Below are 144,179 nucleotides of genomic sequence, written 5' to 3'. Positions count from 1 at the left end.
CAAAGTCCAGAGACGACCCATTTTTGACAAGGCCGAAGACTTGGACAAACAAACAAAATACTGATAAATAAATGGTTGTGCCCGCAGGCTGCCTACGTATCCCTTTGCAAGGAATCAAACCAGCGTAGTTCAGGGGCAGGATGCAAATGATATGAAAGAAGACTTTGATAATTGGACTTATACGCTACGCGAAGCCGGCTTGTATTCAAAACAATGCAATGTACTAACAAGTACAGGTGAGGTGCGCAAGATAGCACGATAAAATGCATGAAAAATGCAAGTAAGGTGCACAAAACAGTGCGACGCAATGCACTGACAAATGCTACAAGAATTTTCTATGCAAGATGAGAGAGAGCATGTAATGAAATGCACAAGATAGTGCGATGCGCAAGAGAGCGCGAGTGTAAACTGCACAAAATAGTGCGATGCACAAAATAGCGCGATGCACAAAATAGCGCGAATGAAACAATGTGATGCACAAAAAAGTGCGATGCGCAAGAAAGCGCGAGTGATTTGAAATGCACAAGACAGTGCGATACACTAAACAGTGCGAGTGATTTGAAATGCACAAGAAAGTGCGATACGCTAAACAACGCGATTGATTTGAAATGCACAAGACAGTGCGATACGCTAAACAGCGCGATTGATTTGAAATGCACAAGACAGTGCGATACGCTAAACAGCGCGATTGATTTGAAATGCACAAGACAGTGCGATACGCTAAACAGCGCAATTGATTTGAAATGCACAAGACAGTGCGATACGCTAAACAGCGCGATTAATTTGCAATGCACAAAACAGTGCGATACGCTAAACAGCGCGATTGATTTGCAATGCACAAAATAGTGCGAGTGAGATACAAAGTGTAAGTGCACAAGACAGTGCAAGTGAATGCATGTTCTATGCAAATGAGGTGCATTTTCTATGCAAGTATGGAAGAGTGCATTTTCTATGCAAAAGATACGAGCATTTTCTATGCAAGAAACAGGAGCATATTCTATGCAATATTGAAAGTAAATTCTATGCAGAATCGAAAGCAAGCATATTCTATGCATGAATCATAACAATGCGCGGCACGCATGTAACAGAAGTGTATATGAAAGTGCACATTCTATGCAATGGAAGGGCATCAAACACGTACTCTGGTGCCTCCAATTTACCTTTCGGAGGACTTGGCAATACGCTCAGCTCAAAAGGGGACACCCTGTTTATATTGGCGAGAGATAACATCTGCATGTGAAACCCTCGGGTGCTGCTTAGACTGCCATTCTGACTTGAAGTAGGCTTACACTTGGGGTCGAGATACACTCATACTCCAGAGAAATGGCGAGGCCTGAGAAGGTGCACCTGGAGTGCAGTCTCGGAATTTGCCGAAGTTGAAACAGACTAAGGTGCTCTAAATTTTCCCTCTTTTCTTTTGCTTTGTAGTCTGGAACCTATATAGCTTCAGATAGGTCCTTGTTCTACTGTTCTCACATGACCTGGGCTGAACCTTGCGGTTTATGAAAGAAAGAATCTTGTTTTGCATAAATGTGCGGAATGACACAGCACTCTGAGCACAAAATGATTTTTTTGAAAATGAGAAAAGGGTTCTCAACCAGGTATTGAGCCTACAACTGAACACAGCATACTATGACTCAACAAAAGGTACACGACCTAAACACATCGAGTAACACTCGAAAAAGACTCAAAACAAAAGTTGAGGTAAACAAAACAAAAGACACGACACACAGACATGTTACAAAGACAAGAGACCTCTTAGTTCGCGAGGAGCCAGTTTCTCCGGGTAGTGTTTCCCACCCTTTCTTCATTTGTGATTCTCACATCACTCTGCCACTCAATCTCTGTTTTTTTGGAAAAAGAAAAAAAAAAATTCTCACTTTTTCTCTCAGCGCACATCTCTCTATTCTTCAATCTCTCATTTTTTTATCCCTCTCCTGGGTGGTTGGTGGATAAACAGAAAGTTGCGGGGTCTTGCCTCTAGCATTTCGCTAGATTCTTCTTCTCGTTCACAACAGTGAGTTTCTTCCATAGAGGGGCTGCACTACAATTGGGTGTGTAGCAAATCTGCGGCTGACATCGGTTGACGGTGCTCTTCTGGGAAGTTTGGACGTGATCAGATCTGCCCAGATGAGGGAATGGGATATCTTGTCCCATTCTGGTTCGTGTTTCACACTTGGCTTGATACCTCGTTGCTTGGAGGATGAGAGAACTTTCAGCTCTTTTGCGGTCAGCTTCAGTGGTGTCCATTTCTGGCGAATATGGTGCCCCTTTCGGCAAGTAGAGTGCCCTTTCTGGCAAGTATGTTGACAACGGAAGAAAGACAGAACACCTGACTCAACTGTGCCCCTATTTCATCATTTTGACCATTTTTTGTTTTTGCTTTCTGCTAAAACAATTTTGACCAATATGAGAGTTAGATTAACATACTTGTTCGATTTTTGATTTGAAAATCATGTAAGTCAGGCTATGAGCACTGAAAATTTTCCTTTTTTGGGTCCAAGAAATGGTCCAGTTTTTTGAAAAAATAGAATAATTTTCGAGAGAATAGTCAACCTCAGTAAAAAATTCTCAAAAACTATTTTTGCAAACAGCCAATGCTCAACAAGCACGGAACCTACTCTTGAGATGCATAACCTCAGATCCGAAGGAAAATTGCCCCTCGCTTGAAGAGAGCTGCACGGCAACGGAAAGCTGCCCCTTGTTTGAATGGCACCACGACACACTGTATGGCAACGAAAAGTTGTCCCTTGTTTGGATAGCATCGCAGCGCATTGCAATCAGTCCTCAGAGTGACGATGACAACCGAACTCTCGGATACAGAGAAGGCAAAGATGATCAAAACCATTACATGGACACAGTTGATTTTGAAGTGTTTTACGGCTGGACTTCGGAATGAAGTTGCCTACGTATCCCAAAGATGGGAATCAAGCCTTACGTAGTTCGGGGTTAAGGTACACTCGGGTATTAACCTCTCATTTTGCGCTCTAACTTTTGCCAAGGCCGCCCATCTGGGTTTTCAACCTTGCGAGCTTTGTTCTTCTTTTCTTTTCATTTCTTTTCATTTTCTTTTCTTCAATCTTTTCAAGATTTTTTATTTCTTTTTCTTCTTTTTTTTTTTTTTACATTTTTGCATTTTCTTCATTTTTTGCGTTTTTCTCTTTTGTTCTTTTCTTTTCTTTTTTTTTCCGCTCTAACTTTTGCCTGGGTCGCCCTTTCGGGTTTTCGGCCCAGCGAGCCTCTCAAGGGTAAAAGTGTAGCTTGGTCCATGTCAAATGGTTCTGAGATCTCGCATCCGTCTGAATCCAGGAGAGTGACTGCTGTTCGCTGACAATGCAGGAGTCCATCCCATGGGGGCTGGATTTGCCCCTAGTGTTGTGGATAGGAACTCAGTTGTTCTTCAGCAATACTTTCTTCTTTCTTCTCTTCTGGGGTTTGGCATTCTTGCCAGTCTTCATTGATTTGCAGGACGATCCATCTTCGGCTCTTCGAGCACATCTGGCATTTTTGCCCCTTGTTCCAGGGATACTTCTGATCTAGCTTTGCAACCTTCTTTTGGCGACATCTGATCTCCTTGATCTGACTTTTCTTGCCCCTAGTTCGAGGGCTGCTTTAAATATGGCCACACAGGCCTCCTTTGATGGTTGACCATTGACCGTTCTGAATTTAAATCCAAGGTTTGAAAATGAGAGGTCGAGTCTCGAGGCTGAGAGCGATCCTAGGCTGCACAATCTCAAGAGCGATTCCACACAAGTCTTTGCAGGATCGCGCAAAATTTTTTTTTTTTGAAATCTTTTAAGAAAGCGACTAGTCGCTCGCGCTGAAGACAGTGTGAGACCAATCTGGATCAAGCCATGATCCTTCTCAGTACTCACATTAACAAGCATGATCTCGATCATTAAAGGCTTAGCATGCCTCTCTTTCTCTCAAATGATCAAATTTTTGCAAAAACCCGAGGAATTCCTTCCTCTTCGTTTTCATCACAATGTTCAAAAATAGCCTTGAAAAACTTAGGTCAACGCAATGACTTAAAAGCACAGAAAAGCAGGTGAAATGCACTATCGTTCCATTCAACTTTCTGGCACAACTGGCACAAGGCAGAAGTAAGCACAAAAGCATGAAAAACCACTGCTGTTTCATTCATAACTGTTGGTGTAACTGGCTCCATGGCAGAAACAGACTCAAAAGAAAGCGAAAAGACAAACACAAAACAAAATAGTGATGCCCGAGGTAACACCCCCGGAATCACCTGACTCTAACAAACAGGACTGACTCGATATAACAAGATAGACCCGAAACAAAAAAAGGCTAACTCAAAACAAAGAGACAAACTCAAAACAACACAACAAAACTGACCTAAATACCCAAGTCAGAAACTAGCATTCGCAAATGCTCAACATAGTGCGTGCCATACGCCACATCTGGAGTAAATCGAGCGCCACCCGCAGATGGTTCATCCCCCGATCACATATTCACATTATCTCCCAAGTTCACTGATCCAATGACGATAGACTTTGCTGAGTTGGTGCGACGATGACCTTATTGTCAATCAAATCTTGTATTTCGTGGCGAAGACGGAAACAACTATCAGTGACATGACCGACTTGCTGATGAAAGGCACAGTACTTGGTCAGATCATGGGAGGGAGGAAGTCTATCTGGCAGTGGTCGCGGCTCCAGGGGTTTCAGATCCCCCTATCTAATCAGGACCCTCAAGGCTGCTGATAAAGACATGTACAGTGGTGCGAACACCCTCTGGCCTCGAGGTGGGTGTTTTGAGGTTTGTGGAGTTTTACTGGATGCACCAGCAAAGGGATTGGTAGGCGCTGCCTGGGTTTGCTGATCTCTTCCAAGCACGAGATTAGAGCTGAAAGGGACATTCTTGGTGCAACGACCCTTCTCCCGACTTGCTCCTTGATTTGAACTGCTCTCATTCTGAGTGGCGAAAGTGCCATCCACAGTTTTTGCAACAACTGCGAGTACTTGCTGTTTGTTCAACCCTTCGGCTTTCAAAGCCTCAATATCCCAATGAAGGTGTTCATAGGGACCAATGCCTGCCCCTACCTTGTTCTTACCACTTGCCTCCACTTTGCCAAGGGAGTGGACTACTTCCAATGCAACTCGTCCCAAGGTTGGGGAGCCTTTAGACATGAACTCCCTGGTACGTGATGTGGTCGATGATGGGGCCAAAACCCCAAAGGCTAGATCTGCCACAGTTCTCTGAAGGTCTTCAATCATTTTCATTAGCTTAGAAGTAGTGGGTTCGTGGGTTTGAGATGATTGGGGTTCAGATGCACTCATCATGCATAAGTCCAGGCTCTCTGGGATAAACACATTAGGCTTGGGTAGATGGACTGGGGTGATGTATACGCTGGGGTCGTAAGGGACGGCCAGTGTGTGGATTAGATTGAGATGTGGATGAGGTACTTGGTCATTGGGTTCTGAAGGTGGAGCTATCGTCCGGTTGTCGATGAGATTTTGGACCTCATGACGAAGGCGGTAGCAACGGTCGGTGCTATGACCGCGCTGCTGATGGTACACACAGTACTTTGAGGGGTTATGTCTGGCTGGGAATGGGACAGGAAGAGGTTGATGATTGAGGGGTTTGAGATGCCATCTTTCCATCAGGACTTTTAGTACGCTAGTCAGGCTCATATAGAGGGGGGGTGAAAGTTCTGCCCTGAGCTCGGGCTGGGTCGGCGGTTTGTAGGCTTGGATTGGCAAAAGGGTCGGCTGTAGCGACTGTATTGATTTCGGTGGGTTCGAGAATAGTGCTACTACCAGCATTGGTACTCCCTAAAATCACTCTCCTTGTCGGTTCACTTGTTCTGGGAATGATCCCACTGTTGAACGCATTCTCGATCTGAACCCCCAGTTCATGCAAACTTTTGAAAGTGAATAGCGAAGCGACTATCAACTTTTGCAACATATCATGCTCGAGGTTTCGCACCATCATCTGCCCTTGATCCCTCTCAGAAGGGTGATCTGTCATCTGTGCTGCCTTTGCCCTCCACCTCGCAACAAATTCCACAAAAGGCTCTGTTGGATTCTGGCGGGTTGTTTCAAGCTCTTGCATGGTCATTTCAACTTGGGTATTGTAGGAATACTGATCGACAAAGGCCTCAGCCAATTCTTCCCAGTCTTGCTTCACTTTGTCCTCCAACTTAGTGTACCAAGTGGCTGCTACACCCGATAGGGTTCTTCCATACAGAGAGAGTTTCTGTGGCTTGGTCAGACCCATCGGCTTCAGGATATCCAAGAAAAGTTAGATATGTACCATTGGATCTCCAGACCCGTCGAAACGGTCAATATATGGCAATTTGAATCTGCCTGGGAGCCGAACAACAGCCTCGGTGTGCCCATCCTCAATGTCGGAAATGGAGTTAAGGCCTTGTGCCCTTTTGAATTGCTTCTCAAGGTTCGCAATCTTCACTGCAGTTGGATTGAGCTCATTAACATCAAGGGAATAAAGCCTCTCATTAGGCTGCACCAGGGGTCTGAGCACCTGAGCTTGAGTCAACCTTTCTCGAGGATTCGGACACTGCAAATCTTCAGCTGGCGGAAGTGGGTCAAAGTTTGGCTGAGGTCCCAAAGCTGGATGTGAGGCAGATGCCCTAGATGGACGCTGCATTTCAATACTGGTCTCAGCCTGCATGGTAGTTCCCTAATTTAATGCTGTTACCACGGCTACAAATTCTTCCGAACCCTATGCCATCATGGTCTGCTGAGTCTGAACAAAGGTGATGTGACTGGCGACTGACGGATCAGATGAACCGGTGAGCCCTGACTAGCCTTTCTTTGCCTTGCCTCAGCAAAAGAACACTGGTTGCCCTTGAATTGAATTTCTGACCTAACAAAGTCTATCAGCACTAGTCCAATGTACCCGGGGGATATCGAAGCCTTCTGAAGCTATAGGACTACCTAGCAAAAGAGAAAACATGCAGCATCTCAGCCTGATTTCACCAAAACAGATTTGACTCTTTACTGAATTCTGCCCCAAAGTTCTGCCTGTAAACTGATACCCTCAGGTAGAACTAATTGCCCCAAAATACTGATGCTGGTGCCCGCAGGCCTGACACTCAGACTTGCGAGCTGATATGTGTGTTTCCTGCATAGATACACTTTAAAAACACATAGCAAGTAAAAGAGAGCCAAAACACCCCTAAGTTGAGGTAGGGTTTTCCTGTCCTATTTTTGTCAGGAGCTAGGGTTTCACTATGCACGCAGCAGTTTTCAAACAACCTAACATCGGGTAAGCAACTTGTCCTAGTTTGGAATAGTCACTATGGATTTCGATATGCACTAGGTCGAATAGTCGAAAAGGGTGCCCCGGTAAAATCGGGGTTTGTGTTCCCATACTGTCAGAGCCCACAACCGGTCAGCCTTATGGCATGCTTTGACAAAGTCAAGCCTCCGACAAACCGTTCAGGAATGACAGATGGCAAACACGGTGTCCTAGGCGCACCAATGCACATGCAATGCAAAGAGACACATAAATGAAATCAAAACAGGATATCATGAGTTCGAGTCAAGCTCTCTAAATTCCCCAGCAGAGTCGCCAGAAACTGTAGACGTCCCCGAACGCCCCGGGAGGATGAGTCCCCCCCGTTCTGTTCATATTGGGCTCACTACAGTTCAGAACTCTCAAATTGTCACGGTTCTTAATCTGAACCAAATAGTCCAAATCCGGCAAATCGTTTTGGAAAACAGATTTTTAGAAAGAAGTGCCAAACATGGACTGCTTTGCCAGATACAGAGTCGCCACCTAAATATTTTTATGGGGAAATTTAGGAAACCCTGACTCGGTGCCAAAGGCCACCCGTCCGTCATCACCAAAGTTGCCTCGGCTCGAGAGCTTGGGTACGATTGGGGAAGGTCAGCTATGAGCACCCCCTCTCGCCCGATCCGAAGATCGGCCTCTATTAACCGTGATATCCGTTTTTGAAAACGTTATGTGTTCTTATTCCGGTTATTAGCCTAGAATTACTATGTTATGCGCACAGCAAACAAGTATAGACCAAATTGCCTAAATTGGAACAAAACATTTCATGCTTGTTTTGAAAATGGTTTGCTACTTGCAAGTAGGCTGAAATGTAGGTTTTGCCACCCTCAAGTGGGCTTTAGAAAAGATGGTTTTGCCACTATCTAGTGGGCTTAAAACTCACAGTTTTAATGCATTATCCCAATTTAGTTAATTTAACCTCTATCCACAGGCATTCAAGCAGTTATATCACATAAGCAGCTAGCCTTATGGTAATCATGCTATTGTGGCAACACTCACACGCATGCGGTATGCTAAAGCATAAATGCTTACCTAGTACTCCGAGCCAAAACAAAAGCTAGTTAGTAATCAATGCATGATCCTAGCTCATGTTAAGATGGCTAATGCAACACATACAAGATGCAACTACAATAGGCTCGGCTATTCTAAGATGGCATATGATGATGCTACAACTAATATGTATTCAACTTTGGAATTGAAATACAAATGCAGTTAGTATGATGCGCCGAGCCGGTGCATGTAAGACAAATGTATGAATGCACGCATGCTATCATACTGTATGCTAATTGAAACATGCCCTAGGCTAACCATCAAAAGCTAGTAAATAAAAGGAAAGAAAGACGTAGGATTGGGAGACATACACACACTCACGCACACTTATTACACAATTGCCCTCACTCGGAGGGTCCGAATAAATATTACAAACCACCTAATTAATTAACTCTCAAGCTAAATAACTAATTACAAAAATTTCTAATTAATTAACAAATTAAATGCAGAAGAAAGGTGGTCGCAGCCCTACCTCGGAATGCGTGAATGATGCATGCTTGACTCGTCTCGTCCGGAAACTCGCTGCCATAGCACTGTTGCCTCTGTTAACACTGCCTTGCTCCCCCGAGGACTGCCAAAGTCCAAGGGTATGCTCTTTGGATGCTTGGGGGTACCACCGACCAAGTAGAAACGCCACCGGCCGGAGGGGATGATCACCGGCCACTGAATAAGCTATCGGCCAAGCATGTTTTGCCGGTCGGCACCCAACACTGCCGGCCGGCCAATCCTTCCCGCTGAAACATGTAGCTAGCAGCAGCAAAGGGCAAGCAGTGTATGGTATGAAATTTTCGAACAAATGTGAGCATGGACACACTCCCTATCATGTAAGGGACTCAAGGGAGCATGACCCTTGACCCTCGGGCCATCAATTATGCATTTCAATACATGATGGCCCAAAAGCCAAGTGTGCAACTTCGATATCAAATGAAATGCAAGCACAAAACACATCAAAGGGCCCCAACCCCTATCATGGTTGATCAAGAGGCAAGGGATGCATGCTCAATGAAATGCAACCTAGGCATGGAGGCTAAGTATGCAACATGAACATGCAAATGAGCAATGTATACTAGGCACGCAACCTAAACATGTAAGCAAACATGGCATGCAACAACATGCGATGATGGACTTAAACAAACATGGATAGCTTGCAAGCATGCCAAAATCAGTGGCCATGTGATGAAAATGAGGCAACCAAGATGCATGCAAACATGCACAATGTAATGGCCCCGAGTCTAAGGCACAAAACGAAACTCCACAAAGGCATTGAAAGGATGAATTATGGCATACAATGGCATATGTTCCAGCACTGAAGTATGATGCTAAATAGCCCCGAAACATGAAAAAATGGCACCCGATGCATAAGATGAACCCCGAAACTCAAAACTAGGCACATGGAATGACTTATAGCTATACAAAGCATGCATTATTTGATCATGAGGTCTAAAGACAGAGCCAAGGCAGTCCTAAAACATGAACATTTCCAGTTCAAAGCATGGCCAAAAGACGCTAGCATGGTGGACTAAAATAGCATGCAAGATTGGCTAGCAAACATGAGTTATATGGCAGGTATAGGATGCACATGGAATCTTACCAAACCAGAAAAAATCGGTGAATAAAACATGTGAAAATATGCCCAAATAACCATGGAGATGCGACCAATACATGCAAAAATGATGAGCTCCTTTAGAGGGCCATGCAATGGATTATTAAGCACATACAAGGTGGACACTTAGCATGGCATAAGCAACTATGAAAATCAAATATGGTAGTCTTAGAACTCACCAAATTGACCCTGGAAAGTGACTTCAAAGCATGCAAGATAGGGCCTATTTGGAATGCCAAAAATGACCACCAAACAAGTCAAGGTGAGAGGGGGTCACCCCCCTCTGATTTGGAGGCTCAAAATAATGTGCTAGCCACTAAAATCCACTGGATTTCAGTGGCTAGAAGGCCAAACCGAACATGCAACAAGAGCTTAGGTGTAAGGCTCAAAATAAGGGACAATCAAGCATACACGGAAGCATATGACCTCAAAAAAGAAAATACCCTTAATAAAACATGAATATGATGTCAAAAGGAGACTCTTTTCAGTTTATAATAAATCTCAAAAGTGAACACAAATAGGGCTAATCTATTATGCAAAAATGGCCCTAAAAGAGAGATTAGAGACAAGGGATAGCAGCTGGCCCCAAACAGAGGAGATCCCTTCAACAAAGTTGAAGAGGGGCTCAAAACAAGGCACTTTACAGTTTATATCAAGTCTCGAAAATAAACACAAGTGAGGCTAAAACAACATGCAAGAAAAAGGCCTAAGAGAGGGATAAAGAGACAAGTGGTAGAAGCTGGCCTCAAACAGAGGAGAGCCCTTCAACAAACTTTAAGAGGGTCTCAAAAAAAGACATTTTACAGTTTATGACTAAATCCAAAACAGCTCACAAATAAGACTAAAATACCATGCAAAAATAGGCCTAAAAGAGAGATTAAACACAAAGGGTAAGGAGAAGACCTCAAACAGAAAAAAGTCCTGGATCAAACATGAAGAGGAGTTCAAAATATGACTATTTACAGTTCAGGTCGGAGCTCAAAAATGTAAGCAAAAGGGGCTAAGATAGCATGCAAAATAGGGCAAGAAAAGAGGAAATAGGGACTCACCCTTGTAGCACAGGTTTCCAGCAGCTTTTGGTCCAAGAAAGTGAGCTCCTAACCTCTGAAAATGGCCTCCAAGTTGCTGGAACGGAGTGTGGAGGTAGTAGGCTTGGAGGTGTAGTGTAAAGGTCAAGAACAAGGGTGTTTGGAGGCTTGAATGAGAGAGATATATGGAAGGGTGTATATATGAATCCCAGCTGGTTTTTCTAACCTGGTATAAGGGAGAGGAGAGCTTCCTTTATAGAGTCAATGGACTAAAGCTTCTCTTAGAAGCTTCAAACTAAGAGCAAAGATCCTCCATACACGTGTATGGAGGATCCAGTCTGTGCCCTCCAGCTAGCACAGCTGGCATCCATTCAATCTGTCGAATACACCGGAAGGTCGTTGGCCAGCAAAATTGGTCGGTCGGATAAATTGATGGCCGGTGGTGTCTGCCAAGGACAAAAAGTGACTGATGGGTGTCTAGATTGAAGCCCCAGAAGTTAGCTTTCCAATGGCGCAAACCTTGCATTAAAATTCCTCCTGTGCAAAAAGTTATGCCCTTTTTGGTGAAGCCGCGCAGATTCGGTCGAACCGGAGTGATGCCCTACTTCAATCAACCATATCTCCCCCACCCGGAGTTGGCTTTAGGAGATTCTTGAGTGCAAAATGAAGCCCCGGAAGTAAGCTTTCCAACGGTGGTGGCCTCATAGCTAAAATCCAAGTATGCAAATGAATAAGCCCGATTCAGCGAGGGCTGCTCAACTCTCTCTTACCCGGATTCATGCCGAACTTCTCCTAAACTAGTTTTCTCCTCTCCTTTCCTCTTTTCCTCAACTCCAAACCCCTAAACAAAGTGTTTTGAAAGATTTTTTTAAAGATTTCATCTCTCTTTCATTCATGTCCAACTTGTCCTTGCTCAGTTTACCGAAAAGCGCAACATTTACCGAAATGTGAGCGTCGGAACATCGTAGGAATTTTATTTTCAAAACATTTTGAAAGAGAGGATTTTAAGATCTAAAATCTTTTGATCAAGATTATTTTGGTCCAAAAGGGGTGTGAAGTTGGGATTTGACTCTCTCATTGCTGACGAATTTGAACCTTTGCCCTGCACACCTTTTATCACCAAGTAAACCATCAATAACGCCCAAGTCTTAAGGGCGGTCAAAAATGGGGTGTCTACAGTTACACTCGAGCGTTCTAACACATGTTTTGACTTTCAGTTCGAGCGTCTGAAGTCATGCTCGAGTGCGAAAATGAGGCAACCAATACTTTTGCAAACAAAGGGGGTCCGCTCGAGCGGCCAAAACTAGGCTCGAGCGGGAAGCCCTGTTTCTGAAATTTTTGAATGGACGTTTGGCGTTTCATTTTCCGTTCTTTTTCATTTCTAAGCACTCTTAGGCATGCATTGAGCATTGTGAATGGATTAAGAAGATAAGAAAGAGGCCTAAGAGGAGTGAATAAATTGAGAACAGATTGAATTGTTTGTGACCCAATGTGTGTTATGATTTATGTAGGGTCAAACACAAAGACGAATCCACCGACAGAACACTGTGAGTAATATCTTAGTAAAGATTTTTTGAAGTATGCTATTTGTTCAATTGCTTACCCCTATTTGAGTTCATAAGTTTGTTAATTTGAATTGTGGACAAACATTCATGGTACCATTGATTAGGTTAAAGGCCGTCGGACACTATTGAATGGACCAAAGGCTGTCGGACATAATTGATTGGGCCAAAGGCTGCCGGATAAAAACGATTGGGCCAAAGGCCATCGGACTTAATTGATTGGGCCTGTAACAACCCGAAAATTTAAGTTGTCCCTTAAATTTTATACTAGTATTATGGTTGTACGTGATAATATATTATTAAATAAATAAAAATAAATACAGAATCTAATTTGGCATTGGATTATCAAATATGTGATTAATTAGGAATTATTATTTGAGGCCGAATTAACAGAAATATGAAATTATAATACTAATTTGGCTAAATTAAAGTTAAAGATAGTAAATAAATAAATATAAAAGTAAGAGTAAATAAATAATAATATTGATAACAATAACAATAATAATAATAATAATAATAATAATAATAATAATAATAATAATAATAATAATAATAATAGTCATAATGGGTGTGGTAGTAAAATAAATAATTAATTTTTTGTTGGTATACGATAGAGTGTAATTTAATTAGGGATTAATTTATTTATATAGTTATATTAGGAAGTTGGGCCAAAGTGTAATTATCTTAAATATAAGATAAATATAAATCTATGTTAATAATAAGCAAATCAGGTGAAGTTATGAAGCAGATCTGCGGAATGATTTGGCTGGCCACGTGTTGGCCAAATATTGGTTTTCCTCCCTATTATAGGAAAGAGTTGATCAAACCTGTGAAGGAAAAAGAAAGAAAGGAAAAAAGAGAGAAATGAAGAAAAGAGAGGAAGGAAAAGAGAAAGAAATGAAGAAAAAATAATGGAAGCCAAAAAAGTCTTTAGTAATGGAAAGAAAGAATAAGGTATTAAAGTTAAGGTGAGTTATATTATACATTGAGTTATCATAATATATTTTATATGTTTTGACTTACCATAATCTATTTTATACTAGTTGTATTTTATTAGTTATATTAATATAAGTTATGTTTTATAAATATTTCAATTACGTGGATTAATTTCTGAACTCTATTTGTTAAAATGAAACCCATGGATATGTTTGTTTATATTTTAAATAATATTTGACTATGACCTTATAAATAATTATATTTTGTAAGTATCACCACAGGAGTCCCACGCATTGGGGGACTTAAATAACCATCGCCTTCTGTTTGGTCACTTTGTGGCCCTCTGATCTATTGACCTATGTTATGTACAGAGCAAAGTGCTATGCGGAGATAAGTGCTACACTATTGTGAAAGCCACATCTATAATCCGTTCGAGCCACCTCTTGAATCCGTACCTTTGTATTGTTATGAATCCATTGACCCTTTGATTTCTGGTGTGGAGCAAAGTGCTGTGCGGAGATAAGTGCTACACTATTGTGGGAGCCACCTCTATAATCCGTATGAGCCACCTCTTGAATTCGTACCTCTGTTCTGACTGTCACTCCTGTAACCTCTATTCTATTCTGTTCGGTACCGTGGTTATGGTTATTTATTTACATAATCTCAGTTTTGCTACTTAAATGATTATTTGTTCAGACTAAGTTATCTTAAATATTTTGGTTACATAACTATCCATGGTTATTTTCTGTCCCTTATACTCTTGGTATAATATTTCTCACTCTGCAATGTGCTTATAGTTATTTACCAATTTTCAGGAAACAATGCAATTCAGAAATAGCTTTTGGAAAGTTTTAGATGCGGGGCTGTGAAATAGACACACACAGCACTTTTATGATATGTTTATATATCGGCCTTTTTGGTCAATAAATTTTATAATAAAAATAGGAGTTCCGATGATTATTATGGTAACTTCACTTAAATATTATTTCCGCTCGCGCTTATTAATTTGTTTAAGAATTGGCCGAAGGTAACCTCAGTTACTGGCCATCACGATGCTTAACCCTTGGGTACGGGGAGCGGGTCGTAACAAGGCCAAAGGCTGTCGGACATAAATGAATGAGCCAGAGGCCGTATGACATGCTCGGGTTTAAATCCGTCTAATGTACTAGATAAAACCATAAATGGGTCCAAGGTCGTTTGATATATGTATAACTATTCCGAACTTTATTCATGTATCTTCTTTACTTGATATTATTCACTGGGCTTTCGCTCACTCTCATTCATGTGTATATAGGTGAGCCAAGAGATGTTCAAACCCAGCCTCAATGAAGTATGTGGGAAAAAGTCCAAGTTTTGAGGAGTCAGCCTTAACGTCTCACGCACGAGACTTGTCTTGCTCTGTTGGCGAAAACATTGAATCACCTTTGTATATAAGTTTTGTTTGGCTGACTGCATAATTGAAAGTTCCTGGATATAGATTAACTCTATAAGTATATGTGAGTTATTATAAAATACTTTTGGAATGATTTTGCTATACCAGGTAAGCAAAGCTCTATGGACAATTTGTAAGTTTGCTTTCGTTTTGGCCCCTTAACTCTGATAAGATATGTTTTATTTGGTTTGAGGCAGCGTGTAATCCCTTGATTACTGGCCGGTTATGACCTTAATCCATAGGCGCGGGTTCAGGTCATGACAATCTGACATGCAATTTAACCATGATTTGAATAGCCAAACAAATGTATCAGTGTTTTCACTAGATAACAGCCCACAACCAAGCAAAATCGACTGTCCATGATGGTTAACTCCTACAAACGGAGCAAATGGCATATCATATTTGTTAGTGAGGTAAGTTGTGTCAAATGAAACAACATCTCCAAATTCTTTATAAGTCGCCCGACTCATTGCATCCGCCTAAAACAAGTTTCTTATGCGAAAGTCAGTATCAACATCAATCATATAATAGAAACTCGAATTTTGTGCGTGCATCCTCAAAAAATACTTTTGAAGTGCATCGAAATCTCCTTCTCCAAGCCTCAATTTTCTAGCTCTCTCAATGTAATTCCTTGCATCTCGCTCATCAAATATTAATGACTCATAACCCCCAGCTTCAACAACCATTGAGTTATAATTCCTAGACACCTCAATCCCTGCTTCATCATTAATTTCTAATATTCTCTTCACAAGAGTAAGAATTCTCTTATTCATTGCAAAATGGCGTGAGTTGGTGGGGATCAAGTCATGATTATGCTCAAGGTTAATTGTGGTTAACATAAATCTCTCATCCTTTTGTAGGCTCGCTTGTACCCTTGCTTTGCAACCAATTTTTGTGGATAGAGATGGCTTTAGAAGGTTTACTTCTAATTTTTTTATTCTCTTCCCCGATCGAGAACATTAAATCCCAAAGTATCTTAATTCCCCATCATCGCCAATAACTTGTGTTTTACAAGCTATAGAAAATCCAACATGTTTAACATATTTGGCATAAAATGTGTACGCTTCTTGCTTTGAGCTAAAACACATACCCCTCTTAGGTTTCTCAACTTCTTTACTCTCATTTAATAAAGGATTCTCACCATTATTTGAATCAATCCTCTATTTCTGCTCATTCAAAAATTAAACTGAAATCAAATGATTTAATCATAGATTATTATAATAATAGATTATTCAAGAATTAATAACAAATTATTTTCAAAAATTAATAACAGATTATTTTCAAAAATTAATAACAGATTATTGTGTTTTAATAATAGATTAATAACAGATTAAACTTTGATTGAGATTAGTTGAATAATGGACTGAAATATTACTTCTTTATCATGGTGATTAAACTTGTTTGGATTGCTCCTAATTTTTATTTTTTTTTGGTTTGGTGATTAAACTTCTTTATCATGAGCTGAATAATGGACCGAAAAATTAGACATGAACTGAATGTGTGTTGAACTAATATATACAGCAAATTCCACAAGAAACCAAAACTGAAGTATAAGCATACATAACCCAAATGTGTGTTGAACTGAGGCCTCGTTTAGGAACAGGCTAATTTAGTAACTTTTTGGCTATTTGGCTAAAAAGGTAGGTAAAAAAAACTTGTATGTTTGGGATGACTTTTTGGCTAATTACGAAAAGATGTGCAAAAAGTAGAGAGAAAAGAGAATCTTTGACTTTTTAGTATGAGTTGTTGGCTTTTTGGCTAATTTAATAACTTTTTGGCTAATTGGCTAAAAAAGTAAGTCCCCAAACGGGGCCTGAATGTGTGACCAATATTTGGACCTCTAGTATAAACTTCTAAAGGGGATTTCTGAACTCAAATGTCTCATCAAATGTGTGTTGAACTGAATGTGTGACCAATGTTTGGACCTCTAGTATAAACTTCTAAAGGGGATTTCTGAACTCAAATGTCTCATCAAAAGTATAAACTTCTAATGTTTGGACTCAACGGTTTGGACCTGAACTATAAACTTCTAATTGGTTTCATGAACTCAAATGTTTTATAAACTTATAAACATCTAAAACAGTGGATTTCTGAACTGTTTTTTTTTTTTTAATCTAACTTGCTATGTGATAGAGATAGAAACTGACCAAATGGAAGTCCAAGTTCGACGAAGACGCCGGGCGGTGGAGGAAACGAACGGCAGAGGACAGATTTGCAAATGCCAAAGGAGATAGCAAACGCCGGACGGTGGAGGAGAAGGCAAACGCCGAACGGCGGGGGCGAGGGAACGGTGGAAGAGAAGCTCAGATCAAATGTGCGGGAATTTCTTTTTTTTTTCTTTTATATACATGAGCTCAGATCAACATTTGAGCGGGATTTATTTTATTTTACTTTTTTTTTTTTTATAGTGCGTGAAACACACGCACTCAATATGCAAATGGCCTTCAGTTTCACATATTACATGCCACCTGTTTAGAGCTCTTTTTAGAGCAGGTATTTTGGTGCTCTCTAATAGAACTGTAATTTTTTTGTCATGTTGAAAAACTAAAAAAATTAATTAAAATAGTCAAGTTCCTAAATGAGCAATGGTATTAAATTAGAAAAAATTACAATTCAGTACAAATTTTCAAATAAATTACAAATTAATGGTAAAAATACCAACTTTAATAATTAAACTTTGCGAATTTGTACCATTTGCAATTTTTCTTATTAAAGCAGGGGTGTGTATTACACGCAAATCTGTAGGAAGATGGAGGCAACTTGACTGAGATAGAGAACGCGCGATTCCGGTACGAATACGTGTGATTGGTGTGTGTTTGGCACGCGCTTGGAATTTTGAGAGATTGCTCTTGTTTGGATAAATATTGGAATGGAATAGAGAGAGGTCGGTTCTTCTGGATAAGGTCCATAAATTATCCTATGGGTCCCACTATACACGTGGTGGGTCAACATTAACTTCTGTTCTGTGTATCTATCCAAAAAGGACACGTATCCCTTCTCCATGGGAGGAGAACAATGATAGGAGATTAGGCCCAGTTTGGGGACTTTTTTTCTTTTCTGTTTTTTTTATTCTTGTTGATCTTAGGCCCTGTTTGGCGACTGTTTGGGAACTTAAGTTTGTAGTCAAAAAGTTATTACTGTGTAAATTGTCATATCATTATTTTTAATTTGTACACAATTTTTTTTATATAAAAATTCAAAAATTAATTAAAATGACCAATTCTCAAATGGTGCTTTATTCACTTTGTTTTAGAGTTTTCTTAAAATAATATTTTCAATTTTTAATCTGTATTTTTTATTTTTAATAATTTTTGATATTTTAATAAAAAAAATTAAAGGTAAAATATTTGTTAAAATTAAAGGTAAAATATTTGTTTTAGAGTTTTTTTAAAATAATAAAAAAAATATCGGAGACGGAGAAGGAGAATGGATTTGATTTTTCCTTTAAAAAATCACATCTCAGATTAGCTCAAAAAAAAAAAAAAAATTTTCAAAAATGTTGTTTTGGTTTTTTTTTGGTCAAATTGCTACTATTTTGGTATTGTTTTGATGCTGTTTTCGTGTTCAAATTGGTGCTTTTTGGTGCTGAAATTGGGGCTGTTTTAGTGCTGAAATTGGACCGTTTCTATGCTGAAATCAGGGCTGTTTTTTTCGTTGAAATTAGGCTGTTTTTCTTCTTCTTCTTTTTGGCTGAATTTGCGACTGAAATTGGTTTTGATTTTAGATTTTGAATTTTGATTTTGATTTTGATTTTGATTTTTTTTTTTCTCAGATTAGATTTTGGAGCTGTTTGATTTTTTTAGGCTCTTCTTCTTCTTCTTCTTCTAATTTTTCAAATTGCTTTGGGGAAGGAAGAAGAGGAAGCAGAGTGGGGTCAAAAAAAAAAAAAAACCAACTGATTTTGATTTTAGATTTTGATTTTGAGTTTTGATTTTTTTTTTTTTGCAGATTAGATTTTGAGACTTCGATTTTTTTGAATTCTTCTTTTTCTTCTTCTAATTTTTCATATTGCCCAGGGAAAGGAAGAAGAGGAAGCAGAGAGATAAAAAAAAGAAAAAGAAAAAAGATCAAAACGACGTCATTTCCAACAACGGAGCCACTCCAGCAATCAATTTTTCGAGTTACCCTGCAGCTCTGACATGGAAAACATGTTTCATAGTAGGCAATTATCAAAATAGATTAAAGGTGACTTTTTAAACTTTTATTGACTTTTTTTTTTTAAATGTGTAAAAGATAAAGAAGTGATGTAATTTAAAAAAACAAAAAAAGTCAAACAACTAACTTTTCACCGTATTGCCAAAATAGGCCAAATAAAATTTGTGGCAGAGAAATTTCACATAGCATCTTTACTGTTCATAATTCCAAAAAAATAAAAATAGAACTGCTATAATGACGATCTAACCTTGCCAAATTCTTTGTTCAAATATCCACATTTCACAGAACTAAAATTTCAAGATGGCAAAAGAGGCAAATTAGTAGTATCTTTCTTTCCATTATGAATGACAGGCTTCACCCACTCCCTCTCCACATCCTCTAGCGCTCCTGTCCAGAGCGAAGAGAAGGCAAAAGGCACTGACGAAGCAGCATAAGCAAGCTTTTATTGCTACGTAAGAATAGAGCAAGATAGCATTTTGCGCCCACATGTCTGGGACCAAACAGCTGAACAATTTTGGGTTCTTCTATTCATATAACACTGGTATATAATCACAGCCGTCATAGCCTAATAAATCAACTAATTAAACTGATAATCAATTGGATCCCTCAATTTCCCCCTTCTCCTGCCCATTCTTCACTGTCACATAAAGCACAAAAAGTTCAAAATAAAAACAAAAGACACAGAACCTTGTCGAGAGCACAAACAGAAGTTACAGAAGCAAGGGGAGAAATGAATCCCTTCAGCATGTATTTTTTTTTTCTTTTCGAAATTAGAGTTACGAAAGCAAACACGTAAACACAAACACAAGCCAATCAACTGGAAAGCTACAAAACAACTACAGAGACTATTTCAAAAGGATCAATGCCGTTTCTCCTCATCATTAAACCTGACATCTGTAAACACACCTCATAGCTTCAAAACACACAGACATACTATCACGTTGTTTCTTTAACTCTTTTAAAGCCAGAGAAAACTACAAACCTAGGCTGCACTAGCTTGAGTAATATGTCAGTCTGCCAAACAGGACACTCCTAGTTAAAATGGATAGCTACTAGTCTAAAATTTTCATAGACAAACACCTGCAAGCCCACGTTTCATGCATGGATCATATTGAAATGGAACCTGGAAAGCTGCTGTGGAATTGTTGATATAACCGGCCCATATCTCTGTAGACAAGCAACCATGAATCAGCCTTCACTCAGCATACATATAAAATCTAAGGGCATAGCTGTCCATTAATGGTCGGTTAATAAGAAATTTTAAAAAGCTGATGTCATCAAATTTTATATGACAATTTTAACCTTATCCACAATATTTTGTACATCTTTGTAAATTACAAATAAGAATGCACATTTTTTTTAAACTATCAATCACATTTTGGCACATGGTAATCTAAGGTGAGGTTCACCGCACTTGTTGAAACCCACTCCTTCTTCAACCTCCACAATCTCTATATATTAAGTTGTGGTGAGTTTTAATTGGATTAGAATTGGGTTGGGTGAAAGCAATGAGTTAGATTGGAATATGCATAACTATGAAGGGTGAAAACATTATTTTGTTATGTTTGTTAACCATTGTTACTGACAAGGGAGGAGTTTTATTTCAGAAACCTGAGGGGAGTCTTTGTAATTGTCTGAAATTTGAGGAGGGTTGGTTTAGTTTTCCCCATAAAATAAAACAAAAGATATCGGAGCCAAATCAATAGCCACACTCTTAATTTATGGCATGTCTACTCTGAAGTTTTAAACAGTCTAGAGAATTCGAAAAGTCACATTTCACATAATAATTCCTTCAGACTGATGTTTCCAATAAACCAATTTTTTAAGCCACATCTTATGTTCAGCACAGTATTCATGCCAGGGTTTTAAATATATATGTATCGGGATTTTGGAATTCCAATACTGATATTTACTGATATATTGGCCAATAGATGACTCTATGGGCTATACCGATATGTATCGTCAATACTGTTATTTAAAACCATGATTCATGCCCAACCCCATAAGGTGACCAATTATGGTTCCAAAATAAAGATGGAGAAAGAATAAAAATTGAAGCTTAAATGTGAACACACCTGAACATTATCATAGAGTTCAAACAGGGGAACGGCCAGCAGTTTCAAATTTTTGGGTACTGCGAAGTACTCTCTTTCAGACAAGTGAACAAGGAAAAGCTTCTTACACTCCTGCATTGAAAATTCCTCTTTAGGACAGCTGATTTCAAGAGAACTCAATCAGGGAGAAAACAAATTTATTCCATGTCTCACTGGGAAGTCCAAAGATCCTCTACTACCTTAGGCTTTGTGATATGTGGAGGGCAATAGGGGTACATTATAGTTTCAAAGTTTGGCCTCCACCAGATAGCCACACACTCGCCAATCTGCAACAAAATGTGACAAAATAAGCACAAATAAATCCCCACAATAATGCGTCCCTTCATGTTCCTTGTCAACATGAAAATCAAGCAGGGCAATACAATTCTTTCTTGATGATGGAAAAAGAGCAACTAGGATATCTCTGGAATCAGGAACACAGTTTTTTTGGTGAATCAGGAATACAGTTACTTCTCCTAGATGGAGAGCAACAAAGGAAAACAAGAACAAAAAATATAAATAAAAAGCTAATCAGCTGGAACATGGTGGATGCCCATTTTCTCAGGGATTAGCTTTTTTATCTTATAATTACCCCAATTAAAAAGGATGATAGTCAATCAGACCAACTTGGTATTTACTGTTTCCTTCCCAGTTGTTGAAAATTTAGCTAGAAGCTAATTTCTGCCTCCTCATTTAATAAATAATAACACACAAACTTGTGTCTAATTGGGATTTGAACCCAGACATCTCTCTTTAGGGGCGGGAGATACCACTCAAACTAACAGCTAATAGCAGCATATGCTCGATTATTAAAGGTAATGAAAGAACAAACCTGCCAATTCGGTTGCAATGAAGGAGAATTAGCACCAAGTTTGCTCGACAATTTCCTTTTCAAGCCTTCAATTTCTACAAAAAGTAGAAAGCAACATCCTAACATCTGTGAGAGAGAGAGAGAGAGAGAGAGAGAGAGAGAAGGCACACTATAAACTATATACCATTTTCTCCAGGCTTCAAACGGCCACCAGGAAGCTTGCAAAAGGTGTTTCCAATTTGCAAAAGAAGAATGTGAGGATGGTTATGCTCTTGCACCTGCACAAACCAAGCATTGAGAGCAAAATCAAGGTACTTATAAGTACACTAATCTCTAAACCCTAACTTATAACTGACAAGGATGCTTGGTGGTATTGGTGATAACTGATAATTGATTGGCTCGGTTTACATTTGAAACTAACAAATATCTAAATCACATCGTAAAATGCAAGAGTTGTCTTAGCTTAAATCAGGATTCATTATAATTTCTCCAAAATAAGCATACATACATTTAACGTGCGTAACATATCCATAATATGTAGTTGAAGACAAATCAACTCAAAAAAAGTTCATCAGTCCATGCCATATCGCCATGCTGCCCATTCAGCTGGAATTTTTCTTGTATTGAAACACAACATGTATTAACTTGACCAAAGAAAATTATTTTTTCTTGATTCTCATATGTATATAAAACAGAAGGTGGCATTAAAGTTAAGATTTGAATGCAGTGCACTGACCAGTAGGATTGCTTCAACGCTGGTCCTCATGCCTTCTTTCAAATAGCTGTAGATTGACCAAAAGATGTAGTTAGTTCACCATGCAATAACCAGAGAGAAATTAATCAAGCTACCAAAACTGGTAATCAATTTTGTAGTGATATTGATTAAGTGCCCGTTTGTTTGCGCAAGTTTGAATTAGCTAATTCAAAATCTGCAATTTTGTAAATGAGTTGATTCAACATCTGTTTAGACACCCAATGGAACAGGTTTTGAATTTCCCTATTGTTGATTAGGAAATTCCATATTTTAAAAGATAGAAACATTTAAAAACTGAAATTTAAATTAATGGGCTTTGAAGTTGTTCCATTTACATACAAATACACCTAATTATCTAGTTTCCAAACAAGCTATTTCCAAAGTGCTCAATCATATAAAAACTGAAAAAGGAAATTAATAGGATACACCTAATTATCTAGTTTCCAAATGAGCCATTTCCAAAGTGCCCAATACACATTTCCTGGTTCCGTCACATCTTACTAAAATAGTTCATATATCTCATTCTCATATACTATCAATCCCCCATTGGTTAACAGTGGGTTTGGCCATGTGAATATAAGCCTCTTGGGCACCTACTCTTGTAAACCGATTTTCAATGGTGAATTATATGCAAGGGGGTTGTATCATTTGGTACCACGTTGAGTATAAGATCAGATGGGTTGTGGCTTTGCGGTTTACCCAAAGGACAGCCTATAGACTGGATAAACATACCTGCTAAGGGTTTCTCCTTGACTCAAACTTACATCAAACTTAAATTAAGGTCAAAATCACTCAAAACACTCAACCCTATATCAAACTAAAATTTAGGCAAAAATCACTCAAAATGCCAACCAAACTGACATCAAAATTAAATTGAACTTAAATTAGGGTAAAAATCACTCAAAACACTTGACTCAAACCTATATCAAACTAAAATTTGGGCAAAAATCACTCAAAATACGAACCACTTCTTTGATCCAAACTCATAACAAATCTATATCAAACTAGAATTTGGGTAAAAATCACTCAAAACACAAACCAACTCATAGCAAATTGAGTTTTACTCAAATTTTCATCCAAATCAAAAGCCTCAATTGTTTATTCAAAATTTTCAAGGCTATTTTGTAGGATATCAAATTTACCACACAGTCATTAGTGAAGCTTCTACTCAAATTCTGAGTTTATCCATTTGAGTAATTCACTAAGGTGTTAATTACTATAGGCTACGATCCAGGATCATAACCTCTTCAAGTTGAGTTCTACCGAACTGTTTGCACAAAATAATAATATTAAACCCTAACTTCATTTGATATTTAAAAGAAGACTTACTTTAATTTCTTTTTAACTGCATGAAAACCGAAAATGAAATGAATTCATTTCTCCTGAGGCTCCATTTTGGAAGTAATTTTCTATTACTAAAGTTTCTCGGCAACCAAACGGAGTGATTCAGGGGAATTTTATGGGTCTAGAGTTCGAAATGAAAGTTGAATGAGTAATACGTACTTGAGTTTCATACGAGCGAGGCGATCTGCGACTGAAGTGTCTTTCTCCATCTTCGGTTCCTTCGTCCCGAAGGTGTAGCTCGAGAGAGGGTACGTGTTCACCACCGGCGATGTCACCATCTCTACCCCCTCTCTCTCTACTCTCTGTTCTTACACACTCTCTCTCTTCTCTGAAACAGCGATGATCAAACAGTTGTACCTTTCTGGAGTGTGAACTGGGATTCTAGTGAATGTACCATAATACCCCTCACAAGGTCAGCTAATTTACTAGGATATCCTTTTTTGCATTTTTATAAATCCGTTTTAAAATTCATTATTTTCGCTTATTTTTAAAAAAGTATATATATAAAAAGTGAAGAGGGTAATATGGTTATTTATAATATTTTTTGAATTAAAAATTCAACTCCACAAAGGGATTTGGGTTCCGATTGAGCTAATGACCTAATAATCAATAATTTTTAAATTACTTTTATAGCGATGTTTTGATATGATCATGAAATTTTTTATAAAATATAAAGTTATAGGTGTCAAAGGTGTACCAATTAAGGCCAAAACTTAATAAAAATATGGGATTGTCTGGGATACACTATTTTAGTATTTTTTTTTTCTTTTTATTTTCTTTGAGTCATATTACTTCTATGTCACATTATATTTTTTTCATAAAAAATTTAAAAAGTATATATATAACCCAAACAACATACGTTGATGAAGTGAATGAATAAATTACTTTTAAATCGAATTTGGAATTGGTCAATAAATGTAATCTTTACAACCTTAATCATACTAATTGAATTTGTATAAGTTTATTATATTAACTTGTGTCATATATCCTTGTGTCATATAAATTAACATTTAAAGTTATAATTGATAATATATTAATTCATGTGGAGATATGACATCTGGCTCAAAGATTTAAATTTAAAAAAAAAAAAACATAATTCATGAAATTGTTTAGTTAAAATGATAAATTATTATTGTGAATAACTCTTTTTCCTTTTCATTTTTATCCAACTATTGCTAGATCATTGTAGAAAAAGTCATCGACAATAACAATTGATGGTGATATAGACAAATAAACAGATATGTGGCTCAAAAACAAGTAAATGAATGACACGTGAATATATATGTAGATAGATAGATGACACTTTGACAGATAAATAAAATGGATAATGAACCTGTAGATGTATAAATAAATAGGAGTGGCTCTATATTTATATATAAATTTATTATCTTTTTATTACGTATGGTAAATACTCAACTATCATATTAATTTAAAATATATACACATAAGTTGTAAGCCTATACTTTTGTAATCATGTTATTGTATAGTGCTAGGATTAGTATAAACTATTCTTAGATTGTGAGAGGGAGATTTTACAATCTGGCTTTGGGCCGTGGTAATGGACGGGTTGAAAGTGGTCCGAGTGTGTGTTGGGCCAAGCTGGGCTGGGCCGTTCCAGAGCGAGTTTGCTCGGTTGAAATCTAGACCCGTTTGCCGAGATGATTCTCTGTTAGCCCGGTTTCTATTGTTCGCTTGTTTAGTTCGGCGAGTAAGGTCCTCCTTAGACCGGCCCAACCGAGTAGGAGCTCGGTCGTAACAGAGGGCAACTGAGCTCGGTCATAATAGATCTCGGCTAGGAGCACTGTTTGTCTCGTTAAGTAACACGGTCGAAGGAGGCTGGGTTAGTGCCGCCAGGCTGTCCATTCGCACCAATGCCGCTTGGCGGTTTGATTAGGTGGTGTTTAGCTGAATTTGCGTTGACACGTGGGAGAGCGTGATAGGAGAGCAAGTCCACGCGTCAAAGGGTAAATGGACGTAGAGGTGAGCGCAGAATGTATATAAACGTGACTGTGCCCCCTATGCTGAGGATGGAACATCATTTTTGTGAGAGAAACTTAACATTGATTGAGCTTCCTTCTCCCTCTCTCTCTCAGAGTGTGTGTTAACTTGAGTGTTGGAGGGGTTTTCCGGCAACACATCGCCGGGTAGCTCACCGCCGTTGTGTTTCAGGTTGATCGGATAGACACGGATCTTGGACGTAAGGAGTACGGACAACGACAAATATCTCCCCCCGTACAGATTGTAAACTATATTTTATTATTGTGAATGATGTCAAAGTTTTTACAAATCATAATTCAAAATCGATTTGAACCGCATTGGTTCAATTTAGCCTCTGTTTGGGAAGTGGGTTGGCTTTTTGGCTATTTTAGTCTGGGGCTAAAAAACCTGGTTTGGGAAGAGCTTTTGGGTTTTTTTGACTTTTTTTGTGAGAAATGAGTGTAATGATTATGGGTTGGATTTGATGTTTTGTTTTTTGTGACTAAAATAGTCTATTTTTATTTTTTGTGGCTATTTTAGCCCCTAACCCACCAAAACCAACTTCCCAAACTATGCCTTAGTTTGGTTTTAAGATTTCTATAATTTAATTTGACTTTGAAATTCATGAAACTATAAGTAATGATTTCATATTTAATTTATTTTTAAATCAAACTAATTCAAACTATATTCACCCTCTCTTAAAAATGGTGAGAAAGAGAAAAGTAAATTACATTTTGTCTCATTTATACTTGGCCATTTTTTACTTTAATCTTTCATGTTTTAATTTTTTTTCAATTTACTTTTAAATTAACTTATGTTCAAATTTAAATAAAAAATGTCACATTAAATGTCAGATGACATAAAAAAATATATTATTATATTACATTTTGTGTTTTTATTAAATATAGAGATTATATGTAATAAAATATTTTTTTTGTCATATTACTGTAAATGTGTTATTTACTATATAATTTTAGACATAAATTAACGTTTAAAGGGTGCTTTTGATGGAGGTCAATACGGTCATTTTGTTCATGCTTATATACCAGCCTCCCTGACCATGGCCGTCCCCGTCAAAGAGGGTTACGTAGTAGAGATTGTAGAGAGGGTGAGAAGAGAGAGAGAGAGAGAGAGAGAGAGAAGAGGGCTTCAGAGTATGGATGAAGGACCGAATTCTTCAACAGGATCATCGGAAAACAGTATAGTTGAGGAGGAACCAACCTCTTCAACAGCAGCCTCTACTGTAAAATTTCAAATTCAATCTCATTTCTCTCTTATTAATTCACGATTCGCTCGATTTCAGTGTGTGTGATTGTTTCTATTATTCTATGCATATACATATATATATGCACAAACACAGACGAATATGTGAAGATAAACTATGAAATTGCATAGTTAATAAACGTTGTTTAATTGGTTGATTGCTTATCAATTAGCTGCAACATATTCACTCTATTTTTTGTTTTCGATTTTTTTTTTTTTTTTTTTTGAGAAGAATATATACTAGTTGGAAATCTCTTTGTAAAATTACCACAAAAGTATGCATAGATGGTCTATATCAGTTATGTATATCCGTCTTCTAACGTGATCAGATTGAAGCAAATGAAAGGTTCCTCCTATAAGTGTTAAGCAAATAACCTTATTTAACTATTTGTCTTTTAAGTAAGTATTGCTTTGAGTTCTCAGTTCTTCATCCCGCCATTCCTGACCTTAGGAAGGAATACAGCAGCAGTAGTAGTAGTAGTTCCCATCTGGTCACTGGAAGAGAACCGTTCTGCTTTTGAATCCTATCAAATATTTCTATTTTTCCTTTGAATTACTCATATATATATATATATATATTGTATGAATTTCTTTTTGCACCGGAAACTATTCCAGAAACCGTCATCATAAAGCCGAATCACTCCTAAAATCAAGTTAAAGTTTACCCGCGATAGGAGAGGCAGTATCAGCACTTCCGAAAGTCTAAGCCTAATAATACCCTCGGTATGGTTCTCGGATTAATGGATTGTCCACTGGAGCTGAAGTTTCTACTTAAAGAAAGTTGGGCTTTCTATATAGGGTAGTTTTTTTTCCCCTTTTCCAGAGGCAAGACAAGTTAACTGATTGGTTTTCAGTTACAAACAATTAAACTCATACAAACTATATAATAGCATTTAATGATATATTATCCATTATGGGTTGGTGCGTACACATTGCTGTTGAAAAAATAATTTAGAAGTACGGGTATTGGTATTGATACGAAATGGGTATGTCTATATGGTAAAATCTTTAAAAACTAAGGTATGGGTGTGTCTGGATATGTTTGTAAAAAAAATAAAAATATATTTTTTTAATTTGGAGTCGAGTAATTCAAAAATTAGTTAAATGGTTTAGTTTGTTAAGATCCGACTTACAATTTACATTTAATGTCAAAAGTAAATGTATAAACTAAAAGTAGATGTCATTATATTAAATAACTTATAGACCATAACTTAATCATGCTAAACATAAATAATTTTTTTTTTTGAGGTATGGTTTGGGTATATACTAGCCTAGGTACGACAAAAATTAGGCGGAAAAAATTTGGGTACATGTTTTGTGTACCTAATATGTATGCAGAAATACCATACGGAGTACCAGTATCTGGTAAGATATGTTTGTCGAAGTACTTGCTTCATATATTGCGGGGGTAACCGACATTACTTATTTTATGTGATGCCCGTACTACAATAACATTCCTTTCCAACATAAGCTATTTGGGGAAATAAAAAAAATTAATTTTCAATGCTATGTACATGGTGAAACACATTCTCACCAACAACATGGACATATTTCTTTGTTTGAATTTTGAAGGGTACATGACACGTCTAGTGTTTACATATTTCTTGTCTTCCTTAGCATAACATTTTGTGTACATATCATTAATTGATTGACACTAATATGGTTACTTCTATTTCCTGATATCTGATGCTTTATTTCAGAATTTGGAAGAATCCGATGATGATCTCGATATCAGCAGTTATCCATTAAGGCAGGTTAGGGTTTAGTTTTTTATTTTTATAAACTACATATGCTACTGAAAAGAAGAAGAAGAAATAACCGAATACAATTGTACTGATTTCAGAGGGCAAATCCGCAAATGCGAAGGGAAAAAGTTCACATTGGTTGTGGAGCTGGGTTTGGGGGTGATAGGCCATTGGCAGCTCTCAAATTACTTCAGAGAGTTGACTTGAACTATATTGTCCTTGAATGCCTGGCGGAACGCACCCTTGCAGATCTGTACCATGCAGAGGAGGCTGGTGGCGAGGGTTATGATCCCCGTAGTATGTTGTTTCCATTACTCAATTTTCATTTTATTTCATTAAAGCATTGCTCGTACATATGCATATATTGTCTGATTTCCGAAAGAACCAAACTGGTTAAATTTATAGGTCTTCCAAGTGGAAACTAGTTTATGTCAAGACATCCTGTGACTTTTAAATTCTTAGTCTGAATATTTATATATATGCTTCCTCTCCGTAGCAATACTTGATATTAGTTTCCTTGAAGGTTTGGTTTTTACTTTACGTCAGGTAAATGATGGGTTCATTGGATTCATTTTGATACAAGAAGTCATTTTTGGTGTCTGGGATCAAATACTCATAGATTTGCTGTTTGCTTATTGGCTTCATATAGTTTAGAAAACATTGAAAAAAAACATTTCAGCTAAACATATACATACTCTTTCTAACAGCATATACCAAACAGGTGCCACTTCAGCTGTAGTATATGGGCATATTTTATAGTTATACGCAAAGTTTTAAAAGCGGTCGCAAAATGGTTACGTAACGGTTGTGGTAGTTACCGCCACCCGTTATGGCCGCTATAGCGGTGTGACGGAAATTTGTTAAAACCTATCACCTACTTCACCCACTAAACCTAACCCACTACACCACTACCACCTCACCTACTCCACTAAACCTAACCCACTACACCACTACTACCTCCACTTCACCTACTCCTTACCTACTACACACTCACCCTCTTCTATATATAGGAATCATGAATCATTGTAATTGATATCAATATAAATCAATTAATAATACAATTCACTATTTCTCTTTATACATCAATTTTTACATGGTATCAGAGCAAGGTTAAGCAATTCGTATTTTTCGCTTCACCGGCGGGCGGCAACCTTGCCTTGGCCGCCCGCCGGACCTCAACCTAATCCGTTAAAATTCTCTACACATACCTTCATTCTTCGTCACCTCCCTCGCCAACATCACTCTTTGCTGTTAGAACATTTACGCCATAGTACTCTGGATCAATATATCCAACTGTCCCAGCTGCTTTCATTGGTCTGTCATCTTGATCAGACTCGGGACCCATCAATGATGATCCAAAATGTTTTTCAAAGATCTGTATCACCGCTGTTAACGGCCACCAAACGCTAGATCCCATCGAGAACCTCCCGAAGCCACTCACCATCACAGATCTCTCTCCGGCTCTGATGCACGGCGCCGACCTCCGCGTCGCCTATCCGCGTCCGAACTGCGAAGCCATACCTTGCGACCAGTTCGAAGTCGCATTCCACGCCGTCGAGCTCTGGATCGCCGATCGCGCCGTCTTACCAGTCGAGAACTCCCTCGGCGGTAGCATCCACCGGAACTACGATCTCCTCCTCCGCCACCGACTCCACATCATCGGCGAAGTCCAGTCCCTCGTTGTCTGCCATGAGCATCTTGTCACGATCCGCTGCCTATAAGAGCTTGCAAGAGAAAGCATCAACGAAGCAAGAAAATAAAACCGACAATGACGATATGGCTGGGCCTGATTACTTCAACAGCATAAATTATGGTACAGGTGAAGATGAAGGTGAATATTCTGGTGGTTTTTGTATTGAGAGAAAGATTGATCTGACACCTTACATCAAGTGGTGGGGACCCAGCAAAAGCCGTCAATCAGACTCTCTCTTTGAGCAGTGATTGATTCTGTTTTTTATTTTTCTCTTCTTTTTTTAAAACAAACATCATCATCTCCTTTTACACTCTCTCTCCTCACTTTGCATCCACCGCCCCAAAAAAAAAAAAAAAAAAAAAAAAAAATCATCTCTCCTCCGTTTGATTTCCAACTCCATTATTTTTATTTCTTTTCTCTAAACCGCTTTCCTTATTTCCCCCATCTTTCATTTTTGATTTCAAATATATTTTTATTATTTCTTTTCTTTATTTTTCTTTCCCATTATTTTTAATCTTTTTCCAATTCCATTCATACCATATAGCTTTGCACACCAACCATATTTTATTCCTCTCCGGGATCAACCCCGATCACAATTTTACACCAAAAAAAAAAAAAAAAAAAAAAACAACGACCACACAAAACAAAACAAACCAAACAACCACATCCACAGGCGGGATTTTTCTTCTCTACTCTGCCGCCGGTCTTTTCTTCTTGCCTCCGTCCTGGGCGGCCCTTGCCGGTGTTGCCTCCGTATTTCCCACTCCACTGGGCATGATCACTACTCTCTGCTCCTCCACTGCAGAATATGGCAGACCTCCAAAACGGAACATCACGGTGGCCTTCCGCTTCAGCTCCTTATTTTCCGCCTTTAGCACACTTATCTCTGCTCGCGCATCCTGATACATGCGTTGGAGCAGAGCCAGCTGGGCGTTTAACTGCTGCACCTCATTTGTCCTACTCTGCAGCCGGTGCGACAGGTTTGTGACCGCCGCCATGGTCTCCACACATGACTTCAAAGTATACTGATTGGCCTCAATATCAGTTTGCACCGCCATTTTTTGCTCCACCGACCGCATCGGAAAGTTCAACGGAGCAAACTCCGAGGCGCTTGGTTGAGGTTCCAGTGCCACCGCACCAGTTATCTCTCTTGTTGACTCGTTGAGGTCGGGAAATAGAGTGAGCAGACCGCGGGAAGACGAAGCCATTTTTCTGGGCAACAGAGTGTTACAGAGTATCTTTCTCAGCAAAGGAAGAATTTTTCAGAGGTTTCTCTCAGTTTTTCTGTCTCAGCTTCTGCCTCAACCTCAGCCTCCGTCTTGGTTAAATAGCCGAGGCAGCCACACTTGACGCCAGACGACAAACGGGCGCGCCAGCCAAGGCACTCACGTGCCTCGCCATCATATCTGGCACGCCTTTTTATGGATTGGGCACGCCTTTTGATGGCACGCCTTTTGACAGATTGGGCACACCTTTTGAGGGTGCGACTTTTAGGGGTCCGACAAGACTCTGTAAATTGTCCCGACATTGATTCCGGTTAGCTCCTTCATGGGTCCGACAAGACTCTGTAAACTGTTCCGACATTGATTCCGGTTAGCTCCTTTATGGGTCCGACAAGACTCTGTAAACTGTCCCGACATTAATTTCGGTTAGTTCCTTTATGGGTCCGACAAGACTCTGTAAACTGTCCTGACATTGATTCCGGTTAGTTTCTACAAGGGTCCAGCAAGACTCTATAAACTGTCACAACAACTGTCACAACATTGTCTGCTACAACGGTCCGACATGACCCCATAAACTGTCTTCTACATCGGTCTGACACCGCCATTCAGTGTCCTCTACACCGTTATGACACCACCATACAGTGTCCTCTGCAACGTTATGACACCCCCATACAGTGTCCTCTACAACGTTATGACACCACCATCCAGTGTCTTCACCAACGGTCTGACACGACCATACAGTGTCTCCTATCCTCTTTTATTTTTATGTATTTTCTTGTTTTGTTACTCTCTCCAAACTCAAGTTGGTTAGTTCCTATCCCCCTTGAGTTTGCGGGGGGCTGTTAAAACCTATCACCTACTTCACCCACTAAACCTAACCCACTACACCACTACCACCTCACCTACTCCACTAAACCTAACCCACTACACCACTACTACCTCCACTTCACCTACTCCTTACCTACTACACACTCACCCTCTTCTATATATAGGAATCATGAATCATTGTAATTGATATCAATATAAATCAATTAATAATACAATTCTCTATTTCTCTTTATACATCAATTTTTACAAAATTCATATGAGTAACAGCCGTTTTGGTGTTATGTAGCGGTTGTAGCAGTACCGTAACGGCCGTAACGGTCCGTTACACACCGTTACACACCGTTATACACCTTTTTACAATATTCTGAATAGCTTCATTTTTTCAAAAAAAAAAAAAAAAAACCAAAAGTTTACAAAAAAAGAATAAATACTCAAGTGATCCAATCTCAAAGAAAAAAATCTTATATGAATTTTTTTCTTTATAATTTTTATTTCATTACATTAGCTTGTAAAATAAAAAGGGCAAATTACAAACACCCCCTCGAGATTTGGTAAAAATACAAATTCCCCCCTGAGGTTTGAGAAATTACAAATTACCCCCTGAGAGTCAAATTTTCATAACAAATTAGGAAAAATTAGGGGGGAATCTGTATGAAAATAAAAACCTCAGGGGGTAATTTGTTATGAAAATATAAACCTCAAGGGGCGGGATGTGATTTCTCAAACCTTAGGGGGAATCTGTATTTTCACCAAATCTCAAGGGAGTGTTTGTAATTTGCCCAAATAAAAACTATATAAATAGTGGTTGTATTTATTTTTATAATCATTTTATTTAATATTTAATTGAAAATATTTTTATTTTGTTATTGTAATCTATTGTCTAAAAAATGTCTTCAAAAAAAATAATAAAACTAGTAGCTCAAAAATAATTTTTGTTTATGGAACAATTTTTATTTTTATAATTATTTCATTTAATACTTAATTGTAAATAATTTTATTTGGTTACTATAAAGTGTTCTCTAAAAAATGCCTCAAAAATAATTTTTGTTTATGACACAAATTTTATTTATGGCACAATTTTTATTTTTATAATCATTTCATATAATAATTATGAATATTTTTTATTTAGTAAGTTTAGGTATTGGTCAAAAATAATTTGTAGATATTTAAAATCAATTATTCTTAAAGTCATTTACTATTGAAATAAAATGTAAAAACTCATTTTGTAGTGATTTGAAAATATAAAATATATTGGATCATACTTAAAAATTAACAAAAATTGATCAAAATCTATTTTAAATCCCAATAAATGTGATTCTGAAAAAAAAAATGCATATTGGTAAGTTTTTTTTAAATTGTGCTAAAAATAAAAAAACTCATGGTTCCGGTTACTACAATCGTTACGCTACGTCCTTTACACTCCGTAACCACAACCGTAACTGTGCCACCGCAACCGTTACAGGGACCGCAACCACTTTTCGATGTGAGTTGTCTTCAATGCTTCTTCTATTCTCTTAGCTTTTGAAATGAGTAGAACATGTCGATATACCATAGACATAAATTTTAACTTCTTCCACGTTTAATGCATGCATTAATCTTTGGGTTGTTTTCTGATACTTTTAATGGTTTTGCAGTTGCAGAGTGGATGCGTTTGCTCTTGCCTTTGGCTGTAGAGAAAGGAACTTGCATAATTACCAACATGGGTGCAAGTAAGCTGGGAATTTAAAAGTTGCTTAATGCTTTTAATTGGTGATCTGCTGTTAACACGCCCTTTTGCTTGTCTAAATAAGTATGGATATTTCTTTTTTTTTCCTTGGAAGTGAACTCGCTTGGTGCTCAGGAAAAAGTTTTACAAATAGCAAGCAGCCTAGGTATTAGCATTACTGTTGGTGTGGCCCATCAATTCGCTATCACAAAATCAGGTATTCACAGATATCCATCTCCCATTGAGTTGCATAATTTTTATTCAATCAAGGTCGCTAATCACACGTTTGGAATCGTTTTCATTTTTTGGTTTCAGTTATTAGGAAAAAAGAATCTGACATGGAAAACTGTTTGAGAAATTTTTTACGGGATATTCTTTCGAAATACTCAATGTTTTAGGAAACACTTTTAACTTAAATTTTGAATTTCTGAAACTTGTTTTCACACAAAAAGGGGGAGTGTTTTCGAACTTCTCGTTGTTTTGTTTTCAAAAACGTGATAAAGAAAACGATACCAAACAGGCCAATGCTTTTCATTTGGATATTTTGTGCCTTTTCTTTTTTGAAGGTAGAGTATTTTGCTTACCTCACAATCATCTCCATTTGATTCACATATTCAGCTCTGGATCCTTGCATAAGAGACGGTGTCAAGGATGGTGTAAGAATTTGCTACTATTAGGTTCACTTTTCATTTATGTGGTTTCAGTCTTAATATCTGCATTTACCTACACCTTTGAGTATTATTCCTTTCCTTTTCTGTGCTGCCATCACATTTCATGGGCATCCTGTATAGTGGGAGCAGTTAGTTTCTCCCACCCTTTCCTTTCCCCTTTTTTCTATAAAAAGTTGGGCTTGTCTTTTGTCTAATATATGCAGCAGATTAGCACTTATCTGGGAGCTTCTCCCATTGTCACATGTTTGGAGAAGTACAAGCCAAATGTTGTTATTACATCTCGGGTGGCTGATGCTTCCTTATTCTTAGCTCCAATGGTATGAAGTTTTATTTTTTCTCTTCATACTTTTCTTTTCTTGCCAAAAATCTATGTGCTTTTTATTTGTGAGAGTTCTTTGTTACGTTGATGCATTCCTCTAAATTTTGTTGGTTAATTGGTATTTTCCTGCCATGCTTATGCTGCTGTTTCTTGCATGTTATTTATATATATGTGCACATGTGTATGCTTTTGGGATCTACATATTTTGTTTTACCAGCAATTAACATACATGCGTGACATCAAGTATGCTTTTGAGTTGAAGTTAACATTAGGCACATCTGGATAATCCATCCACTATCCAAAAAATACGAGGATTACAAGATGTCTCTAGTTTATCTCCAAAACTTGCTGTATTACAAGCTTCAGTGTTGGGAACAAATTTTGATCCTTCACAATATTTTTGAACTTATTCAAGACTAGAATTATATCCATTTTGTTTCAACATTACTTCAATTCAGGAAAAAAAATTCAATCATCTCATTGTCCTATGATTAGGTCTACGAGCTAGGTTGGGACTGGGATGAGTTTGACTTGCTAGCCCAAGGGTCTTTGGCTGGCCACCTGCTAGAATGTGGTTGTCAACTTACAGGAGGATATTTTATGCATCCAGGTGGGCCTTTATCTTAGTTTTTTCTGAACTTTATAGTGGTATAACTGGGTGCCTGTAAAGATAGACGTGGGTTCTTCTATTTCCGCAACCACATTATCTCAATTCACAAACTTTTTTTTGGTTCGGATATCAACCTATGAACAAAATTGCATGGTTCAGAAATCAACTTCTGAGCAAGATCTTATGATTTGGCTATATCTTTGGTTCGGAAGTTGATTTCCGAACCATTGGGTTTCGTTGGAAGTTGATTTCCAAACCATTAGGTTTCTTCAGAAGTCAGCTTCTGAAAGAAAAATGGTGTGTGAACTGAGAGAAAGTTGTGTGTGTGGAAATAAAAGTCCCGGTAGAAGTGCAACTTTTTCTTTACTTTTCTTAAATTCTTATGGACAGATCATGGTATGTTGTTGAACATATTGTCATACTTGTTCTACTGTAGGAGATAAATACCGAGACATATCTTTCCCATGTCTCCTTGATTTGTCCCTTCCTTATGCTGAAGTGAGTTTTGATGGGAAAGTATGTGTAGCAAAGGCAGATGGCAGTGGTGGGGCTTTAAATTTTAGCACTTGTGCTGAACAACTCCTTTATGAGGTTGGGGATCCAGGCGCTTACATTACCCCAGATGTGGTGAGTTATCTCTGCATATTCATGCTCCCTGCTTAAACCACTTGATATTTTTGGAGGCAAAAAGAAAGAAAAAAACATAACTAATTTCAAAAAATTTCCACTTCAAGCAGATAGTAGATTTTCAAGACGTTACATTTCAACTGTTATCAAGCAGTAAAATTCTTTGTTCTGGAGCAAAGCCATCTGCTTCACTAGTACCTGATAAACTGTTGCTGTTGGTTCCAAAGGTAATTTATGTCATTTTTCAGTGAGACATGAATCAGAATTGAAGGGACAATTCCATGTCCATCTCTCCCCACTCCTGGCTTTCTTTCTCTCTGTTCGCCACTAATGCTTTCTGGTTGGCATAGTGGCACATAAGTACAGCTGAAATTTGTCTCTTAGAATGTTACCATGTACTCATGTTTTCTTTTCAATTAATTGCGTGGTCCAATATTCCAACACGCATGTTCATTTTCATGGTGCAAATGTTTCAATTGTCTGGCTAACTCAATGTGCATTATTTTATAACCAGGACTGCTTTTTAATTAGAATGTGTACGAACCAAAAATTCATCTGCATAGATTTATTATATTGGGATGTGTTTCACGTTGTTAGAGCATAGATTTATCATGATTGTCGTAGATGAATGACACTGCAACTGTACATTTGAATGAGAAAGATTGGTGGGAGATGGGCTATCATGAAATTTTATGTTTGTTTCATCTGAATGTACTCTCAACTATTCTTCATTTAAATATTCTTTTAATTATTTTGGAGCTAGGTCACCTAATCAGCGTAATAAGGGACCAGATTGCACTCTAGTGCACACAAATTAGCGAATTGGGTGAAGAAACGGGTCAGATCCGTATTTATTTATATTGAATTCAATCCTAACCAATCTCTGAGTGCCATATTCACACTTTTATTGGGCTAACACACACCGAATTCAATGTGTATGTACTGCTGTTATATTCATAGTAAGCCTTTTTAACATAAATGGGTAAAAAAGCAGCCTCACCGAGAATCGAACTTGAAACCTGAGAAAAGGTGTACTAACCTTCCACCATTAGGCTAACTTTCAATTTACATGACACTTGCTTGGTATTTTTCATTTAGTGCTTCAACAATATATTTTTCATGTTAGCAGCAATTATATTTACATTTTTACAAGGCAAGGCATTGGTGCATAAAACAGTACAAGTAAATAAACATATATTGATCAATTAAAATTTGTGTATATATACCTATGTTACCTGGAACATGGATTGTTTCGGTACGTGGAACGAGAATGGGAACGTGGTACGCCACATGTTCTAAAATGTGGTACGATAGAGGTAGACTTGTATATATTATACTTAAGAATTTATGGTCTAATTTTTTTTTTTTTAACTACTAGATATCCAATAAAATGTAATATTTTCTTTGAGCATTATGACCCATTTTTTGATTTTTTGTCTTTTCAAAACTTAACTCACATTAGATTTTAGTTCGTTATATTTGAATTTTTTCCTCCTAAGGTAACATTTAAGGACATATATTGAAAAAAACTTTTGGGATTGCTTTGGAATACTAAATTTATTGTTTTAGAATGGAAATGTACCATGTTTCGGAACGTGCGTACCAATACATAATTCGCTAGGGTATTAGCGTTTTCTGGTAACATAGATATATACGTTCTAACCTCTAGAGGCTTTCCTGTTCTTGAGTTATTTTTAGAAAGGATGTTTTTGTACTTTCTCTCCTGCTCCCAATCCGCATTTCTGTTACTTAGTTCTGGATTCTGGAGCAAGTTTTACTTCAACTATTTATTTATTTTTTGGATAAGGCTGGAGCAATTTGTGATGGGGAATAAGGTTCAAAGAACTCTTACAATTTGTTTTAGTTATATGTTTCTATCCCTTCCATGGACCATTGGTTGATGCAATGGTAAAACTGTCAAGCATGAGTACCCAGGCTTGAGTAATCAAACTGAAATTTAGGTCTGTACCTAGTCCACCCCTCGCAACATCCGACCAACATTTAGTCCTGGCCTTTTTCATATTTCAATTCGTTTCCACCTTGTGCTTTTAGAGCCCTCTTCTGACTATTAACTTTCTTGTCATTGGCTTCTTATATGTGATTTTCTTTTTTTGTTTGGACCCAACAATACGTGTCAGGTACCACAAACATGCATCAAAGCAATCATCCCTGTATTTATACCAGGCAGGGTGTTGGCCTAAAAGAGGACAGTTTTGAATCCATGAACGCCTCTTTCGAAGGCTTGGTGCTAGCCAACTCTTCTTACCCTTGGGTTATATGATTTTATTTATTATAAATTTCTCTTTTGATTAGTAAGAATTTGCTTTTACTTTACCCTGAGTAGCAGCTGTTGAATTCTCAAATGTATTATGCAGTTTGGCAGACCCTTTTTTTAATCCTCAAAATTAACTCAACCACTCTAGTTTAGCCTTAAATCTGTTTATTTAATCAGTACTCTAATAGTGAACTCTTATTTGGCGCAATTGTGAAAGTAAAATGTCAGAGAGCAAAAGATTGCTATTCTAAGGCCTTGTTTGGGAACAGGCTAGTTTAGTAACTTTTTGGCTATTTGGCTAAAATATGAGCTAAAAAAAACTAGTATGTTTGGGATGACTTTTTGGCTTTTTACGAAAAAATGTGCAAAAAGCAGAGAGAAAAGAGAATTTTTGACTTTTTGGTATGGGTTGTTGGCTTTTTAGCTAATTTAGTAACTTTTTGACTAAAAAGTTCGGTTGCCAAACGAGGCCTAAGTAAATTACTGGTAATAACATAGAGCAAATGCATTATCTATATAAAATATTACTCGTTTATCAAATGTGACAGTGGACTTTGATACCTTATAGGTTTTCTTTCACCTGTACTCTAGTCAACTCCTTAGAAGGCAGGGAACCATTTTGGTTACTGGTTTCTGCTCTGGATTTTCAACGTAAAAAGCCTATGGGACCATTATCCTCTCACCTGTGTCCCTCTCACTCATCATTTCCTTTTTATTTATTTATTTATTTATTAATTTAGCTTCATAGATACCCACTTAGTTTATTAATTATTGCAATCGCTGATAAAGAGCATATTTGTGGTGATTATTCAGAGTCAGTTTGTGTTCCTGTGATATTTAATTAAGTGATTTGATATTGTCATTGAGTGCTTATGCCAAACTAATTAATTTAATATCTATTTAGTGATGGTGAGATTATGTTCCTTTGTTCTAAATTAATTAATTTTGCTAGATATTAATTTCTGTCTGAGAGCATTATGTTCAACATTATAGCCAATCTCCTATTTCTGTTTGTGCTTATTGAATTTCTTTAATTGGTAATGTACCAGGACCGTGGATGGAGAGGCTGGGGAGAGATATCTTATGGGGGATATCAATGTGTAAAACGTGCTGAAGCTGCTGAATTTCTGGTAGATAATCTCATTGCCTTAATGTTATTCCTAGTTTTTTATGGCAATGGATATTTAATCATTGTTTAAATTTGTGGTGATAAATTAATCGTGATTCTCTATAAGTTGTAAACCTAAAGATGTAGGTGGGATTGGGATTGGATCACTAACAATGATGACAAAGGTGTTTTGCATTAATGGCTTTGGTAGTTTGCCATGGAGAGAGAGAGAGAGAACTTGTGGAGAGGGGTTGTAGATTGGAAGTATGACTGTGAAGATGAAGATTGGTGGTTGAAGGAAGTGAGGAGTATTTATAAGGTTGGACTTTAGAATCCATTAGACAAGAATTAATTGATTTCTACAGGATTTAGGTTTTCAAGTAGGGGTCTGGAAGAGAGTTGGTTAGGGTAAGATTTTGGAGTGAGGAATGTGTTTGGGGTAACTTTCACAATGGATCTTTATCATGGTTTTCAAGGATGTATGGTGGAGGATCACACATTTGAGAGAGAAGTGTGGCATCAAATGTTTTAGGGACATAATGACGCTATCCTTTGAAGGTGGTCTCAAATACTTGTTATCTCTCTCTCTCAAATTTTTTTTTACAATAATTTGTTTACAAGCTTAGAAAGAAGTTAATTTTCCATCTAATGTGGTATAGGTTCTTATGCTTCTATGTTGGCATATTTGTGCTATTATCCATGGTGGTTAAGGATTGTTTGACGATAGGCCATTTAATCAGTAGAGTTTGCGTAATGCCTATAACATGTTTAGCTCAGATATTTGTTTCGTATCTTATTAGGTAAGATCATGGATGGAAGAAGTGTACCCTGGTACTAACGACCGGATAATTTCTTATATAATTGGACTGGATAGCCTTAAAGCAACCGGCATTAACAACAGCACCACGTTGCGGATGTCTTGTGAAGATATTAGGCTACGGATGGATGGGCTATTTGAGCTTAAGGAACATGCAGTCCAATTCACAAAAGAGTTTACAGCTTTGTACACAAATGGACCAGCTGGCGGTGGTGGTATCAGGTCTTTTCCTTACTGTTTTTGCTTTCATTTTAATTTCTTAAATTGACTGTTTCCTGCTGATGAGTGATTTAAAATAGAGTAACTCTTAAGTGTACAGATGATTTTCACAAAATGTGACACAGATGTGAGACTAAGGGTGGATCCTACCCTTTATCTGTGTTCCATTATGTAAAAATCTTCTATATTCATGGCACAACGGTTTAAAATAGTGACTTTCTTAAGAGGAATTTCAATGGGCTAATCATTGTAAAGTATAGATAAACCAATTTTAACTCCAAGCAAAATTTTGTCTGACCAGTGTAAATTCTTTTGCTCTCTCTTTTTTTATTTTTATTATAAATTTTATATGAACTTGAATTCATGAGTGATAATTGCAATAAAATGTGAACACACAAATATTTCAATTCATATAAAAATAAATAAAAATTACAACATACATTGTAACTAATTTTTTTTTTACAGAGACATGGGAAATAAAATTACCAAAATCACCTTCTTTCTTCCCCTTCCTCCCTTCCCTCTCCCCTGTAATTCTATCCCTCCAGCAGCCCTGCTCCCACCCTGTCCAGTGCCAGCAGCCCCTCCCCCCATCACCGGCAGCCCCTCCTCCGCATCCCTAACCTCTCCCCCAATCTTTGCAACCCCTCACCTCCCTGGAAAAAAAATATATATATATATATTAATAAAAATGAATATTTTTCTCATTGGATATGAGAATTTGATGAATCGGACACTTGGACACGCATCACACCTGCACCAGTACCCATACCTGAGTCCATGTGACATAGATCAAGAATGGAGGCCGTTGGGTTATAGTTCAACCATAATTTGGGTTCTAATCCTCAAGAATTGATGTTCTTTTAATTGGACATCTTAAACTCATAATAGTTATTACTTGGCTTCGTATCTCATTTATGTGAAACCTTTAAGTTCTTTTTAGCTCATCTTTCTAAGCATTTATCTACATTTTCCCCATCTTTGTGATATTGTTCCTCCACTTCTCAAGGTTTTGAAGTAGTATCATCATTAATAACAATGGTTTCAGTTTTTTTTTTAAATAATTTTTTAATGAACAATTTGAAACAGCTGATCTCAGTGTCACTCAGATTAGATCTTTGTTGCTAAACAGATTTCTTATTATTCTCTTACTATTTCTGTTTGTGTTAAAAACTGCAGCACTGGACACAAGAAAGAGATTATTCTTGAAAAAGGATTTGTATGTCTCTCTCTCTCTCTCTCTCTCTCTCTCTCTCCATATGTATATATACATATATATCTGTGCAGCTATAAATTATTAATTCTGAAGAGGAAATGATCAGTCACATAAACTCATATTCAGTTATAAAAAGATGATGAATAACTTATTGTTTTTCATCCCCTTCCTTTTCCCCTTCTCGACTCCCTGGAAATTGTAATCTATTTCTAATATTGTGTTACAATTTTGAAACTGAACTTTGAACCACCCCTAGTTAGTGTTAGTTTTTATTGATTGGATTTGCTTTTAGTCAAACCTTTCATTAACAACACTTTCACTGTCATGAGTTTGGTCGTTCAGGTCGCGCGTGAACATGTTCACGTGCTCATTTCTTCGAAGCAAAGCAAAATAAGCAACTCAAATAATCAGGATGATGTATCAACAGCCCATTCTCGGCCCGAGCCAGTCTCATCAGCAATAAAAGAGGAAGCCAAATACAATAATTGCAGAGAGTTTCTATTAACAGGAATCAACTGCTCTCCTGCTCAGGCCGGCCAAAAGATTCCTCTTTACAACATAGCTCATAGCAGAGCCGGAGACAAAGGAAACGACTTGAACTTCTCGATTATCCCACATTTTCCACCAGATATCGAGAGGTTGAAGAAGATAATCACACGCAAATGGGTAAAAGAAGTTGTTTCGACTATTTTAAATCCATCCTCATTTCCTGACTCAGATGCTATCACTAAGAGAGACCAATGGGTCAACGAAAACGTTAAAGTGGAAATATATGAAGCCAGAGGAATTCATTCTTTGAATGTTGTGGTCCGGAACATTTTAGATGGTGGCGTAAACTGCTCTCGGAGAATTGACAGGCATGGGAAGACGATATCTGATGTCATTTTGTCCCAGCAGGTGGCGTTGCCTCCTTGAGCAGGTGTATTGTTTCTGCACATTGAATGCAGTTGACAATTGTACACAATTTAATGAAGACACTTTCATTATGAGTAGTTTCTGAGAACTTTTATGCGGTTTAAATTAAGGTGGTGTTTGATAATTGTTTTTTGGAGAACTTACTGATAAGTCTCATGTACCAAGTTCAAGATCCAGCTAATCTCAAAACAAAACACTTGTACCAATTAGTCCAATACATTTTTAATTGTTACCAAAAAATCTTTTTTTTTTTTTTTTTAATTTACAGACACTGTTCACATCTTACTACCGTCGGACTTCCATTTAACTGTCGCCGAAGGCTCACCGGAATGTCTAGAATATTGCCGGAAAAAAAAATTAAAAAATATGTTATGAAACTGTAAAATTTTACAGTTCTAAAGAATGTTATAAAACTGCAAATTTTACAGTTTTAAACCATGATTCATTCCAGCACCAAAAAAAAATTTTGAAATTGCAAAATTTTACAGTTTTCACCGCCTGTAACTAAAACTCGAAAACTACTTGTTCAGAATTCGAAAATTTTCTCTATTAGAACAGAAAAACAGAAGTGTATAGCAGAGAAAAAAAAAAGAGATCGAAGGAGAAAGGCGGATGTAGAGAGAGGATTATACTCCGACAACTATTTTTTGTTTAGATCTAGCCAAATCTGATGTAGATCTACTCAGGTCTGATAGATCTGAGTAGATCTACATCAGATCTAAGTAGATCCACTCATCTTCTTCGTCGGAAATATATATCTTCGCCGTCGGTGAGAGTGAAATCACGAGTTGATTTCGATAGTTGGCGGTTATCAGTGAACCCTGATCAATGGAGAAAGACATGAACACTTGTACCATCGTTTATGACGAAGACGGTGAGAGAAAAATGTAGAAAAAAAGAGAGAAGAAAACGTAAAAAGGGAGGAAAAAATCAGAGAGATGGAGGAAAGGACTTTTGGGTGTACCCAAAAAGTTATGGGATTAAATGGTGTCCACATGTTCCACATGGGACCTGTGGGTAATTTCCCCTTGTATTTTTTAATAGTTTTTATTTTTATTTTTGGGTTTTTAGGATTTAAAAATGTTGAAGTGTTTGATGATTGTTAAAACATTATACTTTGTTATGGAGAAAGTTTTGCGAGTTTTTTCAATTTTTACATTTTTGTGAGAAATTATGTTGTGGAGCTTTTGGTTAATAACTAAAGGAGATTGTGAATTTTTTTAAAAATATGCAGGGCCATTATCAACAGAAAGATTTTTTTAACTAAACCAAACAGATTTCTTACTTTAAATTTTTCTAACTAAAATATTACCTATTTAGAAATTGCCAAACAAGGTCTGAATCAATGGTACAACACTTAATTTTTACTAATGAGTCTTGACGATCTTAGTGAAACGTTGGCTCGCAATAGTCTTTCGGCCAATAGAAAATTCTATTCTTAGAATTTTTTTAACACAAAGTTCTATGATAAAATGATACGGTGGTGACAATTATTTTATAATTAAAAACCTCTTCGGTGGGTTATTTGTTTTAAAATGATAAGATTAAATTCAATCACAAAATTTTATATTCAATTTTTATATATTTTTCTGCCAAGTTGGTCTACTTTCTCAATGGTCAATTCCCATACGTGTTCGGTAGTCCAAGTTACTCACTCAGTATGTTTACGTGGTGTTTCAAATTAATAAAAGCAATAGTCACTCAGTATGTTTACGTGGTGTTTCAAATTAATAAAAACAATAGTTATGAGATGGATTAAATTAACGTAATTTATCTTGATCAGCTAAGTGAGAGACAAGATTAATCTTATCCATTTTGTCTGGAAGCACCATGTCAACATGTTAGGATTATTGGGTTAGGTGAAGTTGACCTTATCCATCTTGTTTGATTGAGTGAGAGATAAGGTCAATCCCATTCATTTTCTTTTACAAAAAAAACTAAAAACAATGCTGAAATAGTCCTAACTTCTATAAAAATAAGGACCATTAGACAACCCTATGCTTGACTAATCTAATTTTTACCTTTTTTGGGGGGATCAGTATTGGCATTTTAAAAAAAAAATCGTGGTTTTTGCCTCATGAATGGTGTTGCAATACATTTCACACTATTTAACCAACTTCTTTTTTAACTAAAATAACTATCAAGACAACAATAACAATGATGTTAGGCTATTTTTTTGGTCCAAATTTCCCCCAAGAATGAGTCAAAACACACAACCCTTGTTTTTCTCTATTCCAATCAGATTAAATCCACATTTTACTCCAAAACAATCCATTTTAACTTCATAATATTGGGATCTCCAAACACGTGCCCTTCCCTTATTGGTTCAATTCCAATCCAGTTTAAACCATTGCAAGAAAAAATTGAAATTCTATTTTAGTTTGATATAAATCAGATTTCTTCAGACAAAACAAAGACTTTGTTTGGTCTCAATTGTGTGAGGCTGAAACAAAGAGCCACAACTTCAATTCATTGAACATTTTTTGAACTTTAATCCTCGGCATCTGTTGGTTTCTTCTCAAGAAGTTGTTCTTCAGAACGAATAGGAAGAGATTATTTAATTCTTTATTTTTTTATTTTTGAAAAAAATTGGAAGACAAAAAAATGGCATTCACAGGGACATTGGATAAATGCAAGGATTGCGATAAGACTGTTTATTTTGTTGATTTGTTGTCTGCTGATGGAGTTACTTATCACAAATCATGCTTCAAATGCAGCCACTGCAAAGGAACTCTTGTTGTAAGTGCCTTTTTTTTTTTTTTTTTTTTTTCTTTCCCCTTTCTTTCTTTATTCTAAATCATCTTTTTATAATGTAACTACAATAAGAAAACCACATTTGTTGTTTGTAAGTTTTAATGTTCCTAAATTTCATTTGAAACTTTCGCTTGTCATGCAAATCAAAAAAGAAGAAAAAAAAAAAAGAGAGGCTTCAAGATATGGGATATATTAGAAATTTTTGTTGTAAAGCTTTCCGACACAATTTTGAATAACAAGAAGAAGGATAAGTGGGGTAAACTCTATTTGTGCCTAGCCTCTTGCGTTGTGAGAGGAGTACTTTCATCAGAAGGCATTTGTGTTTATGTTTATTTTATGTGTTGATTATTGTATTGTTTTTACCTAGTCTCTCAAGTTGTCAAAGGTTTTCCTTTTTAGTAGGCTAAGTCTGGCCCTTTAGGTTTGTCTCTCATTGGAGAGTGTAGTTTTTGTGGTTTGATAGTGAGACCCTTTGGGTCACGTCTTAAACTTCATTGTATATTCACTTTTCTTACCAATAAAATGCGTACGAATTATGTTTTGTTTTTGACAGATGAGCAACTACTCTTCCATGGATGGAGTCCTCTACTGCAAAACTCATTTTGAACAACTTTTCAAGGAGTCTGGCAATTTCAGCAAGAACTTCCAAACATGTGAGACTTTTGTTATTAGTATTCATCTCCTAGTTTCTTTAACCTTCATGAATTTGACCTCATTATGTTGGTTTACTAAATGTTGTTTTTGGATGAATATTTTAGCGGGGAAACCTGAGAGGGAAAATTCACTGGTACGTTCATACTCTATTATTATTAGGGTGTATTTCAATGTGCTTTCAAAGTACCATTTATTTTAGTACATCTCTTATCAATCATTTAAGTTGAATTGCTATAAATTAGGTTTAAAATTTCAAGAGAAAATTTGAAAACCTCTTCTAGAGTTGAATGTTGAATTTTCCTGTTACTAGTTTGCTTAAACATGTTTGCTTTCAAATGTTACTAAATGTCAAAATTGAAGAGGTTACTTGGTAAAACTTATTTTCAACTTAAAAAAAAGGATCTCAATAAGCTAAAGACTTGAACAGTCTTATCAAACACCCCAACTTTCAAAGTAAGCTGCTTGAGCATGAAATTTCAAATTTTAATCTAAATAAACTGCAAATAAGTTTTGTTAAATGGGAAAATCTGATGAAATGGTTGGATTCATCCGCAATTCTTATTGTCTTATTCCTTCTTTTTTTTTTTTCCTTTCTTTTTTTGTAATGTTGTTCATGACATAAATGAATATTATTAATTGATAATCTTTTGCAGACTAGGGCCCCAAGCAAACTTTCTTCCTTGTTCTCTGGAACCCAAGACAAGTGTTCAGCTTGTAACAAAACTGTGTACCCATTAGAGAAGGTTTGCAATTCTATATAGCCTTCTTCTTCTTCTTTTTTAATCATAGGTGTGGTCTGGTGATTCTCAGGTACATGTAGTCTTCGGATTCATATATATCGAATAATTACCAAGCATAAATCATACACAATGTTGGAAGAGGACAAGGCTAAGACAATGTTCTGTCATCCTAACCTAATTGATTCAGTTTTGCTACAAATAGAAAAAAACACAGAAAAATGTTAGAATAAACTCAAAGGGGTTTGGCATGGTGGTCAATCAATTGGCCCTTGGTGCCTCATGAAAGCATTAGGTTTAAGGATTAACTCCTATGGAGTGTTACCTTAGGCTTAAGGGCAATGTCTGCGGGCATAGCTTGAGAGTTGGTTGGCCCGTGTGGAGAGAACGCTTTACATGAATCTCAAGATTAGTCAGGATTTACCTGGACACCTGATATATATAAATATATAAATAGAATAAACACTATTGAATATATTATTTGTTTTCTTTTTGACCCACACAACTGTACCCATCCTTGTGTCTATTCTGTGACTTTTTTTGTGTCCCTAGATTTTCTCCAACTAGTACCAACTCTAGTAATCATGTTTATTGTTAGTGTAAGCTTGAAAAAAAGAAATTAACGATTTCTTACATCTTAAAATCGATATATAGGTGAATATGGAAGGAGAGTCTTTCCACAAATCATGCTTCAAGTGTGCTCATGGTGGCTGTCCCCTTACACATTCCTCTTATGCTGCCCTTGATGGAGTTCTCTATTGCAAGCACCATTTTGCTCAACTCTTCATGGAGAAAGGAACATATAGCCATGTCCTCGAGGCCGCTCATCATCGAAGGAACAGTAGTGTGGTTTCTGTTGAACCAGGATTAACAGAGGAAGAGCCAAAACCAGATCTTGACAAGACAGAAGAGTAGTCCTAACTACAAACTTTAGTCTCCCCTTTCAATTCATCATTTCCATGTTTCCAAAATATTTCCATTGTCATGATAAATTTTTTTTGTCTACTCTCAAAAACATTGTTTCTTGTTTGGTTGTGCTTTCAAGAGATTAATTGTGTATGTAATTAATACAAATGTGGCTTGTGTTTAATAATCTTAATTTTTTGGTGCTTTTGCCAACAACTTAATGCAATCAAAATCATCTCAAGCAATGCTTTTAGTTTTAGCATATATGTGATGCTTGACCATGTACCCACATTATAATTTGGGAGTCAATATAAATTTTTTAGATTTTGAAAGGCCAAAAGTTAAATTATATAAATTTTGACTAGATAGATATAATAATCCCCAACTGCAAGGGTTCACTTCTCATTGTACAATTATTCATAGTAATTTTTAAGTTAAATTACATTGATCTTTTTCGAAGTTTGAAAAAATACAATAAATTTTATAATTTTGACATAATTATATTAATTTCCTTAATGTTTTAATTTGCATAATACTTACCCTCCTTTTCACTAATAATTTGTCAGCTGTATAGATGAAAAAATGATATTGTCATATCTTTTACACGAAAATGTATATTTTACCTTATTTATCTTTATGTTTTCACGCTATCTGTATTAGTTTTGGTTTATTTAATGTTAGAACAATTTGTCTTGAATTATTCAGTTGGTGGTCTTCAGGTTTTCAAAACTTGGCAATGATCTTATATATGTAAAATAGAAATTTGGTGCTTCAAGTCATGTTACTTAGTTGCTTTCCTAAAGACGATATTTGCATCCACCAAAAAGTGTGCAGGGGGCTGCAGCAAATTCACCTCCAGGATACAATGAATCTTGATCTAAAGATCAAGTCTACCGGCGTTTGCACTGACAACAGTAGATCAGAATACTCTTGATATGATAGAGAAAACCAATACACTAATAATCAAGTCTGCAGAATTTGATTACCAATAAGAAAAACAGAAACTTACTTAAGAAACTCTTGATCGAAAATTCTAAATCAAGAGAGAGGGAGAGAGAATTGTAGGAATGCATCATGATCGGGTGCCATCTCATCCATACAATTGCGCGTATCTTTAATCCGTTCAATCGGTTGTGTTAGAATTTACCATCACCTACCACCAATATACCATCACCTACCACCACCTACTCCTCACCTACTCCTCACCTACTACACTCACCCTCTCCTATATAATGAGCCACTCACCATTTGTAATAAACATCAACAATACAACAATCAATAATACATCAATTATAACATGGTATCAGAGCCAGGTTAAGAATTTAGTATTTTTCGCTTCACCGGCGGGTGGCAACCTCGCCTTGGCCGCCCGCCGGACCTCAACCTAGTCTGCTAAAATTCCCTACACATACCTTCACTCGGCTGCCACATTTCTTGCTGCCATGAACCATCACTCTCACCTATTCAATCTGGTTTCTTCAAGTTCAAGCAGTTATCTGCTGCTTGGCCGAACAAGTCATGGACTTGCTTCAATTCCTTTTCTGCAGCTTCCAGTTGCCTCTGAAGTTCCTGGCCTACAGCATCATTTTCAGCCTGAAGCTCTGCAATTCTTTTTAGTTGAGCCTCTTCACCTCCCTCAGACAAAGGAAGTGTTGCAACCAATGCATTGAACTGCTTAGTAGCCTTTACCAGAGAAGCACTCATGAGCTTAGGTTGCTCTGCAACAGTTGCAGCATCTTCGGTAGGATTAGCAGGAGGTTCTGGGTAATTTGGAGAGAGACGTACAGCTGGGGCATCCCTTTGTAGTGTCCCGAAGGCATTGAAAGCAAGAGCTGCTATTGTGTTGGCTTGTTCTTGTAGTTAGGAGATTATGTCCATTGGGAAAAATTCCCTCCCCAAGAAAACCAACTGTAGTTTTAGCTGTCTCTCTCTCTCTCGGGTTTGGGGTGTTGAAAAAAAAAAAAGAAAAAAAAAAGACCATCATCCTCTTCTCTCTCGGGGGGACACACAGCATGGTTTTTCAGGGGAAATATCAGACGTTTCTGAATCATCTTCCAGTGGAAAGTCTCTAAACGTCTTGATGGTAATGCCCTTGACAAACTCCCTCAACTCATCGGTAACCCCAAACTTCTCGAGATCCACTGCCTCCGCCGCCATGTCCGACGAGGCGTCAACGAGAGACGACAGCGCCGCAGCGGCTGGGCCTGGAATCTGAGACTTGATCTGATCGGCTCGCTTGAGCGCCTCGACCTTGATCTGATCGGCGCGCTTGGAGGCCTCGGCGACGATGTCGGAGAGCTTGGAGGAGCCGATAGTGATGTCTTGAGATCGCTTCGCGGCTTCTTCAGCAAAGCTTCGAGCTCTCTTTCTCACACGCTAGTATCATATCCTGCTTGTGGGAATATGGACCTTGAGGTACATTCAGTGGATGATATTAAACTGAAGGAATCTGGATTACACAAGCCTGTATATGTCATCATGGTCTCCACTTCTTTTTCCTCTCCTCTTTTCCGATGCTCAGCTTTTCCAACCCATACTTTTTCTTTTTCCTTCTTTCCACCCACTCATGCTCCCACTATATGCTTTCTCCATTCATATATTATTTTTTATTATTCTTATTCTTCAAAAAAAAAAAAAAAAAAACAAACAAACAAACAAACAAACAATATATATATATATATATATATATATATTTCCAAACACCATTGCCGTTTTTCACAAATCCGTATAGAACCCATCTTTCATTTTGATTTCACATTTATTCTTATTATTTCTTTCTTTATTTTTCTTTCACCTTATTTTTAATCTTTTTCAAATTACATTCATACCATATAGCTTTGCACACCAAACCATCTTTTATTCATCTCAGGAATCAACCCCGATCATAATTTTACAAACAAAAATAAAATAAAATAAAATAAAATAAAATCACACAAACAACCAACCAAAAACAAAACAACCACATACACAGGCGGGATTTTTCTTCTCTACTCTGCCACCTGTCTTTTCTTCTTGCCTCCGTCCTGGACGGCCCTTGACGGTGTTGCCTCCGTGCTTCCTAGACCACCAAGCAAGTTTCCTCCTCCCTGCTCCTCCACTACAGCATATGGTGGCCCTCCAAATCGGAACATCACGGTGGCCTTCCGCTTCAGCTCCTTGTTTTCTGCTTTCAGCACACTTATCTCTGCTCGCGCATCCTTATACATGCGTTGGAGCAGAGCCAGTTGGGCGTTTAAATGCTGCACCTCATTTGTCCTACTCTGCAGCCGGTTCGACAAGTTTGTGACCGCCATCATGGTTTCCACACATGACTTCAGAGTATACTGATTGGCCTCAATATCAGTTTGCACCGCCATTTTTTGCTCCACCGACCGCATCGGAAAGTTCAAAGGAGCAAACCCAGAAGTGTTTGGTTGGGGTTCACTGGCCACTGCACCAGTTATTTCTCTTGTGGACTCGTTCAGTTCTGGAAAGAGCGTAAGCAGACCCCGGGAAGAGGAGGCCATGTTCTGGGTAGCTGGACGGGAAGAAGAGGCCATGTTATGGTTGCTGAGTGTTTCAGAGATGGGTTGGTTACAGAGTGTTTACAGAGTGTTACCAGTGTATCTCTCTCAGCCCACGAAGAGTTTTTCAGAGGTTTCAGACTGGTTTGATTTCCACATGTTCTCTCAGCCTCCGCCTTCATTTATATAGCACATGACGAAGAGGCCGACACGCGCACTGTCGATCACGTGCATCGCCGCGTGTCTGGCGCGCCTTTTGATGGCACGTCTTTTTATGGATTGGGCACGCCTTTTGATGGCACGCCTTTTTATGGATTGGGCATGCCTTTTGATGGCACACCTTTTGAAAGATTGGGCACACCTTTTGAGGGTGCGACTTTTTAAGGGTCCGACAAGACTTTGTAAACTGTCCCGACATTGATTCCGGTTAGCTCCTTTATGGGTCCGACAAGACTCTGTAAACTGTCCCGACATTGATTCCGGTTAGTTTCTACAAGGGTCCAGCAAGACTCTGTAAACTGTCACAACAACTGTCACAACATTGTCTGCTACAACGGTCCGACATGACCCCATAAACTGTCTTCTACAACGGTCCGACATGACCCCATAAACTGTCTTCTACATCGGTCTGACACCGCCATCCAGTGTCCTCTACACCGTTATGACACCACCATACAGTGTCCTCTACAACGTTATGACACCCCCATACAGTGTCCTCTACAACGTTATGACACCACCATTCAGTGTCTTCACCAATGGTCTGACAGGACCATACAGTGTCTCCTATCCTTTTTTATTTTTATGTATTTTCTTGTTTTGTTCCTCTCTTCAAACTCAAGTTGGTTAGTTTCTATCCTCCTTGAGTTTGCGGGGGGCTGTTAGAATTTACCATCACCTACCACCAATATACCATCACCTACCACCACCTACTCCTCACCTACTACACTCACCCTCTCCTATATAATGAGCCACTCACCATTTGTAATAAACATTAACAATACAACAATCAATAATACATCAATTATAACAGGTTGGTTAACTGATCGCCAATGGACGCCACATCACTGCCACATGGAGTTGACTGTATTCTACGTCACAGACGCCACGTTGAATCCACGTAATTGCTCCAACCTATCCAATGCAAATAGAAAAGCGCCCTCATGGCTCATTGCGCCGATGCGTCCGTGCGCCATCAAACGCCACACAGCCCACTGCTCACGCCACGCACGCGTGCATGTGCGGATGGTGCGAAACATCATCCTTGCGGTGTAAGTGTATGTACACTAGCATCCATTCCACAATTCATATTCAAAGGAATATTCCATGTAACACTTTATTAAGTGCTCTATGTTTTCCTCTCTTTCCAATGTGGGACAAAGTTCCCAAGCTTATTTCAAGTTTTCTAAAGAAAAACAAGTAAGGTTTTGAAAACACCCAAAAACTAAACAATAAATTTTGAGGAAAATGTTTGGAACCCCCATAAAGAAGGAACCCCATGACCTCTACTGATGTATTGACTATTGATGTGTTTGAATTTTTTTTTCTATCTCTAATAGTAACATGAATGGTCCAGATCATTTTGGGGATTGTAGGGATTGTGTTTTGTGGGGATCTCTGTCATTACTGAAATTTTGAAAACCTATTTTGAAAATTTCCCAACATTTAATCTTACTAAGAGGGATGTCAGTGTAACTATATCAAAATTATACGACTAACTATATTTTCTTCAAATCATAAAAAAGGTCAGTATAATTTATCTTAAATTTTCCCCTTCTCACTCTCATTATAAGCTCAAAGAAACTTGAAAAATCTAAAATCCCCGATTTATTGATTCATCATCATGTTTCAATTTTAAATAGTGAATACCAATCTCAATCAAATAATCAATAACAAATTGGCACAACGATTTAACGTGAAAAAAAAAATCACAATTGGAGGATCTCCAATTGTGATAAAAATTTACAGGCCAAAGTCACAAAATAATCCACTAAGAAAACGAAAAGGAATTACATATATGTACTTTCAATTAGCTAGTGAATCCACGCCCAAGTGCTTCTTTCACCACCGTCTTCACCTCATAATTGTCTTACCCAACGTTAAATCCACAACGCTGATGTCAAATTCACGACAATGAGTCACTCTGAAATCCATCAAAGCTTTAGGCTTAAGTTCCCTTGAATCTACTGAAGAATTCCTCTCTCTTTTGTGAATAAAAGAACACAAACAAACCCCTTGATGATGTTAATATGAAGTTCATAGATCCATTGATAACTCTCAAATTATTAAGCAAACATTTATAAAGCATCCTCCAATATAAAACACTTTGTTTTCTCTTTCTCTCTAAGAATCTGGACGGGTTAAATCCTAAAAAGAGTAAACTGCACACTTTATAGTAATCAGAATCGCGAAGACCGGTTGAGCGCATACACCGCTCGAGCGGTGTGAGTAAAGGTGGTGCAAAACATATAGACTAATCGTGAAGCGCAACATTCACCGTTCGAGCGGTAAAACTTGCTTCCCAGAAGTTCAGTTTGCAGATAGAGATATTGGATATTCCTCTTCACCGCTCAAGTGTAGAAATAACCGCTCGATCTGTCAAATAACTTTGGCTTTAAGGGCGAAGTGGCAAATAGAGAATGCTCAAGATACGGAATGTCAGCACAAACTTTACTACTCAGGCACTAGTCGGATTGGATTCGCCTCTAAATACTTACAGCTTTACTAAAACAAAAGAACGAATAAAATTATAATTGAAAAGAGTTTTGTCAAACGGAATTGCTAATTACGAAAACTTAACAAAACCAACACTATTTAGTTTTGAGTTTTCAAAAACAATTTTTGAGTAATCTTTAGTGATTTGTTTTTCATATTTTAGTTAAAAAAAATTTATATTTTCAATGCACTCAATCTAAATATGTTTAAAAATTAAAATACTTGTGAAGAAATGTAAAAAGAATTCAATAAATGCATAAAACAAAAACAAAAAAAATATATATTCAATTTTTGTATTTTTTTTATTTAGTGAATTTTTAAATTTTCACAAATTTTATACTTTTTAAACGTAGCCAACTTTTCATTTGTTTGGGAAAAAATATTTTCCGTATATTTTGGTATTTGTTGCAATCAAAAATGAAAGCCAACATAAAATATTTCTATAATCAATGAAAAATAAGTCTATTTGGACAAGAAGTATTTTCTAGACTAAAATAAGATGATGTGACTTAAATAGGATAGTGACTTTTTGACTTTTTGAATTTTTTTGAGGATGCCAAACTTGACCTAAATTTTTACTAATGACACTATATCATAATCCCTACTCTAATCTCCACCACCACACCACCATCACCATGGCCACTGTCACCATCACCGTCGCCATCACCACTACCGTTGCCCCACTACCATGCCATTTACCTCCACCTCCACCTCCACCTCCACTTTCATTCCACTACCACCACTAAATATAAAAAAATATTTCCTCTAGAAAATATTTTCTGAAATTTTTTTTATTAAAAAATATTTTTCACCCAAATAAACGTTAACTACAAATTTTTAAAAAATTACTAAAAATTTAAAAATAATAATTAAAAACTCAAAAAACTGCTTTCCCAAAACAAAACAGAAACCGTCCCCACAACTAACTCGGTTAAATTACCGAACACGGATTCTTTTCCCGCTTCTCTCTCTCTTTTTTTTTAAATCTATTTGTCTCTCTCTGTTTCTCTCTCCAGATGTTGGTGTTTCGACTCAATTCTTTGAGTTTCAATGGCTTTCACTTCTACGAACATAGTTGTACTTCAGGCCTCGATCTCTCTGTTCTCAACACCGTACTCTCCATTGTTTGTGATCAGGGCCGGCCCTGAGTTCGTCGGGGCCTAAGACGAATTTTGAAAATGGGGGCCCTTTTATATTGAAAAAAAATTCATGAATAAAACGATAAGTTACAATTTTTTTATTTGTTTGTAATCATAAAAAAATTTACTTACACATATAATTATTAAAATTATAAATAAAACAATTTAATAAAACAAAATTAGAACAAAAAAATTAGGAAAAAATTATTCAATTAAAATTGATAAAGACCTAGGTAAAAAAATTTGAGCAAAATTATTTATTCCACTAAAATCTAATAGATAAAGAAGGTAAAAATAAAAAATAAAAAAACATAAGGCCCATATATTGTATGTATTATTTTTCTTGAGCCCAAACATTTTTTTTTTAATATATATTTTCATTTTAATAAATATGGACCAAACTATACTTATAAATAAATATGGAGTAAATCATACATGGACCTAAAAAAATATTTTGGGACCCTTTAAATTGATCCTAAAACCCCAAAAAAAAAAAACATTGAGCCTATAATATTTTGCTAAATTTAGGGGCCCTATTTTTGAGCCAAATTTAGGAGCCCTATGTTATATATGTTTATATATTTTACCAAATTTAGGGGCCATATTGTTTTTTATTTATTTATTTATATATTTTCATTTTAATAAATATGAGCCAAACACATTTATAAATAAATATGAGCTAAATTATATATGGGCCCAATAACATATTTGGACCCCTTTAAATTGATCTTAAAACAAAAAAAAAAAAAAAAAAATTGAACCTAAAACAATTTTTAAAATTTTAAGCCCTATTTTTTTGCCAAAATATGGGGCTACCTGCCTTAGGCTGTGATCAAGATGCCATTACTGTCTTCGCCTGTCCCGAGGAAGAGAGGATCATCATCTTCGTCTTCGAAGATACTGGTCAGTACTCTCTGAAAACCTAATTTGATGTTTTTAATTTCATATATATATATATATATATGTAATTGATTCTTGAAAATTTTCTAAGCATTTGCTAAGGTTGTGCTCTTGTTTTTCATATGTGAAAGTAGTGATCTGTTGTAAACCCTAGGTCAGTATGCTCTGTTCTTGAAATCAACTTAGCATTTGATTTTAACCTTTGAAAGTAATGATTATAGCCCTAGACCAGTTATGAGGAGAGGATCATCTGTTTTCTCTTCGAAGATATTGGCCTGTATGTGTTCGATTTCATGTGTGTGTGTATATATATATATAATTCTATTACATTATGTTCAATTCCGCAGTTTTTGTTAATTTGCACATATATGTGTGTGTGTGTGTGTGTGTTGGTTATAATTGATTCTTGAAAGCCCCCTAATTTTTTAAAGTAATAATCTGTATTTAAACCCTAGCCATCTTCTTGTTTTAGAACCATAATGTGATGTGATGTGCTTATTTATTTTCAATTATGTTGTCTTCGAATCGATTCTTGAATCTGTAAAAACGTGAAACAATCTGTTTTTGTAAACTTGAATGGATTTCTTGAGCAAGTTCTGTATGAGATTAGTGGATTTAATTATGAAAAGCTCCCCATTTTCTTTTCTTTCTCACCAAATCTGTCAATCCAAACAGGTTAATTGCAGGCTTATTATTGGAAAATGTTTAGATTAGAAAATAGATTTTAATTTCAGGAACTCATGAGATCACGCTAGGCGAAATCAACATTCCTGATATCCCTGCTAATTATTTGGCCTTCAGTGAATCAGAATGTGAGTATGGAGTTGTTGTAGGGATGCCATCTGAAGAGTTTAGAAGGATCATGAGGCACTTGAGGGACTCCGGGAGCTACAAAAGTAATTGTTCATCCATTTACATTCAGTGATTTATGTATGGCAAATGCTAAAATTTTACGTACCTCTAGTATTGTTCTTTATGTATTGGTCAAATTTTACAATCCTGCTACATGTACAAAATTAAGACACAGGAAAATGTAAAAAAAAGTATGACCCACTAACCATGACGTACTTAACACTTAAGTTGAATCTCAACCATACATTGTACTTTATGTATATTTTTTGCATTTTAATTCCGTGCCACCAACATTTCTCTTAATTTTAACCAGTTAAATTTCACAATGGGTGAAGATGATGAGCTCACTGGTGTATATATATATATATAAGAACTACATTGATTTTTCTTATGAGCTGTCTCAGATATCCCTAATCACCAGAACATAGGGTTATCAATGTAGAGAGAGAGAGAGAGAGAGATGCTGTGGATGGTCGTGCTACTAAAAACATTAATAAGGGTTAGATGTTAGTAGGGTATCAATCTCATCTTCATAGGAGTTGAATTTACAATTTCACATAGCAAAGTAGTGTTTTACACAACCACTTGGGCAAAGTACCAGTGGTTCATTCTTTATAATGTTAATAGGGTTAAATATACTAGTAGGTTTCAAAGTATATTATGTCATTTTGACTCTTGATATTTTAATTGTGTCAGTTTGATTATCAACTTATTCAATATGTCTTTAGATACTTCTAGTGCAACTATTGTCCAAATTTTATAATGGAATCAAGATTTTTTTCTTCTTCTAAATTTTGGACCGAATGACATCATGGATTATCAAAGTTTATGTATTCTGCGTTATTTTGGCTCTTAGTATTTCAATTGGATCCCAAATTTATCCAATTTGTTTTTAAACGGTCTGAGTGCAATTTCCATCCAAATCTTATAATGGAGTTAAGATCATCTTTTTCTTCTAAGTATGTACTTTGTGTAATTGTGTCAATTTGATTCTCAACTTATTCAATTTATGTTTGGATGATCCTAGTGCAGTTTCTATCCAAATTTCATAGCATAATCAAGATTATTTCTTTTAAGATTTGGACAAAATTTGGACCGAAATAAATTACCTAAATCTCTTGAATTCATTAAATTTAACTGATGATATACAGTCATCAAATTCATTAAAGATATTTCTTTTTCATTTGCTTAAGTTTTCATCTCTTGAATTTCTTGCAGTTAATGTAACTCGTGCAGAAGTAGAGACACTCACCGCAGGACCCGATAAGGTTGTCCTTGACAAAGAGTTCAAAACATCATTGAAGTTTTCTCTCCTCCACTTTGTATTATTGCTCTTCTAGGAATGACTTTCATTATATTTTTCTAATGTATGACTAAATATGGGAACAATAAATTGTTCATGAGAATTTTTGTGTTTCATTGAGATCTTAAATTTTGTTTCTGAAAATAAATTGGAAAAAAAATATATTTAAACACACACATTATTTTCATAACTTTCTCTCGTTTGGGTACATTACATATTGACAATGTCGGAATAGCCACATATGTTTATCATATTTTGTTTGACGTCTCATATATCATAATTATATTTATGATCAATATAATGATGACAAATAAAATGATAAAAAAAATATGATAAATAAATATGGTATCATGTAGTCTACTTATATACAATAGAGACCAATAGAGGCAGTAGTGAAGAGATACGATGTAATGACAGTAGATAGAAGGGTTAGGGGATGGAGTAGGCCTAGTAAATAGAGATATGAATCTCTTTAATTTGACCAATGAAATGGCCTTTGATAGAGTCGAGTGGAGAAGAAAGATTCATGTAGCCGACCGCATTTGATGGAACTTAAGGCTTGATTTAGTTTGGTTTGGTGTAGTCTACTTGTATATCTCGGAATAATGTAGTAAACGAGCTAAGTCAAGCCTAATAGTGAATTGTTTAAGTTTAGTTAGAAAACTTAAAGAAGTTTCAAAATATATGCAAACTTGATTTGTTTATTTTTTGAGTCAATCTCAAATGAGATTTAATTGAGCCAATCATTTGAGTAACTTCATTGCTATATAATTTTAAAGAGTTGCTATACATTACCGAACCAAAACTCTTCATCTCTTATGTGGGTTTTCATGTAACATGGCAACTCGAACTCCCATCAATTTTTGGGTTTTACCCCATATATATGATTTTTATTGCATGTATACACCCATAATATAAAATAAATTCAGCAATAGATATCACTTTTTTTCTTTTTTTATGCTGACCAAATAGTTTAATTTGGATATTAATGCATAGTTTGTCTTTCTATTTTTTTTCTTTTTTTGGCAGAATGGGGACTGTATAATATGGGGTGTTGAAACCAGTCTGGTTATATGCGAACTTAATTTGATCTGCATGGATGAATACATTGAAGCCTCAGAGCTCACTACTGGCCTGATATGGATATTCAAGTCCTCTTACTGGCCTGATATGCTGAATTTCCCAATGGGATCACCGGGTAACATCAAAATTTTCTTCCTTTACGCTGTGTTTGGGTAACATCAATTTCTTTTTGGGTACTTCTACAATGATGAATAGAGATGAGTAGTCATAGTTACCAAACAGACCCCCCAATGTTGTTGTTCTCTAGTTCAATTCATTCACATATATGAATAGTTACATTAGGTACATGACCAATGATGCAGTAGTAGGAAGATGAAGAATATTGAGCTGTATGTGTTATACAATGCTTCAAACTGATATGTCACCCAATATGATAAGATGTTGCAGGACACATAGTTCATACTTCTGCATATATTTTTTTGAAAAATATCTTCTACCGAAAATGTATTCACGTGTTTGGCGGCAATCTTGACGTAGTCAGAAGTTTGGTTTAGTGTATTTTTTATTTTACAAAACTTATTAAAATAATATCACAAATGTAGTTCAAACTTGTCACATGTATAATAAAACTTAGGAATATTAATATATTATAGCTTTAACAAAATTAATATATTACATAATATACTCCAACTCTTTCATTAAATTTTCATCAAAATTCTTTTAAAAATTATTCTCTTATTTCAAATTATCCTTTTTTTTAAAAAAAAATTTATTTATTATTATTATTATCGAATTTCATGAAAAAAAAAAATCATATTCAATGCTATATCTTCTTGAATTTTCATCAAATTCAATTTAATGAAGGATTTGATGAAAGGATTAAAGATGATTTTTGAATATTTTTTTTAATCAAATTTAGATTTGATAAAAAAATATTAAGAATTAAATATGCTCTTCCAAGAGACCTTCCAAAATAAATGAGACTTAACACAAATAGATGATAAAATTTTAATTTGTGATATGACCATGTTAATAATAGACATATTTATATAAATATTTGATATATAGCTATTGATAACAGAATTGAATGTAAAAAGATTTTACATAAATTTGAAACAGCTCAATGAGATCTTTTAGCAACAAGTCAAAAAAAGTTAACTTATTGACTCATAAATTTGAAACAGCTCAATGAGATCTTTTAGCAACAAGTCAAAAAAAGTTAACTTATTGACTTTTTAATTGTTTTACATAAAAAAAAATTAGCTTTTTTAACCAAAAAATCACCAAAAAGCCAAAAAAAAAAAAAAAAAAAAAAAATCAGCTTTTTACCTTCCCAAAACACCACAATGTATTTTTCTCTTAGGCCAAGTTTGGCAACCCAAAAATAATTCATCTTTTTATCTTTTTTCTATCACATCACCTCTCTACTTTTCTGCACATCTTTTCGTAAAAAGACAAAAAGTACACTTATTTAGTAAAAAGTTTACACTAAAAAAAAAGATTTTAAAATTAACAAAAATATTTTTGAAAACTTAAAACTAAACAGAATATTAGTTTTTAAAGAATAATAGTAAAATAATACAAAAAATTATTGACTTAATTTTTTTTTTTTTTTTTTTTTTGTTGCATACTTTAGTAAATGTGGTTGGAAAATTGCTGGAGTGTGCCGAAAAAATGTCATGTGTGTTGGTTTAGGTTTTGACTTAGGCTTAGGGGTGTGGTGGGAGTTTATGTTTTTTGTGGTATGTGTACCTAATGTGTTGAAATTTTTATACACATTATATGTCATGGGCATATTTGGAACATTTTGTGTGTAGAATGAGTAAAACAAAAGATAAATAAATTCATTAAGTGTATGTATTAAGAAAGATGTTCACAAAGTGTAAATAGTGTATGGAAATAGAATTACTCCCAAGAGGCAGCCAGAGGGCCCTAAACCTGGTTTTATGGTTGAAGGTGTGATGCTAGAGACCGTCACTCCCATACCTTATGATGTGGTTAACGATCTAAAGGGTGGCTACTAGAGAGTGCCCCTTTGTTTCATTTTATATGCTGCTGATCAAAATTTTGATGTGCTTTTGACTACTGTATGGAAGTACTTTATTTTTTTTTTTGTTTTTGTATTTTTCTTAGTGAATTTTTTTTAGAAATTTATGTTAAATTTTTTTTAGATATGCTAATATTTGTGAATTTTATAAAATAATACAAAAAATTAGTATATTTTTGTATTTAGTTATATTCAATAATTATTTTAAAGATTTTTGCATAAATTTTATACTTTTTAAGTATATTAAAGTTTAAGTAAATCTAAAAACTGAAAAAGTTGATTAAAATATTTAAAAATATATAATAATATGAATTGAAAATTTAAAAAATTATTTTTGAAAATTTCATATCAAATAGTGACACTTTAAACAATTTGGTGAATTACAGCTGACTTTTCTTTATTAAATTTATTTATTATTTTAGTTTTTGAGCTAGGCTTAGACTATGTTTGGCATGAAGGTTTGGTTTGGGTTAGGTTGGGGTGGAGTTATTTTAGTCACAAAAAGATAAAATAGGTTTTTTAGTTCAATAAGATAAAATGTCACATTAAAATTATAATCATTTTATTTTTTCTTTTACAAAAGTTAAAAAAGTTAAAAAAATTTAGGGAGATGCACCAATAAATCCCAAATTAATAACTTATGTACTGTTTAGTCCTAAAAGTTTTCTTATAGACTGAAAGGTCCCATTACAATGTTAATAACATCAGATACAATGTTAATAACATCAGAGTCATGTTACAAACATTGGATTTCAAACATCTAATGTCAATCAAATTTCAATAATGTTTGAAAATATAGGATGAAAAACATCTAATGTTCATCAGATTTCAATAATTTTTGAAATTATAGAATGAAACATCAGATCATTTACATCATTCACATCATGTTGATGTAAAAATGGGACTAAATGGAGCATAAGAAAACTTTTAGGACTAAATGATTTAACGTTTCAAAAACTAGGACTTATGGGTAAATTTTCCAAAAATTTATTCCAAACGAAATTTTTTAACCTTAATTTAAAATAATTAAAAAGTTAAAAAATCAGAATATCAATGTACATCGAACGAAGGCTTAGATAACCTTGGAATTCTTGTTTTTTCTTCTTCTTTTGTACAATGCTGTCAAAAACACACCCTAAGACAAGACATCTATTCCTTCCATCCATGTTTGTTGGATGATATAAAACATTCCTTAAACCACCAGGGGTTGTGTTTGGTAAGATTTTTCAAAATTAATTTTATCTTTACATTTTAATTCTATATTTGGTAAGAATTTTCAAATTATGATTTCAAATCAATTTCAAAACACATTTAGAAAACATGTTTGGTAAATCAGATCTACGCGGTCGTTCGCCCAGAACAGTACTTTTTTTAAAGTTAGATGTCTGGTCGGTTGATCGGATCAATACTTTATTTTATTTTTTTCAATTGTCAATCGCCACCTGTTATTTGGAAAAAAGTATATATATATATTATATTTATTTTTGATATTTTTTAAATATACAAATTATTTTTTTGAGTTGAATTTTAAAAAGAGTTTGGTTATGAGTTTTGAATAGAATTTTCAATAGGGTTTTGAGTTGTGTATTTGATTATGAGTTATAAGTTTTTGAATTAAGTTTTGAAAATTCTTTTCTCATTTTATATGTCACATCGAAAATTCAAAATTCAATTGAACATTTTTTTCAAAACTCATAACCAAACAAATTTTGTCTTTTTAAATTATAATTCCAAAACTTACAAACTCAAAATACAACTCTATTATCAAATTATAATTCTAAAACACTATCAAACGCTACCTTAGTTTGCATGTCATAATTTTTAATTTAGAATGGTAGAACATATAGTTTAGAATGGTAGAAAACATTTGGTTTGTGTTTGTAGAGTAGTTTTTGAGATAAAAAAGTACAAAAGCTTGTTTGGTTTGCCTTTTTCTAAATATTCTCTATAAAATAATTTTGGTTTTTTTTGTAGAGTAGTTTTTGAGATAAAAAGTACAAAAACTTGTTTAGTTTGTCTTTTTCCAAATATTCTCTCTAAAATAATTTTGGTTTTTTATGTAGAGTAGTTTTTGAGATAAAAAAGTACAAAAACTTGTTTGGTTTACCTTTTTGTAGAGTAATTTTTGAGATAAAAATACAAAAACCTGTTTGATTTGCCTTTTTTGCAAACATGTTTCAAAAGTAATCCTGAAAATTGGATAACCAAACACATTTCTGAGAGTTTTTTTGAAAAAATCTATTTGGTTTAATTATTCTTGAAAAAGTGTTACAAAACATTTCTCCCAAAATCAAACCAAACAAGGTCATAAACTTTCCCATTCGTGTGGATTTCTCAAAGTATAATTTTAGTGTCCAAAATATGATGTACAAATCTCACACTACCTTGAGATGAGAAGAACGATGAAAACATTACAAAAGAAAAAGGAGAACAACAGGGCATATAACATTTCAAAGAGATGTACAACGCCTACACCACTCTTGATGCATCAACAATGTAGTTAGCATAGCAGAGGTTGATAATCATGGTCTTTGATGCATCCACAAATTAGGGTTACAAGTTTAGGCTATGTATGCTAGGCTTTCACAAACCATGGTATCTCCTTGTTTAATGCTTGACACAAACCAAGGTTCCAAGTTTAGGCTATCTATAGTTTTGTGAAGCGGCAACTTGATTGAAGCTTGGAATGACCCGATTTTCTTAAGCCATCTTATTCAAATTGTTTTTGTTGGACTAATTTTACAGAAGTGAATGACAAAAAAGGATGAAGAATGTCTATGTCAGATAAAACATACTGAAAGCATCCTTATTTTATTTTTTTGATCAGAAAAATATCTGTATTTATTGACATTTATATTATATTCACTAGTAATGTTTTAACTCCAACAACATGAGTCTAGTTAATTTTATTTTTAAATATTTTTTTAAAAGAATTTGACAATATAATTTTTAATTTGGTTGGGGTTTGGATTAAACTTGTCCACTTGAATTAATTCGGATAATACTTATGCAAGGGTTCTCACATACTACTATATTACTATTTGGATTAAATTTTACTCTTTGATACACATAAACAAAATTTCATATTAGAGTTTCATATTTTGTAATTTTTAAGATTTTTTTTTTTATTATAGTGTTTAAAGATCAAATATATCAGTTTAAGATAAACATTTTTTTTTTTTTTTGATATTTGAATTTGTGCAACCCAAATATAACCCAAAGTTATTTGAGCTAAACTCAAAGTTGAACTTGTCCAAACGAGTTGAGAGAGAGACTGGTGTCAATCTCAGACTCATATTTCAATTGATCTCTCCATACTTCAAATTGAGTCGAGACGTTCCCTCAACCGATCAATTTATATTTGAATTTGAACAATTTAAACTTACACTAAATTCTTCGAGTTGAACCCAAATTTAAGATTTTTTAGGGTGTGTTTCTTAAATCTCTTAATTAAATATAGTCTTTCCGTTTGAGAATTGGGTATTTTAATAAATTTTTAATTTTTTAATTTTTTTTATGAGATAAAAATAAATAAATAAATTACATTAGGCCCTTGGGGTTTGATGAAAAAACTAGAAGCCCTTTAGAGCATTTCCAACGGTTCAGTAAAAATTTCACCAAATTTGAATAAAAAAAGTTAATTTTCTCAATCTGATACGAGCAGCTCCAATTGTTCTACTATAGTGTGCATCAAAGCGAAGGGGACGTCCGGTGGATCGACCGGCCGGTCGACCGGGTAGGCAACTCAATTTATTTTTTTATTTTTCCCTGCTTGAATATTTTTCCCTGCTTGAATTCATTTGGGTTCAACTCGAAGAATTGGGTATTTTAATAAATTTTTAATTTTTTAATTTTTTTTATGAGATAAAAATAAATAAATAAATTACATTAGCCCCTTGTGGTTTGATGAAAAAACTAGAAGCCCTTTAGAGCATTTCCAACGGTTCAGTAAAAATTTCACCAAATTTGAATAAAAAAAGTTAATTTTCTCAATCTGATACGAGCAGCTCCAATTGTTCTACTATAGTGTGCATCAAAGCGAAGGGGACGTCCGGTGGATCGACCGGCCGGTCGACCGGGTAGGCAACTCAATATATTTATTTATTTTTCCCTGCTTGAATATTTTTCCCTGCTTGAATTCATGAATAAGGTAGTTGGTCTCAAATTCCTCTCCTATGACAAATTCAATCAGGAAATGCTAATTCTGCAAATGAGACAAAAAGGCTATATGGAACAAAAAACACCAGGACTTACTTCAACAAATTAATTTGTTAGTGACTCTTTATCATTGAATGAGTGCAAAAGATTGTAAAAGAAAGATCACAAAGGTGAAAACCCCAAGCCTCTCTTAGGTAGCCGAGAAAAGGGAAGGAATTGGAATGAAAAAACTCACAGTATACTTAACTGATAAAAAAATTTGTTATTCTTCAATGGAATTTGCATGCAAGCAATTTTTTTAAGAACATATTGTATATGTGTGTATATAAACATGCATTCATATACAGACACAAAAGATTCAAGAAATTCAATAAAGAAAGCTCTTAAGAATAATCAATTTTTTGGGGAAGAACAAATAGTTACCCAAGTTTCGATTGTGGGATAACATTATCATCATCATCGTGAGTAGTCAGTTTGTTGAAGGGTAGAAGATCCCGTTGTTTCAGTAACATTTCAACCAGTTCGCAGGCCAATCAAAAATTGAAGCAAATTGAAGTAGACCGGACGTCCGGTCGGTTGACCGATGGGCCCCACGCCAATGTTACTGAACAGTAAAATGGTGAAATCTCATGCGAATTCTCAATTTAATGAAACTTTTGCTCCGTTCTCAGTTTGATATCAGTTTGGTGAAACTATTAGAGAGAGAAAAAGTGACTTTTTTCATCAAATTTAAATTTGATACTCAATCTGATGCAACATTGGAGATGGTCTTATAGTTTCATTTGCACTATTCAAACCCTCAAAACTTCATATTACAATGCAATTTTAAACTTACTTGACCGAAGAAACAAATGTGTGTTTTGGGAAGATGGTTAAAAATTGATTTTTTGATTTTTTTAAAAAAAAGTATAAAAAATATAAAAGATGATATGATCTATACTATATATTAAGCAAAAGGGGATTTTTAACCCCAAGGCCTGTGGGAGCTTCAATATCCCAATCTGAATTTTTTAATTTTTTATTAAAAAAAATACTCAGCATTTATTAATTTGGTCAAAATTCCCTGATTAGCATTTATTAATTTTTTTCAATCCACGTGTCTTTCCACATGCCTGCATTTATTGATTTGGTCAAAATCTCCTGATCAACATTTAAAATCCCTTCATACAAATAATTATAGATACAATCTGTGTATAGTTGCTGCAATACCCTTTTCAACTTCTCTTATACACTATGGTTAGTGATAAAATTATTAAATTATTTTTATAAAAAATCTTAAAAAACATAATTTATATATTAAAAAATTTTTAAAAAAATATAAATATCTATAATTAGGAAAATGCATTGGACCCCTAGTGGAGGTGCTGGGGGTCCTTGCTGATTGGCTAAAAAATTACTTTTTTTTTTTTGGACTTTAGCCACTGGCAGTGTGCCATGTGGCACTGGGGGTTGCTGGGGGTGCCCAGTCACTGGGGGTCCTTAGCATTACTCCTATAATTATCCCGTGCATAGCACGGGTGATAAGGCTAGTTCAAAATAGACTAAAAATTGACTTTTAATTTTTACCTATGTTGTCAAATTAACCCAAAGAGTCAAAAATACCCCCCCAAATATTTTACACCTAGTCGTTTGATTTGACCATTAGACTTGGTCTCTCTCTCTCTCAACTTTCTCTCTCTAAAGCTCACCTCCCATGGCAACCCTAGCCCCAACCCACAACTTCTTGGGAGTCCTCTTTGAATCAAAATGAATCATCAAAGCCCACTCTTGCCACTTCCTTGCCCTCACAATCCTCTTCCTCTTCCCCATCTCTTTCTCTGTCATCATCTACCCAACTTTCCAAACTACTCTCTCTCAATCCCAACCCAAACAAATCCGAATGCTTCCCTCCCACCCAACCCAAATCTCTAATTACTCTCTCCACACCCTAGCTCTCCCCCTCATCTTCATCCTCTTTGTCTCCCTATTCTCTCTCTACGCAATAAGCACAATCACCTACATCACTTACCACGACTTGTACGGTAGACCTGCCAAATTCGCCTCCGCCATCATATCCCTATTCTATTCCTTCATCACCCTCGCCATCACAACAGTCGTCTCTTAAATCGTCGTCTTTATAGTTTTTGCCTCTTTTGTGATTTTGGTGCCCAACTGGTTGAGATTCTAAGCCTTGATGTTGATTACAATTCGAATTATTTTCTGGATTTTTGTGTTGTGGTTTCAGTGATTTTGTTACTGGTATTAGTTCTTTTGCAAGTGAATTGGGCATTGGCGTGTGTGATTGTCGTGATGGAATCGAAATGGGGGTTTGAGCTCTTGTGGTGGAGCACGTATTTGATGAAGGGGATGAGACTAGTTTCGTTGTATTTGATGCTATTTTTTGGGGCTGTGATTAGGGTTGTGTGGGCTTGCTTGGGGATTTTCTTAGGCAGTTTCAGTGATGTGTGGAAGTCCTTTTCTTTTGTTCTTCAGATTGTGATGGGTTCGAGTATTGTGGCTATGTTTTTGCTTCAGAATTTGGCTTCTAATACTGTGTTGTATTGTATATGTATTGCAAGGCTTTGCATGGTGAACTGGCTGGGGATATTGCTGTAGTAGGTAGACTTTTTGGTATTTCAATCATATCTGCGATAAGAGTTGGCCTTCTACTTGCTCCGGGTGGAGAGTTTGCATTTGTGGCTTTTGGTGAAGCTGTTAATCAGGTTTTCCTCTATGAACTAAATATTTTTCTTGCAAATTTTTCTGTCTGATTTGTCCTCCCAAACACATATTAATGTCTACTAATTGAGCGTTGTTGTATAGTTGATGGTTTATGTAGCGAAGCTTTAGGCTTCGTTTGGTAGAGCTTTCTAAATATGATTTGAGAGTAGGAGTTGTATTTTGAGTTTGTGAATTTTGGAATTATGATTTGAGTGTAGAAAATTTGTTTGGTGAAAGAGTTTTGAATTGAGTGGAGAATTTTTGATGTGACATGATATTTTATACAAAAACTTACAACTCATATTCAAACACACAAATCAAAATTCTATTAAATCGCACAAATTTTTTTTAAAAATTTGGAGACTATTTTTTTGGAATATATAAAAATTAACATGTGCCAAAAAAAAAAAATTTGCACTATTTTGGTCAACCGGCCAGACGATTAGTGGGACATCGTGTGGGACGACCGGTTAGGCCAAATTTGAATTTTTTTTTTTTTTGAAAATCGCGCTTGAGACAGTTTTCTGTAGAGTTTTGGAAATACAGTTTGAAAGTCATATCCAAGCATGAAGTTGGAATGTGGATAGAATCAATGTTTTCAAAACCGGACCGGTGAGCGAACCGGAAAAGGGACCGGGTGGACGGGTCACCGGTTCAACCGTCGGGACAAAGCGGTCGAACCGTGACGTCATAATTAATATTATATAATTAAAAAATATAATTATAAATTATAAATAAATAAAAAAAAATATAAATAATCAAATAAAAATAAAAATAAAAATTGTTGCATAGTATTTATTAATAATATTTAATAAAGTCATAATTGATAAAAAAAAAAAAAAGTCATTTTAAAGAAATTAAATTTTTTAAACATTCCCTCCAAATAAATTGATTGAATGCTAGATTTAATTTTGGAGGGAAATGAAATTTTCAACTCTCCCTCCAATCAATATGTTTCAAATAATTTAATTGAATTCCACATAGAATTTAGTAGGTTCTCTTTGAATTTTTTTTTCCTATAAATAGGAATAGAATTTCATGATCTTCTCAAGCTTTCAATGAGACTTTTCCTTATGAGAGGAGACTCTTAAAATAAGAATCTTTAGTCAAACTTTTGAAATATATATATATATATATATATATATATATAAATATATAAGAAAGAAAGAAAGAAAAGAAAGAAAGAAAATAAATAAAAAAAAGGACCGGTCTGACCCTCTCGACCCGGTCCGGGTCACCGGTTTTGCCGGTTCGACCACTGAGGCACCGGTTTTTCCCAGTTTTGGCCCCACTCCTGGTTTAGGGGGTTGACCGGACCGGAACGAGGCCCGGTTCCCGGTTCAACCGGTCCGACCGGCCGGTCCGGTCCGGGTTTGAAAACATTGGATAGAATTACAGTTTGGAAATCATTCCAAACACAACCTTACTTTTTTTGTTTTGTTTTATTTATTTGTTTATTTGTTTAATTTTACTAATTCCTGGGTATTGCATTCAAGCATGTCTGTGGGCCCACATAATAAAAACTTGACTTTATTTTATTTTCAGTGAGTGAGCATTACTTAATATGAATATTTGGTTTGTAACTAGGCGAACATGAGAATCACATATAATAGGATTCATAGCTAAAAGGTGTGTGCATATTGTGGTTACAAATGCATTGGGGTTTGTGATCCATATAATAGGATTCATAATTGGTGAGTACAAATGCATTGGGGTTTGTGATCCATATAATAGGATTCATAATTGGTGAGGCATAAATTACTTGTTTAAATGTGCATATATGTGCATACATGTCATAGCTAAAAGGTGTGTGAATTGTATATTCACCTTAAAGTTGATACAGAAGGAAAATTCATTTAGGACAATCTTGGAGGTTTAGGTCTCCTAAAACTTAAAATCCAAAATTTTAGGCACCCATGATTTTCCATGTGTATTATGCATCGACTAAGACTCTGTTTGGATCATGGATTTGGGTGGAGATTTGAAAACCCAAATCCATGATCTAAACACAGTCCAAGAGATGGATTTCCGTCATATGAGCTTAAAGTAAAAAATTTATATTTGTGGTTTTCCATTTGGTTGGCTTATTAAGGTGTTAATGTATGAATGGATTTGATATCTCAATTGAGTTTGTGACACATTATTATTATTATTATTATTATTGCAAATCATTCTAGATAGTCTCCTACCATCTTTGAGTGTGAAAGTGAAATGCTTTCGCTTATCCTTTTAGGTTTCATAGTGGCAGCCTAAGAGACCTGGACACGAGTACAGACATGGGACATGGAATTTTCAAAAAAATTAAGATATGAACATGGGGGATACAAATTATTTACTTATTTTATATATATTTGTATTTGCTATGTATATGAATATTAAGTTAGGGCACAGAGATATGAGAAGCATCGATTTCCATATATTTACTTTGACCCCAAATCAGTTTTCTAAGAGACTTGTCTAGACGTAGGACGTGTGTCCGTGAAGTATTCTCAACATGTCTTGCAAAAAATAATAATTAATAATTTGACAAGCCATATGATGTGTTTGATACATAGACATGCCACGTGTGTAAGGGTAAGGGTTCCATATGAGAAATGCATCCAACATGTATAGTTGGACATGCACCAAACAAGGATGTCTAAATGGTTTGAGTTTACTATATCACTATGCATTAGACCTTCATTTCATTCATAACAATTTTTGGTTGCAAATACCATTCTATACTAAAAAAATTCAAAACAAACAAATGTTTAAGAAATATGAAATCTAGTCATGTTGTGGTGTCCTTGGACATGAGAATTAGATTAATCCAACACCTAGACACATGCCTGCACCTTACACCCATATCCGAGTTATCCATTATGCACTGATGATATGCCACATCATTTGTCTTTGATTAGTAGAATGCACCAGCATAAGTACTTAATACTTGCTCAAAAGTATATGAAAGTGATATAGTACTAAATTTAGGTCAGTTTAGCATTGCAAGGTCTGAAAATGATGTGGGCTTTATTTAGACAAAGTTACATAGGCCACCAAAATTGGGTGAACCTTAGGTTATTTTATGTTTAAAGGATCATAGGACTGGATTGGTGTTGAGAGTTTGATTTTGTGAATGGGAGTCTAAGCAAATCTGTGGTGGTGCATTGAATGGAAGCCAGTATTATTGACTGAAATTCATGCTATCCCTTTATTATTTTAGGTATTTTTTTTCCCCTTTTGATTCCTATTTTTCAACACACACACACATATATATGTTTTTGTGGACTTCAATACATAACAGTAGATAAATAAACTGTGTAGGATTGGTATTCCCACACTAGATAAATAAAACAAAACAATATAAATGGTAACTATTGCCATTAGTATTGCTAGCACAACTAATTGTTTGCTAATTGGCCTTTTTTGCAGGGTATAATGTCTTGTCAGATGTCGTCTTTGCTGTTTCTTGTGGTAGGGGTGTCAATTGCCCTCACCCCATGGTTAGCTGCCCGAGGCCAGTTACTAGCCTCTCGTTTTGAGCTGCATGATGTGTGGAGTTTGTTACTTGTAGACTATGAAGCACAAGTATGGACACGGACACGGACAAGCATACGGACACGGGACACGGCAATTTCTGAAAAATGGGGACACGACAAATTTTTTAATTTTTTTATAATTTTTTTTTTATTTTAACACACATTAATTATTTTATTTATTATTATATTTTTTAAATAATGTGTTCTAATTAATTTATTTTATTTTATTTTACCTATATGTGTTTATTTTATTTTTTTTAATTAATATGTATAAGTATATATCATCTTATAATATGTATTATATATTTTTCCTATAGTTCAAATTATATATATATATAAACCTATAAACACTCTTCAATTTGAAAAGAGTCTGTATATATATATATATATAAACCTATAATTTTTTTTTAAAAAAAAAAAACAGTCTTCGAAGGTTGAAAACAGTCTGTATATATATATATATAAATCTAATTTAAAAAAAAAAAAAAAAGTCTTCAGCTTCGTTCAGCTTCGACAAGGAGAGAGAGAGAGAGAGAGAGAGAGAGAGAGAGAGAGAGAGAGAGAGAGAGGTTTACCTTCGAAGTCGTCTAGGGTCTTCGACTGTTCGATCGATTGATGGAGCTTCGATCTTCGACTGGATGGAGCTTCGACTGGAGGTCTTCGATCTTCGACTGGATGAAGCTTCGACTGGATCGACTGGTTCAAGGAGGTGGTGGATCGACTGGTTTAGGGCACTGATGATACTCTTCAATCGATTGATTACTCTTCAATTCAGCAACACTGATAGACTATATTAGGGCAAGTTGATTTTTTTTTAATTAATTAATTAATTTATTTTTACTTTTTAAATATTACACTTGGACCCCAAATAAATATAACAAAATTAAAATTCAGCTCCGTTTTTTTCCATGCCATGTCCTGATATGGACATGCGTGTCCCCGCCATGTCCCCTACAAAAAAATTCATTAAATTAAAGGGACACGCCAAATGGCGTGTCCCGTATGTGTCCTCGTGTCCCTGCCGTGTCCGCGTGTCAGACACCGCCACGGCACCGATTTTGGAGTGTCCATGCTTCATAGCCTCTAGTGAGTGAGGTAGAATTCATAATTTCAAGTTTGATGATATTTGAGTAAGCGTTTATATTGGTGGTTTACAGAATTCAATTCATTTATTTATTTCCACTAGATAATAATTTGTAGTTCATTGGTACTATGTTAGTTATGGATATGATTTGTCAATCAAGATTGGCTTACTAGGTAGCTTAGCTTTTCAAACTCAGCATGGTTAGGAAAATGGAGCATAGATTTTCTAGTGATCATTCTAACTATATCATGGGAGGCGCAAATCAGAAAGAAAAAAAAAAATTGTATTTTTATTTTTATTTTTATTTTTTTGTTGCATGACTAACAAGGGGTTGGTTCAGTAGATAAGACCTTCGAATCTCTCGCTCAAGGCTGGGGTTCGAGTCTCCATAGTCCCTTGTTGGGACAAAACATACTCTTTAGCGCTGGAGCACGCGGGGGGCCTAAGCTTCAGCCCCAACGTAGGTGCAATGGAGTTCCCTGCAGATATGATGTAGGTGCTAAGGGCAATACTCCCTGGCAGATATGTTGGAGTAGCCTATCTGCATATCCATTTTTGTACCCAAAAAAAAAGAAAAAAGAAAAGAAAAAAGTATTATAAGAATTTTTATTAGTTATTACACTAGAATGTGGGGAAATATTTATGATGTGCTCTCAAAAGTCTCTTTGTCAACATCATGAAGCCTTTTTTAATGTTGAACCATGTATGTGTATGAATTTTGTTTTGATCTTAGGTTTCAATAAACTCACTGTGCTTATGCATTTGAGAAATCTTTGGTAAACACTTACTCGCTTGCATTTGGTATTTTGTGTTGATATTACTTCTCGAAGTCTTGCCATTTTGAGTTCATGCAAAAATATTTGATGATGATGGATGAAGGTGGTGAAGAACCACTGGCTGCCATAAAGTCTGCGCACTAAACTAAGTTTGGTCTTGCAATATTTGTATAAGATATGATCCGTTATTAAATCTATTCAAACTCCTGAATATAGTATGTCCAACTGTACCTAGGATCTACTAAATTTTTATTCAATAATTTTAAATCGTTTTTAATTGTTTGGTGCAGCCATACATCTGACCATGGGATGAATTGTCTGTTTTTGATATAGGGTTGATGTTGCTATTACACCGAAATATTCACTGAATGTATTGATCGTTGATTTCCTTTGGCTTGTTTCCAGACAGATGATTTGCAGGACCATATCATTATCTGTGGATTTGGCCGTGTTGGCCAGGTATTGTCACTATTTGCATTTTTTTTTTGATGAATTTGTTTTAAATCATTTGTTGTGGTGGATCTATTTTTAATGTAGTTTATTTATAGATTCGTACCCCAAAAAATAATGTAGTTCATGTATGGATGTATGTATCATGTTTTGTCTAAGAGTAGTACTTCCTTCTGTTGTTCTTTCAGATCATTGCGCAACTTCTTTCATAACAACTTATTCCATTTGTTGCTCTTGATGTGAGGAGGTATGCTTCCATCACAATGAATTGATATTCCTGGAATAAAGTCAATTTTGGGTCTGAGAGAGAGAAAGGATTGCTGATTGAATATTTTGCTGAAAATCTTAGTCATATGAGTGTGGGCTGTGTGAGTTTTCTAGTTCCTTTTGGGTAATCTATGCCAGTTTGATGACTATTTCATGTAGTTCTGTTCTGGGGGTATGCCTTCTTTGTCTTTTTATGACGTCCATTTTTTATGATAAAATCTAGTATTACTTGCCAAGGACAACATGGGGATTTCAAGTCTATGAAGTGAATATCCAGGATTATCCAGCCTTTGGTTCCATATTTTCCTATATTTACTTATATTCCCTGAATCTCTGTGAACATTTTAACATAAATGCAAATTGGCAAAAAAGAAAAGGTACTGTGTCCATGACTTACTGAGAATGTGTTAAATGGTTATGAGAATATTTTACAACAGTATCCAGATAACTGATTTTAGATTTTCCATCATTTCAGTGACTGAGTAGTAGTTGGCTGTGCACTTGATCTTCCTGTGTATTTTGGTGATGCTGGTAGTCGAGAGGGATAGATGATCCTGCTCAAACTTAAATATGCTTTGTGCAGGTTCATTGTCTGACATGCTGCTTGTATTCCTGGCCATGAGGTGCTCCATAAAGTTGGTGCTGAAAGAGCATGTGCAGCAGCAATAACTTTAGATACCCCCGGTGCAAACTATAGAACAGTGTGGGCTTTGAGCAAGTATTTCCCAAATGTCAAGACATTTGTCTGTGCTCATGACGTTGATCATGGCCTCATTTTGGAAAAGGCGGAAGCAACAGCGGTACATTTCTGTTGCTATTTTCATTAGTTATTTCACTCTTCCTAATTGCCTATATAGGTTAATCTTACAATTTTATTTTAGGATTATGCTTGAGGATCTCATTATTCTTGTTTGACTTGTGTATAAATCTTTTATCAGTACTAATATATCTTGCATTATCTATATAAAGATCAAATTTTTGTTCAAATTACATCATATCTTGAGTTTTAGTTGAAACTCTTACAGGTTGTCCCCGAGACCTTGGAACCTAGTCTCCAACTAGCTGCTGCTGTTCTTGCACAGGTAAAAAACAGTGCATCTTATTGGATATTTTGATTTGAATTAGTGACTTGCTACATGCTTACCTTTAAGTCTCAATTTAACTATTTGTGTACATCGTCTTCATTGTTGAGCACCTGTTTTATGTCCATGCTGGTTTTTTATATCGTAAAGTAGAAGCGGCTGTTGCTTCTCCAAAGTGTTTTGTGGTTTATATGATATAATTTCACTTTCACGAGACACACACACACACAAACGCATTTGACTCAGTTAACGCATTGAAAACTGAAGGCATTTGGATCTGATCTTGTGGATCCGCCAGCTGCATTGCAGCAACTCAAACTCTTGTTATTGCTAGGGCTGCAAATGAACAGAGCTGTTCGTGAACAAGCTCGGCTCGGTAGGAGCTCGTTCGAACTCGGTTCGTTAATTTTTTTTTGCGCTCGAGCTCGTTAAATTTTTAATAAACTAGCCCAAACATTCTAAAGCTCGGCTCGTTAGCTGGTTCGTTTAATATTTATTATTTATATATTAAATAATATAAAAATATGTATAAAAAATAAGATAAATAAGTTATTTATATATTTAAAAAATATAAATAATATTTAATTATAGATGGTACATTTATATAATAGTGGTAGTAGATATTATTATTTTGGTAAAATATTGACTTTTTTTTAGAATGTTTATATATATTGTATATAAAATTGTATAATCAAAGTTTTAATTGTAACTTTAGTCTCATACGCAAGTATGAATTTATAAATTTTTTGGCTCATTAAGGCTCATGACAGGCTCAAGCTCGAGTCAAGCCTAAGCTAACTTAGCTCAAGCTCGGTTCGTTAAATTTTTATTGAGCTCGAGTTTGAGTTCGTTAAAATCTTAATAAACAAGCCTAAACATACTAAAGCTCGGCTTGGCTCGGCTCGATTGCAGCCCTAGTTACTACTGTTGGTTGATGCTTGCTTGTGAAATTGTTAGCATGTGCTATGGAAAGTCAAAAACATTACAGAAGTTTGGTTATTTTGGTTTGGCATCTTTCGAATGTTCTTACTTTATCTTGTTTTTCCTTGTTAGGCTAAACTGCCCATGTCAGAAATAAAAGCTATTATCAAGAAGTTTAGGTCCCACCATCTTTCTGAGCTTACCGAGGTACTTATTAATGTTTGGTTTTCGTAATTCGGTTAGTCTTGTTAGTTTTGATCATGCTGGATTTTGACTGAGGTACCACAATCAAATATTGCATGTAGCTCTTTGAAGCAAGTGGAGGCTCTCTCGGTTATGGATACTCTCGGATCATGAGTAAACCCAAATCTCAACCCTTTGATTCTTCAGATGATAATCAAATCACTGAAGGAACACTGGTAATATAACCCATCACCCGAAGATAAGAACTGACATAATAATATTAAAAAACAGATCACAAAGAACTGTACAGCGGTTTACTTGAACCCTTTGGTATAAATTGTATAGAAATATAGTTGAATTAGTGGCAGTAGCAAACACATTTGTTGATTAGTCACATGGACATTTTTGTTCTAATAATGCCCCCTGCGTGAAAGGGGCGGCTGTTCTTTTTCTTTCTTCAATTGTATTTTGATCTGATAAATTTTGGTAGGCCCTCGTAAAACTGTCTAAAAGGACTTTCTTATCTCACTAATCACATTGCATTCCATAATCTTATAGTACTTTCTTAGCTGTTAGTTTTGATCATGTTGTATAATGCAAATGGTCAAAATGATATGATGCTACATATAGAGAAACTGTTTTCGTGAGAATGTGTAGATTTATGGATTGGTTGATTGCATTGGATGTTCATCAGCAGGAACTTATTGTATGTTTGGATTCCTTTTTGTTTGTCTATTGTATTAATAATTGCTTGTTTGGATAATTTCAATTTTAGTTATGTTGCGGTGACTAAATTTTAGATTATTTGTGTTACTAATGTATTTGTTATAAGACATCAAAGGTGAGATTTATTAATTCAGTACATTGATGACACATCAATTAGTTGAAGATGCCCACTGATAATGTGGAGATTTGAGTTTCCTCCTCCCAATTGTAGCTATAACAAAATTTGATATTCTTACTTGAAATTATTTTTTAATACAACTAAATGAGTAGTGGGCCAAAATATATTTTCCAAAACAATATGTTTAACCTAAAAAAAATCATATATAAATATTTTTCTCAAAAAAAGTCCAAAGGAAATATATATATATATATAATCAATCCTCTTTCATGAAATCACTTCTTTCAGATAAATCTTATTTTTAAGAGGATTAAATAAATCTTAAATTTTCAAATTTAAAAATTATGAGAAAGACGAAAAAGTAAGGCATATAGTTTTTTGTCTTTGAAACCTATTCCGGCCCAAATTTGTTGGTCTTTTACCCAAACTATGCCCAAATCTTGAACACCTAAGAAAAAATGAATTAATTTAAATAAATTTTTTTTTTTAAGGTTTTACGTATTTTTTATTTTGAAACCCAGTATTTCAATTTAGACAAGTTAAAGTTCAGAGTTTCATTTGTGTCTCAACGTGCTTCTTCTGTTCATCTTTGTCTGTGTAAAGTAACGAAAAATTGTTTTGCAGCTTAAAGTGAAAAATGCGGGAAATTTTGAAGTTTTTTTGTAATTAACCCTTATATATATATATATATATATATATTTTTTTTTTTTGTGTGCGTGTGTATATATATAATTTACGTATCTTATTGTATATGTACAAGGATACTTGTATATATGATAAAAAAAATTTATTCAAATTTTGACTCTTCTGATGATACTCTCTCCATCCTATTTTATTGGTCCATTATTACATTTTTTGTTGTCCCAAAATGTATGTCCACTTTGAAAGTCAAAATTTAAAATTTAAAATTTTTTAAAATTATCCCTTGTAAAGTAATTATTAATATATTTTAAAAAATAATATTTGAAAGTTCTAATACAGCTCTAATGATGTGAAAAGTGCTCAAGTGATGTGAAAAGTGCTCAAGGAGCTTTAATCCTTAATCCATTAAAACATTAATCCATTAAAGTATTAATAAGAATAACATTTGAATTTTGAATTTATCCCTACTTTTGATGACTAAGAATGACATTAATCCATTAAAGTATTAATAAGTGTCTCTTACATATCAGGTAGCTTTAATCCTTAATCCATTAAAACATTGGTAAGTGTTTCTTACATTTCAAGTAATCCATCTTACGTAGTATAGACGAAATCAAAATTTTATCATTAGAAAAGTCAAAATTTGAATAAATTTTTTTATCATATATATATATATATATAAGCACACATGTACATATATAATAAGATATGTAAGTTAATATACACACAAAAAGAAATTAATTATACTCATATAGGGACAGGAATTGAGTCTCATATATTAATTTTTAAATAAATTAATAATTGATATGTAATAACTCACATTATTATAAAATTAATGATATAAAATGTACGTTGTGGTGAAAAAATATAGACACTTATATTTCTAAGCAAACAAGTTATGGATTCTAGTAAGATTCACATAAACATGCATAAATTTGGCGCGATTTCAGAGAATAACGCAAGTGGTGGAAGAAAATATTGCCCAATCAACTTTAATAACGGCTCTCGTGCCTTAACAATGGTGGAAATTTTGTTCGGCCAAGCCTAACCAGACACATATTTAAGAGTAATATTTTCTTAAAAATTAAGCATTTTCTGTGATATTTGTGGGTTTTATATATAAAAAAATGTTTTTTTTTTTTGGTTTCTTAAAATGAAAGTGTAATAAAAAAAAATGTTCATTCCTTGTTACCTTATGAAATAATAACTTTTCATTTGCTATTGGATGAATGCCTTTAAAAAGTAAAAAATAAAAGTTAGTGATTCAAACGTGAAAATAAACAATCTAATAGAATTATCATTCGATTCCACATTCATTCAAATAAATCAAATATTACATTAGAAAAAAATTTAAGTTCACGTAATTTGGTCACAAAATTATACACAAAATTATTGCATATTCAAGTTTCCCTACAATTTAAGAAGAGAAATAATTTTTTTTAAAAAAAAAATTGTCACATCAAAAAATACTCCCATGTTAATTTTCAAAAAACCTTGTCTGGTTTTCAAAATAACCAAACAAAAACTCCAAAATTTTCAAAAAAATGAATTAGAAAATAGGAACCAAACACAATGATTGATTTCTCTGTGATCTGTTTGGCTCAGACCTTGAATACCTGGATCATTTTCTCTCAGCCTGGTTGACCAGTTCTGCTAAGGCGATTGAAGGGTGTCTACCATTCCCATGAGAATCAATCTGTCCAATTTCTATGGATTGAATTGCTTTGGCTATGAGATTCCTAGTTTCAATGAGGGAAGCTTGAGCGAGAGGGCTCTTTGTTGCAGCTGCCTCAAGAGCCTTTGCAGCCTTTTCAGCTTCAGATTTCAATAACCTGTAAAATGTTATAAATCTATGAATAGAATCCTCAGATAAATCATAGCTAAACCAGCCTAACATATCAACGGGGACTCGACGTCAATTGAGAGAGGGGGGTGGGGGGTGGGGGGGTTTGCAATTCATTTCTGACTTCTGCACTTCTGCACACGATGTGTAGTGACAGATGTACAGGTACAAACAATAACTCAGCCAGCCACCGATTGTTAGTGACTCAGGCTTGTTTGGTACAATTTCTTATAAGCTAAAAGATAATAATCATAAAGTAGAAATTAAATGCATCCTTCCTCAGTTTCTCAACAATCAGCTTTTTCAGTTTATTTAAGATATTTTTGGCTTGTTAGAGCATCTTACATAATGGTTAAAAGTGTGCTCCAACTTCTTCATCAAATCTCAAGTGAGAGGCTATTTTTTCACAAATCAATGACGAACCAAATCTTTCACCAAATTCCCAACAGTCATATTTTTACTCAAATTTGATGAAATTTTGAAAAGAGTAAGGATTGGAGATGATTTTCTTTCACCAAAAATGGTTAAAACAAGTTTTTAGGAGAAGATCGAAAATTTTCAAAAATATTTGACCAAAAAATGAAAAATGAAAAATGAAAAATGAAAAAAGAGAAAGGATGGTAGTGTTCTGTATCAGATTAGCGGTTGTTTGGGAAGTGTTAGATTAGTATATTTTTTGACCTTTTACGTACAAACATGAAATATGAGTTGGGTTTGAAGTAATGTGGTAGAGAGATGATGTGACTTCAATATGATAATTTTGACCTAAATAGGATAATGTGCTAAAATAGCATGTGCTATTTTAGCACATGCCAAACAACCACTAAGCTTTTAATCAAATTTTCATTCAAATTCGATGAAAAAAAGATCAAAGACTGGAGGTCCTCTTAGTTGTAAGTAGAAGCTATACCAAACTCTCACATAGATTCCCAAAATAAAATAAAATAATTGATAAGTAGTCCCCATAAGCTGCACCAAACAAGCAGTGGATTGCTTCCATATTCTCTTAATTCCTTGTTAAATATATAAGACAATATAATTGAAGAAGAATTGGCACTTACTTTGCTCGTTCAATGGCTTTAGTCTTCTTATTTTCAGCAGCTGCTCTCTCTGCTCTAATGTTCTTTATCATCTCTAGTTTGGAGCTTGCCAAAGGATCCTTAAATAAGGGCATATTACATCTTAACCTAGTACGACGCTTTTGGCTTTCAGTCACATTCCCTGTGGAATTATCAGTGTCATTAGCTTTCTTCTTTGTGGGATTCTGTGTTCTGGGTTGTCTCTCACTACTTGGCCTTCTCTTTCGCTTCCTTTCTGCTCCAACTGATGTGCCATGATATTTATAAAGGGCAGTGCAAACCCTGTCACAGCATGCCTAGTGGGAAAAGAAAAAACTTGCTTAACAAACCATGTTTTGGCAAATTTAATGTGATATATAAAAAAAAGTCAAAAGGGTTTATTAACTTATAATGACTATCTCAATTACAGTGGGACAAATATTAATATCTTTCTTCTGATACTTTGCAATGAAATATACAGATTATCACCACAAATCACAAGTGAGCCTTGGGCCCAAAAGGGAAAACTTATATTCAGTCCAACTTACCAGTCGTTTGATACTTCTCTCTCCACAAATAATCAGTAGATGTTGGGAACTTACACACAGGATAAAAGAGAGGGCAAAAAAAAAAAAAAAAAAAAGAAGTTGGAGAAATTCTATGTAAAAAGTAGCATAGAAGTTCAAGTCTTAAATCAGAAAACAAAGGGCATAAGGATTTATTCATTGGACATTCAATGGTGTATCACAAGACAAAAAACAAAGTAGGTTGAAACATCTACAAATCGATATCTTGGAATGTTAAGCTCCAATAATATGTTATAGATATTTATCATCAACTTCATGAATTAATTTCAAGATATAAGGCTTTTCTTATTATAACACGCTCAAAAGGATCCCTCGTTCGTCCATCAAATATTCTACTTTTTTCTCTGTACTTGGATTCAATTCAAATACCCATCAATTAGCTGTTTGCACACCGTTTTCGTGCTAATGTAGTCTAAGGGGCATATGCATAGCTAGTACTAGTAATAAGTTAGTCATCCATTTAGGAATGGCAGCAAAACCCAGAGCTTGATAGGATTAGGCTACCACCCCTTTTTCAGAACATTTATGCTTCGCTTGTTTCAGCAGAAAATATTCTCCACGGAAACCTTTTTTTCCAGAAAATGTTTTCCATAGAGAACATTTTTCTATGTTTCATTACATTCTTCAAACTTATGTAATTAGTGGTGGTGGTGGCCGTGGCGTGGTGGTTTTAGTGGTGATGGTGGTGGAAAATATTTTCTACCCAAATAATTTTATTTTTCGTTGACCATGGAAAACATTTTCCATTTTCTGTTGTACCAAACACCAAAAATCAGCAGAAAATGTTTTCCGCATTTGGAGGGTTAGACAAAGTGAATTAAATGATCACTTGATGAAAAGCAAACAAGATGGACTAGGCCAAATAAACAGCATACATTCTCAGCAGAAAATGCAACATATGCCCTTGCAGGATCAGCCAATTTGGCAGAAATGGCCTCTGAAATTTTCCTCCTTTGCTCAAGAGAATTGGGTGCTCTCTTGCTACCTTTCGGTCTTGCCATTTTTCTACCTTGTTCAACACTCTCCAACCATTCCTGCTCGAGCTGTTCATCCAAGATCTTATAGGAGTCCCACTGCTTCTCTTCCTCACCAACAAATCCCTTTCTAGAAGCTTCTGCTATCAAATTCTGCCACTCAAAGTAGCAAGTTTCCTGCAGCTTCAGTTTTTCACGGCACCTTTCCCACCCCATTCGCACTCCATTGCCAATTTTCATCCTTGTTTCTTCGCTGCACAATCAATAAAGAACATGGTAAATAAAGTGATTAAAGCAGTATGTGGAAAATTACAAACTGAAGGTCAAAAACTCAAAACTCCTGTTAGACTTAAAGAAGGCCCTAGTACAAATCCAGGGTAATGCCAAGCATCTAATTCACTGAATCTTCTCAATTTCCAAAATCTCATATTTGAAGAAGAAAACAGACTAATATTAACAGTAACCAAGGCACAAATTATTACAAAATGAAGGAGGAAAAAATTAAAATAGTTTAGTCTTTTTCTGGCTTCAGCCTCCAAGAACCAACAAAAGAGAAAAACAAATATCAATTAACTGAACCCAAATGACTGAACCCATCTAAGATTCAATCTAAAAGACCAGAACATCAATTAACAAGGCAAGCAGAATATCCAGGATTTTTTTTGTTAGTGAATATCCAGGAAGTTTATGAATAACCAGGTACTTGTAAATTCGATGATAGAAAGAAAAATAGTAGAACCAAAAATCGAAATAACAAGACGGAATGTCATGAGATTCTACCTCTGAGCATGTCCCAGGTTAAACTAACTTCATCTTAACCTGCATAGGCTGTGTCCGTGAGATCTGCTACAAAGAATTTACATTAACAGGTTCAGTGCTGGCAGGGAAGGTACAAGAGAAAAGAAAATAGTTTTAAGAATTCATGAGAAATGTTTAACAGAAATTGAACCCCTATGACACCCAAGGGGTTCAATTTCTGTTAAACATTTCTCATGAATTATTGAACCCAACAACTTCAGATCAACTGAGGCTATTTGTGTTTCTCAATTATTTCGTCCATGAATTACTTAGAAACCGGACCAAGACATTTAGGCACTTGCTCTTGTTAGTTCTTCAGGTCTGTGAGAGGTATGCATTTCATTTGCATTGCTTGTGTCAAAAAAAGAAGAAAAAAAAATTCAATCAATTAATCCAATCACCGTTAAAATATAGGTCAAGAGATGACCTTATTTTTTGCTTGGAGATACACTTTATTTGCCTCCTTGGCATTTGTCTTCTCTTCTAGCTTCTGAAAGAACTGAAACAGCAAATGATAAAAAGACAGTAAAAAACATCAGCATAACAATAAATGAGTAAAACTGCAAATATATATGGAGTGAATGGATCTGGACTTGCCTCTTTACGTTTTGCCGCTCTTTCTTCACACCTCAAGCTAAAAGAGGAGGGTACTGTGGGAGGTCGTGCTTTGGGTCCAGATACACCTAAAGTCTTCAAATGGCTGCATAGTGTTAAATAAAATTTAGAATTCTTGCATAACATTGTTAGAGTAACTGTGTTGCACGAAATTTTGTCTAGGTTTTCTCACATGTGCTGAGGAAAAGTGATACTTGAATTGCAAAATTGGTTCCTATAAACTGTAACGGTATCACTGGCATGGATGGTATTGAAATATGTATTTAGGGTTGGTTTGGGGTGTACTAAAAAAGTGCACTTTTTGTCTTTTTACGAAAAGATGTGCAGAAAAGTAGAGAGGTGATGTGATGGAAAAAAGATAAAAAGATGGATTATATAGTAGATGACAAACAAGGCCTTAATATGAAATAAATTAGGTATGAATAGTAACAAACAGAAGGCAACATTACAGAAAGTGTAAGAGATGCTACTTCATTTTGGAAAGATAGTTTGTGGGTTCGACCATGAGAGTAGCCACTTTGTGTAAATAATGCCAAATGTTAGGTTTGTATCTAATCTACCCCTAATAGACCCCAATCCTATAGGCGCTAAACTGGGAGTACTTTATTATTATTATTATTATTATTATTATTATTATTATTATTATTACATTTTTTAATTTGCATCCACGCCCTATCTATCCCTTGTGCCAGAAACACAATACTAGCAAGACTTTTGGAACTTTCTTGGAGCTATTGTTCCTAGTATGCAATACAAAATCTCTACACTCAGTAGATAGCGATATGAGCATCTAATGAGAACTCTACAATCCACAACATAGGCAAAATAAGATCTTACTCTATCCCATGTGATTTCCCATCTGCTATCCTCCTTCCAGAAACTAAGATCTTGGCATTTGTCTTCTCTTCTAGCTTTTGAAAGAACTGAAACAACAAATGATAAAAAGAAGCAAAAAACATCAGCATAACAATAAATGAGTAAAACTGCAGATATACATGGAGTGAATGGATCTGGACTTGCCTCTTTACGTTTTGCCGCTCTATCTTCACACCTCAAGCTAAAAGGGGAGGGTATTGTGGGACGTCGTGCTTTGGATCCAGATACACCTGAGGTCTTCAAATGGCTGCATAGTGTTAAATAAAATTTAGAATTATTGCATAACATCGTTAGAGTAATTGTGTTGCACGACATTTTGTTTAGGTTTCTCACATGTGATAAGGAAGAGTGATACTTGAATTGCAAAATTGGTTCCTATAAACTGTAATGGTATAATTGGCAAGGATGGTATTGACATATGTATTTAATATGAAATAAATTAGGCATGAGTAGTAACAAACAGAAGGCAGCAAAATAGAAAGTGCAAGGGAAGCTACTTCATTTTGGATAGATAGTTTGTGGGTTCAACCATGAGAGTAACCACTTTGTGCAAATAATGCCAAAGTTAGGCTTGTATCCAATCTATGCCTCCTAGACCCCAATCCTATGGGCGCTAAACTGGGAGTACTTTTTTATTATTACTATTATTATTACTTTTTTTAGGTTGCATCCACGTCTTATCAATACCTTGTGCCAGAAACACAATACTAGCAGGACTTTTGGAACTTTCTTGGAGCTATTGTTCCTAGTATGCAATACAAAATCTTTACACTCAGTAGATAGTGATATGAGCATCTAATCAAAACTCTACAATCCACAACATAGACAAACTAAGATCTTACTCTATCCCATGTGATTTCCCATCTGCTATCCTCCTTCTAGAAACTGAGCAATCATCCACTGGTTTACTTCTGTAAACCATGAAATTAAACATTTTAGTGAAAGAAGACGAATATACATACACGTAGAAAAATGGCACAATTTTAAAGGGTTAAGCAAACAAACAACCTTCTTCTTTCTTCTTGAGGAGCTGTTGAAGAATGCACTGATAACCCATTTGCTGATGCCTGCAGTTTACCAAAAACCAAAAACGTTATCTCAGCTATGTGTTACATTGTGCACTAGCACGCTATTGCACATGCACAAAGCAGCAAACAAGGTGAATGAGGTGAAGGCAAGGAAGTAAAGTAAGCACCCTAGTTGGAATTCGTGGAGGATTTGAGCTGTCTCTGGATGTCTCTTCCATAACATTTGGTTCATTACACGCTGCATTTTGCTCCTCAAGCAATGCTGCAGGTTTCTTAGCACCATTTCTGTTGTAAAGGGCTTCGAAATAAGCTTTCCTCTGGGCAACTAAACCTGGCTTAGAAGATTTCTTAGCTTCTTCCAAGTACTGATTATTAGAGAAACACGACCATTTTTCACACGCCAATGATTCCAGCATGAACCTCCGAAATGAGATTGATGTTGTCAGGGCACAATAAGGATCTCCCTGTAATGAGATTCTTTCAAGTGTTTCTTAGTAAAATCATCAAAGCTTACACATGTATCCACTAATATATTTTAAATAGAATTGCAAAGACATACATACCCAACTCCAAATATAATCTACTTCAAGAACACATGTGATAGAAACATTTTAACAAGGTACCCTATTATTTTGTGATTCTAATAAAACATGGGCAAATTATACCAGTTGTGTCTATAATTTGACTCTTTAGTCAATTTAGTCATTGTAGTTCCCATTGTATTAATTTTGCCTCTTAACCTTTCACATTGTGTAAATTTAGTTCAATTGATAAACATCTGCTAAGAAATTAGACAAAAATCAAAGAGAAAATGGTACATTTAAAAAGGGAATTAATCATTTTAATCCATCAATCACTTTGAAATAGACTATTTTGCCCTTTGATTTCAGTTCAATTTCTAAATGGGCATTATCAATTACACTAAACTGACACAAAATGTGAAGAATTCAAGGGTAGAATTGATCAAATTAGAACTATCTATAAGAACGAAATTGACACAAGAAACAAACTACAAGACTACGGGTGTAATTTGCTGTAACAACATTGACTAAGCATTACATGAAATTCCCATGCAATTGGTTGATGATTGCAGTTATTAGTAAAGAAAGGAGCACAAGAATCAGAAGAAGAAGAATCAGAAGAAAAAGAAGAAGAAGAAGAAACCATAACTAGCAAAAGGGACAAATCAAGAACTCAAATGAAAAACCAAATACTGAGAACAGTAACAAATCAAGTATTGTCAAAATAATATTAAAACAACGTCAAAGAAATAGCAATCCCATGTCAGAAAAATCAAAACCCACTAGGGTTTTCTGTGAAAATGAAGAAGATTGTGTTTTTTGGACAAACCTCTTCGGGTTCAGTGGAAGTAGTGCCAGCAGATTGAGAGAAGGATCGAACAAGACAAGTTGGCGATTCACCCATTTCTGTCTTTGCAGTGAAGAGAGAGAAACTCAAAGAAACTCAAAGAAACCCAAAGAAACCTACCCTATGATTCCCTGAATCCTCTTTCTTTCTCTCTGTATCTTCTTCGTATAGGGTTTCTTTTTTTTGATTCTCTTATGGGGTCTTCTTTGCTCTTCTAAATCTTGGAATCTCCGAGAATGCAGATTCACTTTGTTAATATATTCCATATTTAGATTATAGGCTCCTATGTTCAAACCCTGCCTTCTTCTCTCCCTCGCTTATTCTTTCCTTTTCTTGTTCTTTTCCTTGTTCAAGCCTTGCCTTATTCTCTCCTTACCTTGTTCTTTCCTCTTCTTATTCTTTTCCTTGCACAGTAGTCCTCATAGCCTAGTGTCACTAGTTTGCCTTCACATTCACGATGATGGTTTTATTTTAAAAGAGAGGTCAATTGATTAATAGTTTAAAAATTGGGGGAGGAGTTGGTGAAAACATTTTTTTACATTGCATACTTATTGATTTTTTTGTTTATTAATTACCCTTAAATTAATTTGATTTTGATATATTTTCTTTAAATTAGGATTTGTGAGAATTTATTTGATCTGTTTCAACTTAATTTTAAAATTCTTAAAATTTTGTTTGGAGATTTGAGTTTAGAATGCAAAGAAACCAAATAATTCTTCTTGGATGGGATTTTTAATTTTTGTTACAATCTCAAATTGGTTAACATAGGCTTTGCCAATGTCCATATAGGAAAATTATATAATAGTCCTAAAGTATCACGTAACTATATTCCTTTACCAATCATCATTTATTATATTTCTTTATATTCTTCAATTATCCAATACAAATTATCAATATTCCATCTTTTCTACTAATTATACTACCATAATACAAATAATTAATATTCCACCTTTTCTACCAATTATACTACCATGAAACACCACGTGACCGTATTTCCGGACTACCGAATTATCACCCGTGCATATAAGACCTTGTTTGTGAATATTTTATTTTTGTAATTTTTGATTTTTTTGGGCTAAAATATGAGGTAAAAAATTGATATACTTACGATATTTTTTTACTTTAGAAAAAAAGAATATTTAACTTTTTTTAATAATTTATTAATCTTTTAATAACTTTTTAACTTAAACTAAAATAAACACTTTCCAAACGAAAACGAGACCTAAGCTCTTAAACATTCTCCCCTTACAAGTCAGTTTTGAGTGTGAGTTTTACACGAGATTCATATCATTCTAGTTAAAATTTTATTTTGGGTGTTCCATGGCTTTTTAGTTGGATTGCAAAAAAATTAATTTTAACTTGAATTAATTTCTGATCTAAGAAAAACTGGATTAATTTTTGAAAGGATTATTTACTTATAAATATAGCGCAACTCTCTTATTTAAAATAAACTTATCTATTTTTCAATTGGATCTATTTTTTATATTCTTTTTAGACTTTCAATCCTTACATAGTTGTTGGCTTTTTTGGCTTTCGAAGGTAACTTTTGTAATTATGAGCATGCCAACAATGATGAATCAGTCCTTACAGAAAATTAATTGCCAACCAATTATCAGACGATTGTGTTTTAGTTCTTTCTACTTCAATGAAAAAGACTTTTACTGGTGGCTTGATTTAGGAGAATTAAGCAAATAACAATTAAATGAAGAACAATTGAAGCATTTCATTAAAATGAAAACTTACAATGATCCAAACTCAGCCTCGTAGAGGTTTACAGTAACAATCTACTTGAAACTACTCCTATGAATGAAGTGCAGTGCAGTGCAGGAATTTTAAAGTGCAGAAATGTAAAGAACATGAAATGTAAAACTAGAAAGGAAATAAAGTAGAATAAGACTGGTTTTTTGGATCTGAGTCTGGGTGTTTTTTCTGGAGCCTTCTCTGCTATTTATACTTCTCAAGGATGACTATCGAACTGCATTTCCAACCATCGAACTGCTCCTCCATGATCGCTGATCATGTTGCTTTATAATTAGCTCTACTATGCCATCACTTGCAGTTAGGCTTCCCTCATAATTTGGAATTTGAATGTGAGTAACCGTTGAAGCCACATCATTCTGCATCTCTTTGCTGATCCAATGCTACTCAGATCTCGTAATAACCAATGCTAACTGCCACGTGTACGATTATGATTGAAGACTTGAATAGTCTTCATGTATTACTCTTATTCTGCCACGCGTCGAATTGTAATTGGCTTATACAAAATATGTAGCCAACATTACCCCCCGCACTAATATACCCAATACTTGGTGATATTAGTGGATTAAGGTCTTTTATCCACGTCTTAGAACGTGCATGGGCTTTGCATTCTTCTAGAAATGCAACTGTCATTCATCATTTGCATTAAACTCTCCTTCAATCTTTTGAACACCCCCACCACCTTAGTATTCGAACAGACTGATACATTTTTTATGGCCGAATCAATTTTCTCCTCCATTGATTGAGCACACGAAGAGTCATCTGATGATGTTGTTCCTCCTCGAAAGAACCTCCATGCATTAATTAGCCACCTTTACCCACCTTTCTATATTTAAGTCATGGAAGCCTTTGCAAACTATCAACCCTTGGACTTCGAACACATTGCCCTTAATCCTTTGATTCAGAAAGTTACAAATATGGACATGGGAAGTTCTTCTTCTGATTCATCCTCGGACTACGAACAAACTGCCCTCAATCATTTGATTCAGAAAGTTGCAAATATGGACATGGAAAGTTCTTCTTCACAATTCTCTGCATGGGATAAGGCTGTGGCTTCTTCTTCCTCTAGGGCTTCTGACTGGGCAAGCTGGTCGGAACCTAAGGCCTGTGATTTAAGGGAGCGAATTAACCATCACTTTGTCGAGTTCACTGATCCTTTAGAGTTCCCTTCCTATGCGCGAAGCTCGGTGGTTTACCCTTACGTGCCCATCGACCGATGACGCAGTTTGAAGGACAATCTGTTTGTAGCATAGTACACATCCCCCATGCCTACAAAGATAGTGCACGCTACCCGATGCCCAAAAGAGGCACAAGGGTACAATCCATCGTTCTTAGCCTAGAAGGTGAAGCTTTGCTCTTCTGACTGGCTAGATTATATTAATGCCCTTGTTTCTTCTACCCTTGCTCCTTCTCCTGAAGTGGAAGCTTCCATACCTCATCCTCCGTCAAATTCTTGCTGGACAGAGAGACTGAGGCTTGCCCTCTCTGCGAATAAGGTCTTTCCTCCTTACAAGCCTCCACCTTTCCCTACTCCAGCTGAGCGGAAGCAAGCCCAACTTCTGCTTGCGGCCTTCTCTCACTTGCCTTTCAATGTTCTTGAGGACGACATCCCTCTCAAGAACCTTCGATGGGCTTGTGACATTCTGACTCAGGGTCACGTCCTCAACCCCCTCGCCCAAGCAGAGCTTCACATGTTTTTGGACCAACTCCCATTGTTTCTTCACTGGTATTGAACTTCTGTGGCCACCACTCAATCTTTGGACCAACTCTCATCCCTTCGAGTTCATGCCCAGTACGAAAGCAGTTTAAAAATTCGATAACTTCAAGAATAAAGATTCTGCGTACTGGGATGACTTGGATATGGACGAGCTGGAACAGGGATTGAAAGAAACATCGTTCGAAATAAAAGGCTGAAGAGCTCTTTGATCAAGTCAGAGCACATCAACTTCAGCAGCCAATTTTGGAAGAAATAGAGGATAGAATAAAGAAAGAACAGAAATTCATTGACCATAACTGGACCAAATTCCATGATCTTGTTATTTATTCTATTCCTTACTTTTATGAGCTCGAATTTGTACCCAAAGAGGGCCATTCAATGTAATTGTTTTTGCTTTAATACAACTAAGTTGTTTGGCATTGTTTGATTTTGTCTCCGTTTGTCTTTAAAAGCAAATTTAGGGCTTCGAACTGAACAATCTTATCCTTCGAATCTGGATTTAATCGTTTTAAATGAAACACTAAAAAACCAAAATGAACTTTTCCAATTTATGGATTATAGTTGACAGTTTTTGCTGATTTTTATTTAGAATCAGTGCTTCGAATTTAACAATCTTGCCCCTTAAAGCTTGTTTTAATCATAACCAAAATATGGTCATGGTTAATATGATCAATCAGTTTTAAATTGACCATTTTTGTTTCGAACAACAGTCCATACTTTCAAAAATATGGAAGCCTTTTTTGAGGGTTGCATTGTTTTAGTCCGAAAAGACAATCCTTTCGGTATATATAAACCGACTATTGGTTTTGATGTTTCGAACACCAATTCCCATCCTTAAGGGGTATCAAGTTTTGCTTCGAAGGACATTACTCTCCTTAAAAAGCCTAAAACAGGTTTTTAATCCCTTTGAAGTAAACAAATACTTGTGCATTCATACATCTTTAGGTATGGAATGTGCTTTGAAGGCAGCTTCTCAGTTTCAAAGCCGCTGTTATTTGACTTTTGGCACCAAAATCTGGTTTCGAAGCCAAATATTTTATTCCGAAGCTGACATCAACATCTGGGATGTGTTTTTCCCTCCAAAAGTATCAATATTGAAGGAAACTCTTCGTATCTGTACCTTTAGTACTTTACGAATTACACGATATATTTTCAAGACACAAAGGTTCTTTAAAACCCTTTTATTTCGTGTTCTGAAATCACTCGCTCGCTTAACACATAAACCCTTCTCCTCTATTAACTCTCTCTTTCTCGCTGCTTGCTACCAATGGATTGTTCTTCTCCGAAAGTACTTGCTGGCGATCGTATAAGCCCAACCATGGCTTTGAAAAGATGTATCGATGAAGAAATCGCCAAGTTAACAACTGATGGGTCAAGTGCCATAGATGGACGCCTCTTTGTTCCTCGTCATAGCCACAAACAAGAATATGTCCTCGGTCCTATCTTTCGAGAAGCTCCTGCTCAACTTCCAGCTTTATACCCTCGCTTGGAGGACCACTTTCTTCTCTACGAAGAAGGGCTCGACTAGGGAAATTAGAGAATGACCCGACCTCACCGTTGTTGGCCGACATTGAGAGCTGAATGAGAGGAATGGTATGAGAGAGTTATGCCTGCAAGAGAAGATGACCTGCAAGAGCTTTGTATTCTCGATGCCCTTTGTCTTTCCAAGTTTAGCATTCCTGAAGACCCTTTTTTGATTCCTGCTGCTCTTTGCTTTTGGAACATGGCTTTTAATTTTTTTCAGTTTTGGTGTGGCATGATGGCCCCCACCGTTCTTGATATCTGCCATCTCCTAGGGCTTTCACCCCTTGGTACTCTTTTTACACCCGGCTATCTGGACCTTCTTGTGAAGTTTCCCCTTCCACCCTTAAATTCCTCCTATAGTGACTTTGTAAAGGCTGAAAACAAAAGGGTAGGCCCCGTGAGAGATAGAGAACTTTTTTTCTTTATTTTATACTGGCTGTGTAAGTTTCTCTTTTGTACATCATCTCAAAGGATTATGCTTGAATTCGCCCCACTTGCGAAGGCACTTGTTTTGAAAAAATGCATAGCCCTGGCTCCTTACCTCTTAGGCCATGTTTATAGAGCATGTTCCCAATTTTGTGAGAAACCTCTTGATGTTAACCAAGGGGGTCCCCTTTGGGTGCTCCAACTCTGGCTCTTTTGCTTACTTCACTGATTTGCATCCTAAATGCTTAAAATTCCTTGTTGAGGACCCTAACACTTATGGGGAGAAATATGCCAGAATTATTCTTTATCCTGCTTCCTTTGCCTACTACCTCACTTTTTTTCACCAACTTCCTATTTTTTCATCTGCCATCTTCTTTTGCCCCTTTGATGTTAACAAAGGACCTACTTGGCTGTAAACATTCTTAGCTGATAAAGAGTGCTCCACCCTACCCTGCAAAGACATGTGGGCTTCTATTTTGCTGCCGAGGGAGCTGTTCATTGGCACTTTAAACCCTCGAGCTTATAAGTGTTTAGCTGAGGTGTACTGCCCTTCTCAATTTGCCAGGCAATTTGGGTTAACTCAGGGGATTCCCATTCCACTTTGCAGCCTCTTGAATGTCCATTTTACAGCCAAAGACCTGAGAATACCCAAATCAAAACTGGAAGAGGCAACATTTAAACGTTAAAAGAATTGAGTGAGTTCAAATTTGTCCCATTCTTTCCCTCTGGCTTGGCTCTTAAAAGATTTCAAAACTGGTGGACAGCCAATATGGAAGTGCGTTTATCCGTACACCCTCATGATTTACTGATAGGGTTAGGAGTGCCTTTGAAGGCTAAATTAACAACAGTTGAGAACATTCCCTCTCTTTCCACAGCTGCCAAAACTACTCCTGCAGCCTCACCCTCTCCTGCTAGAGTTACCAGAGCTGTTTCAAAAAGAGGTAAGTATTTTCAGGTTTCTTTTTCCTCAGACTCTTTTGTTTGTTTCCTTTACATTCATATCTCTTGGTTCAGGGTCTCCACAAGAAGAGTCTCCTAAAAGAGCTGAAACTTTAGCTACTCTCAAAGACAAACAACAATAGAAAAAGAAAAGGAAGCTAATACTCCCTCTTGAAGAATCTGAATCTCAGACTGAAGAGAAAGAGATGGAGGAAGAGCAAGAAATACCATTACAGAGAACAAAGAAGAAAAATATGATTGTCTCTCCTTCTAACTTGGTCGAAGACCTTTCTCATGAGACAACTGCCAAAGCAGTAGAAAAGGAACTTACCCCTGAAAGGTCAGAATCCCAAATTGAAGAGAGGGAGACTGAGAAAGAATAGGAAATACCATTACCAAGAAGAAAGAGAAAGAAGATGACTGTTTCTCTTTCTGATTTGGTCGAAGACCCCAGTCATGAGGCGGCTGCCAAAGCAGTAGATGAGGAATATTCCAGAGAAATAATTGTTTTTCAAAGAGCTGAGAAGAGACGGCAGCATCAATTCTTAAGAGATGAAGCAGCTGCTGCTGATGCAATCCAAAGGGAAACTGCAAGAAGGCAACATATTGATGAGCACTATTCCCTTCGTAGCTCTCCCATTGTTGCTATCACTTCTGAAACAAGTAACTTCTTTCATGCCTCTGCTGTTTTTCCTTGTCAAATTTTTGGTATTGAGACTTGACATTACTTTGTACTTCTTCTTTTGCAGCAACAACTACTGAGCCTATTCTTTCAATAAGGACTCCCTCAGTTTCAGTTGAAGTTGATCAATTGCAAAATTATCCAATACAAATAATCAATATTTATTATACTTCTTTATATTCCTCAATTATCCAATACAAATAATCAATATTCTACCTTTTCTACTAATTATACTACCATAATACAAATAATTAATATTCCACATTTTCTACCAATTATACTACCATGAAACACTACGTGACCGTATTTCCGGACTATCGAATTATCACCCATGCATATAAGACCTCGTTTGTGAATATTTTATTTTTGTAATTTTTGATTTTTTTTTGGCTAAAATATGAGGTAAAAAAATTGATATACTTATGATATTTTTTTTTTATTTTAGAAAAAAAGAACATTTAACTTTTTTTAATAATTTATTAATCTTTTAATAACTTTTTAACTTAAACTAAAATAAACACTTTCTAAAAGAAAACGAGACCTAAGTCTCTTAAACACTCTCCCCTTCCAAGTCAGTTTTTGAGTGTGAGTTTTACACGATGTTCATATCATTCTAATTAAAATTTTATTTTGGGTGTTCCATGGCTTTTTAGTTGGATTGCAAAAAAATTAATTTTAACTTGAATTAATTTCTGATCTGAGAAAAACTTGGATTAATTTTTGAAAGGATTATTTACTTATAAATATAGCGTAACTCTCTTTTTTAAAATAAACTTCTCTATTTTTTAATTGGATCTATTTTTAATATTCTTTTTAGACTTTCAATCCTTACATAGTGTTGCAAGATTTGTTCTTTGTTTGACATTAGTGTAGGGAAAATTTTGAAAAAAAATCCAGATAAACCCTACGAATTTTGTGGCAGATGAACACTACATGGACATCTCTAATCCTTACTAAAATTCAAATTTGAATAAAAAGTCATTTGATTCCATAAATTTGAGTCCACTTTTCAAAAAATTAAATTTTTTATTTTTTAAATAATTTTTTTAATAATTTTTTTTAATATTTTACACATTTTTTTTTATTTTTTAAATATTATCTAATTTAAATATACTTAAAAATATAATATTTGTAATAAAAAGAACTAAAATTTTTTATCAAATACAAAAAATATAAAAATTTAATACATTTTTATATTTTGTTATATTTAAAGATTTTTGCATATATTTTTTAATTTTAAGTATATTAAACTTAAGTGAATTAAAATATTTAAAAAAATTTAAAAATAAAAATTAAAAATTTTTAAAACTATTTTTGAAGACTTTGGTGATTACAATCTCTTAAATTTCTTCACTCATTACTTAAAAACTAAAAAATTGAACGCTTTTATCCAATCTTTCCATTATCATGCTTTTCTCTAATTTATAGTAGGGGTGCAACTCGGGCGGGTTCGGTCGGGTTGAGGGTTTACCCAAGCCCAACCCGAATTGTGTTTGGCAGTGCCCAAGCCCGCCCAAGCCCGACCATCAACCCGAGCATGGCTGCCCAAACCCGGACCAAGCTTTATAATTTGAACTCGGGTTAGCCCGAATTGCCCGAATTGCACTAGACAACAAAAAGCTTCTGCAATGGTACTTCTCCAAACAAGCCGTCTAGAGTGCCTACTCTGTTTGAAGAAGCTGCTGGAGTTTGGTGGCACTAGCTTGTTTGAGTTGAAGACATAGATCACACTTTTAAGAAACAAAGTTAGCCATTGCCATTGGGATGGGACACTCAAGCCAGCCAAAAAAAAAACATTAAGGACATCTATTTAATTTAATTTATATATATCATATAATTTCTATAATATATTAAATGCAATTCGGGTTTAGGTTGCTCGGGTTAGCCACTGATTTTGCCCAGGCCCGGCCCGGCCCGAATTACAATTCGGGCATCAAAAATCTGCCCAAGCTCGTCCAGATTACAAAATATTGTTGCCCAAGCCCTAAAAAAACTTGGGTTGGGCACGGGTTGCTCGGGTTGAGCCCGCCCGAGTTGCAGCCCTAATTTATAGCTTCCACTCAAACTACAACACTTATCAGTCTTACTCACATTTAAGTTTATTCATTGAATATGAAACTTTCTACCAAAACTTCTACTCAACTTGAGTAAAAATATAAGTAATAACAACAAAAACAGAACATTCCATGAGGCATAATATAAAATTGTTGCACAAAATTTATATATATATGTAAAAAAAGAGTTTGTACACATTCATACATTGAAAATGTTAATTTCATGGACTCATTATAAAATAAGGCATGAACATCCTAAACAATCAATGAGAAACAAAATTAGAAAAACAAAATAAAAATGAAACCAACACAAAATATTTAAAGAGAACAAAATACTAAATTGAAAAGACTACTCTCTTTTTCACTACATTGGAGGAGAGAAAATATTAAACTCACTAACATGGAAATCTAACCACTAAATTAACCCTAATAATTGATTATACATTCAACTACTCGTTGAACATTAATGTCCAAAACCTTGGAAGTGCCACTAGCTTTAGGTATAGTTATATACAAAACCCCATCTTTAACCTCAGCTTTAATCTTCTCAAACTCAACATTCTCAATTAAAGCAACGCTACTACTATACCTACCTTGGCTCTTTACAGACCACTCTTCATTTTCTACCTCACTTTCTTGGCCATTTCTGTCCTTGGCCATTTCTGTCCTTGGCCATTTTCTCAGCCTTGACAACCAACATTTTCTCTTCAACATAGACCTTCACATTATCTTTGGTCATACCGGGCATGTCGAATCTCATCTTGTACTCTCCCTCTCCTTCCTTTATCTCCCATGGAGTCCTTCCCCTGTTGTACTCGCCGGTCTCAGTTAATGTCGGCGACGGCCACCCGTTGGTGTAGACAAAAGGGTCTTCCATCATCCTCTCCATGGTTTCCATCATTTGTTGCACTGTCCTTGTTGTTGGAAATCTATCCCACAACCCTGCATATAATGAAGGGTCAAAACTACACTATATAGATGTTAGGAAAAATTAATTTAAAGTCTCTCTCTCATTTTTAGTAATGGGAGAGATCCACAATAATATTTTGTGATGTCTAAGGTCCATCACACATTCCCATACATCTCCCTCCATATCTAATCTTCCTGGAGAAAAGAACGCAGAGACTGATCTTTGAATTCGAGATTTTAAAGTTTGGTTTTCTTCCTCGTCAGATAATTTGACAAAGGCCTCCAGCTTCGGACTGACCACTATATATACATACACAAACTCCTCCTCCATCCATTTTCTAAGGTTTTCAAAGATTTCGAGCCCAGACCTCTTTCGCCACGGAGAGGAGTAAGTGCCTTTTCACTCTATCCATCTATCTATATCTATGTCTATATCTATATATATATATATATATATGTATATGTTTGTGGTTGCTTAGATCTGTATCTATGTGAATTTTTTGCTATATGGTTTTCTATATATTCGTAGATCCATTGAAGATTTGAATTTTCTGATCTAAAAATGTTTTATTCTTTGTACTTGTTATTTTATTGAGTCTTCAATTGATATCCGTAATTCAATTTTTCATGTAGTGCTAAGAAATCTGAGAAATGTGTATTTTTTTTTTCTTCTGACCCAAACACCACCCCTGTTTATTTCTGAAATTCTTATTAGATTGGATGAGCTTGATTGTGAACTTAGATCACAATTGGCTAGGCTTCAATGAACTTGATGTTGGCTGGCCAGAGTCATTGCGAACTGGCATCTCACTCCCACGAACTCAATTATGAGATGTGATTTAAGATTGTGAAGACACATCCAAGGCTAGGATTTCTTGGATCAATGTACGATCACCAAGGACTATTCGTAAAAATACAACTCTGTTGCAAATAGAGACAATATCTCTAGTTTCAATCTAGAGAATTTCTCTGGTTTAGACCAGAGAAATTCTCTGAATTGAACGGGCATCTTCTTCTCAACATCTAGAAGGTTCCACACGAGCATTTGCACCCTGAATATGCCTATGAAGAGGCCGATGTTTACATTTTGCAAAAGAAATTGTAGCTGTAGCACACAAATATCTGGTAAGTTTTGGAATTCGGAGCAGAGACAAACTATTCTGTTCATGGAGAATTTCTTGTTAGAACTAAATTTAAGTGGAGAAAACTTTATTTGAAATTTGTGATTGTTGACTGCTTCAGTATTATTTTGTGTGTTTGTTAGTAAAGATTGCATTATTGGCTTACATATTACACAAAGTTAGAGAAGTTCTTTGTGAATAGAGCAGAGAAATTTGTGAACTCAGAGAAATTTTCTTTGACTCTATCCACAAATTTTCTCTACACAATTTTCTCTGGATAAAGCCACACAAAGCCATACAAATTTTCTCTACACAATTTTCTCTGGATAAAGCCACACAAAGCCGCACAACTTTCTTTACACAATTTTCTCTGGATAGAGCCACACAAATTCTCTACACAATTTTCTCTGGATAGAGCCACACAAAGCCACACAATTTTTCTTTACACAGTTTTCTCTGGATAAAGGCACATAAAGCCACGCATTTTTCCCTGGATAGAGCCACACAAATTTTCTCTAACACAATTTTCTTTGGATAGAGCCACACAAAGCCACAAAAATTTTCTCTACACAATTTTCTCTGGATAGAGCCACACAAAGCCATACAAATTGTCTCTAACACAATTTTCTCTAGATAGAACCACACAAAGCTACACAAATTTTCTCTACACAATTTTCTTTGGATTTCTTTGGTACTCAGAGAAAATTGGTCAAAATGGTGGTTGTTCAATTTTCTCTAGTTTGTTGTTGTCTAAATGGCTTACAGTTTGGTTTTTCTCTGGAGAGAATTTCTCTAGAGAGAAAATCTATGGGAGGTCCAGAGAAATTCTCTAGGAAGTGCAGAGAAATTCCCAGAATTTCTTTGGAGAGAAAATCTCTAGGAGGTCCAGAAAAATTTCTAGAATTTCTCTTGGGAGAATTTCTCTTGGGTCGAATTTTCTCTAGATCGATGTTGAAAGACCATAGACATTATGACAATGTTGGGTGTCCTTTATGCTATAAAATCTTAATACCAGGGATCTTAAAAAAAAAATCCCCTAGATATTAATGCATTCCCAATAATTAAATAATAAAATTATACTTTTTACCATTGTAGTTTTGCTTCAATGTATTTTTATCACTATGGTTTTGATTAGATAAATTATACTTTTTACAATTATAATTTTACTTAGATGTACTTTAATCACTATAATTTCAATTTAAATAATGTTGGTCTTTATATTTTTAATTCAGTTTCAATTTCATTGTTTCATTTAAGTTAATTGTTAAAATTTATGATTTTTGAAAACATATTAATTATGTAGAAAATTTTGACTATAATTTCAATAGAAAAAACAAATTAAAACTAGATTTGAAGTCTATAAGAAGGCACTTGACACTTCTAACTTGGAGGTGCCTTTTGGGTTGGAGCCCAAGGGGACACCGACTGTTGGGGTGGGCCATATTGGACCATATTTCCCGGTGGGAGCTGGGCAGAGCATCTAACATATCGATCAAACTATCACAACCTGTCTTTGGTGTGGAAATGCTTGATCGTGGATGAACACTGAAGCATCCTTGATCTCAAAAGATGTGGATTTACTTCCCATGTCCTCCACATATTTCATTTTGTTCAATGAATGATCTCTGTTGACCAGACATCTTTCTTTCTTTCATTCTTCTTTCATCATTTCTTTGGTGATGAAAATGCTTAATTTCTGTACTTGCTGACATTTTATAATTTTTCTATGCTACTTTTTTTGTGTTTCAGTGACCACATGTTGTTTGGCAAGAGAGGACTTGAACTCACTTCGTGAAAGAAAAGATGGATTTGACATCGTAATCAGTGATGTCAACATGCCTGACATGGATGGGTTTAAGCTTCTTGAGCATGTTGGTCTTGAGATGGATCTTCTTGTCATCAGTCAGTACTTGTGATTAATATTTGAAGCTTTGTTGTGATTGCTAGATTTTCTTGTTCTCTTCCATTCATGTCTATTGAAACTTTTATTTCTAACGCTTTTACATTCTTAATCTTTGCAGTGATGTCTGTTGACAGGGAAACAAGCAAAGTAATGAGAGGTGTCCAACATGGGGCATGTGATTATCTTCTCAAGCCTATAAGAATGAAAGAACTACGTCATATATGGCAACATGTCTTTAGAAAGAGGATACATGAAGTGAGAGATATTGAAGGTCATGAAGGCACGTATATATGGTATATATTCCTACATATATTAGGTATTGATTTCTTATATATATTAGGTATTGCCATAATTAGGTCTCTTATAGGATACTCTTGCTTGGAGTTAGATTTCTAGTAGGATACTCTTTCTCAGCTTATATATACAGGCCTTCTATTGTATAATATAATTCATTCAATACAATATCATTCAATACAATACATATTATTCTATTACTCTCTACTATTCTAACATGGTATCAGAGCTATAGGTTAAGCTCTTGGTATTCTTCGCTTCACCAACGAGCAGCAGCCTTGCCTTGGCCGACTGCCGGACCTCAACCTATTCCGCTGTCATATTTTCCTGTTAGTATCTATTCGTGGTGATCTCTTCCTTTTGTCCGCTGTTTATTCCTACTCCAAATATCTCTATCATATTTTTTTACTCGCAATACAGTTTTTTCTTCACTCTATCTTTTCCTCTACTTCACCCTCAAATTGGTTTCTCTCTTCCAGCCTATTTGAGTTTGAGGGGGGATATTACTATATCATGGTGAGTATGGTTATACACCATACAAACCACCTAAGCCGTCTCCTATGGCGCATAACTTAAGCCGTCCCTTGTGGCGCGCAACTTAAGTCGCCCCTTGGCGCACCACCCAAGCCGCCTCCTTTGGCGCACAATCCAAGCTGTACTCTGTGGCCCACAACCCGAGTCGCCCCTCTTTGGCACACAATCCAAGCCGCTTTCTCTGGCGCACCACCAAACTCGCTCCCTGGTGTATCATCTAAGCTGTCTCCTGGCACACCCAGTCATTTGTTGCCATTATCATTCAGCACTATGTCATAAGTTATGTGTGTGCCACGCTTGCTAGTTCAACATCAGTTCTCTACATCGGTCCAACATGACCCCTTTAAACTGTCCTGACATTGATTCCGGTTAGCTTCTACATCGATCCGGTATGACCCCTTTAAACTGTCTCGACATTGATTCTGGTAAGCTCCTACATCAGTTCGGCATAACCCCTTTAAACTATCCCGACATTGATTTCGGTTAGATCCTACATCGGTCAGACATGACCCTTTTAAACTATCCTGACATTGATTTCGGTTAGCTCCTACATCTGTCTGGCATGACCCCTTTAAACTGTCCCGACATTGATTACGGTTAAATCCTACATTGGTCCAACATGACCCTTTTAAACTGTGTCGACAATTATTCCAGTTGGCTCTTACATCGGTTCGGCATGACCCCTTTAAACTGTCCTGGCATTAGTTCCAGCCAGTTCCTACAATGGTCCAACACAACCATAAACTGTCTCTCGGCATTAGTTCTAGCCAGTTTCTATATCGGTTCGGCATTACCTTAAATTGTCCTGGCATTAGTTTCAACCAGTTCCTACAATGGTTCGACACGACCATAAACTGTCTCCCGGCTTTAGTTCCAGCCTCTGATCTATTTCAAATGCCCTTGTGCTCCCGTTCGGATTTTGCAATCTATTTGCCTTTTATTTTATTTAGTTTTATTTCATGTTTTAGTTTCTCTCTCCAAAGTCAAGATGTTTATCTTCCTTGAGTTTGAGGGGGGATGTTAACGTATATATGGTATATATTCTTATATATATTAGGTATTGATTTCCTAGATATATTAGGTATTGCCATAGTCAGGTCTTTTATAGAATACTCTTTCTCATAGTTAGATTTCTAGTAGGATACTCTTTCTCAGCCTATATACACAAGCCTTCTATTGTATAAGACATATCATTCAATACAATATATTTTATTCTCTCTCTCTCTACTATTCTAACAAAGGCTATAAAGAAATTTAGATGATGAGACATGGATCAGACCAATCTGATGATGGGCAGTTGTTCGATGGAGGTGACTTGACTTCAGAAAAAAAAGAAAAGATTCTGAAAACAGGCATGACGACAAAGACTTTGTTGATCCTTCTTTAGTGAAGAAAGCTAGAGTAGTTTGGACTGTCGATCTGCATCAGAAATTTGTCAAAGCTGTAAATTAGATTGGATTCGATAGTGAGTTTATTATGACCTTTCCTTTAAAGTGGGAATCAGAAGTCCTACTGATTCTATTTTGTTTTTTTTCTTTTTGTTTTTGTTTTTGGTAAATTGTTACAACTAAGTGGGAGAGAAGACCCACATGCAGGTGAAGGGAATTCGAACCCTTGACCTCCTAGGTGCAATCTAATTGGTTTTCTGTTATTCGGCTGTTGTGTTCTAGAAGGTGATGATTTTCATCTTTGTTTGGCAGGAGTTAGTCCTAAAAAAATTCTTGACTTGATGAACATACCATGGTTGACAAGAGAAAATGTTGCTAGCCACTTGCAGGTGATACTCGTAACTCTTGCTCAAATATTAGCTGGAATTAACTATTGACATGGGGAGGTGTTAGTGATGAAAATATATATATTGACAATCGCATTGGTTTGTTTCATATATTTTGACATTCGTGATTAGGGGGTAGCGGGTTTTGAGTGCTGTTGGGGAGTGGGTTTAAGAACCTGTTTACGTTTTGTTGGTTAACTTTTTACATTGGTTGTCTTTGGAGAGTAGTATTGTGCTTCATCCTAATTATCTGATATTATGGGTTCTCATATTTTATATAAATGTCTCCCTAATTCCACTTGTGCCTTTCTTAAGTAGATTCTATTACTAAGCTCACCATCTATGATAGACCGCACTCATTCTGTGAATGATATCTTCTTCCATTAAAATTAAAATTAAGTACATGTGTTTGAATGATAGCTCTGAAGATTGAAGGGAAATATGCTATCTATTCGATACTCACTGGAAATTTGACAGAGATATTTTCATTGTACAAAAATACCGCCTCTACTTGAGTAGGTTACAGAAGGAAAACGGGCTAAAGGCTTCGTTTGGTGGGGTAAAGCAATTGGATTTATCTTCAAGAGACGCTGCTGCAAGTCTTGGCCTTTAGAATTCGATCAATATGTAACAAAGTCCCTGTTTGGTACAGCTTTTTTTCAGCTTATTTCAGCTTTCAGCTTAATTTAAGCTATTTTGATGTGTTTTGTTTAGCTTAACAATGCAGCTTATAGCTTTTTGTAAGTTAGAAATCAGCTTATTCTTTGAGTGGGGCATGAGAAGCTTAATTTATAAGTCAGAAATCAGCTTATGTTCATAGTTATAAGCTATAAGCTGTTAAGGCATAAGCTATAAGTACTTTCTCACAGCTCTACCAAACAGGGCCAAAGTGATGCTGCTAGCGAGATCTATGAAATATCTAGCAATAAGACTCTTGTCCAGAATGTCGATCCCAAAATCCACAAAGGTGATCTAAAAGGTATTGTTTCATTGCCAATGGCAGAACCCAAGAAAGCTCCGGTTCATGATATTCCCGATCCTCCATTACAACATATGAGACTTTTGGCAACCAAACTAAAACCATTATTTTGGTCTCTAAATGATTTTTGTGACAAAATAAAATTCAACACTAAAAAAATCACTAAAAATGCGCCTAGTAAAGTCTTTAGCGACGAATTTTTGAAAATGTCGCTGAAAATGACAATTAGTGACCAATTTTATATTGTCACAAAATATTTGATTTTACAAGACTAAACATTTGGTCGCTAATACTTCCGTCATAAAATGTCTCAATTTGGTCGCGAAAAAAAAAAATGATGACATTTTTAATGACAATGATATTTGGTCCCTAAAAGACAAATAACTTTCTCTACAACACATTTTCGTCGCTAAAAATCAAAGTTGGGATAGCTAAAAATGCACAAAAATTAAATGTCATCCAATCATAAAATAAATAAAAAAAGAAAAATTTTGACATCCACAAATCAAAGACACTCTATTACCAAATCATAATGAGTACATAGCTCTGAGTATATTTAAAGTTTTCAAATTCAAAATTTCAAAAAATTGACATATCAAGTAATTCTCTATCAACAGATAATTGTTGCTATTATGAGGAAGCAGGGCAATGTCACAGCGAAGCTTCTTATACTTTTCATCAAAGGACTCCTCGTCAGCATCACAAACACCAAAGCTCCCTAAGGTAGAAAGGGACACAATTATTTAAAACCAAAATTTCCCCTTCCAGCCCAATCTACTTCTGCCTGGCATTCCTTCATCTTCATTGACACTAGAGAAGAAAAATGTGATAAACATTAGAGAGTTACCTAGTCATGAAGAGCTCTACTGCACAATACACATCACGATTTGTCAATCGCTTAGTAAAATCTCAATATTATCATACATTTATTCTGGCTACAATGATTTCAAGGCTTCATCTCAATACTCATTCATATAGGTGACTAAAAGTAAAAATGGTACATAATCTGTTCAAGGAGAACTAATGAGACACCAACCACATCCTAACAGTGTATTTGTGTATGATCATTGTTTCAAACTTACACACACTAACGGATTGAGACAGATCATTGACATCAACAACCACTTTCTATGCTCAGACCATACATTTGGACAAAGAGAATGCATTCCATTCTGCCAATCAATCAAAACAACTGTTAGGTATATGTCTGTGGAAGGATCAAAAGCACAGAATGATAATAATTGTAAGGATCTGGATCAGCAAGCCAGGTCAGGATTACAATGTTAAAATGTCAAACTAAAATGAAAAGGAAGACCAATTTGTGTGTGCATGAATTATAGCAGGAATGAGGGAAACAATTAAGACACTCTTAGAAGTTTGCAAACTAAACCAAACCATAAAATGAATCATGTTTTCAAAATTATGAATCAATGTTTTTATATGACACCATATCACCTGTATTGTTCACAAAGTTACATAACAAAATAGCCATATCCATGGTCAGTTTTAACTATGGTAGGGGAGATGTCTAATGAACCGGATGGATTTGGCTATGATCTACTATCAAATTCCAATTCAGAGTGATACGTATTGCAAATCAGCTGATTCACTTGCAATTTTTATCCCAACAGTAAACCGAGGTGTATTCAAATTGGAGGCCCCACAAACTGGTATGTACTGGCCAATTTCTTGAACCATGGATCACAGAGATAGATACCAGAGCTATATAAAAAAATAATGATAATAACAAGTAAATAAAACAAAAATATTTGCATATGTTGTTTTATGATGTCTTCAAGCTTCTAGAAAATTATGTTTATAAATCTAATCCAACATTGTAGTTTTTGCTTTTCATAGGGAAGGCAATCTGCTAAAAGCACCAAGAAGGTGTAACATGGTAGGTCTATCTACTGTACAAGGTGACTTGCACCACTAGGAAGTTATGCAATCAAATTTAATTCCTTGTAAAACACGAAATTAATAAAGAAAAATATGCAATTGCCAAAGATAGCAAATTTGAGTTCAGCTCAAATTTAGATACCAGAAAGGAGTAGAAACTTACCATAACAAACAGCAGCATATAAATCAGGAAATCTGTAATTGATAAGTGAAAACTTTCCCAAAACAAAAAATACACAAAATTGACAGCCTAAACAAATGCATTTGTGCAAAAACCAATTTAGGTCACAACAAAGCTGTATGTTGTTCGTCGGCCCATTTTTAGTCAACAACCTCCATAAAATTGCATAAATATGGTTTCTACAAGGATATAGAAAACAAGATTTTAGGTTAAGTCAATATTATGTTGAGTATCTCAAAGAGAACCAGTTTGAGTCATGATGAACTATTAAATTGATCAAACTTTAGTGTACTTATCTAGAGCAAAAAGAATACAAACCAAAAGATGGTCCCCAATTCCCAAATCTGTCTTTTTGGGACCATAATAGCTGGAGATAACCAATACATCAAAATCAAGTTATATTGTAAGATCATATTTAGAAATACAATCCAAATGAAAAGTAAACCATAGATGATGCCCTTGCATTCATGATTACTTATATATGTATTCATGATATTTGTGTTTCTAAATGATTCCTAATTCATTAAATAGGACTCAGCTAGTTGTGGTTGTTATATCTAATATATTGCCACTCATAGTTATCTAAAAATAATAATCAGATTTTTTTTACTTGGATTGGGAATTCAATTTTATGAATCAGATTGCTAAATTTGCGGGAAAAAGAATAGAACAAATAAATAAAAATAAAACAATAGTTAGTTTTAATAGAAAAGCAGAGCATCCATGGCATTTCAAATTTATCACTTTGCCATTAGAGCATCTTCAATGGCGCAAGGCAAAAACCATTTTTTGGCTTGCTATAGTGCAAAAATAAATAAATAATAAAATAAGCCATTTTTTTGCTATACCACTCCAATGGTGACATTCTATTTTGGCACAACCAAGTTCCAAACTCAACTAACTTTCAAAATTTTCATTGAAGTAGTATCCCAAGCACCATTAACAAACATTCCATGCTTTTTCAAGTTTAGTCATCATTACCTAACATATACATGTTCCAACTTCTCTTTTTTGAGCCACTATGACCAAAGACTCTCAATATCTATATCCCATTTTGACATTGAAACCAAAGCTCAAGCTCAAGCCCCAGATGAGGAGAGCACAGACCCTAATCCATCTTCTCTTACTATGGCTTCTACTTACAGCATATCAATGCCATACCGAGGTTCAAGCTACACGATCAGACAAGACACCCCTGTCTTCTCTTCCTACTCATTATCGAATGTAATGCTTTTCATTTGCAAAGTACATTATAACGTCTTTTTAGTTTAAACCAAAATAAGAGGGAAGAAAACAAATATAAACATAATATATGAATTGCTTTAAAGAAGCAAAAATGCTAATGAAGCTTACCTTTGCAATTGCGATCCATGTATAGTTGATTTCAAGCTCAGACTTGCAAACTCGGATCAAGGCAGACCAATGGACAAATTTTCACCGCTTGGGTAAGTATAAAGAGTATTCTCTCCCTTTCTGTTTCATGTAGTGCAAAATATATTCTACATGAATAAACATCTAATTGAACAGACGAATAATGTCAAGCAGGTTGAAGGGAAGAAGAATCATGAAAGACCATCTGGACCTAACCCTGTCGGAAATGATCGTCCCCTATCAAGGCCATGAATCAATGAATGCAATTGTGTCACGTAATGAGTGGAACAGATTATTAGAATATTTCTTTGGAGTTTATGGAGGTTAGACATATTTGCGTTAAGTTAGAAAGATCTTGTGTCTAGGGTGTTATGTTTGTATAAAGATGCAATATATTTGACGTTCTGAATTCTATGACCTTTTTAAAATAGTAAATTAGCACATTTGTTGGTGAAAACCCCTACATCATTTTAAATGGCTCGTGACATGATTTAAAACAAAACATATATTGGCTCCTAATATTTTTTTCAATGCAGCCAAGGAAAATTCAGTACCTAGCTTCTGAAACTATATTCAAACAATAAATTCATTAGAAAAGCAAATATTATTCGGGGTGATTTGTCAACATGTATAACGGTTTTGCATAAGCTAGACTTATATGTTGCAGCTGATTTGGAAGGCATGGGAAAGTTCATCGTGCAGACTTAGCTGCAATGTCCTTTAATATAATCTATTTCTTCCTTTTATTTAATTGTCCTTTGTCATAGCTCAAGGATGCCAAATGCTAGGTCTGTATCAAATCTACACCCCTGCCAACACCCTCAAACTAAGTTATATGGACTCGGGTACGGATATCGGGTGCGGGTGTGTATCTAGGGGTCGGACACTTCAAAATTAAAAATTAAGAATACGTGGATATGTATCCAAATTTGGATACGGGTACGAGAATACGTTAAATAGTTTTTTTTAAAAAAATATATTTATTATATGAAGGTAAGTTATATTATATAAATAACAAACAAAAATCTATAAAGCACGGACACACATACGAACATGGACACAGATACAGGACCTTAGTTGCACGAAGCAGGAGCGGGAGCGGGAGCGGAGAAGCGTGAGCTAATAGAAGTTTCTTAGGTTGAGAGCGTCTCGGGGAGTGACAATATATATATATATATATATTTAATACACATTAGAATTTTTTTATAAATATTTTTATTTTAATATACATTAATTATTTTATTTATTTATTATATTTTTTAAATAATGTGTTATTGTTAATTTTTTTTTTAATTTTATTTTACATATATGTGTTTGTGCTTTTTTATTAATATGTATAATATATACTCATATATATATATATATATTATATTTATATGTGTTAATGTTTTTTTTATGCATATATATTATAAAGATTATATATATTAATATTTTTATTTTTTTTATTAATGTTTTTTTATTATATATTTATATGTATATAGATGATATATATTAAATAATAATGTGTTGATTTTTTTTTTTAAATATATATGTATTTATATAAAGATTATATATGTTTCATCTTTTATATATATATATATATATATTACTTATTGTAGACGCGCCCGCGTGGGGCCTCCTGCTACAGTTCGGACTCGATTTGTGTCACGGTTCTTAATCTGAACCAAAGAGTCCAAATCCGGCAAATCATTTTGAGAAACAGATTTTTTTGAAAAGAAGTGCCAAACATGGACTGCTTTGCCAGATACAGAGTCGCCACTTAAATATTTTAAAATGAGGGAATTTAGGAAACCCTGACTCGGTGCCGAAGGCCACATGTCCGTCATCACCAAAGTTGTCTTGGCTCGGGAGCTTGGGTACGATCGGGGAAGGTCAGCTATGAGCATCCCCTTTCGTCCGGTCCGAAGACCGGCCTCTACTAACCATGATATTCGATTTTGAAAACGTTATGTGTTCTTATTCCGGTTATTAGCCTAGAATTACTATGTTATGCGCACAACAAACAAGTATAGACTAGATTGCCTAATTTGGAAACAAGCATTGCATATCCGTTTGTCTTGAAAAGCGCTTTGGAATTTGCTACTCGCAAGTAGGCTAAAACACGGATTTCAACGAGTTTTTCCAACTCAAACAATCCAACCTTCACCCACAGGCATTCAAACAGTTTATCACATAAGCATCTAGCCGCATGGTAATCATGCTGTTATGGCGACACTCACACGCATGCGGTATGCTAAAGCATAAATGCTTACCGAGTACTCCGAGCCAAAACAATAAACTAGTTAGTAAACATGCGTGATCCTAGTTCATGTCGAATTTGACTAATGCAACACATACATGATGCATTTAGGATAGGCTCGGCTAACCTAAGCATGACATGTGAAATGCAGTCAATTGATGTACGTATTCAATTTGGAATTGAAGTACAAATGCAGTTAGCGTGATGTACCGAGCCTGATGCATGTAATACAAATGCATGAATGCACGCATGCATAGCATAAGGTATGCTAAATTGGACATGTCCTATTACTAACCATCAAAGCAGGTAAGTAAAAAGGAAGAAAGAAGTGGGGATTGGAAGACATGCACACCACTCACACACACTTATTACAGATTTGCCCTCGCCCGGAGGGACCAAATAAATAATACAAATTAATTAACTACGCAAGCTAATTAAATATTACAAATTGCCTAGTCAGTTAACAAACTAATTTAAACTAGGAAAAGCAGTAAATCGCCTCGGGAGGAGAGCCAGATGCAGCGCATGCTCGGGTCCTGCTCGGAAGTGCACAACCATGCATAGTCTGCCTTTGTTTTCCCTGCTCTGCCTCTCTGAAGACTGCCAAAGTCTCAAGGAAGCCTCTCTGGATACTGGGAATCACCACCGGCTGAGTAGAATTACCACCGGCAGTGAATTGTGGTCACCGGCACAAAATGAATCCATCGGCTGGTGATTTACTGCCGGTCGGCAATGTATAATGCCGGTCGGCAAAGAATTCCTGCAGAACCTGCAACTCACAGCAACAGAGGATAGAACTAGCATGGCAACACAATTCAGGCAATGTATGCACCAATCATGTCCCCTATCATGTTTGTGACTCAAAAGGGCATGTGTCTCGATTCTTGGACCGCCAATCACGCATTTTCACGCATGGTGGCCCAAAGAATCAAGTGTGCAACTTTCATGTCAAATGAAATGCAAACCAAACAAACGAACCAAGGCCCAATTCCTATCACCAAGTCAAGGAACAAGGCATGCATGCAAGATGCAATGCAACCTAGGCATGCGAACTAAGGATGCAACATGGCATGGCAGGACACTTACGCAAGCATACAAGCAAACATGAGGCAATGCAAACTGATGAAAAGGTGGACTTATACATGATTTAGGCAACTCTAAATAGGCCTAAAATAGTGGCCAAAAACCAAGGAATTGGGATCAAACAAACATACACACATGCAAGTAAGTTGGACCAACACTTAGGCATTAAATAAGCAACTGTAAGGCACACTTGAAAAGGGATATCATGGATAATTAGCATGCAACATAAGCTCTGAAAATCATGTTAAAACATGGTGCCAAACCAAGCAACAAGTCAAGCTAAACATGCAACAATGGTCCAAGCATTCAAGGCTCACCAAAGAGGCATTGGACTACACTGAGTACAACCACACATGGCAGGACTTAGGCAACCAAAAACAGAGTTTTAACACATGAAACTAAGCCCAAAAGACCAACTAGATAGCATCTAGATGGTTTGAATTTAAAGGCATGCATAAATGCTAAAACATGGAGCATGCAAGGCAAGCTTCCAAAGCTTCAAAGGGGCATCCAAGGCAAACATATGAGCATGCCAAAGGGACTGAAATAACATGTAGGGTGGTTCCAAACCACCGAAATGATGCAAGCAACACATACTACACATTCACATACCTGAAGCATACAAGCTCAAATACAAAGGAGCTATACTACGCATGCCAAGATCAACCCAAACAACTATGGACAGACCTAAAACATGACAAAAAGAGCACAAAACCTTCACAAGGCTAAACCTAAAACATGCTAGAGCAAAGGCTAACAACCTAAGGCATATTAAGGCAATAACAAGGCATTACATGGTAGGTATGCTAAGTATGCATGGTGTACCAAAACCAACACACAACAAGGTTATATCATGGCATAATAAGCATGGAAAATAGCCAAGACATGATCAATACACACTATAACATGATGCTCCCTCAAGAGGCCAAAAAGGGTCCCTTTCAAGGGCAACAAGGAGAGGGGGTGGCCCTCCCCTTTTGGAGACTTCAAGGCACCATCTTCGCCACTGAAATCCCTCAAGATTTTAGTGGTGAAGAGGCCCAAACACCAAAGTCTCGAAACTTGCACAAAAATAGCACAAAAAGGAGCCTTACAAGGCTTAGGAGGGGTCAAACAAACCCAAACCACAAAACACTCTTAATAAACAATCAAGAGGGCTAAAAAACAGAACTTTTTTGTCTTATACAATAAGCACAAAAACAGCTCTAAGATAGGTAGAAAAGTGATGCAAAAATGGGGAATAAAAGGGAAGTTTCTCACCCTTGTAGATCACCTTCACAAATGATGCTCCAACAGCCCTCCTTGGCTTGAATCCAGCTCCAAAACACCAAAACCAACCCCTTAGAACCTCAGTAGCCAAAGGAAGGTGAAACACTAGGTGTTTGTGTGCAATAGTATGGACTAAAACACAATTAAACACACATAAAGGTAAAAAGAGAGAGGTATAGAGATAGAATGTGTATGGATCCTAACCCTAGAACTCAAAACCCTAATATGGCTGTCTAAGCTCTCTAAAATGTCTAACCCTAAGCAAGGGAGAGAAGGGCTCCTCTTATAGAGCTTCTTGTCTTGTAAAGCTTACAAGACAAGCTTCTAAAGAGAGAGATCCCTCCATACACGTGTATGGAGGGGAGCCAAATGCAAGACAGCTGCAATAAAATATCTGCAAAAGCAGATGCACAGTAGTCGGCCGGCCAAAGATGCCATTTTGGCAAAAGGGAGTGCCGACCGGCAACAAAGAATGCCGACCGGCACTATAGATTGCCGATGGCAGCAAAACACCAGCCGGTGGCCTCTGGCCATGGCCGGTGATGTGTGGGGATGCCTCACAGGGCATTCCCTGCCCCTCCAAGGCAAAACACAAGTGTTTGGTGCAAAACCAGGCACTAAACAGTCGAGTTCAGAGATCCTGAGGCAAGGCGCGTAGCCGAGACCTCCGGGAACTCCAAACGAACACAAACAAGGGTAATCACCAAGTGTTCCAATGGTGACGTCCAAGTCTTGAGGACGGTCAAAAATGGGGTGTCTACAGTTGCCCCTCTTTGACAGAACTCGAAAGTCATAACAATGACGGGAGTGAATGTCAAAGCCCAGAGACGACCCATTTTTGACAAGGCCGAAGACTTAGACAAACATGCAAGACAATCAAGATATGCACCCGGAGGCAGGGGCAAAATGCAAAACAATGCACAGAGCCGGACATAACTTATGATCATGCAAAGAAAGCTATAATGAAGCATATATGCGACAATTTTAAGCTAGCATACACCGAACTACACTACAATGCAGAAAGGATGTAAGAGAATTATGCAATTCTCAATACGTCTCACTCGGAGGATACAATACCTGTGCGGCTCGTCTGGTTGCACCAGCCTCAAAAGAACCGTACATACAATATCGTGCCTGCAAAGAAGACAACTCAATAGGTACGATGTTATTAGCAACATGCATGACAATGCAAAAACGGATGCAAAATGATACGCAATATATAAAAAACAATGTATAAACAATGCAAATGAAGATGCAATGTAATTGAAACAATGCAAACTACATGCAAAGCAATTGAATCATGATCCAATCACGAGCGGTTCAAAACCACACCAATGTCAAATAGATTAATGGAGGTAACAAGTCTGTCTACCATAGAACGGTCTACTGAGCAACGCAGACGGACACAAGAACAAGTATTGGGGGGGATTGACACAAGTGGGGAAACGATCCGCTGGGGAGAGGACAATGATCCTAATGTTGGATGCAAAAATTACACTACAATGTAATATATATATGGATATGCTAGGGAGATGGCGATGGATATGGCACGCGGGCCAAACCAAATCTTGCCTAGGCAAGACATGTACGCATACAAGCCATGTTTAACATAGAACGGTCCACTGAACTATGCTTCGACACGAGAAGTATGGGCACATACCAGACCAAGCTCAACATGGAAAGGCGCAAGCCATAGATGGAAGATGATGCAATGAATGCATGCAAACTACAATGCAATGGATATGGCATGCGGGCCAAACCAAATCTTGCCTAGGAAAGGCATGTACCCAAACAAGCCTAGCTAACATAGAACGGTCTACTGAACTATGTTTTGACGTGAAAAGTATGGGCACATACGAGACCAAGCTCAATCATGGAAAGGCACAAGCCATAGGCGGAGATGATACATTGAATGCATGCAAACTACAATGCAATATCTACAAATATGCAATGGAAATGGATACAATGGATATGGCCTGCAGGCCAAACCAAATCTTGCCTAGGAAATGCATGTACGCATACGAGCCATGTCTAACACAGAAAAGGTGCCGCAACCCTCAAACTAACATACCAGCGTGGAATAGGCGCGTACACATGCAGAACTGTGCTTTAACGTGAAAAGTAAGGGCACATACCAGACCAAGCTCAACCTGGAAAGGTGCGAGCCATAGATGGAAGGTGATGCAATGAATGCATGCAAATTTCAATGCAACATCTACTATATTATAATGATGCATGATAATGCGACTATTTACGATGGTGCATGACAATGCAATTACTTACGATGATGCAAGACAATGCACTATGATGCAACGACTATGATTGCAGCTTTCCCTATCTTACCAACAGGGCGATATACTAGGTTGGTTCAGTAACTGAGGCGCAGACATGCTGCCTCGATCTATGGGGCTTCCATACAGATTTCAAGCCGAGGATACACCCCTGGGTATTTAAACCAGACTTTAGTCTCAGAACTCCCGAACCTTTGCGTTCTAGGCATAAGCCGTTCGAACTCTAGTTTCCACCGTCCCAGTTGGTCTTCTAGGAACTCACCGCAAACATAGGCGGGTGGCTTTACCAGACCACCGAAAGTCGTTCGGGCACGACAAACACCAAAGGACTTGCACCTTTAGAGGATTTAAGGTCTCCTAGACCGGGTATATCGCACAAGAAATGCATAACAATGCAAGTGAACTTGAAATGCGCAACAACGTGCGGCTTAAGACATGCATGACAATGCAAACGAACTGTACATATCAATGCGCCGAAGGTCTTGTACCTTCCAAGGATTTAAGGTCTCCTAGACCGGCGAAATACCTGTGCGGTTCGTCTGGTTGCCCCAGCCTCAAATGAACCGTACATACAATATCGTGCCTGCAAAGAAAACAACTCAACAGGTACGATGCATAATAATGTATTTGAAAAATGCGTGACAACGCAAAGCAAATGGGAAGCATAACAATGCTGTGAAAACACAGACATGTAAGTGGAGCATGCGGTCTACGCAGGCAACGAAATTGATCATAAGCATGCGGTCTACGCAGGTAATGAAATTAACATGCGGTCTACGCAAGTAATGAAATTAACAAATATGCGGTCTACGCAAGCAAAACATGCGGTCTACGCAAGTAATGAAATTGAACAAACATGCGGTCTACGCAATCAAAACATGCGGTCTACGCAGGTAATGAAATTGAATAATTATGCGGTCTACGCAATCAAAACATGCGGTCTACGCAGGTAATGGAATCGAACAATTATGCGGTCTACGCAATCAAAACATGCGGTCTACGCAGGTAATGGAATTGAACAATTATGCGGTCTACGCAATCAAAACATGTGGTCTACGCAGGTAATGAAATTAACATGTAGTCTACGCAAGTAATGAACATGCAGTCTACGCAAGTAGTGAATTGAACAAATATGCGGTCTACGCAAGCAAAATATGCGGTCTACGCAGGTAATGAAATTAACATAAACATGCGGTCTACGCAAGCAAAACATGCGGTCTACGCAAGTAATGAATTTGAACAAGTATGCGGTCTACGCAAGCAATGAATTTGAACAAATATGCAGTCTACGCAAGCAAAACATGCGGTCTACGCAAGTAAAACATGCGGTCTACGCAAGTAATGAAGTTGAACAATTATGCGGTCTACGCAAGCAATACATGCGGTCTACGCAAGTAATGAAATTGAACAACTATGCAAAGTGCAATGAGATGCGCAAAACCGCGCGATGGAATGCAATGCACAAAACATTGCGATACGCTAAACAGCGCGATTGATATGCAATGCACAAAACAGTGCGATGGATTTTGAAATGCACAAAACAGTGCGATTGATTTGAAATGCACAAAACAGTGTGATTGACTTGAAATGCACAAAACAGTGCGATTGATTTGAAATGCACAAAACAGTGCGATTGATTTGAAATGCACAAAACAGTGCGATGGTATGCGATGCACAAGACAGTGCGATAATATGTGATGCACAAGACAGTGCGATTGATATGCGATATGCATGGGGCAACTTTTAAATTTCATAAAAGCCAAAAGGGTACGAAAAGGATACAGCTTGCGCGAATTCGAGCGCCACGCACAGAAGACACGACCCGAGGTCAAAACAGAGGCCGGCTGAGCGTCAGAAGCGCACTGTTTTGCACTGTTTTGAGCACTAAAGGCCCTGGACCCCCCACATAACTCAAACAATGGTGTAGGAAGCTCCAAAATCACTGTAGAAGACCACCGGATGTCCACCGGCGATCAAAATGAGTCACCGGCCGTCCACCGGCCATCATTCAATTCCATCAGCACAATATTCTGTCGGCCGGCACAAAATGTTGCCGACCGACAAAAAGTTCTTGAGTCGGGGCAGATTCGACATTTCATCATGGGTGTTTTAAAATAGGGTTTCTAAACCCTATTTCTCACTTCCTCCTTCGCCGAAATTCCACACCCTCTCTCTCTAGAGTGTTTTCCTCTCTTCTTTTCTCCATTTTTTCGCGTTCTACGCCCGTTTCGTTGTCGGATTTGCGATTTTCTTCGCGTTTCGGATATTTTCAACCGAACAAATCTTTGTTTCGGTGCCTCTTTTGCCGTTCCCACCTTTTTGGGGTTTGTTCCCCTCGCTTTCCTCTTGATTTTCGTACCCTTTTCACATCCCGGCCTTTTCGGCCATTTTTGACCTTCTTGGGGGTTGACTTTTCGGTTGACTTTCCATATTCTAGCCCGGTTTTCCTCCCTCCGGCTATTTTCTCACCATTCTTGACATGGCCGATGATATTCCACAGGACGGGACTCCCCCGGATCACGAGATGGATCCCGGGGTCGAGCTCCTACCTTTGAGCGAGCGCCCGTTCGACCCGGCGACCTACCGGCCGGCGATTCATGTTCTGCCCCCTGACGGACTTCGCCAGTTTCGGAGCTTCGAGAGGCACGTGCCACTCGAGCTATTACTGCGTAAGCCTACCTCCCACCTGTCCTTCGGCGCTTCCGAGGTAACTCTCTTCTCTCTGCTTTACTTTCTGCAATGTAGGACACAAAACTGTCGTAGCTATTCGTGCTCTTTAACTGCTTTAGCTCAGATACCCTGTATACTGTAGTTAGTTGTAAACATTCGTACAACTGATAGCTGCTTGAGACTGACACATGCACACACACTGCACTAGCCCTGAATCACCCGAACACACTGTATTTCACTGCATACACACTGATACCCAAGATTTGCTTGAGTCTGAAAATATACACACATGCTATACTGTACTGAACCACCCGAACGCGCTGACGCATCACACGTTGTAGTTCACTGTAAGCACACCGGCACCCGGTATTTGTTTAAATCTGTCAAACTTGCACACATGTTACATCTGCTCTGAACCACCCAAACACGCTGACGCATCACACGCTGTAGTTCACTGTAAGCACACCGGCACCCGGTATTTGCTTGAATCTGTCGAACTTGCACACATGCTACATCTGCTCTGAACCACCCGAACACGCTGACGCATCACACGCTGTAGTTCACTGTAAGCTTCTTAGAACTGCATTTTGACTGTTGCCTTGCAATTGTTGTTTTTTTTTTTTTGTTTGTTTACAGGAGGATTCCCATACCATTCGTGGGTATGGGAACACCGACGCTCGGGACTGGTATGACGAGCTTCCCGATGCGGTCCGTCGCATCATGGACCAGGCGGGCTTCGGCGCTTTCTGCAGGGGGCTATCCAGACTCACGACCTGCAGACCCTTGCTCGCCGCTCTATTGGAGAGGTGGTGAGACACCACCGACTCGTTCCATTTGTCTGCGACAGGAGACATGACGATGACTCCCTATGATTTCTCGATGCTCACAGGCATCGGGGTAGGGGGTGATCCGATCCCCTTTGATACTGACATGGACGAGTGGACTGCCGCTCAGATCTATCTGCTTGGTGAGGTGCCACCTCTCGCGCGTCCTGGCTACGTCCGATATTCTTGGTTCGAGGTGTAGTTCAGGGTCCAGCCCACCCTTGTTGATGCAGCCCCGATGACTCCGGAGGCTGCGGAGAGATATGCACGCGGCTTCCTCATGTTCTTGTTTGGGACGACCATTTTTGCCGACCGGGCGAACACCGTGCCTCTCTGCCTGCTCAGCGCACTGGTGGACGTCAGAGACATCTTGCATTACGACTGGGGTGGCGCCGCTCTGGCCACTCTCTACGGATATATGAGCTCAGCTTCCCGTGGCAGCGAACAGTTGCTCGGGGGCTATTGGCGTGTTTGGGAGGTACATTTCTTTTCCTGCCTTTCATTCCTGTCCTATATTTTCTGTACTCTGTACACTGCACACACTGTAGTCGGCTTTATACTTGCTGTATACTTGTACACACGGCACACATATACTCTGCTTTACACTGACTGTACACTGCTCACACTGCACACTCTGCACAATACACTGCACAACACACGGCCCTGCCATTTCTGCTTTATTCTGTGTTTTGCTTTATCTGATAGTCATATTGATTTTTTCTCTGCAGTTGTGGGTTTACGCCTACTTTCCTAGGCTCGCTCCCGTACCGGAGACGGAGACTCCTCTGGTTGTCCTATTCTCACGACGCTTCGACGGGAGATGCGCGCAGAGGCCACGAGAGACATTTAGCTTCTTTCGCCGTTACTTCGACACCATCACCCCTGCCGAGGTATGTTTTTTATTTCAGAATTAATCTAAGCTTTGCTTTTCACTGCATACTTCAATAGCGATAGATAACAAACTGTATGTCACTTTCAGATCACTTGGCAGCCTTGGGCTCCGTTGTCGGCGACGATTCGGGACCGATTTGCCGGTGCTGAGGAGACCTCGCGTTTCCGGATCTTACTGGAGGGCTCGGTCTGTCGGGCTTGGTACCTGGGTGAGCGTTTCCTACGCCAGACCTTAGGGTTACCAGAGCAGATAGTCCTGGTTCACCCTCCTGAGGATATGAGGGAGACCGAGAGGCTCACTACCGAGCAGATGGCCGATTATACTATCGGCTGGGAGGCGACCCGCTTCAGAGGCATCGGCGACTACAGAGAGTACGTACAGATGTACATTATGAGGTCTCTGAGCGGTGGCCGTCGAGCTTAGGGAGCCAGGCCCGTGGCGCCAGCAGTTAGGGCAGGAGCGGGAGCTGGAGCAGGAGCATCGAGGAGGGCTCGGGTCCGTGGCAGGGGCAGAGTTCAAGGAGGACGGGGGACCGGTTGGCCTGTTCTGCCCACTTTATTGACTTTCTGAGGGTAGGGTGGGGCGACCTATCAGATCCCCTTCGCCCCTTCGCCCCTCCGCCGGCTGATCACGAGTTTGCCGGTGTCCCCGACTTGCCTCTGGTATGTATTACTGCATTTTTGTACAGTCATTTCATTTCAGTTTATTTGATATTCCACAGAATATTGATGCATCTGATACTTTTGCAGGCTTCTTCTGAGTACACCCGGCAGTCATTGGAGATGAATGCCTCCATGATGGGGATGCTACAGCGGACCTTTGATCTCGTGGCCCTCTACAGCATTCCGGTATGTTCTTCTGATCACGACCTCAAATCACTCACAAGCTGATTCACGTAATCTGATGCACGGCACAACACCTGATACACTGATCTCACAGCATCTGATACACTGCATACACTGCATTCTGCACTGTACTCTGCACTGATAAACTGCTCACGGCATTCACACATTGTACTCATACGCTGCATTCTGCACCGATAGATTGTCCACAGCGATACTGCATTCTGCACTGATAAACTATCCACAGCATACTGATGCATTTGTCTTTTATGTACTTTTTCAGCCTCCCTTCCAGATTCCCGTGGTAGGAGGTGCTCCAGCTGGACCTTCCGTCCCCGCCCGAGGGAGAGATGAGGAGGGCATAGTATTCCCCCGCACCAAGGCAGGGCACACTCATGTCGGGAGTAGTTCGCGGGCTCCCGTCCCTGATGATGACGACGATGAGGATGACGAGTCGGAGGCGGAGGCAGAGTCGGAGGCGGAGTCATCGGAGGAGGGGACCGGAGGCGGCACTAGCTCGGACTTTGACGACGATGCTGATGATGCTCCTGGACCTTCGTCCAGGAAGAGGACTAGGACAGACCGCTAGCCCTCGGAGTCGCTTGACATGGATACAGATTTTTGTTGTTTTTTTCCTCTTTCTTGTACTTTTCCTTTTTGTTGGTAGTTAGGATACTCTGTACTGCCGCAGACAGATTTTTGTTTTCCAAAACTTGTGTATTTGAAAAAGATAGATAATGAAATGAACAAACTTTTTGCTTAAAAAGTGTTACATTTACATATCTCATGTATTGCATCGCATCACACCATGTTACACCTCAATGTAAATGGAATTGATCTGTGGTCTGAAAATTGAACACTTGCACTGTGGTAATCAGATAACTAAACAGCCAACAACAAAATAACCCAAGCAGCCCACTACCTAATTTTGGACACACAGCCCTTACTCTGTTGGGGATTAATCTGCATACAGCCCATAACACAGCATTCGGTTCATTCTGCACACAGCAAATCCTGAGCAGACGGTCCCAATCTGACAAGACAGAGCTCAAAGATGGAACCGGTTGGAATTGAAGCACGCTCAAATATAGAGAATGGCACAGCATTCTGAGTATAGATGATTTTTGAAATTAAATAAGGGTTTTTCAAACTGGGGCATCAAGCCTACAACTGAACACAACGGGGAGGACTCAAACAAAAGGGTACACGACCTAAACATAACGAGACACGCTCGGAAAAGACCTAAAACAAAGGTTGAGGTAAACAAAACAAAAGACACGACATACAGACGCGTTAACGAAGACGGGGGACCTCTGATCACGAGGAGCCAGTTTCTTTGGGTATCGTTTCCCACCCTTTTCTCATTTGTGATTCTCACATCACTCTGGCACTCAAGCTCGTTTTTTTTCTCTCAAAACCCTTTTTCTTACTTTTTTCTCAACTTACACCTCTCTATTCTTTATTCTCTCATTTTTCGTCCCTCCCCAAGGTGATTGATGGATAAATAGAAAGGTGTGGGTTCATGCTCAACACCGTTAGCTCACGGCTTTTTCTTCTGGTGGGTAGAGTGCCCTTCTGGCAAGTATGTTGACGGTGGGGGAAAGACAGAACGCCTGGCTCAACTGTGCCCTTAGTTCATAACTTTGACCATTTTTTCGTTTTGGTTTTCTACTAAAACAATTTTGATCAATATGAGAGTCGGATTAACGTACTTGTTCGATTTTTGATTTGAAAACCATGCAAGTCAGGCTGTAAGCACTGAAATTTTTCCTTTTTGGGTCCAAGAAAATGGTCTAGTTTTGGAAAATGAAATCATTTTCGAGAAAATGGTCAACCTCAGTAAAAATTCTCAAAAACTATATTGCAAACAGTCAATGCTCAACGAACATGGAGCTTACTCTTTGAGATGCGCAACCTCGGATCGGAGGCAATGAAAAATTGCCCCTGGCTTGAAAGGGGTGGATGGCAACGGAAAGTTGCCCCTGGTTTGAACGGCGACTCATGGCAACGGAAAGTTGCCCCTTGTCTGGATGGTGTCGCAGCATTCCGCAAACAGTCTTCATTGGTGGTGGTTGAACTCTTGGACACGGAGATGACGAAGACGGTCATAACAAATATATGGACACAGTCACCTTGAAGGTGTTGAGGGCTGGACTTCAGGACGAAGTTGCCTAGATACTCCAAACATGGGAATCAAGGATGATTAAAAACCATTGCATGGACTTAGTCGCTATGAAAGCGTTGGGGGTTGGACGTCAGGATGAAGTTGCCTACGTATCCCAAACATGGGAATCAAGCCTTACGTAGTTCCAGTTAAGGTACACTCGGGTATTTTAACCTTCACTTTTCAGGCTCTAACTTTTGCCAAGGCGCCCAATGCGGGTCTTCGACCTTGCGAGCTTCTTTTTATTTTCCTTTTTTGTTCATTTCTTTTTCTTTTCTTTTTCGCATTTCTTCTTTTCTTTTCTTTTCTTTTTCTTTTTTTGTATTTTTTGCTTTTTTTTGTATTTTTCTTTTGCTCTAACTTTTGCCTGGGTCGCCCTTCCGGGTTTTCGGCCCAGCGAGCCTCTCAAAGGGTAAAAGTGTAACAAGTCCATGTCTTTCTGAAGTTGAAGCCTCTCCATGTCTAGGAGAACGGCTGTTGCAATGATTTGTAGGAGAATCCATCATGGCTACTCCACGAGCTTCTTCTGGCGAGATCTAATCCTTCTGATTCGGCTTTGGTGCCTCTTGCTCGAGGGCTGCTTCTGATCTGGCCATACAGACCTTGCATGACGTTTGACCGTTGAACTTGCTGAACGGGTTCAAGGTTCGAAACGAACGGGTTGAATCTTGAGGCTGAGAGCGATCCTAGGCTGCACAATCTCAAGAGCGGTTCCACACAGGTCTTCACAGGGCCGTGTAAAACATTTTTTTTTGAAAGTTTTTAAGAAAGCGACGAATCGCTCGTGCCGAAGATAGTGTGGAACCAACTGGATCAAGCCAGGGTCCTTCTTAGTACTTACGCTGACAAGCATGATTTCATTCATTAAAATCTTAGCGCGTCTCTCTTTCTCTTAAAATGATCAAAATTTTGCAAAACCCGAGGAATTCCTTCCTCTTCGTTTTTATCATCGCAGTGTTCAAAAGGGGTTTTTGAAAAACTTAGGTTAATGCAATGAGCTTGGCGCGCAGGAGAGCAGGCGAGATGTACTGTCAGCCCATTCAAATCCTCTGGCACTTATACTGAAAGCAAGCACGAAAGTGAGATAGCAACAGCTGTTTCATTCAAATTTGTTGGTGTAACTGGCCCCTCGGCAGAAACAGACTAAAAACAAAAACAGGTAATTACAAGACAAAACGGTGTTCGGGACAACAACCCCAGAATCACCTGGTATTCTATACAAAGGGGACTGACTCGCTACAACAAGGCAGACCTTTAAGCAAAAAGACTGACTCAAAACGAAGAGACAGACTCAAAACAAAAGACTGACTCGATACCCAAGCCAGAATTCACAAAACTCGATTTCATCGATGCTCAAAAATGCGTGCCAGACGCCACATCCAAAATATACCGAATGCCGCCCGCAAGTGGTTCACTTTCTGATTACATACTTGCAGTATCTGCGTCCTCAGAATCCAATAACTGGGCGGTAACGGACTTGGCTGAGGTGGGCGGGAGGATAACCTCGTTGTCAATCAAATCTTGCACCTCATGACGGAGGCGGAAACAATTGTCGGTTGCGTGGCCTGTCTGCTGGTGGTACGCGCAGTACTGGGCAGCATCATGCGTGGCAGGGAGATTCTTCGGGAGAGGCCGAGGCTCCAAGGGTTTAAGGTGCCCCCTCTCGGCGAGGATCTGAAGTGCCTTAGACAGAGGCATGTAAAGAGCATGAAAAACCCTGCACCCTCGGGGCAGGTATTTTGAAGTCTGAGCGTTCTTACCGGACGCACAAGCGAAAGGGTCGGCAGGCGCCACCTTGGCTTTCTGATCTTTCCCGGGTGCAGGGCTGGGAATAGGAGGAACTGTTCTGGCATGACGGGGGCTATCCCGATTTTCTGGCTGACTTGAACTACCCTCAGGTGGAGTGGGGAAAGCATCCTCCACAGTTTTTGCCACAACTACGGATATCTGTTGCTTGTTCATCCCTCCGGCTTTCAAAGCCTCGACTGCCCACAGCAGTTGTTCAATAGGATTGGCATCTGCCTTCACTTTGTTTTTTCCTCTGGCCTCAGCCTGGTCGAAGGTTTGGGTTGATATTGATATGTCATTACCATAGTTGGAGGCCATCTCCGGTTGGCTAAGTTCAATCACAATTCGCCCCAATAGCGGGGGCTCCTGGGGTATAAAACTCCCGGCATATGGTGCGGCTGGAGGTGAAGCTGACATTCCGTAGGCGAGATCCGTCACAGACCTCTGGAGATCACCTATCATCCCCATTAGTTCAAATGTAGTAGGCTCGCGAGCCTGATACAGCTAGGGGGTCCAGACCGGGTGCACAACAGGCGACCTGGGTGGATGTGACATATCAATGTTGGCCTCACTTTGCAGAGTGATCCCATGATCTAATGCAGCTGTCATAACCACGATCTCTTCTGAATTCTGCGTCGTCATAAGTCCTGCCTCAGCAAAGGGGGAACACTAGCTATTCTGTACCAGCTGTCCGAACTGAAAGAGACAACAAGCAACATTTCAGCCCAAATGGATCAAACACGGGTGCAGCGGAACAACTGTACTCTACTGCTCATCACTGTTCCCCAGAATCACTGTCCCCAAAACTGAACCTGATACCCGCAAATAACTGATTCTTAATAATATTGATACTGGTGCCCTCGGGCCTAATACTCAATCTTGCAAACTGATATGTGCGTTCCCTGTAGAGATACACTCTAAAAGCACATAGCAAATAAAGAGAGCCAAAACACCCCTATGTTGGGGTAGGGTTTCCCTGTCCTATTTTGTCAGGAACTAGGGTTCCACTATGCACGCAGCAGTTTTCAAACAACCTAACATCGGGTAAGCAACCTGTCCTAGCCTGGAATGGTCACTATGGATCTGAATATGCACTAGGTCGAATGGTCGAAAAGGGTGCCCTGGTAAAACCGGGGTTTGTGTTCCCATACTGTCAGAGCCCATAACCGGTCAGCCTTATGGTCATGCCTTGACAAGACAAGCCTCCGGCAAACAGTTCAGGAATGGCAGATGGCAAACACGGTGTCCTAGGCGCACCAATGCACATGCAATGCAAAGAGACACATAAATGAAATCAAAACAGGATATCACGAGTTCACGTCAAGCTCTCTAAAATATCATGCCACCATAGACTGTGTAACGAAACAAGTAGTTTTTCGTCCACCTGGTTTACCTGAATTCGTGTTTAATGGGGTTGGAGTAGTACCTCCCCCGTATCTGATTTCATCTGTGAAAGCTGGTAAACTGATTAGAAAGGGATGTAAAGGGTATCTGTGTTCTGTATTGACTGTGCCTATTGATGATACTACTAATGTGAACTGTATTCCTATAGTCAGAGAATTCCTAGACGTTTTTCCAGACAATTTGCCAGGGGATTTGACTGACAGGGAGATTGAATTTACCGTTGACGTGATTCCCGGAACACAACCAGTTTCTAAAGCTCCTTACAGAATGGCTCCAACTGAACTGAAGGAGTTGAAAGTGCAATTGCAAGAACTGTTAGACAAGAAGTTTATCAGGCCTAGCACTTCGCCATGGGGCGCTCCTGTTTTATTTGTCAAGAAGAAAGACGGCTCATTGAGATTGTGTATAGACTACCGTGAACTGAACAAGGTAACTGTGAAAAATAAATACCCATTGCCACGTATTGATGACTTATTTGATCAGTTACAGGGTGCTCAAGTATTTTCTAAGATCGATCTCAGATCGGGGTATCATCAACTGAAGGTTAAACCGGAAGACATTGATAAAACTGCTTTCAGAACGAGGTATGGACATTACGAATTTTTAGTTATGCCTTTTGGAGTCACAAATGCACCAGCTGCATTTATGGACCTCATGAACAAAATTTTTAAACCGTACCTTGACAATTTTATTGTTGTATTTATTGATGACATATTGATTTACTCCAAGAATATAGAAGAACATGAACATCATTTGAGACTTGCCCTACAAACCTTAAGAGAACAGAAACTGTACGCTAAACTGTCTAAATGTGAATTTTGGCTTGACCATGTTATGTTTTTGGGGCATGTTGTTAGCAAAGATGGAATTTCTGTTGATCCGCAGAAAATTGAAGCTGTAGTGAACTGGCCTAGACCAACAAATGTGACTGAAGTCCGAAGCTTTTTGGGTTTGGCTGGATATTACAGAAGATTTGTCAAAGATTTCTCCAAAATTGCTCTACCATTGACTCAACTGACACAAAAGGGGACATCATTTGACTGGACTGACCAAAGAGAATCTGCCTTTCAGGAGTTAAAAACTCGATTAGTGACTGCACCGATTCTTACCTTACCTTCAGGTACGGATGGCTACACTGTATTTAGTGATGCTTCTCATAAGGGTTTGGGGTGTGTTTTAATGCAGAATGAGAGAGTTATTGCTTATGCTTCCCGTCAACTGAGACCGCATGAAAAGAACTACCCGACCCATGATCTGGAACTTGCTGCAGTAGTATTTGCACTGAAAATCTGGCGTCACTATCTGTACGGGGTAACATGTGAAGTATATACCGATCATAAGAGTTTGAAGTATTTCTTCACACAGAAAGAACTGAACATGAGACAGCGGAGATGGCTAGAACTGATAAAGGACTATGACCTACAGATCTTGTACCACCCGGGAAAAGCCAATACCGTTGCCGATGCACTGAGCCGGAAATCGATTGGAAACTTGGCATGTTTGCTTACCGGACAGAAAGAGTTGCTTTGTGACCTTGAAAAATCTGAAATTGAAATTGTTTTGCGAGAACAAGGTGGAACCTTAGCTGCTATTTCTGCTCAACCGGCACTGATTGAAGAGATTAAAGAAAAACAACAACTAGATGACTTCTTGAAGAAGATCATCGAAGAAAGAGAATCTAAACCGAGACCGGGATTCGAATTTGAGAACAATGTACTGAAATTTCAAGAAAGACTGTGTGTACCGAATGATATTGAACTGAAAAGGAGAGTTCTGCACGAGGGCCACAACTCGAAATTGTCTATCCACCCGGGGAATACGAAAATGTATCAAGACCTGAAACAGAATTTCTGGTGGCCAGGAATGAAGAAAGAAATTGCTGACTTTGTGTCCAAATGTCTTCATTTCCAACAGGTCAAAGCCGAACATCAACGACCTACCGGATTACTGCAACCCCTACCCATACCAGAGTGGAAATGGGAGCATATCACGATGGATTTTATCGTTGGACTACCTCGCTCCAGAAAAGGTATGGATTCAATTTGGGTTATTGTTGATAGACTGACTAAATCTGCTCACTTCTTACCTGTCAAGACAATTTATAATGCGGATAAATTGGCCGTGATTTATATTGATGAGATTGTGAGACTACATGGAGTGCCTGTGTCTATTGTTTCTGACAGGGATTCGAAGTTTACATCGAGGTTCTGGCAGAGCCTACAGACTGCATTGGGTACTGAATTGAGGCTGAGTAGTGCCTATCATCCTCAGACAGATGGACAGTCAGAAAGGACCATCCAAACTCTGGAGGATTTACTGAGAATGTGTGTCCTTGATTTTCAGGGAAACTGGGAAAGTCATTTACCATTGGCTGAATTCGCCTACAACAACAGCTACCATTCGAGTATTGGTGTGGCGCCTTTCGAGGCATTGTATGGCAGGAAATGTAGGTCTCCGATCTGCTGGGCAGAAGTTGGAGATGGGCCTTTGCTTGGGCCCGAGATTGTATATGAAACAACTGAAAAAGTGAAACTGATACAACAGAGACTGAAAACTGCACAGAGCAGACAGAAGAGTTATGCTGATGTCAGAAGACGAGACAGAGAGTATGAAGTGGGTGATCACGTATTTGTAAAAGTGACACCGATGAAAGGCCAGACTCGTTTTGGAGTCAAAGGCAAGTTAGCACCGAGATACGTCGGACCATATGAGATTATTGAGAAAATCAATCCGGTGGCGTATCAGGTTGCGCTCCCTCCTGAAATGGAGCACATGCATAACGTCTTCCACATCTCTATGTTGAGAGACTACCTTCGGGATCCTTTCCATGTGATAGAGCCTACCCACGTAGTGTTGAGTGATGACTACACTTACGAGGAACGGCCCATACAGATTGTAAACAGACGGATCAAGAAACTGAGGAACAAAGAGATCCCACTAGTGAAAGTTGACTGGCAGAACCACGGTGGCATGTATGCCACGTGGGAAAGGGAAGAGGACATGGCCAAAAGATATCCTGAACTGTTTCCACTGAACCCTGTTTTCTTCCAGAACGAAGGTAACTCGAGTTTAGAGGACTAAACTCTTTATAAGGAGGGGAGACTGTAACAACCCTCATACTGTTTACCGATTAATGACTGATTAACTGCTAATTACTGTTAACCGAGACTGATCATGACTAATAATTGAACTGAATCACGTACTGAACTGACTGACTGGAATCTGGAAGTAATTGACTGACTGTATCTGTTTAAATGCATAGCACATCTGTTTGAATTGCATTCTATCTGTTGATTGATTATTTGATCTGTTCGTGTTTTACGTTTAAACTGCTAATTGAAGGCCTTATCGGCGGCCGAATCCGGAATTGATTGATATTTTATGGCCATTGTATTTATGTAAAATTATGGTATGGTTATCCGAAAACTAATTAGGTATGATTAAATTAGATTAAATATTGATCAATTGCAGAGTTGGCCTTATTTACCGAACTACCCCTAGTGGACCACTATCTCACACACACACTTGAGCCTTATACATTGAATCAAACATTTCTTTAGCCTATTTGTGAGACCCTTAGCCGACCATAGAGAGAGAGAGACTTGAGGAGTTGAGTTCATCTCCATATTGCTTAGAACTTGAAGAGAATTGAAGTGTAGATTGCTAAATTAAGCTCCTAGTCTTCTAATTCCAGACCTAAGGTAGAGTAATTCCCCTCTTGCTTATGAATTGAGCTTGTTCTTGCATGATTCATGTCAAATTAAGGAGCTAAGTCTTGTTTTAGTTCATACATGCTGAAATAGAACATAATTCATGCATGCATGTTTGAATTGTTGGATTTTGAGTTGAATTCATGGCAAATTGTCACATGCATGTCCATAATTTTGTAATGGTCCATGTTTTCATCTTGTTTGTGAATCAATTGGCTCACTAGAGCATGTTTTGAAGCTTGAAAGTTATTTAAAGATCATGCATGTCATGTTTGAAGATCGTTCTTGAAAATGATTTGAAATTGAGTTTGAATTAAACACCCTTGGGCTTTGATTTCTCAAATTGAGCTTTGAATCATGTTTAACTATGTGTTTACAAATGTTTTCTGGAAATTCAGCCCAAGAGGTCGAGTTTTGAGTTGTTTAAACTTGGTTTTGAGCTCGGAGGTGCAATCTGGAATTTCCAGATTTCGCATTTCCGCTCGAGCGGGGAAAGTGCCGCTCGAGCATGGAATTCGAGCATCCAGCATCTCTGCACTGTTTTGCAGTCCGCTCGAGCGGAGGATTGGGTGCTCGAGCGGAGTCGTGTCTCAAGCTCGAGCGGGCGTCGAGCGGAGATTTCACCCATCCAGTACTTTTACAGTACGCTCGAGCGGGAAAGTTTACGCTCGAGCGTGTACCTTTGTTTGCCTGTACGCTCGAGCGGGGAAACCTGAGCTCGAGCGGGACTCTGTTTTTCTAAAAATGCTTTTAAATGTACATCTTTGCATCCTCATCCCATTCTGGGCATTCTTAGGCCTAGTTTAAGACATCTTAATGAGGTTATAGATGTAGAACACACCGAGGCATTAGGGATTAAGTTATTACCTTTCCCAGCTGTGTAGCTTAGTGTGTGTTCAATCTGTTAACTGTGTAGGGTTGGCATTTCGAGGAGACGCTCTAGCCTACTGTAGCCCAGAACTCTGTGAGTAACAATTGTGTAAAGATATGTTCAACTGATTATCTTTTGAATACTGAACTGAACTGTTTACTGAACTGGCATTATTTATTGAATCAATGTATGTCCTTTATTTCTGAACTGTACTATGGCATCCTTAGCACCTACTGTTTACTGTTACTGTGACAGAATTCTCTGTCGGTTCCCTCGTGGAGCCACTACTGTTTACTGACTGATGGCCATCATTACTGTTCGGTCTTCTAGACCTACTGTTTACTGTTATGCTAACGGATGTACCACATATGACTGTTTACTGTACTGAATAACTGAATGACTGATTGAAATGAACTGTTTTCATACTGCAAGGACATTCATTCTTAACCTCTTTACGCTTTATGTTATTCACTGGGCTTTAGCTCACTGCTCATATATATATGTAGGTGTTCAGGCACCAGACCGCAGTTAGGAGCGTCAGGGTTACTCCAGTTTTGTCAAGCCAGCCTTTGTGCCTCACCGCGAGGTTCCGAGCCTATCTGCTAAGGCTTAGGGGTGTTTTAGAAGTCCCCCTTCTGTACTGTCTTACTGTTTTGTAATAACTGGATGAATTGTTTAGACTGACTGTTTACCGTACTGTTATCAAGGGATTAAGTCCCTGTACTGTGTGACTGTAAATACTGTATAGACTGTACTGTTTGTATATGTGAATGCATGAAATCTTTTCATATAGACTGTCGCAGCTCATTGGGCATTGTTTACTTACTGTTTTGGCTTCCGCCAGGCCCTGTACTCTGTTTTACTGTACCACTGTTCTGCAGGCCTTCGGTAATCTCGGATTACTGGCCGGTTACGGTGCTAAACCCATAGGGCCGGGTTTGGGTCGTGACAACGACGATCAGCAAGGAGACAATCTGCGCACGCGAGAGAGAGAGAGAGAGAGAGAGAGAGAGAGAGACGATCTGCCAGAGAGAGACGAACTGCGACACAGACGAAAAACACACAGAGAGAGACGACCTTCGAACTGATGAAAGAAGAAGAAAAATGAAACAAAGGAGGACATACCCAGAGACGACGTTCAAGTTCTTCTTCACCTTCTTTCTCCTCTGTCTCTTTGTTGACCAACAAGCTAGGGTTTTTGTTCATAGCCACCAACGATCCCATCTCGGACAGGATCGCGTTTCTCTCTCTATAGAAACGCGATTCTTACACGTTTCTTTCTAAGAAACGTGGAATCGCATTTCTTACGAAGATTCGTCACCTGGTTGCATGATTCCTGCAACTAAGTACGGGACATGACAATTTCTAAAAAATGGGAACAATGACATGGCAGGGGACACAGCAAATTTTTTAATTTTTTTTTAATTTTTTTTAATTTTAATATACATTAATTATTTTATTTATTTATTATATTTTTTAAATAATGTGTTCCAATTAATTTTTTTATTTTATCTTACACAGTTGCACGAAGTGGGAGCGGGAGCGGGAGCGAGAGCGTGGAATCGTAGATATTTCAAGAATCGTTAGTTTGGAGCGTTTGTATATATTTCAAATAATATATAAAAATATATTGTAAGATTATATTTTTTATGGGACTATATATGTTATAAATAAATAAGAATTACTCCCTTCGTCCCAAAATAATGGTCCCTTTTGGGGAATCCAACTTTTTTTGGTAGTATAATTATTGCATTTGAAAGAAAGTTGATTTTTCAAAATTATCCTTTTGATAGTACATTTTTTGGGAATATCAATGTCATAATTGTACTTTTTATATTGTTTATTAATTTAAAAAAAGGGCAAAATAGGAAATTTATATTATTTTTGTACTTGATTTTTGAAGAGGGACTAATATTTTGGGACAATGAAAAATGGAATAAGGGACATATTTTGGGATGGAGGGAGTATAAAAATTATATGTTAAAATATTCTAGTTACATGCTTTTATTAGAATTTTTTTAATTTATTCTAAAATATTTTTATTACTTTTTTATCTATTTATTCTAAATTTTTTTTTGTTAATTTTATCTATTTATTCTAAATTTTTTTTGTTAAAATTTTTTTGTTTTATATTATTTTCTTAAAAAAATAGCATAATAACATTAATTCAATAAATATAATATATAAATAAATACACATAAATTTATAAAGATAATATATAATATATAAATTAAAACAGATATATATATATATATAATTTATAAAAGTTATATATAATATATAAATAAAAACATATATTTATAAAAACAAATATATATATACATAATACGTATTATATATATATATATATATATATATCTTTAATCTGAGAAGAGAAGATCACAGAGAGAGGCGTCGCGTGAAGACCAGCGGAGAGGAGAGAGAAGTCGCGGTGGCTTGTGTGCGACTCGCGAAGACCAGCAAGGAGAACGGGAGAAGTCTACGATGGCCTATGTAGGTCTTGCGATGGCCAGCGATGGAGCTCCGATTGAGAAGAAGACAGATTCGTGATCAGATTCACGTTTCTTTTGCATCAAAATTGCGATTCTTCAACGAATTTGAATCAGAAGCGCATAATTGCGCTTCTGAGGAAGAATCGTAAGCAGCATGAACGATTTCTGCTACTAAGATTTTACATACATGTATTTATTTATTTATTAATATATATAAATATATATTATCTTATAAATATATTATATGTTATATAATAATTATTATATAATATATAATAATAATAGTTATTATTATAGTTATTATAATAATAGTTATTAACTATTATTGTTATTATGTATAGATAGATACAAATAGATATGAATCAACAGAGATATGAAAAGTCAAGAAGATAAAACAACAGAGAGAGGGAGAGAAAAGCAAAGCGATCGATGGATCGCGATCGCAAGGGAGAGAGAGAAGGCGAAAGAGAGAGGCTTTTCGAAGTCATCTGGGTGTTCGACTGGAGGTCTTCGATCTTCGACTGGATGGAGCTTCGACCAAGTTCTCTCTTGCTCTTCCCTCTTTCATTTCTTTTATTGTCTGTAAAAAGCCGTGTCCGAGAGAGAATAGGCAAATCCGACACAGATCCCACACCCGCACCCGTGTCGTGTCGTGTCGACACGGGTACTTCACTCCAAAGTGCCAAGTCCATGTAACACAGCCCTCAAATATTGGGATTGGTGGGCATAAAATTATCAAAATATTCAAAAGCTAGCATTCTACATCTGTAAAACAGCCTGCTTTGCTGCTTTGATCCATTGATGGGATTTATGGTTCAACAATTTCTAATTTTTGAAAGAATATGGTGTAGAAGGTTCCCTAAAGAGCACTCAAAAACTTTTGACATAAATATTAGTTTCAAACATCATGATGGATGTGCAAGTCTTTTCAATCAAACAAAAACGAATGATTTTCATCATTTGTAAGTAAACCTTAAATAAATAAGCTGTAAAGAAAAAAAATGCCCACTATATATTGACTACACAATTTGTTAACATATACAGAACTCACTTAAACTACACTCAATTAAGTATACATTTTCATACCGCGCGCTTCCGCTTTGATCGCTTACTCCTCTTTGGCCTAGAATAATCTGGAGCCGGTTTGCTTCCATTAGAAGCATACACCTCATCTAGAACCTCTTCATCCTATAGAAAAAATTGAATTAATGTCTAACCCAGATTAAAAAGCAGTAAGCATTTATAACTAATAAATAAAAATTGCAAACTCTGTTAGATTTCACTTATTGTGGAGTTTATAAAGTTGGGGATCTACTTTACCTTCCATTACATAAAACACCAAGTCCTTGAATTCATGTAGATATGTCTAAATATATCTTTCAACTTTAATTATGCCTATTTTTAATTTTTTGGTCATGAAAATCAAGAAATCCATCATAACATTGAAAGTATACTGATTAATTGCTACAAAATCAGGCATTATCATGTATAAGAAACAAAATTCCTTAGAATGATTAAAAGCTTTTTAGTTAATACTACCTTGATGCAAATAGTTAGGTAAAATGATATTCTTGACTTTCTCAAAAGTCTTATAGGAAACAATTTGTGGAAGAAGTATAGAAAAAGAATCCTTCAACTCTTTGCATCACCAAAAAAACTGCAACTCATACACAATGGACATGGTTAAGTTGCTACTTTAGTTAATGTCATTAAAAACAAAATAAAAATTTGTTACTTTCCTTCACTGGTAATTCAAAACAAGCATATCCTAATGATTCACCATTATTACTCATGAGTAATCATTCACCGATACGTTTTCAAATTACATTCATCCAAAAATTTTATTTGCCATAGTAGTCTCTATTCCATATTTGGACGTTTAATTTCTAGAATTGTTGTAGACTAAATGTTTACAAACATATACTTGTGTTGTGTCAAGTTGTCAACTACTACTTTAGATATTGGGGAACAGTCAAGTCTAATAATATCAACAACCCAAAATCTCTAGGTAATTTTATTTATAAACATAGTAATAATATTAAATCAGCTAAACAATCTCCACACATAGCACAGCTTCCCGAAATCATATCACCTGGGAACTACTACTCGGTACCGACTCAGAAGACTGAGTCAGGACCCCCCCCCAAAAAAAAAATACTTAGGTAATTTTATTTTTATTTTGAAAAATGAAGAAGAGGCGTACACGTGCGGGAGGTGAGGGACCCCCAAAAAAACATATACTTAGGTAATTAAATTTGCGAGTAAACTCATAAGAATTCCCAAAAGTTATGAAGATTTTTATAAGTAAATTATCATAAGTTTAGATTTGTCTCTAAAAGATTATTTTTAGGGACCAAATCTAACTAGTCCCTAAATATTTCTTGTAGTAGGCAATTTACTGTCATTAGTTGAGTAGTAGGCAATTTACTGTCATTAAGATCTCAAGAGTTTGATAATATACACACACAAGTTCAATCCATCGATGAAGAAGAGGATGATTTAATGAGAGAAAACAGAGATAAACCCAATCTGACAACATATGGAGAGTTTGATACATAAGGCCAACTGAGAGACGATTCATTCATCATTCTTATTCTTAGTGAGAGAAAACAGAGAAGAAGGCCGTATATATATATATACACACACACACAAGTTCAATCCATGTAATAATCAAAAATTGGAAATCAAAAAAAGAAAAATGATAGTGTAACACTGAAAACTCACTGAAACAACAAATTAACAGCATACGAAATACAGTATTGATCGAACTATGCGAGAAAACAATTCTTCATCTCCAACACGCATTAGATTGGATATACAATACATATATACACACACAAGTTCAATCTATGTAAAGAATTCTTCAATTCCAACATGCATTAAGATATATATATACACACACAAAAAGTTCAATCTATGAAATAATAAGAAATTGAAAGTTCGAATTGGAGCTCTTACAGGTCGATTACGGAGATCGATTAGAGAGAGAAAGAAGCGCCAACATTTGAAGAAGATTGAGCTCCTAATCTGCCTTGGAGCTCCCAACTTTAGGGCTGAAGATTGAGCAAACCGTTGAAGTGAGAATGAGCAAGTTAGGGCCCGACTTTTTAATTGTTAAAATAATAAAAATATTTGGTCTCAAAATATTTTTAATGGATAATGACGAAAATATTTGGTCCTAAAGATGATAATAATATATTAGCAACCAAATTTATTAGTTTTAAAAAATTATGTAAATATTAGGTGAGAATATTAAGACTAGATTTGGCAAGTCCTAAAAAATTTAAAAAGTTAAAAAGTTATACAAAAAGAAAAAAAGTCATTATTATTTATAAATAAAAAATATTAAAAAAATATTTTATACATTTTTGTAATGCAAAAGTTTTCATTACACTGTCAGCCGTACTGTCCTAGCAAGAAGGTAGGTCATACACTTTTTGGGCAAAAAAAAAAAATTACATATGTAAAGCCACAAAGTTTGATGGTAATATTAGGCCCTTGGGGGCCCACTAAGGGTTCCGTTTTGATAATCTGAACCGTGCAATATGTAGAACTCGTCGAGACTATATGCCTGTAAAAAATCACGTTAATTGAATATCGTTAACGATATGATCAAATTAGTTTTGTATAAACAAAACGGATGGTGTGATAGTTAACTGTTGAAAAAAAAACTAATCCAGTCATATAGCTATCGATATCCGATCAACGTGATTTTTTACACGAATATAATACTTGACGAGTTGTACATATTGAACGGTTCAGATTATTAAAATGGGACCTGTGGTGGCCGCCATGGACCGACCATCATTGTCCAAACGCTTTGCCCCGAAGGAGGTAATAATTTACTATGTAAGACACATTGCCCCCAGCAAGGCAGCCATACTACCTACTCAACTTTCTTCCCCTATACATTTTATTTATACAATTTTTTATTACACATTTTTTCGTAACTCAAACATCCATATTTTTTTCCTTAACTTTTTAGTCAAAAAAGATAAAAATTGCACTTATTTAAAATACGCCAAACAACCCCTTAATCTTAAGATCACGGTCAAATGCAAGAAATTTTTAAAAATATTTTACATTATTTGACACACTCCCCAAAAAAGTTAACTTTTGCTATAAAAAATAAAATAAAATAAAAAAGTCACAAAAACATTTGTCATCAATGGTCGAATATAATTTTTTTCATTTATAAAAAAATTACTTTTTAACAAATTTTCAAAAACATCAACTAAAAAAACTATTAAATTTGTATATAGTTGATAAATTTAGATAGAAATTAAAAACAAAAATGTGTGTGAAATATATTTTATTTACATTTCATTTTTTTTCTTTTCCCTTTAAAAATTCTTACCTAAATTTATGAACCAAACATAACATAATTTTTTTTAAAAATCATCAAAAAAATTGAGGTTAAATTACAAATAAACTTTCTGAGATTTGTTTAAAATACGAATTGTCTCATATAGTTTAGGAAATTACATCTCGCCTCTTCAAATTTTTAATTTCATAATAAAATGACTCATTTTATTAATAAATCATCAAGTTATTTAATATTTTTAAGAGCATTGTTTAAGTCTAAAAATTAGACCCGCTTTTCAAGCCCAATGATGTGGCAATCAATTAGAATATCTAAGGTAACACACACACGCGCACACACACGCTCTCTCTCTCTCTCTCTCTCTCTCACATATCTTTATTCAATTAGAATATCTAAGGTAACTCTCTCTCTCTCTCTCTCTCAAATCTTTATTCAATTAGAATATCTAAAGTAACACTCTCTCTCTCTCTCTCTCTCTCTCTCTCATATCTTTATCTTCTATAATCATTAATCAAACATATCACTGGGCTTAGAAAATGTGTTTGTATATCATTTTTCTATTTTTACTGATGTGAAAAATATATTTCAATTAATAATTTTGATAATTTTATTATTACATAAGGGAATAGTTAAAATTTTATTTTTTTTAATTAATTATAGCATAAATTACACTTTGTCCCCTTCATATTTGATCACTCTCCCACTTTGGTGCTTAAAATTTGTTTCTTCTCATTTTGACCCTTCATGTTGCAAGATTTTCTTAGTTTACTCCTAAAACTAACTTCAGTTAAAAATTATGTAGAAAATTACACATTGACAATCATATGGCATAAAAATATTTTATTATATATAACTCATACCACTTACACAAATTCAAACCCCAATATAATAATATATTTTTATGTTTTATGATAGTTATTGTGACATTTTCTAATCTAATTTTGAACCGAAATTAGGATTATGAGTAAATTGGAAAAAAATTGAAACATGAAGGGTCAAAGTGCGAAAAAATAAATTATAAGGACCAAAGTGAGAAAAGATAAATTTTAAGGATCAAAGTAAGAAAGTGACTAAATATAAAAAGGATAAAGTGTAATTTATCCTTAATTCTATTAAATAAAAAATTTTGACAAACAAAAATTTATAATTTTTCAAATTACAAGTAACAATTTGTATTTGTCATTTACTAAAAAATTAACCTCAAACACCAACTATCCTCCAAGAAACCAACTGTGTCCTAAGAGCATCTCTAATGGAGTTGTTAAAATTATGTATTAAAATATGTTATATGATCAAAAGTGATAAAAGTGAGATCTAAAAATATGTATTAAGAATTTATAAATTTAGAGAGTTAATGGTGGTACAATAAATGTATTAAAGTGTATTTTAAAGATATATAGATATATATAAGTAATAAATAAAATAATTAAATAATATAAAGACCCATTTTAGGAAGTAAGTTAAAAGTTGATTTTTTAGTTTTTTAAAAAAAATATGTAAAAAAATATAAAAATGATTAAATATTAAAAAATTAACTTTTAATCATGTTATCAAAATAGGTATAAAAAAAAAAAAGAGGGTGCAGTGAGTCCCACCATTACTGCACTGTCAAGTGTACCTCCTTTATCTGGCTAATTTCCCTGACTATGACATTCTTAAAAGTTTAGTGTAGGATGTGTTTTTTACTTTATTCCCATTATAGGGTAAACCAGCTTTACCAATGCCGTTTATGGTGAATAAAAAATTAATAAAATTTTCCTACACAAAACCGGCTTTACAAAAGTCATTTCTAGTTAACACAATAAATTTGACTTAATTAAAAACGGTTTTCGTAAAACCATTTTTTAGTAAATTTTTTTTCCCATTTATATTTTCAACATAAATATAAATTGCCAAAAATAATTTAATTCAAAAAACGATTTTACCAAAGCTGGCTTATAATACGTCTTTACTAATGTTGTTTTCTAATACAGCTTTAGTGAAGCCGTTTTTATTAAAAAAAAATTGTTTCGTTTGTCTTTGTTTTGGGTCATAAGGTGATATGCTCCAACAGTCTGAAGCAAACCCACACAGTCTGTACTTCGACAAACAACAACAAAGGGAGAGACTCAAAGAGCATTGTGGAGGAGGCTAAGAAGACGAAGGCCACCGTGAGAGCTGTAGCAAGAAGGAGGAAGAGAAAGACCTCAAAACATCGTCGCACCTCTCCCATCATCGGCATTGAGGTTTGTTTTGGATAAATTAGGGTTTACATTTTTGATTGGGGAATTTAAAGTTCAAAATTAGTTTTTTTTTTGTCAAACTCTAGACATTGACAGCAGATTGTTTATGCTGTCATGTCTAACATTGTAGTTGTACTATACCCTGGTCCTCATCCCCTGCGTCACGACCCAAACCTACCCCTAAAAGTTTGATCCATGACCAGCCTGTACATAGGCCTCAAAACAAAATTTTACGAATACTTATTCAAATACGGGGCCATAAGCGGAAGCAAATATCAATATGAAGATAACGTCCATTGAGCTCATGTATACATGAAGGTTTAGAGTAACTTAAGCATTTAAATACCCTTTCATATGTACATATATAATCACAGAATTATACAGATCTCACACACACATTTACATAAGACTCAATAACTTATATAATTAAATTAAAGAAATCCCAATACAAAACTAAGGCCTCAACGCTGAGGCGTAACCCAGGCGGCTTGACAAATAGGTGAACCTCAATGCAACTCTAGTGTCGATTCTTGATGGCTCACCTACATAAATATACATAAAAAAGGAGTGAGCAAGGCTCAATGAATAATAGCAATGTAAGGAGGTTAGTTAAACGAGCATAGTCTTAGAGAATGTAAATATGCATATCAAACCATACGCAGATCTTATTCATAATCATATTTCAAAACGGCCTCAGGCCCAGTTGTAATACAGAACGGCCTCGGGCCCATGTATGATACGAAACGGCCTTAGGCCCACATATAATATAGAATGGCCTCAGGCCCACATATGATATGAAACGGCCTTAGGCCCACATAACGACAGCTGTCTAGAGCAAAATAGGGAAGATGGAACATCGACATGTCTCCATCCCTCTTAGCGTAGAGCCATTAGTCATATACGGTTCATATCATTATAGAGTAGACGGAATATCGACATGTCTCCATCTCCCTCGGCCTTAGGGCCATGAGACACAAACAATTTACATCACAACGGCCTCGGGCCCATTTTTAATAATAGGAACAAAACGACTTTAAACCCATATCAATGCTATTGTTCAATTATGTCCTTTAATTTAATCAAAGCATAATGTCAATGGTATATGCCATTCACAAACACAATACATAAGTCATAATCACAGTACGTAAGTAAAACATATCGTTACATTACTATAACTCATGGTGATAGGTTTTTGGTAGCAATGGGACGATGTCCTCGTCTTGACCTACAAACACAATGCACATAGCATAACGCAAGCACATACTCGATCCCTTTCTTTGCTCTTTAATCAATTAGTCATATCGGTTCTAAACTCATTAGTCCTTAGTAGGTTATTGTGGGGGCCGAGTATTGGGAGTCGCAGTGATTTTGGATAGTCGAATAAGGGAGTCACGATTCAAAGCATTCGGCGATCGGCTCAAAAACTCGAATCCAACCCTACTCGGCCAAATAGCCGATTAATCAAGGGCCGAGTGAAGATCGGTCAATTATAAAATATGCCGAATAGGAGGTTGGAAATGGATCTAATCCCGAGACCCAAAGAGGAAAGGATATAAATAGAGAAGACATCAGCCAAAAAGGGGTATGTGAAAATTATTGTGCTTAACTTAGAATAGAAGCAATCTTGAGTGTGAGACTAACTTGCCTGTCGGAGTGCTAATTCCGGCACCCCCGACCGGAGTGTTTATTCCTTTTCAGGTGACTATCAACGGACCTCGAGCGCTTCCCAAGATCAAAAGAGTATTTCCAAACCACTTCTCCACAATTGGCGCTGTCTGTGGGAATACTCAAGCATATCCATGGCGGGCGTGACAGAGGACCCTCCAATGGTCACTGATGATACCGTGCAGAGATACGACCTCACTCCAACAAACATGCGTGGCCCGGAGATCATCCTTGCCAGACGCTCTTTGCACTGCGCCTCACCTTCAACTCCGGAGCATGAGGCAACGCAAGCGATCGTGGAAAAAGCACAGTAAAACAAATAGAGATTGGCGAACATGATCACTGAAAATGAACGTCTTCGTCAGGATTTGGCCTCGGAGGTGGAAAAGTCCAAACGAGCTGTACGCCAAACCCTGGAACAACATGTGAAGGTAGATAGTCGACGATCTTGAGCCCGCCGACACGACGCTGATAGCAACTCTGACTCCCCGGTTCCCAAAAAGAAAGGACGATCTGAAGTTTCCAATTCCTCCGAAGAGAGTCCGCATGTAACGTGGGCCCCCTCATTCTTTAAATGGCCGTAAAAAATGGTGGGACCTCCCGACAAGAGAAGAAGGGATAGGCAGTGTGCACATCGCAAACACCACGGTCGTGACTTTGACAGTAGCTATACTTTGAAAGATCACCTTGAGGAATCGTTCCAAGATGGTCAGCCCCAACAACACGTCCAAAAGAGCGCAACCAAAACAAATGTACTTCGGCAGGATTCACCCCTGCTTGGTGTCGTTCATATGATATACAGCTTGCCAATACCCCCAGCCGTGCATACAATTCAATCACACCCAGTATCCCAAATGCAACTCACGCCAGCAAAACGACCATGTGAAGCTCCGAGTATCACCTTCGACGATTCCGATTGGGAAAAATCATACTACCCGTCCGAGCGAGCTCCCGAACAATGGATGTAGAATTCTTAGTCGTCAAGCTTCCTTCGCCATACAATCTCATCATGGGGCGAACTTGGTTGCATACTATGTGGGCCATCCCAAGCACCTATCATCAGCTTCTACGCTTCCCGACAGAACACGGCATTGAGCAGATCCGTGGTTCCCAGTAATCCGCACAAGCATGTTATCTCCTCTCCAGAAAGACGCCAAAGGAGTTGCACGTCAATTCCATTGAGGTGCCGGATCGAGATAGCCTTGACGATGTCGGGCGGCTCCCAAATGAGAAAGCCACGAAAAATCTAGACCGAGTTGAGATTGACGGCAATCCAGAGAGGTTCTTCATGGTCGGCGCCTCCCTAAGTCAAGCCGACAGATAGCAGCTAGTATCCTTCCTGCTCGACAATCTTGATGTATTTGCATGGACCCCATATGAAATGCCGGGCGTAGACCCATCTGTTTCAGAGCACCGTTTGAATGTTGACCCTAAGTGTAAACCGGTTGTTCAGAAAAGTCGGTGATCAGCCGCAGAGCACACTACCGCCATCGTTGAAGAACTTGACCGGCTGCTTGATGCAGGGGCAATCAGGGAAGTGACCTACCCCACATGGCTCTCTAATACTATGGTCGTGAAGAAGAAGAGTGGGTCCTGGCGAGTCTGCGTTGATTTCACGGACCTGAACAAAGCCTGCCCCAAAGATTGTTTTCCTCTTCTAAGGATAGTGCAACTGGTAGATGCAACAGCATGTCATCAGCGCATGAGTTTCCTCGATGCCTACAGAGGCTACCATCAAATTGCCATACATCCGGAGGACCAGGAAAAAACTGCATTCCTCACCCCAAGAGGAACGTATTGCTACAAGGTTATGCCTTTTGGGCTGAAGAATGTAGGGGCAACCTACCAGAGACTAGTCACCACCATGTTCAAAAAGCAACTCGGCCGCACAATGGAAGTGTACATTGACGTTATGGTGGTCAAGTCTAAGGTAAAACAGAATCATATAGCCGATCTTGAAGAAGCATTCGGCATCTTACGCGAATATGGAGTGAAGCTGAACGCTTCCAAATGTGCTTTTGGAATCGGCTCTGGCAAATTCTTAGGATATATTGTCAACCACCGAGGAATCGAAGCTAACCCAAGGTAAATCACAGCAATCCTGGAGCTCAGCTCCCCTCGATCAGTAAAAGAGGTTCAAAAGTTAATGGGGATGGCCGCCGCGCTCAACAGGTTCATTAGCCGGTCCACAGATCGTTGCCGACAATTCTTTCACACACTACGGCAGGGCAAGGCTTTTCAATGGTCCGCCGAATACGAAGCCGCTTTCAACGGCCTTAAGACTTACCTTCGCTCCGTACCACTCTTGGCAACGCCCTCTCTTGGTGACCAGCTCATTTTGTATCTGGCAGTTTCCGACCGGGCTTTCAGCGCCGTACTGATAAAGGAAGAGCTGGGAGAGCAACGGCTAGTGTATTATGTGAGCAAGGCAATGGTTGACGCCGAAACATGCTACCTTCCGCTGGAAAAGCTCATCTTAGCCCTAGTCATGGCGGCGAGGAAGCTGATGCATTACTTCCAGGGGCATAGCATTGGGGTGCTAACAGACTATCCCCTCCGGTCAGTACTACGCAGTGCGGAAGCTTCCGGACGTGTATCAAAGTGGAATCTGGAACTCGGCCAGTACGATATTCAGTTTCTACCCAGAACCTCAATCAAGGGGCAGGTGCTTGCCGACTTTGTCGCCGAATTTACTGGGGGCCTGGCCGACTTCAAGACTGATGAAATTCGACCGAAGTCGAACTGGAGGATTTATGTTGGGGATATTTGGCAGTTGTATTGCGACGGATCGTCCAATCAGCGCGGTAGTGGAACCAGAGTTGTGATCATGTCTCCCAATGGCGCAATAATTGAGTAGGTTGTCAAGCTCTGCTTTGAAGCATCAAATAACGAAGCCGAATACGAAGCCCTTCTAGTCGGTTTGCGGAACGCGCACTTCCTTGGTGCTCGACGTTTGCTTGTGTTTTGTGATTCAAAACTACTGATCAACCAGCTAAAGGGGGAGTACGCAGCAAGGAACGACCGCATGGCGGCCTACATGAAAACGGCCAATTCCTTGTTGGCGAAATTTGAGCATCATGAGTTAAACCAGATAACACATGATCAGAACACCCATGCAGATGCCTTGGCTTGCCTAGCCTCCGCCATCAACTTAGAGATTAAACGGACCATCGAAGTAGGTTTCATCCCGGAGCCAAGCATTGGCCCTTTGGAGGAAGTCCAGATCAACGTTATAGAATTTGCCTCGAGTTGGTTGGATCCCATTGCTGCATTCCTGTCTTTTGAGCAACTCCCAGAGGACAAGAAAGAAGCGCACAAGCTGCAAAACAAAGCCATGCGATACTACTTGGATCCGCAAGGAAGGCTCTATAAAAAATCCCTCTCTGGTCCATATTTGGAATGCGTGCACCCGGACAAAGTCGAGGAGCTCCTGACTGAGATACACGAAGGCAGTTGTGGTGCCCATTCTGGCGGGCGCTCTTTGGCCCATCGAGCTATAACGCAGGGGTATTTTTGGCCGACAATGAGAGCAGACGCCGAGTGTTATGCGAAAAAGTGTGAACAGTGCCAGAAGTTTTCCCCATTAACCCATTTGCCTGCAGAAGAGTTGAACTCTATCACCAGTCCCTGGCCGTTCGCCCAGTGGGGGCTTGATATTATAGGACCACTGCCGAGGGCCCTAGGGAACAAGCGATACTTGATCGTCGCAATAGATTACTTCACAAAATGGGTCGAAGCGGAGGCATTAACACACATTCGAGATGTTGATGTTAAGCGCTTTGTGTGGAGGAACATCATAACA

At 37.0% G+C, this 144,179-nt stretch overlaps 6 protein-coding genes, 1 long non-coding RNA gene and 3 pseudogenes across 59 annotated transcripts; 4 read left to right on the top strand and 6 right to left on the bottom strand.

Annotated features, from left to right (window-relative positions):
• Positions 1–19,757: 19,757 nt before the first annotated feature.
• LOC114296696 (pre-mRNA cleavage factor Im 25 kDa subunit 2) lies at positions 19,758–24,616 on the bottom strand. Its single transcript, XM_028241023.2, has 7 exons — positions 24,209–24,616; positions 22,688–22,733; positions 22,136–22,229; positions 21,973–22,046; positions 21,341–21,427; positions 21,123–21,233; positions 19,758–20,214 (listed from the first exon to the last, which is right to left on the bottom strand). Exons 1-7 carry the CDS (start codon positions 24,325–24,327, stop codon positions 20,143–20,145), a joined length of 603 nt encoding a protein of 200 aa, XP_028096824.1. The 5' UTR covers positions 24,328–24,616; the 3' UTR covers positions 19,758–20,142.
• Positions 24,617–27,053: 2,437 nt separating this feature from the next.
• LOC114296724 (propionyl-CoA carboxylase) lies at positions 27,054–43,648 on the top strand. Of its 2 annotated transcripts, none has more exons than XM_028241046.2 (14): positions 27,054–27,269; positions 28,990–29,043; positions 29,133–29,331; positions 34,413–34,487; positions 34,599–34,700; positions 35,102–35,139; positions 35,361–35,471; positions 35,969–36,083; positions 36,520–36,710; positions 36,821–36,937; positions 40,035–40,115; positions 40,894–41,132; positions 42,309–42,348; positions 42,688–43,648. In XM_028241046.2, exons 1-14 carry the CDS (start codon positions 27,087–27,089, stop codon positions 43,258–43,260), a joined length of 2,118 nt encoding a protein of 705 aa, XP_028096847.2. In that variant the 5' UTR covers positions 27,054–27,086; the 3' UTR covers positions 43,261–43,648. The 2 variants fall into 2 exon arrangements, with proteins under 2 accessions (XP_028096847.2, XP_028096846.2); XM_028241045.2 differs by having other exon boundaries at positions 35,358–35,471.
• Positions 43,649–45,263: 1,615 nt separating this feature from the next.
• LOC114296694 (LIM domain-containing protein PLIM2b) lies at positions 45,264–48,503 on the top strand. The gene is made up of 5 exons (XM_028241021.2): positions 45,264–45,999; positions 46,568–46,667; positions 46,773–46,801; positions 47,322–47,411; positions 48,060–48,503. The coding sequence occupies exons 1-5, from the start codon at positions 45,865–45,867 to the stop codon at positions 48,318–48,320; spliced, it is 615 nt and encodes a 204-aa protein (XP_028096822.1). The 5' UTR covers positions 45,264–45,864; the 3' UTR covers positions 48,321–48,503.
• A 1,205-nt stretch (positions 48,504–49,708) lies between these two features.
• On the bottom strand, positions 49,709–50,189 carry LOC145820595 (mediator of RNA polymerase II transcription subunit 21 pseudogene; annotated as a pseudogene).
• Positions 50,190–56,413: 6,224 nt separating this feature from the next.
• Positions 56,414–77,479, top strand: LOC114296726 (DNA sliding clamp PCNA1-like). 50 transcript variants are annotated; one of them, XM_082916783.1, is made up of 13 exons: positions 56,414–56,568; positions 57,300–57,461; positions 58,636–58,685; positions 59,750–59,918; positions 65,818–65,869; positions 68,507–68,650; positions 72,060–73,261; positions 74,360–74,485; positions 74,665–74,723; positions 75,327–75,543; positions 75,769–75,825; positions 76,879–76,953; positions 77,052–77,479. In XM_082916783.1, the coding sequence occupies exons 1-6, from the start codon at positions 56,472–56,474 to the stop codon at positions 68,541–68,543; spliced, it is 567 nt and encodes a 188-aa protein (XP_082772909.1). In that variant the 5' UTR covers positions 56,414–56,471; the 3' UTR covers positions 68,544–68,650; positions 72,060–73,261; positions 74,360–74,485; positions 74,665–74,723; positions 75,327–75,543; positions 75,769–75,825; positions 76,879–76,953; positions 77,052–77,479. The 50 variants fall into 50 exon arrangements, 46 of the variants coding, with proteins under 46 accessions (XP_082772909.1, XP_082772906.1, XP_082772904.1 ...); XM_082916780.1 differs by having other exon boundaries at positions 58,636–58,739; positions 72,060–73,252; positions 74,432–74,485; XM_082916778.1 differs by having other exon boundaries at positions 58,636–58,739; positions 72,060–73,252.
• Positions 77,480–79,731: 2,252 nt separating this feature from the next.
• LOC145820592 (uncharacterized) lies at positions 79,732–83,117 on the bottom strand. The gene is made up of 3 exons (XM_082916769.1): positions 82,779–83,117; positions 81,320–81,633; positions 79,732–80,247 (listed from the first exon to the last, which is right to left on the bottom strand). The coding sequence occupies exons 1-3, from the start codon at positions 83,115–83,117 to the stop codon at positions 80,037–80,039; spliced, it is 864 nt and encodes a 287-aa protein (XP_082772895.1). The 3' UTR covers positions 79,732–80,036.
• LOC145820591 (uncharacterized) lies at positions 82,994–88,004 on the bottom strand. 3 transcript variants are annotated; one of them, XM_082916767.1, is made up of 10 exons: positions 87,545–88,004; positions 86,362–86,658; positions 86,175–86,233; positions 86,009–86,077; positions 85,311–85,413; positions 85,128–85,213; positions 84,273–84,375; positions 84,103–84,174; positions 83,658–83,723; positions 82,994–83,130 (listed from the first exon to the last, which is right to left on the bottom strand). In XM_082916767.1, exons 1-9 carry the CDS (start codon positions 87,617–87,619, stop codon positions 83,676–83,678), a joined length of 912 nt encoding a protein of 303 aa, XP_082772893.1. In that variant the 5' UTR covers positions 87,620–88,004; the 3' UTR covers positions 82,994–83,130; positions 83,658–83,675. The 3 variants fall into 3 exon arrangements, 2 of the variants coding, with proteins under 2 accessions (XP_082772893.1, XP_082772894.1); XM_082916768.1 differs by having other exon boundaries at positions 83,658–83,720; XR_014362433.1 differs by having other exon boundaries at positions 83,077–83,130; positions 83,658–83,720; positions 84,077–84,174.
• An 8,864-nt stretch (positions 88,005–96,868) lies between these two features.
• LOC114296707 (small heat shock protein, chloroplastic-like) lies at positions 96,869–97,902 on the bottom strand (annotated as a pseudogene).
• A 1,597-nt stretch (positions 97,903–99,499) lies between these two features.
• Positions 99,500–104,898, top strand: LOC114290492 (two-component response regulator ORR26-like; annotated as a pseudogene).
• Positions 104,899–106,887: 1,989 nt separating this feature from the next.
• LOC145820590 (uncharacterized) lies at positions 106,888–135,248 on the bottom strand. Its single transcript, XR_014362432.1, has 3 exons — positions 135,125–135,248; positions 133,253–133,354; positions 106,888–107,729 (listed from the first exon to the last, which is right to left on the bottom strand). It is a non-coding gene; the product is annotated as an uncharacterized LOC145820590 (long non-coding RNA).
• Between the last annotated feature and the right edge of the window lie 8,931 nt (positions 135,249–144,179).

Source organism: Camellia sinensis, chromosome 2 (genome assembly GCF_055761805.1).
Source record: "Camellia sinensis isolate YWXY chromosome 2, ASM5576180v1, whole genome shotgun sequence".
NCBI classification, from domain to species: Eukaryota; Viridiplantae; Streptophyta; class Magnoliopsida; order Ericales; family Theaceae; genus Camellia; species Camellia sinensis.
Note: the sequence above shows the minus strand (reverse complement) of the source record. Positions and strands in the feature narration are given on the sequence as shown.

Coding starts and splice junctions, on each gene's coding strand:
- LOC145820591 (XM_082916767.1), bottom strand. CDS start 87,619: ATGGGTGAATCGCCAACTTGTCTTGTTCGATCCTTCTCTCAATCTGCT. Junction 86,078..86,174: donor CCTCAAGAAGAAAGAAGAAG/GTTGTTTGTTTG, acceptor CATGGTTTACAG/AAGTAAACCAGTGGATGATT. Junction 85,414..86,008: donor GGGAAATCACATGGGATAGA/GTAAGATCTTAG, acceptor AACACTATGCAG/CCATTTGAAGACCTCAGGTG.
- LOC114296694 (XM_028241021.2), top strand. CDS start 45,865: ATGGCATTCACAGGGACATTGGATAAATGCAAGGATTGCGATAAGACT. Junction 46,668..46,772: donor CAGCAAGAACTTCCAAACAT/GTGAGACTTTTG, acceptor TGAATATTTTAG/CGGGGAAACCTGAGAGGGAA. Junction 46,802..47,321: donor CTGAGAGGGAAAATTCACTG/GTACGTTCATAC, acceptor AATCTTTTGCAG/ACTAGGGCCCCAAGCAAACT.
- LOC114296724 (XM_028241045.2), top strand. CDS start 27,087: ATGGCCGTCCCCGTCAAAGAGGGTTACGTAGTAGAGATTGTAGAGAGG. Junction 36,084..36,519: donor AGGATATTTTATGCATCCAG/GTGGGCCTTTAT, acceptor GTTCTACTGTAG/GAGATAAATACCGAGACATA. Junction 42,349..42,687: donor TTATTCTTGAAAAAGGATTT/GTATGTCTCTCT, acceptor TTGGTCGTTCAG/GTCGCGCGTGAACATGTTCA.
- LOC114296726 (XM_082916772.1), top strand. CDS start 56,472: ATGGGGCTACCTGCCTTAGGCTGTGATCAAGATGCCATTACTGTCTTC. Junction 56,569..57,299: donor CTTCGTCTTCGAAGATACTG/GTCAGTACTCTC, acceptor TTTTAATTTCAG/GAACTCATGAGATCACGCTA. Junction 58,740..59,749: donor AGTTTTCTCTCCTCCACTTT/GTATTATTGCTC, acceptor TTTTTTTGGCAG/AATGGGGACTGTATAATATG.
- LOC114296696 (XM_028241023.2), bottom strand. CDS start 24,327: ATGGTGACATCGCCGGTGGTGAACACGTACCCTCTCTCGAGCTACACC. Junction 22,230..22,687: donor GCGTTGAAGCAATCCTACTG/GTCAGTGCACTG, acceptor TGGTTTGTGCAG/GTGCAAGAGCATAACCATCC. Junction 21,428..21,972: donor CATTGCAACCGAATTGGCAG/GTTTGTTCTTTC, acceptor ATTTTGTTGCAG/ATTGGCGAGTGTGTGGCTAT.
- LOC145820592 (XM_082916769.1), bottom strand. CDS start 83,117: ATGAAAATTGGCAATGGAGTGCGAATGGGGTGGGAAAGGTGCCGTGAA. Junction 81,634..82,778: donor TTGCATTTTCTGCTGAGAAT/GTATGCTGTTTA, acceptor TTTTCCCACTAG/GCATGCTGTGACAGGGTTTG. Junction 80,248..81,319: donor AAAGCCATTGAACGAGCAAA/GTAAGTGCCAAT, acceptor AACATTTTACAG/GTTATTGAAATCTGAAGCTG.